Source organism: Pelophylax lessonae, assembly GCF_965119305.1.
Source record: "Pelophylax lessonae genome assembly, chromosome: 9".
Lineage (NCBI taxonomy): Eukaryota > Metazoa > Chordata > Amphibia > Anura > Ranidae > Pelophylax > Pelophylax lessonae.
The window spans coordinates 97,814,257-97,958,435 of record NC_138776.1 but is presented as its reverse complement, the minus strand read 5'-3'; the positions used below and the strand labels follow the sequence as shown (position 1 = coordinate 97,958,435).

The window sequence follows — 144,179 nt, the reverse complement described above, 5'->3', positions numbered from 1 at the left end:
CAAATAAACATCTGAAAAGTGTGGCGTGCATTTAATTTAATCTTATATAAATACAGCTGTTCTGTGAAGCCCTAAGAGGTTTGTTAGAGAACCTTAGTGAAAAAAACAGCATCATGAAGGCCAAGGAACAGACCAGACAAGTCAGGAATGAATTTGTGGAGAAGTTTAAAGCAGGGTTAGGTTATATAAAAATATCCCAAGCTTTGAACATCTCACGGAGCACTGTTCAATCCATCATCTGAAAATGGAAAGAATATAGCACAACTGCAAACCTACCAAAACATGGCCGGGCAAGGAGAGCATTAATCAGAGAAGCAGCCTAGAGGCCCATTGTAACTCTGGAGGAGCTGCAGAGATCCACAGCTCAGGTGGGAGAATATGTCCACAGGACAACTATTAGTCCTGCACTCCACAAATCTGGTCTTTATGGAAGAGTGGCAAGAACAAAGCCATTGTTGAAAGAAAGCCATAAAACGTTATTTTTGCGGTTTGTGAGAAGCCATGTGGGGGACACAGCAAACGTGGAAGAACCTGCTCTGGTCAGATGCGACCAAAATTTAACTTTTTGGCCTAAAAGCAATACGCTATGTGTGGCAGAAAACTAACACTGCACATCACCATGAACACCCCATCCCCACCATGAAACATGGTGGTGGCAGCATCATGCTGTGAGGATGCTTTTCTTCATCAGGGATAGGGAAGCTGGTCAGAGTTGAAGGGAAGATGGATGGAGCCAAATCCAGGGAAATCTTAGAATAAAACCTTTTAGAGTCTGAAAAAGACTTGAGACTGGGACGGAGGTTCACCTTCCAGCAGGACAACAACCCTAAACATACAGCCAGAGCTACAATGGAATGGTTTAGAATAGATCAAAGCATATTCATGTGTTAGAATGGCCCAGTCAAATCCAGACCCAAATCCAATTGCGAATCTGTGGCAGCTTGAAAATTGCTGTTTACAGAGGCTCTCCATCCAATGCTACAGAGCTTGAGCTATTTTGCAAAGAAGAATAGGCAAACAATTTACTTTCTAGATGTGCAAAGCTAGTAGAGACAGGGCCGGCCCTACCATGGGTCCCGGTGGGACCATGGGACCCAGGGGGCACTTTGAGAGGGGTGGCCCCCGGCCACCTCTTCTCTTCTTCAGCTATTATCCGATAAAAAAAAAAGTCTGCGGCCGCGGCGGCCGGCCTGACATGCACACTACGCATGTGCCGCCGCCGCTCGGGAAAGCCCGTAAACATTCGGCTATTTCCGGAAATAGCCGAACATGTACGGGCTTTCCCGAGCAGCGGAGGCGCATGCGCGGTGACGTGTTGCGCCGCGCGGCGATATTTTTAAATCCTAAGGCGCCTTTGGGAACAGGTAAGTGAGACTGCTCCACAAAGACTTGCAGCTGTTATTGCAGTGAAAGATGGTTCTACAAAGTATTGACTCAGGGAGGCTAAATACAAATGCATGCCACACTTTTCACATATTTATTTGTAAAAACATTTGAAAACCATTTATCATTTTCCTTCTACTTCACAATTATGTGCCACTTTGTGTTGGTCTATCTCATAAAATCTCAATAAAATACATTTACGTTTTTGGTTGTAACCTGACAAAATGTGGAAAATTTCAAGGGGTATGAATATTTTTTCAAGGCACTGTATCAATGATTTCTTCCAGGATTCACAGATTTCCCAATTGAATCCAGTTGGAAAAATGTTAATCTTGGCTGAAAATAATTATAAATAGACCCCTATATGTAGGATGTATAGCGGGGGCACGTTATTTATTTTAGGGAGATAGTGGATCCTAATGCCTCTCGGGGATGCCGACTGTGATTTTAAAAGGTTTTGTGGCAAGTTAGGACAGATTTCAAGATTGTTCACGCCATGCGCAGAGATCTGTGTTAATTAAAAAATTTTTGTCTCTTCTGCCAAAAATAAAACTTTTGACTGCAACAGATAATTTTAGTTCCCCTTTAAAGGAGTTGTAAAGTCAGAGATTTTTTATCTTATTGCTTTCTATGCATTAGGATAAAAAACCTTCTGTGTGCAGCAGCCTCCCCAGCACCCCCTAAAACTTACCTGAGCTCCCTCTCTATCCAGCGCTGTCCAGGAGTCCCTCGGCCATCCGAGACTCTCCCTAGTAATTGGCTGGGACACAGCCGCGGCACCATTGGCTCTTGCAACTGTCAATCAAAGTCAGTTAGCCAATCAGGAGAGAGAGGGGGCGGGGCGAGAGTCTGAATGGACACACGGAGCTGCAGCTCGACTCGGGGGCCCCCATAGCAAGCTGCTTGCTGTGGGGGCACTTGCCAGGAGGGAGGTGCTAGAAGCAGCGAAGAAGGACCAGAGAAGAGGAGGAACCAGGCTTCCCTGTGCAAAACCACCTGCACAGAGGAGGTAAGTATAGCACACATGGGGCAGTCTAGTCGCTGTGAGTTCTTTGTGGTGGGTTAGTGCGCCTGGGAAGATCAGGTGTAGCATCCATCCCGCTGCCTTCAGCGTGTCAGTCTATGGTAGGCTGTGGCTTGACTGGGCTGAACACTGTACTGAGTGGTACCCATGTTTAGACCCTGTGCGTTCAAACTTCAAGGACATAGACTTTACCAAGCTGCATGCAGTGTGGCTGGACGCTGTACCCTTCTGGGCACACTAAACTGCCAGGAGGGATAAACTGCACCTAGACAGCCCCGTGTGCAAGGGTGTAAATCTAGCTAAACTTTTATATTTATATTGCAGTCTCCCTTGGAAAGATTTCCCCTTACTTATTGTTCCAATGGCCATTTTTATTTGCGTTTTTATTGCGGTATGCATCTCTGAGACTTCCCCTGCAACTCTGTAACCACTGTCACCAAAATCTATCCAGATAAGACAAGTACATCAGTGAAAACCTGACAGAGGTTTTAAAGGCTTGTACACACTTGACGAAAATCGGACAAAATATCGTTAGATTTTTCTAGCTCTTGCTCAGCGGTCATAACCGTTTTTAGTTGACAGTGCATAATGTTACACAAAATTTCTCATCCGATTTCTTCATTTTCTTGGGACGTTTGATCATAGAGTGTGATGTAAGTACATATACGTGTGACCCCGAGCCCGAGGTGATCATGATGAGCGGTCTTACGTATCCGATTTTTCGCGGACGTATTGCATACACATTAAATGAAAATTGGACGTGCCGGGGACGGACGATGAAAATTTTGCAGTTTGTCCCTCAGTTTTTTTTCATTGAAAATGTCGGAATCGGTTGCTGAAAGTTGTGTACACACTAGCCGAAAATCATACGATCTTTCCGCGGACGGAAATTTTCAGACGATTTTCTTATAGTGTGTACCCCACTTAACTCATCTTAGCTCAACCAATTCAAATCAAAAAGGTTTAGGTGAAATTGTAGTGTGTATTACGTGTTACATGTGGTTGTAATGTTCAGTTATAAAAAGTATCTAAGGCCCATTCACACTAGTGGGATTTCTCCTGCATCTGCCTTTACACTGCAATGCACAACAATGTGTTCACATCAATGCTACTTGTTGCAGTGCTATTTTTGAAAAGGTGCAGGTGCTTCTTCTGGTGCAGCATAGTGCATTTTAGCCTCATAGACCTCAATGGAACCGTATGAAAAACTCATGTATGTGCATTTTTTTATGTGTTTTTGGCAGGGTTATGTGCATAACAACCAGCCTTCTCCTTCTACAAAAAATACATAAAGTATGGAAAACCAATCAAAAAATGTGTTACAAAAACACGATTATGCAGCAGCACTAGTGTGAACCTATGCTAAATTTAGGGGGAAAAAAATGTTGCTGCTTACCTGTCCTTTCACTAACCATACCATATTAAAGGGAAGCAATGTTGCCACACTAGGACAGGATTATAGAACACTTCTCCTTCTCTCCCCATCTCAAGCAGAGGGGAAAGTTCTGTAGTCCTCAAAGATAGCTGGAAATCAGCTGACACATTTTTTGGAAGAATCAACAGGTACTTATTTGCACTTATACAGCAATACAACAAAATGCATTTAATAGTATATTTAACAGACCAAAAGTAACTGTATAAGAAATGTTCTTAGTTAGGGTTTACACACCCGTTCATCATTGCATATTGGCATTTTGTTATGTTTCTCCTTTATCAGATAACTGTTTGTTTTTCTCTGTAAGATAGATGGACACCTCTGGATCCAGGATGAGTAACCTGTAAGAAGTCATCTGACCAGAATATGCACAATTATGGTTTCAGGCCTCAGGAGTACTATACCATAATGTTCCTCCAGCCAAATACACCAGTGCCTTATGCTTCTGGACAATATGCAAACATGCACAACGGTCCGATGTTGCCACCTATACAAATGCATAACTTCAGTAGTCGACCCTATGCCATGCTGTCAGGAGATCCATACTATTCTCAGAATGGACATGTTGAATACCATCATTTTTATGGTGCAAATCCCCTATATTCCATGCCAAGCTGGCCTTATGGCTCTTTCAATGCAGTTCCGCCATACAATCCCTGGATGAATTACAATCACTCTCAGGTCCACCCTAAACCAGCCCTCAACACCTGGCCAGAGGGCTTCACCATGAAAGGGGAGCTTCAATGGGGCCGGCTTGACCGAGTTTTTGGTATAAGACGTGAACTTCCCGAGTTTGTCAAGGAGGACCTTCGTAGAGTTTACGGGACCTATCCCAGGACATTTGTGTCTATAACTTACCAGAATGGTGAATATCTTGTTAAAGGGGATCCCAAGGTTGGAGAACAGGAGTATACCATTGAAAAGAAAGTTATAAGACAACAGCCCACTCCAACAGACTCAGAGGAGGAAATGAGTGAAGACAAACCTAGCAAGAGAAGAAGAAGAAAACCCAGACGTTAAAATAACTAATTTTAATATTACAACAAGACATTAAGACATTGACACCAGAGTTTAATTTCATGTCCCACATGGTCAGTGATCAATAACCAGTATATACCAGCTGCCAATTGTATTGCTTTGATGTGTTTTGTACTGTATACCATGATGAGTATGATTTATTATTTTTTTTTGTTTAACCTTATTCATTGGCAGTTTGTGTCATTCCAGGCCTAAACAGTTATTGCAAGAAGGTGAAGGGATGCTGGTTTAATCCCCTTTTGGTTGGGATTGGCTTAACATTGTAGGCACCCTCTTGGGAGCTTTAAGGACAGGCAGGACTTGACCTATAAATATGCATATCAGATTTTTATACCAGGCAATTCCCTATTGGCCAAAAGTTGGAGTGATCATGCCCATTTATTTTCCTAATTCATATCTAAAGCCTTAGCAATGAGATCCATTCGCTAGATTTTCATATGGCAGCTTTCCTTTTTGCACAGGCAGAACTTGTAGTATCCAGTAGAGTTTAAATATGTGGCTCCAAAGTTTATATTGTTTTGGATTCAGTATTGTAAAAACTGTTTCTAATGATGTTTGGGTCCTGTTTATGGAGATTCCCCACTTTTGCTTTCAGTGACCACAGGGAAGTTGAGGGTATCTCCCGTGTGAAGAGACAATGACAGCAATAAATCATGACAGAAGCTCTACTGCTTCCCCTCTCTGTGTTTCATTACCTTTCCCATTTACCTAACAATACTTGAGGGAAAGTCTCCTCCAACGGGGACACGGGTAGCAGGACATAAACGTTGGTTCTGACCCTCACCCCCTTTATCCAAAACTAGAAAAAAGAAAAGCACTGACTTGAGATCCACTTTAATATTTATTAAATAAACATGTTTCACTAACGTGCAGTGTGTTACTACCTACTGATGTAGGCACCCCAAATGAGAAGCTGCTCTGTGTACAATATGGGGTTGATTTACTAAAACTGGAGAGTGCAAAATCTGGTGCAGCAGTGCATGGTAGCCAATCAGCTTTCAGGGTTTTTTTTTTGTCAAAGTGGAACGTCACTCTGCCAATCAACATTGATTATTTTTAATCATGCTGCTAGCATTAGTAAATAGGTAGGAAAGTATATCATATTTACGTATTTTAAACTTTTTTTTTTTACGTTTCTTCAGTTACTTCCTGGTTTCTTGCCTAGGCAAAAGATGTCATAATCTCAGAAGTCTTCAGGAAGAGAAGGATAGTAGGAGGGGTTTTCTTAGATAAGCACACTCCCCTGCCTGTGTGTTTGAGCTAAAGGTAGATTGATTCCAGGAAGCAAATGCTACATTAATCATGTTCCCTTATGCAAGATGGCCATGGCCAAAAATGCTAATGGGTTGTTTTTCAAAGTGATTTCTCAACAAAATAAAGCACAGAGACATGGATAAATGGAGGGTTTGCTTTGAATAATAATAATAATAAAAATTATCGAAACAGCGTTTTTGTTTTGAGGTGCTCAGATGCAGTAAAGGTCCGCTTTAATTGAACAAGATGATTGGCTACCATGCATAGCTGCACCAAATTTGCACTCTAGCTTTAGTAAATCAACCCCTATGTGTCCTTCAAGTCATAACTTAAAGTGGATGTTTAGGCAAAACCTAACTAACGCTATACGTGCTCTCTGCCACATTCTAAACCTAATCTTTCTAACCCTGTAAAGAAAAAATCGCTGTACTTACCTATTCTGCAGCCAATCTGGTCCAGTCCCAGCATCAGCTGTCAGCGGCGGCTTCAGCGTGGAGGCGGGTGCAGGAGAGGCATCCAACTACAGAAGCCCCATAGAAAGTATATGGGTGGCATCACTTCCCAGCTATTTTCACAGCCGTTGTCGGTCCTCACCTGTACACAGCTTTCGCCGCTGGAAACCGGAGTGGATCGGCTGCATGATTGGGAAAATACATCGATTTTTGCTTAACAGGATTAGCTAGATTAGGTTTAGAATGTGGCAAAGAGCAGGTTTAGAGTTAGTTAGTTTTTGCCTGGACTTCCACTTTAAGCAGGGCTTTAAACTCCCCCATGTGACAGCTTTGGTGCATGGGTATTGGCTCAGTGCTGTAATATGAAGGGAATCACATGCACCTCCATACCTGAAAATACAAGGAATATTATATACACTAGGCAGCTGGAGTGTATAGAGTGATAAGGGAGCAAATAAAGGTGTATATATGTTCATGGGAAAAGGGACACTAATGCTTTTCTACAAATTTGATCTGCTGATTTATTTTGTGATTGACAATGTATGAGTCTGAAAATCCAAGAATCCCAATGTGGTTTAAATGTGGTCCTGTTTTATTTCACTCTAAAGAACACCTGTGTGAGGAGAAACAACAAAATATTTGATATCTTCTGAAAGAGTTGGTTGCTTGGTTGTTATATTGGCCCAATGGCTTAAATTTTCAGTTTGTGCCCTGGAACAGGCATGCATATCAGGAATCAGGAGGTTTGTCCTTATCTATGGTTCAATGTTTACTGCCAAGCAACCAGCATTTTCAGAGGGAGGTTAGCACTGGCAGCCTCTGGTTTCTCCCAGCACATGTTTCCTTTAAATCCAATCTTCATGATCTCTGAATATTTAAAAAAAACTTGAATAGAAAGACTGCAATAAAAAAAAAAAAAAAAAAATCCAAATTTCTAGTGCAAACAAGGGAAATCTAAGAAACCCTTATCTAACCTCTGTACATTGTTACTCACTAAATTATTATAATATTTTGTTAAATTATCTAAATATTTCAGTTCTGTATAATGTTATGTTTCAATATTTTATTATTATACGTTCTGCTACATTATCTTCACTTGTTTTGTAAAAAGAAAAAGAAAAAAAAAAACAAAAAATAAAAATATTGTTATAGGAAAGTTAATGAAGCTGTGAATCTTTGTAATGAAAACGGATCTGCTACGTGTACAGTAATGAGATTTCTGTCCTTTTCCATCGGACTGCTTTGTTAAACTGATAACAAATAATATATGTTGAGCTTTTAAAGTGGAGTTCCGGCCTATTTTGCAACTTTAGTGATTCCTGGAGTGCTTGTTATGCTGATCAACAATTGGGCATTTTCAATTTTTTTCGGGGGTCCCTCACCTTATTTTCAGGGCATTTTTTATTGTACTTTCTCCTTCTCCCCCCTCTGTGGCCACGGCCACTGACATCACTTCCACTTTTGCATTGCATCCTGGGAGCTGTTTGTCATCCTCCCAGGAGGCTGGAATCAGAAAGAACTCCCAGAACACTCCCTGGAATCAGGAAGAAGGACACAGCAGATTACACTGCGGCTTCAGATTCCCACATCCAAGATGGCTGCGCCCAGACAGCATTTTTAAAAGTAAGATTTTGACTAAAATCCAATACCGTACACCTTGTAGGTATGAGAATAGCGGTTCTGTAAAGGGCGATGGATTAGTATTAAAGGGGTATTTTTAGTGAAAAAAGGTATTTGAGGCCGGAACTCCACTTTAAATCTATATTGTTTTTCTAACTAAACATGTACATATTCCTGTGCAGTCATCTCCAGTGATTTTTAGGTATCTTATAGAAACACAGAAAAATTTAATGAAAAACATGTTGTCTCATGCAACAGGATTTTTGAAATTCATTTCAGTTTAACACTTCCAGCAAACCGACATACATGTACGTTGGCTTGAAGAAGTGGTTGCACCAAGGTGATGCAAGGGTATCCCGCTCCCTCCGCCTTCTGCGGTTCTGCCCGGGTCTCCCGTCCCACCGACACGTCCGCCGGCTGGTTGGAGTCCCGAACAGAGCTGGATTCGGCTTTGATTGGGTCTCCGATCATGTAAACAGGTTTAATCGGCTGCCTATGGCGCCAATTTCAAAAAAGTGTCAGTATTCAAAAATGCAGATTTTGGCGTTTTGAATACTTTGAAGTGCAGTGGAGGGGTCTGGGGTCTTTTAGACCCCAGATCCCTCCATAAAGAGTACCTGTTATTGCCTATTACTGTCACAAGGGATGCTTATATTCCTTGTGTGAGCAATAAAAGTGATCAGATTTATTTATTTATTTTTTTAACAGTAATAAAAAATAAAATTAAATGAATAGGAAAACATTTTTTTTAAAGTGCCCCCATCCCCGTGAGCTCATGCACGAAAGAAAACAAATGCATAAGTCACGCTTGCAAACGAAAATGGTGTTCAAATCACACATGTGAGGTATCGCTGCGATCGTCAGAGCGAGAGCAAAAATTATAGAAAAAGACATCCTCTGTAAAGCTACACTGGTAACCAGTACATTTTTTAAAATCGCCACCTATGCAGTTTTTCGCCATTCCACAAATGTGCGCAATTTTAAACCGAAACATGTTATGTATCTGTTTACTTGGCATGACATCATCTTTCACAATATACAAAAAAATTGGACTAACTTTACTGTTTCGCTTGAAAGGCCACTGTGCAAATACCACGTGACAAATACCGCGTGACAAAAAATATTGCAATGACCACTATTTTATTCTTCAGAGTTTTTTCTAAATGTATATATATATATATATATATATATATATATATATATATATAATGTTTGGGGGTTCTAAGTAATTTTCTAACAAAAAATACTGATTTTAACTTGTAAACAACATGTGTCAGACATAGGCTTGGTCCTTAAGTGGTTAATCAGAACTTTTATTTTTGTAGGTGTGAATAGACTGGGCAAGGGCTAAAACATTTGTCTAGTTTTATTTATAGAATTACTTACAGTCTACTCACAGTCAATTATTTATAGAATTATTTACCCCCTCTTCCTGTCAGTACAGGAAGTGATATGAAATTTCTCCAGCAGGAACACTACAACAAACATTTTCCTGGCGCCAACATGTGACATGGCTCTGCCCCTTTATTCACCCATAGGACCTGTTTTCTATAAAAAGAAGGCTAGAACAACCTCCCCCATTCTCCTTTGTGTCCGCAATATCTACACAAGCTGGATGTACCAAATATTTAAAATGCCTACCTTCAAGCCTGCTTCCTAGTTAAAATCCTTTGGAAGGCTGTTTGCGTTTCCACCAGGAGGAGGAAGCTATAGCAAAACCTTGTCATCTTGGAGTGTCAAGGTCATCCAGAAAACTTACAGTGCAGCCAGACAAGAGCCTTTCAGAAGTGGTAGAAGCTCACTATAACAGGTGTCTCCAAACTTTGGCCCTCCAGTCTTTCGGGAACTACAGTTCCCATCATGCCTAGTCATGTCTGTGAATGTCAGAGTTTTACAATGCCTCGTGAGACATGTCGTTCCGCAACAGCTAGAGGGCCGTAGTTTGGAGATCCCTGCACTATAATGTCTCTTTATCACCTGTCAAATGCCCTCTCAAGATATCCGACCGCGGATTTTATAACAGAAACTAATAAAAACTTTTTTTTTTTTTTAAACAGTTAAAGAGAAGTTCAGGATTTGTTTTATTTCTTTTCAAAATCATACTTACCTAGGTGGATGCGCATCGGTCCGATCGAGCATCTTTCCCCCGCCGGCTCTAAGACTGAGAACCAAGCGATGAAACGCCACTGATTGCCCAACTTTCAGGGCTCTGCGGGCAGAGAGCTGGTGACTGCCAGTCACCGCTGTCTGCTCTGCCCAGCGCCCCCCCCCACGCTCACTGAAGTGCTGGGCTGTGGAGGGAGCAGGAGCGGCTGGCTCATGCTCTCAGTGTCTTGCTGAATGAACTGTACTCCTGTGATACACAGGAGAAGTACAGCCAACTGAGCCTTGGCTGTACTTCTCCTTTAACATGCTGGCACCGGGGACCCAAAGACCGGTGAAGAACTGGACCAGGTGAGGACGGCCCTGGATCCTTGAACAGGTAAAGTCTGTTTATTAAAAATCAGCAACTACAGGTGGTTTGGGGCATTTTTTTTACATCCCTGAACAACGTGTGCAAATAAGTATTTAACCACTTGCCGATCGCCCCACGCAGATTTACTGTGGCTCGGCTGCGCATAATCACGTAGATCTACGTGATTATGTGCTTGCGGTCTCAGCGGCGCATGTGCTTAGATTAGACACAGCATGAGCCAGACCACAGGAGAAGCAGGCGCGATCGCCGTCGGCCTCCCGCAATCTTCAGAGAAACTGACAGGAGAGCCACCTGCCTATGTAAACAAAGCAGGCGGCTCTCCTGTCAGACAGGCACAATGAGATTGTGTGTCTCAGCTAAGCTGAAACTCCAATCTCTGTGTGCCTGTCACAGAGCCCCCCCCCCCCCCCCCTGCAGTTAGTAAGCACAATTTAGGCTCACACTTAACACCTTGATCACCCCCTGTATTAACCCCTTCCCTGCCAGTGTCATTTATACAGTAACAGTGCATATTATTTAGCTGTATTGGTGTTACTGATCCTCAAAAAGTGTCAGATTTGTTTGCCGCAATGTCACAGTCCCGCTAAAAATCGTTGATCGCCGCCATTACTAAAAAAAACAAAACAAATAAAAAGTCCAAAAATCTATCCCATAGTTTGTAAACACTATAACTTTTGCGCAAGCCAATACATATACGCTTTTTGGGATTTTTTTTTACCAAAAATATATAGCAGAATACAAATTGGCCTAAACTGATAAAAAAAATTAGATTTTTAAATTTTTTTTATTTGCAATGTTTCATAGCAGAAAGTAAAAAATATTGTTTTTTGTTTTTTTCAAAATAGTCACAATTTTTTTATTTATAACGCAAAATCTAAAAAACGCAGAGGTGATCAAATACCACCAAAAGAAAGCTCTATTTGTGGGAAAAAAAAGTACATCAACTGTATTTCGGTATAGCGTTGTACGACCGCGCAATTGTCAGTTACCGCTTCCATACAGAGCAGTTAGACCCCCTTCCTGCCCAGACCAATTTTCAGCTTTCAGCACTCTCACACTTTGAATGACAATTGCTCAGTCATGCTACACTGTAACCAAACAAAATTTTTATCATTTTTTTCACACAAATAGAGCTTTCTTTTGGTGGTATTTGATCACAACTGGGGTTTTTTTTTTTCGTGATACAAGCAAAAAAAGAGCAAAAATTTTGAAAAAAAACACTTTTTTTTAGTTTCTATTATAAAATTTTGCGAAAAATTATTTTTTCTTCATACATTTGGGCCAAAATTTATACTTCTACATATCTCTGGTAAAATTAACCCAAATTAGTGTATATTATTTAGTCTGTGTGAAAGTTATTGAGTCTAGAAGCTATGGTACCAATTACTGAAAATTGATCACACCAGATGTACTGACGGCCTATCTGCTTTCTTGAGGCCCTGAAATGTCAGGATAGTACAAATACCCCCCAAATGACCCCTTTTTGTAAAGTAGACAGTCCAAGGTATTTAGTAAGAGGCATGGTGAGTTTTTTGAAGTTATAATTTTTTCCCACAATTCTTGGGAAAATGAAGAAAATTTTTTTTTTCTTTTTTTTCCCAAAACGTTGTCAATTTATAAGCTATTTCTAACACATAGCATGTACACAGCAAAAATGACACCCCAAAATTCATTCTGCTACTCCTTCTGAGTATGGTGATACCACATGTGTGAGACTTTTACACAGCCTGGCCACAAAAAGAGACTCCACGTCCAAGTAGCACCATAAGGCGTTTTAGGAGCATAAATACACATAAAACTTTCTTACTACCTATCACACTTTTCAAGGCCCTAGAGCACCAATACAATGGAAAAGTCCACAAAATGACCCCATTTTGGAAAGCAAACACTCCAACGTATATTCTATGAGGCATTATGAGTCCTTTGAACATGTCATTTTTTTCCACAAGTTTTTGGAAAATGTGGGAAAAAAATAAAAACTTTTTTTTTTTACACAAAGTTGTCAATTTATAGGATATTCCTAACACATAGCATGTACATAGCAAAAATGACACCCCAAAATACATTCTACCACTCCTCCTGAGTATGGCAATACCACATGTGTGAGACTTTTTCACAGCCTAGCCATATAGAGGGGCCCAACATCCAAGGAGCATCATCATGCATCCTAGCCACTTGCCTAGGCCTATTTTTCACATTTGGTGTTTACAAGCTAAAATCAGTTGTTTTTGCTAGAAAACTACTTAGAACCCCAAAACATTATATATTTTTTTTTTAGCAGAGACCCTAGAGAATAAAATAGAGATTATTGCAATATTTTTTTATCACACCGTATTTGCGCAGTGGTCTTCCAAACGCAATTTTTTTGGAAAAAATTCACTTTTTTGAATAAAAAAATAAGAAACCAGTAAAGTTAGCCCAATTTTTTTCCATAATGTGAAAGATAATGTTACGCTGGGTAAATAGATGCCCAACATGTCATGCTTCAAAATTGCGCACGCTCACAGAATGGTGACAAACTTTGGTACTTAAAAATCCCCATAGGCGACATTTTAAAAATTTCTACAGGTTGCTATCTTAGAGTTACAGAGGAGGTCTAGGGCTCAAATACTGTTTACATATGTGGGCGGGGTTTCCGTATGCTTTCGCTTCTGCGCGCGAGCTCACGGGGACAGGGCGCTTTAATTTTTTTTTTTTTTTTTACTATTTATTTTATTTATTATTTTTTATTTTTACACTGTTTTTAAAAAAAAAAAAATTGATCATTTTTATTTCTGTTACAAGAAATGTAAACATTACTTGTAATAGAAAAAGGCACGACAGGACCTCTTTTTTGTGAGATCTGGGGTCAAAAAGTCCTCAGATCTCACAAGTACACTAAAAGATAGAAAAAATAAAAAAAAAAATTAAATAAAATGAAAAAAAAAAAGGGACCTTTTAACTGGTTGCTAGGCAACGACGTTTGCCGTAGCTCCGGTCCTCCAAGACCATAGAGTCGAGTGAGGGCAAGCTTGCCCTCACTCGACATCCTATCTGTGAGGATCCGGGACCGGATAGTTTTCCCCGCTGCCGGCGGGTCCGGTAAGCGGGGAAAAGGACCAGAATGCGGCGGGAGGGGGGGGGTCACCTCTTCCGCCACCCCGGAAGGGTCATCCCGCGGTGAATCCGCCGCTTGGACCACCCTTATCGGAAAGCCAACCGTCCACCGTTTAAAAAAATACCAGGGTTATGGCAGCTATCTGCTGCCATAACACCGGTATTTAGGTTTAAACGGAGGACGTATATAAACCTTTTTGGACTTAGACATGGTGGCTGTATGAAGGGTGACAGGTACTCGGGTACTTTGCTGGGCAGGTGACAGGTACTCTGGTACTGATGAGCAAGTGGCAGTACTCGAGTACTCCGATAGGCAGGTGACAGGTACTCGGGTACTCTGATGGGCAGGTGACAGGCAGGTGATAGGTACTGATAGGTGATACTGATACTGTACTGATGGGTACGGATGATCAGTACTGATACTGATAGGTGATAGGTACTGATGGGTACTGATGAGTAGTGATGGGTACTGATGAGCAGGTGGCAAGTACTCGGGTACTTCAGGTGTCAGGTACTCTGATGAGCAGGTGGAAGGTACTCGGGTACTCTGATGGGTAGGTGACAGGTACTCGGGTACTCCGATGATGGGTACTCAAAGTACCAGAGTACCTGTCATCAGAGTACCCGAGTACCTGTCATCAGAGTACCCAAGTACCTGTCATCAGAGTACCCGAGTACCCGTCATCAGAGTACTCGAGTACCTGTCATCAGAGTCCCCGAGTACCCGTCATCAGAGTACTCGAGTACCCGAGTACCTGTCATCAGAGTACCCGAGTACCTGTCATCAGAGTACCCGAGTACCCGTCATCAGAGTACTCGAGTACCCGAGTACCCGAGTACCTGTCATCAGAGTACCCGAGTACCTGTCATCAGAGTACCCGAGTACCTGTCACCAGCCCATCAGAGTACCCGAGTACCTGTCATCAGAGTACCCGAGTACCTGTCATCAGAGTACCCGAGTACCTGTCATCAGAGTACCTGATGGGCTGGTGACAGTTACTCGGGTACTTTGATGGGCTAGTGACAGGTGCTCTTTATTGGGGGGGGCAATCAGTGTGTTTGGGGTGCACTGTACTTGGTAACTAGCTGTTACCACAATCTCCTCCTCACACAGGATCAGTGTGTGAGGAGGAGAACACGGTGACAGCTAGTTGCCTGTTCTCTGTTGACATTTGTGACCGGCTGTGATTGGACACAGCCGGTCACGTGGTAAAGAGCCAATTTCATTGGCTCTTTACCTAGATCGGGGATGGGCTCTGTCCGAGGGACGAGCCTCGTCCCCGATCGCTGCGCTGCGCACCCCCCGGGGGCGCGCATTGAGGAAGGAACGAGCGGCTCGCGCTGGAGCCGCTCATGTGATCGGCTGTGATTGACACAGCCGATCACGTGGTAAACAGCCAATTTCATTGGCTGTTTACCTTGATCGGGGTTGGGCTCAGTCCGAGGGACGAGCCTCACCCCCGATTGCCGCGCTGCGCGCCCCCGGGGGCACGCAGTAGCGGGGAGATCCAGGCGCCGTCATATGACATCCGCCCGGATCGAGAAAGGATTCCTGCCGACGTCATTTTATAATGGCGCGGTAGGGAAGGGGTTAAAGCAACGCAGTGCCGAATCGCAAAAAAATAGCCTGGTCATTAAAGGGGTAAAACCTTCCGGGGCTGAAGTGGTTAAGTGCCTGCAAGTGCATGGGCACAAAAGCTAACATGCAGCTACATTCAGAGGTGTAAAAAAAAAGAAAACCCACGTTTTTTGTGCATGAGGCCTAAAAAGTATAGGAAGCAGAACCTATTTTCCTCCTCTTTCTCTTTTTTTCTCAATTTTTTTCCTTTTTTTCCTTTACTGCCTAAGACCTTGTTCACACAGGTGTTTCGCATACATCCGATGCAAAAGGCCGTGTTTGCCCACACAGAATTCACAGGTGTTCATTGCATTATGCATACATTACACATAAAGTTCTGTATAATTAGCATGGTGTTCCCAAATGTCTGTCTTCCTTATAGATTAGCTAACTTGATTGCTTATGAAATATGATAGCCCCCGATGTAACCTCAGACTACTACGTACCTGACACAGGTCTGACTATTCCTCTGCCATTTGTCCAATGCTGCAAAGGTTGATGGGAATGCATTGTGATTTATTATAGTATAGTCATGTCAACCTATTGTACTTTCATTTGAAATTCAATAAAAACATTGAAACAGAAAAGAATAGCCTAGTAACAGGATCTCTTTAAAAGCTGGGCTAAGAGTTTGCGCTGAGAAGTGGTATGCAGCCTATAGGAATGTCTCTTATCTTTTGTTTTTTGTTTTTTGCAATTCATTATTTAGTAAAAGGTCACATAACATGGTAAAAACAATTGAAAAGGTGACATGAAGCATGTGATACAACCAAACAGATAGCAGTGTCACAGCACCTCAATTGAGAGCAATAAAATTAAATCAAAGCACAGTGGTATAACAGCTTTCTCAGAGGGCATAAATGTGAAAGAGAAAGAAGATCTTGCAGATAACAACCTCATTATGCATTGTATTTTCAATCAAGATATCTGGCAACATCAGTTACCGGAGAGTGAAGACAAGAGCAATGGGAAGAAACCTGAGATAGTAGTCAAGGCAAAAAGAAAATGTAAAAGAAGGGAAGGGGAGAAGCGAGGAGAAGTGAAAGAAAAAATCAGAGGAAAGAGAAGGGGGAGAGGGCATGATGCGGGCCCCAAGCCCCCCCCCCCCCCCAGCTCCAGCCCCCAGCCTCAAACAGGCTGCTAGAATTCCTACAGATATGTATCAGCTAGGACAAAATGCTGCCAGGGTGTCCACTTGTCCCAGAAGGACTCCTCCTTGTCATAGAGCGTGGCTGTGAGGTCTTCCATATCTCTCAGGTCATTGACCTTAGAAAACCAGAGGGACTTTGTGGGTGCAGCAGGTGACTTCCAACAGAGCGGGATACAGGCTTTGGCTGCATTTAGTAGGTGAATAGTGAGAGACGCCTTATACTTTTTAATGGGCCTCCGGGAGAGATTTAGCAGGCAGGCCGCAGGGTCATCTGAGAGGTCCACATTGCTGAGCTGATGGATGATACCAGTAACAACATGACAGAAAGGCTTAATCTTGGGACAATCCCAAAAGATATGGAGAACAGTCCCAGGAACCATGGCACAGTGCCAGCAATGGTCCGAGGCTGATGGAAAGAAACGGTGAAGAAGTGAGGGCACCATATCGCACCTTGTGAGAATCTTGTAGTTTGTTTCCTCTATTTTTGTAGCCATGGAGGATTTATGAGCAAAGTAAAGAATTTTCTCTTTTTGGGAATCGGTAAATGTAACAGAAAAGTCAGTCTCCCACTTTTTCAGGAACAGGGGGAAATAGTCAGGAGGGGGAGCCATTAGGGAAGCATACATAATAGACAAGCAGTGCCAAAGCGGCTCGTGTTTGTGGCAGACCCGCTCCAATTCCATAAGCGGTCTATAAATATTTATGAAGAAAATGCCTGAGTTGGAGACCACCAAAAGTCCAGGGGGGGGACCCCAGGAGCAGTCAAGAAGACCGCTAAAAGCCTCCCAATCGGCCCAAGGAAATCCCAGAGGTGCAGGCAGCCACCAAGCCTCAGGCTCTGGAACCACGCACCCCCAATGCCCGGCTTAAAGTCAGGGTTGTCCAGAACGGGCATCATCAGAGAGGGCATAGGGGAGATCGTGGTGTGATGGAGTGCTTCTTGAACAATAGTAAGTATGCTCCCCAAGGTGGGGTGTTTGCTAAGGTCCTCAGGCAGAGGAAGGGTGATCCAAGGCCAGCTTTTAGCCGTGTTGCCAGAGTCCTCTAACTCCATGGCCACCCAACTCTTGGCCTCAGCATGACGAATCCAATCAACCAACCTGGTGAGATGAGCAGCTCTATAGTAGGTAGATAAATATTCGCCAGCACACCAAGGATCTTGCAAAAGCAGTCCAAAAAACTTTATTCAAGATACGATCACATCAGAAAAATATAGTGCAACGTTTCGGAGCCGCGCAGGACCCCTTATGAACTATACAGCTCTATAGTAGGTCTTGTGACATGGGAGACCAACCCGCCCCCCTAGACTTCGGTAGATGTAGTAGCCAGAGTTGTATACGTGGTCTCCGATGTGCCCAAATATCTTATCTATCTTTTAAATGGCTATCAATTTCTCTGAAACTGCACTCTCTCAGTCAACACTGAATACTTTTAATCCTTATGCGGCTATTAGTAAATAGATAGAAAAATATAACATATTTAGCTTGTTTTAAACTTTTTTCTATATTTCTTCAGTTACTTCCTGATTTCATGCCTAGGCAAATGATGTGCTACATCCCATGAGTCTTCTGGAGGGGAGGAGGGGTTTTCTCAGCTAAGCATGCCCTTCTGCTTGTATGCCTGAGCTAAGGGTAGATGGATTCCAAGAATTCTGACTCGTCTGCGTAGGTCACACGGAAGGACCACTGACGGTTTGGTACATGTTGGTACCCCCGCCTCCTCAAAATAGGATGCTGTGATGGTGTGTTATACCTGCCTGAAGCCATTTTTATACTACAGATAGGCTGTAACCATCACATACCACTGTCTGTATACACAGGGAAAAAAAGGACTTTATTTGATCCGTCTGAGTGAGGAGGAACCTGCAATAGGACATTGGAAGTGCTGCCACTAGAGTGTTGGTCATTGGACCCTCCGGATGTATAAATGTAGTAATGAATTTCCCCGCTACCTGGTTATAACGGGATGTGACCCTATACAGTATATAAAGTGGCTTCCTGACACTGACTAAGTGTTGGACATTTATCCATATACACACATGAGAACAGATATAAAATTTGGATGCTATAATTGAGTAGTGAGTCACCGATGCTTCTCTGCCCTACGTGCTGCCATAATCTGCCACCTCCTGAGTCATTAAAAAAAGGAAATACCGGTCTGTTATGGTCTCTCTGGCCCTGAGGAAGCCTTGAGCGAAACGTGTCGGCTTGCTGGAAGCCTACATTGACCGCGCTCCACCTGAGACCTACCTTTCATCCTATACAGGCTTTGGTTTTTCCCTTCTGAGATGTATTTCTATTCTAATGACTCTTATTAATTGTTTTTTTAATCCTTTTCTATGTGTTATGTCTTTGCTAACATGTGCGTGATCGCCCATTCTTTTTACTTGCAAATTTAATTAAATATGAATTGTTTTTTATATATTGGTTTTGGTGTGATCCTTCTCCTCCCACTGGCCCGCAAAGCATCACCTTTTTTCTGTCCTTCTATTTTATCTAGAGTACATCTTTTCCCCAGAAGAAGACTATTTGTTGAAACGCGTTGAGGTTTCCTTTTCACATACCTCTACTATATCTAGTAAACTCGGGTTTACCTCATGTATTTACAGTCTTTAATGTGTTTGCATTGTTTTTAGTATGCACTTACTTATGATTGTCTATTTTAGGGCCTTTTTGGCTTTTTGTACGAATAAAGTTTATGTAATTTTTACTTTACTGTTATTCCTTCTTTTTCCTTATCTTGTTTTTACTCTTTATACATTGTGTAGTTCCGCTTTCATATCCACTAACAATTTTCTAGCCCTCGGATAGTGAAATGTGCCTGTACTTACGTGTTATATGTCTACAGAAGCCTGTCCTTGCATGTGAAGTGTGCAAGAATGACGTTACCCTGCACAGAGGAGAAAGAAGTAAATGTTAGCTTATCATGTTAATCACACAGGACCTGGTAACCAGGGAGGGGCACAAGAAACAAACCAGCTAAATATTTGTATGAATCACACAGTTGTACAGTTAGCAGCTCTCAATGACTATTATGTGTAATCGATAGAGGGAAACAAAATGTAGCTGTTGCCGATAGCAACGAGCCAGATTTCAGGCCTCATTTTTCGAATGCAAGTTATAAAAAATGAGAAATAGTAGAGTAGTAAAAACAATTGCCCACTTAAGTGTTGCGCTAATGTAATGCATACCACTTGGCAATGTGCCATTAATCTGGAAGAAGGCCCAACGCATAGGTAGAGCGGGTGCTGACAGACCTTTTCTGCAACACAATGTGCGCTGCCTAAGCCTAATAAAAACACTTTTGGGCTGCATTGTAGTCCATTACAAGTTAATTAAAATAGATTGTAAGCTCTAACGAGCAGGGCCCTCTGATTCCTCCTGTATTGAATTGTATTATAATTTTATAACTACTGAACTGTCTGCCCTCATGTTGTAAAGTGCTGCACAGACAGTTGGCACTATATGAATCCTGTTTATTTATAATAATAATAATGTGTATAGTATAAAGGAGGCCTACAAGGAGAGAGATTATGACACACACAGAGGCCTTGGAAAAAGATATATAATAGATAGATACTCAACAATATCCCTATATATATATAGTAGCGCAAACTTGTCAAGAAGCAAGTGCCAAAAAAATACCAAAAAAATACTGTGCCCACTGCACAAAAGTCCGAAATGCAATAAATGTCACATAGGCAGCAGGAAAAAGTTCAGAAATGACTCAAACAGTCCATATTCCTTCACTCTATCTCCTGGGATGATAATGTACAAAGACGTGTTTCTTAAAAGGATCACCACCACCACCGTGCTCCAAGGGGGGAGGAGAATTGCCCACTCACCAGATGCTGTGGCCCAACCCACTTTCGTGTTTGAGCATTCAGGCTTATAATGATGGTCACTGGTCCAGAGTATCCACAAAAGGAATCACACCAGCACAGTCAAAAAAAGCTCAGCAGCATATGGGGAGGAGAGAACATAATCCCAATAGCGTGATACCGTTTAAAAGGGTTTTATTAGATAAAAAAATAAAACATAAGGTAACACACTCACATGTCTTGTATGTCATCAAACGCAAAAAAACAGTCACGAATAGGAGAGGGATGCCCATCGGGAGATGATGTCCAGGCTCCACGCCGTGGACGCCGCGCCTTCTGGGTAATCCGAACTCCTCTTACACAGCCTGGTTACACCGCCTGGTCACGCCCCGACGCGTTTCGTGATTACCACTTCTTCCCCGGGAGCGTGACCGCGGCGGCTTGGCCGTAACCTTAAATACCCATGCCCATCAACCCAACAGGGCGGGGCCAGGGTTAACATCATCGGCCATTGGTGGTTGCTCAGGTGTGTCGACCAATCACAGACTAGCTTTACAGGATCACTTCCTCTCAATTCACTAATCTCTATGGTACATTACCCTATAACCCAGAAGTAGGGTGGAGCCGAGGTTCACACCATCGGTTATTGGTGGATGCCTGTAGAATACTGGCCAATAGCAGGCTAAGACAGCACAGTAACCCTTTATCTCGCCGCTATTCACTACAATGCCTGCTATTGGCCCCGCCCTGTTGGGTTGATGGACATGGGTATTTAAGGTTACCGCCAAGCCGCCGCGGTCACGCTCCCGGGGAAGAAGTGGTAATCACGAAACGCGTCGGGGCGTGACCAGGCGGTGTAACCAGGCTGTGTAAGAGGAGTTCGGATTACCCAGAAGGCGCGGCGTCCACGGCGTGGAGCCTGGACATCATCTCCCGAAGGGCATCCCTCTCCTATTCGTGACTGTTTTTTTGCGTTTGATGACATACAAGACATGTGAGTGTGTTACCTTATGTTTTATTTTTTATCTAATAAAACCCTTTTAAACGGTATCACGCTATTGGGATTATGTTCTCTCCTCCCCATATGCTGCTGAGCTTTTTTTGACTGTGCTGGTGTGATTCCTTTTGTGGATACTCTGGACCAGTGACCATCATTATAAGCCTGAATGCTCAAACACGAAAGTGGGTTGGGCCACAGCATCTGGTGAGTGGGCAATTCTCCTCCCCCTTGGAGCACGGTGGTGGTGGTGATCCTTTTAAGAAACACGTCTTTGTACATTATCATCCCAGGAGATAGAGTGAAGGAATATGGACTGTTTGAGTCATTTCTGAACTTTTTCCTGCTGCCTATGTGACATTTATTGCATTTCGGACTTTTGTGCAGTGGGCACAGTATTTTTTTGGTATTTTTTTGGCACTTGCTTCTTGACAAGTTTGCGCTACTATATATATATATAGGGATATTGTTGAGTATCTATCTATTATATATCTTTTTCCATATGTTTTAGTTAAGTAGCTGCATAGCCAATTTATATATTGGTGAGTGGTCCTCATTTGAAGCGCTTGGGATAGCTTATACCTTTATTTGGTTTTCGGTGGGCATTTAAGCTGTCATATTATACACACAGAGGCCTTGTTAAAGCCCAACTCTAGCTTCACAGGTTACAGTAAAATTACATACCTTGTGCAGTGCCGATCCAGTAAAAATCTCCAAGACAATCCTTGTTTTCCTCATCTTTAAACTTGACAATGGATAGGCCTGGTTAATATGGTAATGGCCTTTTTTCCAGGCCTCATTAGGCCCTGAGTGGTCCAGGTGGCTAGTCAGTAGCCTGGATATGATAGCTGCACCCCCTTTAGTGCTCAGTACCTGAGGGAGTATTATTACAATGATGGCTGCCTGTTTGTGTGAGTAAAGCCAGTTAGTTGCACTTGGCCACACCCATAAGCACCGCTCTATAAATTCATACCATTTCCCTATACAAATGCACATTGGTGCGCTGCACTGCTGCAAATGCTGCATACACAGTTTCTGGTCCATGGTAGTGTGTTGGGCAGCTCATCTCAGAGGACCAGGCTGGTGTGAATGGACCCTAAGGCCCCATTCACAGGATCGAACCAATCCGTTTTTCATGCGGACCTGATCGGGCCACCCATTCTCCTCTATGGAGAGGCGGATGTCAGCGGAGATGTGTCAGCTGACACCCGTCTGCCATCCGATCCCACAAGATCCGCTTAACCACTTCAGCCCCGGAAGGTTTTAGCCCCTAATGACCAGGCCATTTTTTGCGTTGCTTTAACTGACAATTGCACAGTCGTGCGACACCGTACCCAAATACAATTGAAGTCCTTTTTCCCACAAATAGAGCTTTCTTTTGGTGGTATTTGATCACCGCTGTGGTTTTTTCATTTTTGCGCTATAAACAAAAAAGAGCGTCAATTTTGAAAAAACACCAATATTTTCTACTTTCTGCTATAAAACATTCCCAATAAAAAAAATTTAAAAAATCTATTTTTTTTATCAGTTTAGGCCAATTTGTATTCTGCTACATATTTTTGGTAAAAAAAAAAAAAATCCAAAAAAGCGTATAATAACTGGTTTGCGCAAAAGTTAATGCGTCTACAAACTAGGGGAAAGATTTATGTCATTTTTATTTATATTTATTTTTTTACTAGTAATGGCAGCGATCTGCGATTTTTAGCCGGACTGTGACATTGCGGCAGACAGATTGGACCCCTAACTGACATTTTTGACACTTTTGGGGGGACCAGTGACATTACTACAGTAATCAATGCTAAAAATATGCACTCTTACTGTAATAATGACAATGGCAGGGAAGGGGTTAACACTGGGGGTAATCAAAGGTTTGCGTTCCCTATTTGTGCTTTCTAACTGTTTTGGGGATGGATTTAACAGAGGCAGAGAGAGATCGGAGATTCAGCTTAGCTGAATCACACAATCTTTCCCTGCCTCTCTGACAGGAGAGCCATCTTGCATTTTGTACATACCAGACGGCTCTCCTGTCAGTATTGACAAAGATCGCGGGAGGCCAGCGGCGATTGAACCCACCCCTCCCGCGGTTTGCCTCCCGCTGTGTCTAATCACAGCGGGAGCGTGGCTCCGGCGGTATGCGCCGCCGAAACCGCTTGCATATAATCACATAGATCTACGTGATTATGCGCAGCTGAGCCGCTGCAGTAAATCTGTGTGGGGCGGTTGGCAAGTGGTTAAAACAGATTCGTCCACCAACTGTCCAGCGGGTCAGTTCAGGTATGATCGGATGAAAATGGATAGGCTGTCCACTTTCATCTGATCTCCCTATAGAGGAGAGCAGGACTCTGACAGGTCCGTTCCTGCACAGTGAGCAGAGACAGACCTGTCATCTGCCTGCTCAGCGGGGATCAACTGAGCGATCCGCGCTGAGCTAGCGGAATCCGTTGAGCGGTTCTGCCCCCTGTGAAAGGGGCCTTAAGGCTTCCAAGGCACCTATGCCTACATCTCCTCACATGCTTTTTTTTATATTTGTGTAGCACTACTCAATTGGGAGCTGCTGATTACGGGTTTCCCTGGGTTACCATTAGCAACAACATGACAGTTTGACATTTTCCCAAGTGTTTTAGCTCAGTCAGGAAACAGTGCAGTAGTTTTGGTTCTTGTGTTTTTATTTGGAACTTGGATAGGAGAAGGGAATGAGTGGGATACTCCAACTTTATACAACTATGCACAATTGGCTGGGATGACTTGAAAATGCTGAGTAACGCTAGTTACGGCTAGGCAGCTGCTTCACTTTGCCCTTAGCTGTGAAGTATAAGTGAATGAGCTTTCTGAGGTAATCTGTACTGTACTGCTGAACAACTTCAGGGCCCTTCCTCGCACCCCCTTTTATTCCTATTCTTCAGGGTCAACTACACGGCACCCCCTTTTACTGATAAACTTTCTGTGTGAGCTGGCTCCTTGATCCACTGACTTCTCTGGAGTGGTCCCCTCTCATAGGCAGACCCTTAGGCAAAACTCCTGGTACTCACAATACTGTTTTTCCCAAAAGTCTCTGCCAGTAGCTCCACTTGTCAGCGCTCTGGATCCTCTGCAGCTCAGCTCCACACACCTTGTTCACTAGGCCGACCGCCTGAACCACCTTCCTCACACCTACAGGAGGAGAGACAGCCGTCCACCTCCTCCTGGGACTTTGCTCCTGCCAAAAGACACCCTGCCTCATGTGCTCTCTGTTTTTATCACCAATCCCATGATGCACCTCTCCAGGTGCCAACCCACTGGGACAGTTACAAAAGTTTGTGTATCATTGGCCAGATTTCCTCCACTGTCCAACAGGCCCCTCTATTGGTTACAGTGGGGACACTTCCTCAGACCAGATGAATACACACTGAGCACAGAGAGCAGGCCTAACTAAAGATCAGGCTCCCCTGATAAGCAGCAGGAGCATTAGATGCTTTACCTAGCACCTGTCTAGGAGGGTGCTACATCTGTACAAAAATTAAATGCATTGTACCTTTAAATAAAAATTGTAAAGCAAACCATATACACAGGTCATTATGCAATTTAAAGGCATAGTTCACTTTTAGAAAAATAAATCTGCCTATGCATATAAGACATGTTTGTAAATGAAAACAAGCAACCCAGCTTTGACCAAATTTGAGTAATGCCCTTGCTATAGGTATGGCCATTTACGATCCTCATGAACCCTTACCTGAAATCTCCCGGGACATCACTAGGACATTGCTAAGAGAGGCCCAGCTATTACTGTTAACCTTCACCATCACAAGCTTTCTGTGATTCAGACCGCCTCGCATGCTATTTTTCTCCACCTAAAGCAGTAGCATTGGGATCAGCATTTGAGAGCTTATTTCTCTCATGGTGAAGGTAAATAGTAATAGCTAGACACCCCTTATCTATAATAGCTAGACACCCCTTATCTATATAGGCAGTTTTTTTGGTAAAGTTGAACTAATCCTTTAATATTGTTTTAAACATTTCGCCCAAAAGCTTCTAATTTCTCTTTCTTGTTGCCATGTTGACTGTGCTTTTGCATAATCCATACTGCTATTCTTTAATAGACTTATTCCAAAAAAAAATGTTCTTAGTATTACCAGTCAGTGTTTTAACCGCTTGCCGACCGCCGCAAGTAGATTTACTGCGGCGGTCAGCCCCTGCCAGGCAGAGTGACGTTAATTAACGTCACTAGCCTGGGAGGGTCTGGGGAGCGAGCGCGTGCCCGCGGAGGCGCGCTCCCGCTCCCGCGCGGTCACGGACCCCCCCGCGCGTGTGACCAGCGGACCCGATGTCCGCCGGTCACTCGGCGATCGTCGGGGGAGAGGGAGAAAGGCAGGCAGCTTGTGTAAACAAGCCACCTGTCATTCTCCTCGCTGTAAAGACACTGATCACACGGATCTACTATGTAGATCCGTTGATCACTGTCCTTACAGCTCAAGCCACAGCCAATCACAGTAGAAAGCACGCCCCTAGGGACACACACAGCCCCTCCCTCCCAAATAAAGTTAACCCCTTCACTACCAGTGTATTTTTACAGTAACAGTGCATATGTATAGCACTGATTACTGTAGAAATGTCACTGGTAACCCCAAAAGTGTCAAAAATGTCAGTCAAGGGTCCGATCTGTCCGCCACAATGTCGCAGTACCGCAAAAAAAATCGCAGATCGCCGCCATTACGCGTTAAAAAAAACAACAAAAATGACAAAAATCTTTCCCTTTGTTAGTAAACGCGATAACTTTTGCGCAAAACCAATAAAAATACGCTTTTTGCAATTTTTTTACCAAACATAGGTAGGATAAAACAAATTGGCCGAAAATGTTAAAAAATTTTGATTTTTACATTTTTTTTGGGGAATTTCATATAAAAAAATGTGAAAAATTTTGCTATTTTTGCAAAATTGTCGCTCTTTTTTTGTTTATAGCGCGTGATCAAAAAATCGCACAGGTGATCAAATACCACCAAAAGAAAGCTCTGTTTGTGGGAAAAAACGGACGCCAAATTCGTTTAGGTACAGCGTCGCACGACCGTGCAATTGTCCGTTAAAGTCACGCAGTGCCGAATCGCAAAATACCCCCTGGTCTTTTAGCAGGAAAATCCTCCGGGGCTTAAGTGGTTAAATAAATGCTGCATGTCAAGGGATACCATGGGTGCAATGTAGGACTGCGGACCTATTCATATTTATGTGTTGTGGCAATGTATGCTAAAGTGCACACTTTGTGTGTTGCCACAACACATCACTCCTTTTGTTCTGTGTGTGGTGTGCTGTGGTGCCATTCATTGTGTTCATACAGTAGAGCACGATGCACTGCAGTGCACAAAAAAGCGTTCGTTCATTGAGGTGTGTTGGCAGCTTATTCAAAATGAATAGGCTGCAAATATCTGAAAAAACGCACGTTAAGGTGCATGTGTGAATGCCCCACATTGGATCGCTTCAGGCCTCATGCACAGAGAAGAATTGAGACATAAAAGTCTCTGTACCGTAAAACCCCAGCATTTTTCTTCAGCTAGCAAGCCACGGCCATAGAAGTAATGTGCAGCAGCGTTTGTTGGTCCAGATGAAGCTACGCTACGTAGCAAGCGAAATGCGCTAACATCACCAGAACGGCAGCATGCCGGCCACCTAGGAATCCCTAATGGATGACAGACTATCTTAAAAAATCCAGTCTATATGCCTTAATTATGGAGGGAGGTCGAGATTGACAGCAAGCGGCATATGCAAGGAAGGATTAAAGGGCTCTAGTAACAGGCACACCCTCGTAGGAGGATAACAGCACATGCTGTAGAAATCAGATGGTTCTTAATCCATTCCAGGAATTGGTGTGAGTATTCAAAAAGACCAAAGAGGAAAAACTCGAACCGGAGAAGAGGTAATGAGAATGTACAGTGATTATGGGGAATAAGCATACTGCCTCATTCTGACTTTTTCTGTGCAGTTACATGCTACTGAACACCCACACTAGCAACAATTTAATCCTCTCCCGAATACCCACACCAGCAAAAATTCAATCCTTTCCTGGTATATGGAAACATCAATTCCAACCAGTGCATTTTGGATTAATTAAACCTCCTACATTTTCTCACTGTGAGAGCCTGCAAACCGATAACAACTGGGATGTTTCATGTTCATTGAGACCTGTATACCCGCCCCACTATGAAAATATTAATGCCAATCTGTCAATATATATCCTGAGAATTGCATTTCGTTTTTTGACTGCTATATATATCCCTTTAATATACACAACATGGTGTTTCATTTGCTTGACATATGCACGTGCAATGCAATGAGGGATTCACACTAGCAATTCACTCATAAGGAACGGCAGGCCAGCCGGCTAAAAGACTTGTATCTCTCAAGCCAGCTAGATACACAAATCGTACCTTTCAAGGCTTTGTTACAATATAACACATCTTTGTTTGGAATGAACTTGCCTTATATACATCATAAGGATTTTTTTCTTCAAGTCTGAGCTTCCTGGGGACTTTCACATTATTCTGTCACGGGAATTATACATAATTTCTATTAAGGAAAAGGATAATTATACATTATCCATCATCTAGCATTTGCTTAAGATATATACCCGTATTAACAGAATTTGTGCTCATTTACTGGCTGCAGCCATTTATCGCTTATATGTCTACATGTTGTCCAGTCTTGTTTCTTTGTCATTTATTTTCACTTGTTTTTTTTCTTTCAAGGATTTTTATTAAGAGATAACAATACATGTAATCAACTGCAAAAAGAAACATTTTTCTTTTTGTTAAGGGGGGTAAAAAACATTATGCACTGCTAAACAATGCAATACATGGTAAAATAACATCTTCAGCAAAACAAGGTATTACAGGTACCAAGGTTCCAAAGAAGAGGAGGCAACCAGCCTAGATAAAGAACCAAAACACCTGGGGAGATTCACCCAGTCCCGAGGCAACCCCAATGGGATCAGAAGCTGTTACCCAGGGAGCTGGAAGAAGCCACACAGCGCAAATTATTCAACAGGCATCCAAGGAGCCTAACAAAATTATACTGTGTGGTCATATAATATATTGAAAGCAGCTTGAGCAATCAATAAGTTTTCAAAGGAAAAGGGCATAACCCGAAAGCGGACTGCTTTTACCAAATTAGAGTGGAAACTATCAGTCTTGGGTATACCCCTATCGAGTCCTGAACTGAAAGATAACTGAACCCATAGGTAACCCCTAAAAGCAATCCGGATGAAGATGTATAAGAACTCATGTGAGCGGTGAGGAGAACACTAGAGAAGAGAAGAGAAGAGAAGAGAAGAGAAGAGAAGAGAAGAGAAGAGAAGAGAAGAGAAAAGAGGCAAAAGAGAAACCAAGGAAGAAGAAGGAGGGAAGAAAGGAAGAACAAAGGAGGCTACGTATGCCCTGGAGGTCTCACGAAACGACAGAGAAGCAAGCGAGGTGATTAGAAGATCAGGGAAATATTCGTGTACATCGCCCAAGGTTCCCATGTAATCTCAAACTTCTGGGAAGTAATTAAGAGACTACTAGCCAGTTTTTCTTGAGTCACGATCCAAGAAATCTTTCTTTGCAGCAGAGTAAAAGAAACTGTGGGGGATTTCCATGCTTTAGCGATAGTCAACTTAGCTTCCAGTAGCATAAAGTGAATCAATCGCTTTTGAGACTTAGAAGCCTCGTCCGGTGCAAAGTTCAAAAGAGCTATGTGAGGGGATTGTGCAACCGGTACTCCAGTGACTTTGCGGATCAGATGGAAAACCTTGTTCCAGAAACCCCTGATTTTTGGACATTCCCACCAGATGTGTAAAAATGAGCCTCTATGAGAACAGTCCCTGAAGCATAGTGGGGAGGAGGAAGGGAAACATTGGTGGAGCCTTTCCGGAACAAGGTACCATCTAGTTATAACTTTCAGACTGGTTTCAATTAATGTAACGTTCAGGACCCCTTTGTACGCCCGCGTCATGGCAGAATACCACTGCTCCGGTTCCCATTCCTGGGATAGGTCCCTCTCCCAGGCCAGAGCGTATCCTGGTTTAGGGCAGTGTCCTGAGAGTGACTCGTATATCACCGAGATACCTCCCCTCTGCTCCATGGCTGATTCACACCACACTTCATAGGTTGTAGCAGTAGGAGGCATTGGTTTTGTTTTCCAAATAGAGTGTAAGAAATGTGAAATCTGGTGGAACCGAAAAGGTTCCAATTTGGGCATCTTAAGTTTATTTGTGCAATGGGCAATAGAGAGAGGTCCAGATGGAGTGAAAAAGTGTCCTATTCTGTAAAGGCCTTTGTCTAGCCACCATTTGAAGTCCGAGATGTGTAAGCCCGGGAAAAAGTTACGGTTTTGGAATAGAAGGGAGAGAAAACGTATAGACAATGTAATTTCCGGTCTACCTTTAAGTCTATCCCACAGTGCGAAGGAATGTGAAAGAGTTGGGGCTAGAATGGCAGGTCTGTATTTGGGGAGACACCACAAAAGGAAGTCAATAGTGTGAATTGGGACTGCCTGACGTTCCATGGTCACCCAGTCCGGCTTCGCAGCTCGTGAGTAAATAACTAAAGGCTGGGCCAATTGGGCCGCTTGGTAATACCAGACGAGGTTGGGATGGCCCAGCTCTCCTTTTTTCCGGGATTGAAACAAGGACTTAGCTACTCTATGACCCTTTGATCCCCAAACGAAAGCGATAAGTTTAGATTGGAAACGGTTGACATGCTCCCTGACTAGGGGGGATGGGCAGTGATCTAAAGTAATAGAGAATTCTCAGTAACAGTGTCATTTTCAATGCATGAATCCTGCCAGGATAAGGGAAGGTGGGACCAGGTTCGTAAATCCTGACATAGTTTCTTATAAAGAGGTGGGTAATTAGCATCATACAGCCTGTCTATGTGGTTTGTAAATGAGAGATGCCCAGGTAAGGGATGGCCCGGTCGTTCCAGATAAAGGGGAAGTGGGATTTGATACCCGACAACACCTGGTATGTTGACATTTAAGGCGTGGGATTTGTAAAAGGTAATTTGAAGCCCTGAGATTGCACCAAAAGATTGCAGTAGTTTATAAACGTTCGGTAGGAATATTAGCGGTGAGGTAACAAAGAGGAGTAAATCGTCAGAAAAGAGGGCACATTTGTGTTTGTGTGGGCCACATTGAACTCCATGGACATTGCGGTGGGCTCTGATCGCCTGCGCCAAAGTTTCAATTGCTATAGCAAATAGAAGGGGCGACAGAGGGCAGCCCTGGCATGTGCCTCTAGAGATAGAAAGAGGGTCAGAGTAGCAACCCTGAAACCTCACCCTAGCTTGCGGCGTAGAGTAGAGTGCTCCGAGGATATTCGTGAAGTGTGGGCCAAAACCCCATTTGTCAACGATAGAAAAAGATAATTCCATGAAATAGAATCAAACGCTTTTTGTAGGTCGATGGATAGAAGAAGACCTTCCTGGCGGAGGCCCCGATCCCAACCAGAGTGAAGCAGTGAAACCACATCAATGGCTGGGCAGATTTGGTCCGTCTACCCGGTATGAAACCCACCTGACCTTTGTGTATGTATTGCGAAATGAAGGAAGATAACCTGTTAGCCAAAATTTTGGTCATGATCTTCAGATCATTGTTGATGAGGGAGATTGGACGGTAATTACCCACCTCACTGTCATCCTTCCCGGGTTGGGAATCACAGATATGAAAGCTGAATTAAGTTTGGAATCCAAGTGTGGTGTATTACAAAGGTCGTTAAAGAAGCGAGCCAAATACGGTGAAAGAATAGAGGAGAAGGCTGTATAATAAGGGACGGAGAAGCCGTCTGGACCCGGTGCCGAGCCCCCCTTTAAATTTTTAATGACCAATTTAATCTCTTCAGTGGAGAAAGACGCCTCCATAACGGAGCTGTGATGACTCTTTCGTTTCGGTAAAAGTCCAGAAAAGCAGTGAGGTGAGCAAGGGGAGGGGCACGAACTGTAAAGAGTGCTGTAGAACTTATGGAATTCCGCCTCAATTTTCCAGGGATTACAGGAATTTGTACCGTCGGTAAGGCGAACGGCAGGTGGGGTATGCAGACGTGGTCTAGGAGTCAAACCCAAGGCCAAAAGAGAACCCATTTTACCACGTTGGGAGTAAAATCTAGCACCCTGCCATCTAATATGTTTGTCCGCCCTAGCTGTCAGAGCAAGATTAAGTGCAGTCCTGGCTGCATCTAGTTGGGTCATCGAGACGGATTGTGGTCGTTGTTTATGTTGTTTTGAGAGATTGAGGAATTCCTGTTCTAGTAGGTCAATGTCAACTTGTCTGGTCCGCTTAAGTTGGGCTGAGATTTGCATGATCTTACCTCGAACAGTGGCTTTATGGGCCGCCCAGAGAGTCGACGGGGAGATATCCCCTATGTCGTTAAGCAAAAAGTATTCTTTGATGTGCGCTTCAATTTCCTGAGATTTTACTGGGTCACTCAAAAGAGATACATTCAGTCTCCAGTGATTGTGTGTGTGGCATGGGAGGTGGGCCTCTGAAGGAGAAGCGTCACCAAGGAGTGGTCAGACCACTCCGTGTCTCTAATGTATGATTTGCGTGCTAGGGGAACAAGAGAATATGGTCTATTCTAGCGAAAGATTGATGCGGGTGTGAGAAGTGTGTGAAGTCCCTGTGTGAGGGATTGAGTTCTCTCCAAATGTCCACTAGGCCATGACTATATAGCAATTTAGCAACTTTTAAGCTGCGTTTGGTAGGTCTCAGGAGTTTGCGAACCGACCGGGTATTTTTTGTCAATGCCCATATCAAAGGCAATGTTGGAGTCCCCTCCCCAGATGACAGTGCCTTCAATAAGTGGGGACAGAGCGGAGAACATGGAGCTGAAGAATCTATCCTGGGCGACATTGGGTGCATAGTAAGAAACAAAGGAGTACATATGATCGTCTATGGAGCCCTTGACTAGGATATAGGGGCCTTCGGGGTCCTGGTGAATCAGAGATGGGGCAAATTTACAGCGGCGAGAGAACAGAATCGCCACCCCCTTTGTTTTCCCCACAGCATTTGCCAGAAAGAAAACTGGGAATTTAGCATGGAGAAATTTAGGGTAAAATTGTTTAGGGAAGTGTGTTTCTTGGAGCAATACGACATCTTGTTTTTGTAAATGGTGATATTGAAAGGCCTTCCTCCTCCTAACAGGGGAGATCAGGCCCTGCGTGTTGTGGGTGCCTATTTGGAGGAGTGGGGGAGGATCTGTAATGTTAGCCATGGAGAGAGTCGGTGAGGAACCAGAGCGAATATAAGGCACTTACCCCAGTCTCGAGAGTAGCCAGTGCACGGAGTAGCACCTCCAGGATACGGACGACCTCAGCGAGTTCTAGACAGCATAAGAGACCTCCAGGGCAACTGAAAGTATATAGAAAAGTGAGAAAAAAAGAAAAAGAAGAATGAAGGAAGAGGTGGACAGACAAAGAAGATATCCACTTGGAGGGTGCGAGGCAAAGCCCCCCAACTGCCGAGGGGATCAAAAATTTAATTCTTCGCAAAATCGCGAGGCGATACCACTCAAGAAGACGGAACTGTACCTAGTCTCCGAGATTGGTAAAGGCGCTGGAATTCCGATCTGGCCGCAGCGCCTATATAATACAAAAAGTAAACAGTGTTGCACAGTGGATGCCAGCAGGCATAAGGGTATGTAGAATGAATGCAAGACATGTATAAATAAGTGCTCAGTAGCAAGCAAACCATAAGATAAAGCCATGTAAATATTTGTGGGGATAGCTGGATATTACCATGTAGGGGGCCAGCTGAAAAAAAAAAAAAAAAAACCCAAGCAGGGAAGAGGAATGGTAGGCAGGTGGATGAGGCAGGGGAGAGGGACCTAAGAAAGATCCAGGGAAAAGCAGTACAATCGGGTTTATGAAATAGGGATAGTGTCCAAGGCCAAAAAAGATAATAAAGACACGAAATGAAGATCACTTGACAAAGTCAATATGAGTGTAGGGTGACCCCAGCAGGCAGGGGAGGCAAACAACAATCACCTCCCGCAACCAAAACACCTGCTCAGGACCAGGTACAGGTGTTAAAAATCAACCTGGGAAAAAAAAAAAAGTGTGGGTAGGAGACATCATATGGAAAAATAGTTCATCCAGGGCGCTTGGAATCTTTAGATCTCTTGTGTTTAGGCTTCTGCCAGAGAGGTGCCACAGGGCTGGTAGGCATTTGGCGTTTGGTGGAGCTTGTGGGCGGGTCCAGTGGAGGTGGAGAAGCAGGAGCTTGTGCAAGAAGATGGAGTTCTAGAAGAAGCTTTTCACCATCAGCAAAGTTGGAAAACATATAGTATTTGTTCTTGAAGGAGAATTTCAAATTGAAAGGGAAAAGCCACCAGTATTTTATCTCCTGTTGAGTGAGAACAGTGAGTAGTGGTTTGAGAGATCTGCGCTTTTGAATAGTAAATGGTGACAGGTCAGCAAAGATTTGTTTAGGATGATCTTGAAAGGAAAGCTGCGCAGTGGCTCTGGCCTTTTTCATCACCTCTTCTTTGACTGAAAAGTAGTGAGGTTTAACTACAATGTCCCTAGGGAGACCGTCAGAGCGCCCGATTCCGTTCCTCACTGCCCCAAGCTGGGCAATAATGGTACCTGGAGGGTCCGTGGGGTCTCCTCTATCGCCACAGATGAGGTGCTGGTGTCCGGGTGTGAGGGGCAGGCAAGATGGCGTGCGATGCGGATTCATAGGCCCGAAAAGGAGAGCGCCCGATTCCGTTCCTCACCGCCCCAAGCTGGGCAATAATGGTGCCTGGAGGGTCAGTGGGGTCTCCTCTATCGCCCCAGGTGAGGTTCAGGCATCCGGGTGTTAGGGGCAGGCAGGATGGCGTGTGATGCGGCCGGATCGTGGCGAAGCTTGCGGCTATGCAGCTATACCGGAAGCCCCGTGCATGCGCACTGTTTCACTTGTTTTTTTTATTTAATTCTGTTTATGCCAACACAGCCATACACTGTTATGCCTAAAACTCTATAAACACGATTTTTTGATATAATTTATTTGATCTCTCTGCTTATTAGGATCCTGCCAATAACCTTTCTTTTTTTTCTCTCCATCTCATGGAGAGAAATACTTTCTGCTGAATTGGTGTTTATGCACGCATGCATGTATGTATGGTGGCAAAGGTGGCAACTCTCTTTGCGATTTCACAAAATATATTTCAGTTTGGGTTCCCGGGCTCTTTTCTACCTAAATCCCGCTGAGTCATAGAGGTTTTTTTTCCTTTTAGTGTTATCTTGGCTTTTGATATCATACCTTTTAGCATTCGTAGTTCACCCTCCCTTATTATATGTAATTTTTTTCTTCTAGACAGATAGGGCTTTAACTTTGTAACAGATTTAAAGGGTAACGCCACCAAGAAAAAATAAAAATAATGTAGCTATACAATTGAGACACAAGTTATATTGTAATTGAATGTTATTGAAAATGACCTTTCCTTTTCAATCTGCAGCTCTGTAATTTTCTCAAAATGCAAAACTATATGGCTACCTGGAGGTGTTCTGTACACAGAATGTGTGCAGAGCGCCCCCCAGAAGCATCTTTTCCTGCTTCTGTGATCGACTCACCACTTTTCCCAGAACTCTGCCCTAAGATACAGATACAGAAGTCCGATTTCAGGCATCCTCTGCAACAAAAATGTAATTTTTGGTGAGATACAGTATGAAATCATGTCTAAAGGGATACAGACTTAGCAGCTTTCCTCATAAGAGCCCTGCAGGTGCACAGCTGTTTGATAATTATTAAACCAATCCCATTAAACTCACTTTCCCACATGGATGCAGACAAACACACAGGGATTTTTTCAGAATAACAAAAGGTAGGAATCTGCTTTAAATACATATATTTTTTATTTCCTTGTTTTTATTGGAAATAAATAGTAAAATATTAGTATTCCTGCATTTTCCTGTAATTTCTCCCACAATGTTTATGTAAATTGTGCACCTCTGCCAATGCACCCCAAAATATATACGGTAAATCTGCCAAGTACCTACTTGAAGAGGCATGTTTAATTCACTTCCTATCCAGGCTATTTGTTCATTTTCAGCACTGAAATACTTTGACTGATGATTACTCAGTCATGCAATGCTGAACTCAAATTTAGTATTTTTGTTTAGACAGATAGAGCTTTCTTTTGGTGGTATTTAATTACCACTGGATTTTTCATCTGTTACTATATTAAAGGACCAAACATTAAAAAAAAAACAAAAAAAAAAACTTTCCTTTAGTTTCTGCTGTAAAACTTTGCAAATAAGTAATCCTTCCTAAACAAAAATCCAAATCAGGGTAAATTATTTAGTCTGTGTGAAATGTATAGTGTCTATAGTTTATAGTGTTTCTCAACTTTTTGTCCGTCAATGCACCCTTTAAAATTCCACACAATCTCGAGGCACCCCATATGAAAATGAAAAAAATAAAATAACAGTTTTACATAACACAGCAGCATCCACACATGTAGGGGAACCAACGCCAACATTAAAGGTGATTTATTCTTCCAAAGCAAATACATCTTTGCATACTGGTACTGACTAGTACACCAATGTTTCTCTTCTCCCTCAGTTTCTCTCTCTCAGTCAGTTAATGTGACCACAGTGGGGACAGAAAGGGGCAGGGCAGGGGAAAACAAGGATGCTGTGTAGGTGCATGATGTCCTCCTTAACAACCAATGTCATCATCAGTTGTTAGGACCCGGTGGCTAGAAGGTTGAAATGCTGTTCAATTTCAACTGTGGCTTTGTGTAGCTAAAAGGCAGGGTTGTTCCACTCACTGACTTGTATATAGTTTTTGGACAATTTTAAGGCATTTTTCCCATGCACCTCTGAAGACATATGAAGGCACTCTGGTTGAAAAAGGCTGACCTATGGTATAGAGTATATACTGTATATTTGAAATTTTTCAACAATGATCTAATTTCTCGAGGCCCTAAAATGACAGGACAGTACAAACAACCCTCAAATGACCCATTTTCGGAAAGTAGACACTCCAAGGTAAGAAGCATGGTGAGTTTTTTAAAGTTGCACATGTTTTTGCCACTTTTGAAGAACGTAAAAAAAGCCTGGATTCTTTCCTAGGTGTAAATAATATAACTGGGTACTAATATTTATAGGTAAACTTAAACCAGGGAATATCCGATTGCCTCTCAGGGGATAAGGAAGGAATCTCTTTCCCTGCTGTAGCAAATTGGATCATGCTTTGCTGGGGTTTTTCAACTTCCTCTGGATCAACTGTATATGGGATTACATGGTTGTGTTTTCTTTACTGTTTTTTTTTTTTTGGTTAAGCCAGATAGACTTGTGTCTTTTTGCAACCTGATTAACTATGTAACTATGAAGAACGTAAAAAAAAATAGATTTTATTTCACAAAGTTGTAATTTTAGCAAGTTATTTCTCACTCATGGTATTGGCATACTTACAATTAGACCCAAAACAGACTTTTCTGCTCTTCTTGAGTATTGGCGATACCACATGTGTGGGACTTTTTCACTGCCTAGACACAGAGGAGCCCAAAATCCAAGGAGCACCTTCACACTTTCAGGGGGAATAAATAATGCATAATATTTCTTGACTACCTATCATATTTCTTGAGGCCCTGAAGTGCCAGGACATGATAAACACCTACAAACTGACCACATTTTGCAAAGTTGCTCCTCCAACATATTTAATTAAAGGTATGGTGAGTCTTTAGAAGATCACACTTTTTGCCACACATTTTTGGAAAATGAAGAGAGAAAAGGAAATAAGAAATTTTAATAAGAAATTTCTCATACCCAGCATGGGCATACTTAGAATTACACCTAAAAACAATCACTGCTATTCCTTCTGAGTATTGGAATCTCACATACATGGGATTTTTTTGCTACCTAGCTGCATTCAGGGGCTCAAAATTCAAGGAGCACCTTAATAAATTAGGCATCTAATTTCATGACTACCGCATAGATGACTGGAGGCCTTAAAAAGCAGACACTCCAATGTATAGTTCAAGAGGCATGGTGAGCCTTTCGAAGATTTTATTTGTGGAAAGAAAATGAAAAACAAACTAGCTTTGGGGACTGGTCACATGATACAGGACCACTGGCTCTGTACATCATTCTGTAATCTCCTGTGCCAATGTCACTAGAAGGCATGCATGAGTCGCACAAGTGGGAGGACATTTTTTAATGTCCCCAACGCTCAGGAGTAAGCCATTTATCTAAAGTGTCTGGATGGCAAGTGGTTAAAGGAAGTACTATAACTTATTTATTACACCTTTATCTTTGTGGCAGTCTGGATATGTTTAGTTTAGACTGATTGCCCCTCTACTGCATCAGGTCACTTCTAAAAGTAATCCATTGCTTGCTGGAGTCAACCAGCTATAGATTGCTAAAATAATGTTCTGCTGTAAGTAAAAGGCTGGACAGAGCTGCAACAGCTCTGCCTGAGACTCCCTGTTTAGAGGATGTGCCCTGACATTGTTACACTCTTGATGTAAACACAATGAGAAAGCACAGATGGTCAATTCAGGACAAATTACACAAGATTAAAAAAGAACTAAAGAAAAAAAAATGTTTTTTCTTTTCGGACAGAGTATTGCTATCTGTGCCCCATTATAGAGATTTCCATTTACTTCCTTTCTCATAGCGACAACAGGAAGTGGGAGTAAATATCTCCAAAGTGAGGAAATCCCTGGTTGTCACCAGAGCTAGCATCCCCATTGGAAGATTTCCCCTCTATTCCTGTTCTGGTGACAAGCCAAAATTTGGGATTTTATTTCACCCTTACTCTTGATGAGAATGGTAAACAGGACAAATAGAGGCCATACTACTAACCTCTTCCTTACTTACTACTCTGTGTTACTGATCACTAACCCCTGAACTCTTAAAACTTTCCTTGCTTTTTATTTGTGCCTTGCTAGGTTTTTTTTTTGCTGGTGATCTTTGATCTCTTCCATGTTGTTCAGGTAGGTCTCTACTTTCCAGAGTTGCCTACCCCTGTGTCAAGGTCTGGAGTCAGGTTGCAAGACTAGTACCTATAGGAGTGGAGCAGCAACCACTGACCAGCGGGACATGTATATACACAGGTCATCCTGCCTGATGACATGTGTTTACCTGAGGTGCAGGGTCTAAGTACTAACCGGTATTCACCGGGAGGTGAGCAATCTGGGGTCCAGTAGCAGATATAGCAGGTAGGGATCAAGCAGAAGCGTAGTCAATAAATAAACCAAAGGCCAGTAATGCATAGTTGCTGGTTGAGATTAAGCAGAGCCGTAGTCGAGGTAGTGAAGATACAGACAGCAGCAGGAGAGAGAAAAGCGAGATATTGGCTGGAGAGAGCACAATAATCTGTAAAACAGGAAGTGCAGAGGCATGGCTTAAATCAGGAAGTACATGGGAGGAGCAAAGAGTTCAAGGTTTAAAACAAACAAGAGTCTAGGCAGTGTCCAGGAAACAGTGCAGCATTCTAGGTCACTCAGCAAGAAGAGTCATTGCCAGCCACAGCAGAGGTCCCAGGTTCAAGTCCAAGTCCTGACACCCTGCTGCACGTTTGAAAATGTCTTGCTAAGCTATTGCTAGACTTGCTAGGCTTCACAAGATTGTTGCACAGTTGCAGTAAGTCCGCATTGTCTGACTCCCAGACTGAAAAGCTGGGGATCCATTGATTCTGGTAAGGAGGGACACAAAAGGGGGGGTGTGTCACATCATGGAATTCATTTATGTGGAGCACTTCAGCACTTTTAAGAAGATTGGAGCACAAGAGTACTTTATATTGACTACATTCGTTTTTTTTCTCTTTTTTTTGTATATTTCATGTGTTTATTTGATGGTAGCATTTTTTTCAGCAACCCCTGACTCTATGCTATCTTATCTGTCCATGTACACTGAGACGTTTAAAGTAATTCAGAGGCAGTTTAATTCAGTGGAATTTTTTTTAAATAAAATAACAATATATATATTTGATAAGCGTTTTATTTATAGGTGTTTTCAATGGGGATACATTTCTGAGCATTTTACAATGTAAAAACGCTTCTAAATGCAAACCCTGTTAAACTCGGCATGCAGACACGGCACATCAGACGTTTTTAACCGTCGGTTACTAGCTGTCAAGCGTTCAGGAGAGGTTTTCAAATGTCTCATGTACATGAAGCCTAAAGGTCGACCCATTAAAAAAACGAAACAATATAGCTCATCTATTTATCTCCTTTAAATATCTCAAAAAAACAAGCCAATTTCATATGTTTGTATAATGTATGCCACTCACAATAAAGGCTTGTTTGGCTTGTTTCCAAAGTCAGATTTATGCATGTTGGTCCCCTAGGCCCCTAGGCCAACTGTCTTGAGCCTCCTCTCATCAAAGGAGTTGTGTGCCCTCCCCCCCCAAGCCTCACATGAATTACTATAATCTGCTAATAACAGTATACCTTTAAAGTATATGTCTGCAGAAATAAAACAAAAAAAACAAAACATAGTACATATCTGTAATATATGCACATTGTCTCACGTTTTATACCTTTAACCACTTCTGGACCGGAAGATTTTTCCCCTTAATGACCAGGCCATTTTTTGCGATTCGGTACTGCGTTACTTTAACTGACAATTGCGCGGTCGTGCGACAATGTGGCCAAAAAAAAAAAAAAATGATGTCCTTTTTTTCCCACAAATAGAGCTTTCTTTTGGTGGTATTTGATCACCTCTGCGATTTTTATTTTTTGCACTATAAACCAAAAAAGAGCGACAATTCTGAAAACAAAAAAAAATAAAAATTGTCTATCAAATACTTACCGTAATTTTCCTTTCCTGATGGACTCCATGGCAGCATATGTTCGGTTAGCCCCGCCTCCTCTCCAACCCTATAGGACCCCACTACCATGAATCTTTGCTCCCTTTCAGCATCATTGTTCTGTAACTAGCCTACTCAGGACCTGGGAGGGGACTCCTGCTGCCATGGAAAGGAAAATTATGGAAAGGAAAGCATTTGATAGACAATTTTCAATTTTCATGACAGATTTCATGGCAGCATATGTTTGGGAAATAACTCGCCATACACACCTGGGTGGGCAGATGCTGAACAGAAACATTTAATTGGTACCATCAACTGACAGTACTTGAACACCAAAATTAACAGAAGATAAGGCAGAGAGGCAATAGGACTTTAGGAAGATAAGGCAGAGAGGCAATAGGACACATTATGTGTACGCTCAGCTTTACTGTACCCAGAAAGTCCTATTGCCTCTCTTTTTTCTTTCCCAATTCTCTACTTGACACCTTAGTAATTAAGAAGATAAGGCAGCTGGTTCAACACAATAACGAGACAGGAAAGTATTGATAGACAACCAGGAGGCTGCCCTGAAGATTACTTCAGGAGCGACGTGCCTAGAGACTGCCTATGATGTAGAGACACTCCGGGTCGAATTCGCCATCACCGCCCCCGGAAGAGCCAAGCCCTTTGCTCTGTACGCCCACCGAATAGCCTGAACGATCCACGCAGCAACCGCTCTTGACAAAGCAAGCATTCCTTTTTTCCTTCCCATGAAGAAGAACAAACAGAAATTCCAACTGACGAAAGGAAGCCGTGGCTGCCAGATACTGCTTCAAGGTATTACCTACATCAAGAGGATGGACCGAAGAACCTTCACCTGTCCTGAAGGTGGGGACAACAATGTCTTGATTCTCATAAAAGACAGAGGTAGCTTTGGGATTCGACCCCAGCATAGGGATTAAGATCACTCTATCCAGTAAGAAGGTTAGGAAGGGCTCCTTTGAGCCCAGGCTCTGAATCTTGGAGACCCTCTTTGCCGATGTAATGGCCACCAGAAACACTGCTTTGACAGTGAGTTCCTTAATCGATAGATGCCCACTAGAGACTGAACTGAAGGAAGAGAAGAAATCCAGGACCAAGGGAAGGTCGCATTTGGGAAATCTTGGCTTCCTTTGCGGCCTAAGTCTTATTGCACCCTTGAAATACTGACGAACCAACGGATGCCTGGCCCAAGATACTCCTGTAAAGGCTGAGATGGCTGATACCTACACTCGTAGTGAGCTGACCGACAAGGACAAAAGTGTAGAGATAGCTTCCTCTGGACATCCTGAGGTCTCCAACCTCCCCCTCTCAAAAAACCAAACCTTGAGATGTAGATGTGCTGGGCATGGGTGAAGAGTAGGGCCCTGAGACAACAGGTCTGGCCTGAGAGGTAGGGGAAATCCGATCTCGGCAACTGAGAAGCATCAGTAAAGGAAACCAGGACCTGTTGGGCCAGTATGGAATTATCGCCAGGACCTCCACTGCTTCCGTCCTGAGCCTCCACAGGAACTGAAGAATGATTGGGACTGACGGGAAGGCATAGGCTCTGCAAAACTTCCAATGGTCCGTGAGGGCATCCACCCCAAAGGCCTGGGAGTCTTGGAACCTTGCGTAATATCTTGAATGCCTCGTGTTGCATGGGGCTGCAAAGAGGTCAACTGCTGGGGAGAACCCCAGCGAATGAGCTCACTCAAAGACCTCCCTGTGGAGAGTCCACTCGTTGTTGCCGAATCAGACCCGAGAGAGAAAATCTACGGATGCTAGTCTCCTGGCTGGACCGAATGTTGGATCATGAACAGAGATTCTATTTTGAATTTTTCCCTGTGGATAAACTGGTTCAGATGTGTAAGATCTATGATGGGCCTCCAAGTGCTGTTCTTTTTCCGAACCATGAAGAGCGGTGAGTAAACTCCTTGCCCCCTCTCGATCTCTGGAATGGGGACCACGACGCCCTGAGCTAACAGAGATTCTCCATAGGAAAGGAGAGTCCGAATTTTTTTTCTTCCGATGAAGGGAGTGAAGTGAAAACAAACCTTAGTTTTTGGGGTGCTGCTGAAGATCCAAGAGTGCCCTAGAGAGACCGTATTGACAGTCCAAGGGTCCCAGATTGAGGCCGGCTAGACACGTCGAAAGTGGAAAAGATGAGCCCCCACCCGAGATGTCTGAGCGGGCCCAATCTCAAAAGGACTTGGTAGCCTCCCGATCACTGGAGGAATTTCCCTTGGGGGCCTTCTGAAAAGAGGAATGCCTAGACTTCCAGCTTCTTCCAAAGCTTCTGCTGGGCTTGAAGCTATGCACCTCCCTGAAAATACAAAGCAAAAGAAGGGCGCACCAGCCTAGCGCATTATCCTCAGAGCCTGAGGAAGAGGCACAGCCTCGAAACGCGTCAGCCCCCTGCTTCCAGTAAAGACGTTGATCCTCTGGTAGGAGGCAGGTGTATGGAATTGATGTGCCTGAACTTCTTGTTTGTTTGTGAGTATTTGATTTTAAACAATTTTATCCAAATAAACTTGCTGAGGATAATGCGCTAGGCTGGTGCGCCCTTCTTTTGCTTTGTATTTTCAGTGTCTGGTCGACCACCCTGGTCGTAAGGGGCAGCAAAGCCTAGCCATCATGGATGCCTAATACCAGTACGAGTTCCAGGATTGAGACAGCCTGAGGACCAGGTTCCGAGCGCAGGAAAGGGGGTGCTGTCCAGCACTTATCTTTTTTGGAATATGCACCTCCCTGGCATGACCTGCATTTTGCTTCCTCGGGGGAGCCCGTTTCTGAACAGTCAGGTGCCTATCCTGGGGGAGGAACCCCGACCTACCACCATTGGCCCGAGTGATAGCATTATCCAACTTGTTCCCAAAAAGAGAGGACCATCTAATACATTTCACACAGGTCAGGTGGGATAATGGCGTTCCTGATGCTTCTGTTATGTTGAGCCTTGAAATAAAGGACATCAACGCCAATCAGGTTTGCATTAGTCTCTATACGTTTACTTCAGAGTATACACCACATCTTCCAACAGATATGTGACACAGATTACATTTGGTTACAGAGTTTTATTTTATAAGAAATTTGAACATGTAATGCTATGGCGGGCACAAAACCCAAGATACAGTTTACACAAGATTTCACAATACAGTCTTTGCTGTCCATAATACATTCCTTGTGGTCTATCCTAATTACACATATGGTCACCTCGACCCTACAATGGCGTTGAGTGAAAGGTTAGTCTGATAATTAAAAAAGATTGAATATGTGAGGGGAATAACATCTTAACCAACTAGAATTCTAAACATTAGCAGAAATTTATTCTTAGTATTAAAAGGGAACTCTTGACTATATAACGATATGCTCTTCATATATTTTCTTGACACTTGCTATCGATATCATTAGTGTCAGTGGATGCAATAGTACTGTAAATCCCAACATTAGTGTCAGTGGATGCAATAATAACACTTGACATTTGGTGTTCGTGAATGCAATAACAACCCCCAATTTTGATGTCAGTAGACACAATAATTGCCCTTGATATTAGTGTTGGTGTACGCAACAAGAACCCCCGACATTGATGTCAGTAGACGCAATAATTGTCCTTGACAATGGTGTCAGTGTACATAATAAAAGCCCCTGATATTGCTGTCAGTAGCCATAATATTAACCCCCAGCATTGGTGTCAGTAATAATAATCCCCAACATTGGTGTCAGTGGCCACAATAATAACACCCAGCATTGGTGTCAATGTATGCTATAATAGCCCCTGACATTGGTGTTAGTGTATGCTATAATATTCCTCAACACTGGTGTCAGTGGAAGCAATAATATGACTGACTATGTACCCCCTCTGTCACCTCAGGGTCCTCAACCTAAGTTCCCCCTTTCACCACTAGCTGGCACTGGATCCCCGAACCTCTTCCGGAGTGGTCCGCTCTAACTTCAGGCAGACCCCCAGGGGCAATCCTCAGTACTCACGACCTGTGTAGGCTTTCCTGGGACTGGACCCCTTTGACTCTCCACAGGTTCTCGGCACACCGGATCCCCTCAGCTTAGCTCAGCACTTTCTGGATCTTCAGGCAGCACCCCGAGATCCTCCTCCTCAGACTGGAGGAGAGACAGCCGTTCTCTCCCTCCTGGGACTCTGCTCCTGCTAAAGACATTGTGTCATGCGCCACCCCCAAACTTATATACACTCCCAGAATCCTTTGCAGCACAATCTGTCTTCTGGGGTAGTTGCAAGCCTGGATGTGTCCCCTGATTGGGTTTCCTCCATCGCCCTATGAGAAGCCTCTCACAGGAGTCAGTGGGGAGACTCCCCCTTCAGCAGGCACACCTGGAAACCATGACACCTTGACTAATAAATCACAGCCCTGCTGTTAGGCAGACAAGGCCCACTATACCTTTACCTAGCACCTAGGAAGTACCTAGCAAGTACGAACCAGAGGCCCATGGTGCAGCGACTGCCCCCCTCCTACTCTTCCCGTCCTCCTCCCCCATTTCAGGCTGCAGCCCTGCTCCGGTTGCTCTACTCACTCCCAGGCTGAATCTGGGTTCCCAACCTGACCAGCAGGGGGCGGCTGGGGGGTGCTGGGACAGCTCAGTTGGGGCTGGCCAGGGGAGGAGAGTCTCAAGTGGGGCATGGAACCGACCTTTGCTCACACAGTTTACACCATCCATGCTGGGGGGGGGGGGGGCCTATGCTCTGTCCTTGTCTTCATCCTGCACTCAGTAGGTCAGCGGCAGAGACTTTGTAGTTCTCTTTACCAGGAATCCTTTAGGCATGTCTGTGGCAAAAGTGGTGCAGCCTTTTTACAGGACAGCAAAATGACCTAGGAGGCAATTTCCCCCCCTTGCCCAGTCCTCCCCTAAACCCCACCTTCTCTCATTTCTTTGAGTGCACTCTGAAACCACTAGGAAACTGCTAATCCTTTTGACACGTTTAGGCTACAGTTGTGTTGCTGATTATTGAATTAATTATTCTTGTATTGATTTTTCTGCTATTGAAATAGAGCTGCCTATATAGATGTATTTGTTTACCTTTATTACCTGAGGGCAGTTCTACACTGCTTATTGAGCTGCACTTTATTTGTTATTTATGCAAATTATAGTCAAATAGTGTCTACCACTAAACAGGTGTGTATTTATTTATTGCCTATATCCTACAGTAAGGTGAAAGGCACTATACGTTGGTTTTTACGCTGGTATACTACATGTGTCTGTAGTGATTCAATCAACCAGCTGTGTCAGAGGGGCTGAGGGTGCTCTTGGAGTGGAGGCACAGAACAGGGAACCCAAAAGTACCAAATGGCTCCTTCAGGGGTAGGCCTACATGCATTACCCTAGTTTTGAGGGACAGGGGACCTTAACGTTGCTGTGCTCAGGCCTCGTTAAGAGCCCTGTCTCACTTAAGCGGGCCTTGTGGCGGCCGAACATTTGATTTGCAGCACTTTATTTTTGAGGTGACAGGACATCTTAATGCAGCGCGTAGGCAGCGTTAAGAGCTCTGTCACACTCACCTCTCGAGTAACCTAAGACTTCTGAAGCTCCGCCCACAAGCCAATAAGTAGTAAAAGCTGCATCCGCGCACGTCACCCCTCTCTCCGCACGATTATCTCGAGCAGGGAAGTCCTGCTGCGTAGCTGATGGGGGGTGGGGCCTCATGCCTAAGTTTTGCCTAAGGCCTCACAAAGCCTAGAGCTGACCTCTGATAACAGGCATTCACTTGAAACACCATACTTCAGTCAGAGGCTCAGTCCACCTCCATTTTATTTAAGAGTTTGAGGTATCGTATAAGAAACAAACTTTGCAACAAACGATCCCCAGCCGATGATATATGACAGGTCCACAGTCCGCAGCGCACCTTGGCCATCACCTGGTTTTTGAAAGGGGGAGCATCCTAGGGTTAGAAGAAACTGCTTAGCCTCACACTACATGTCCTTGTTCTAGGCAACTGCAATCCCATCTGCCTATTCCACCCAAAACATTATAGGATTTTTCCAAAAAGGAAATTCCTTGGTTTCACTTCCTGGAAGGATAAATCTGCCTTAGCCCTGGTTCACACCAGTGTGGTTTTGAAATCAAGCTACTTCAGTGTGATTTCAAAGCCGCAGTTTAGTGCGATTTCAAAGCTGCAGATTAGTGCTATTTGCACTGCCGATTTCAGCGCGGCTTGCAACTTAATTTAACAGAAGTCTATGCATTTCACAATAAAATAGAAAAAATGGGCATTGGCTCCTGCTGCTCTCAGGCCAACCTGTGAAAATGGGGAGAGGGGAGAAGAGCTGCTGCAGACACGCATAGCAATGAATCAAGATCCGGCTCAAGTAATTATTTGGGGGGGGGGGGGGTCTGCAGGGGAGCTACTATTTAAAGGATTTTTACCTTGATTCAGAGAAAGGATTAAGGTAAAAAACCTTCTCCCTTTACAACCAATTTAACCCCTGCTTACAAGTGAGTGCATCCATAACGAAGAGAGTGATGCCTAAGAAAGAGGTCCAAGGTACGATGGTGGAATGTGGTCCAAAGGTTTCTGAAGAGATGGCCAAGGATCTGTGTTATAGCTCAGGGAGTGCACCAATAAAGAGAAAAGACCATGGAGAGTAGTTTTAGAGTAGGAAGAGAAAGGATAAAAGTAGACTTACGATTTTAATATTTTTTAGGTTTTCTGTTTATGCTTTCGAATCACGTCAAATACCAATTGCACTCCATGGAACTTTTACCCACAGAAATCAATCAATTTTATCACCCTGGACTGAGGAAATGACAATTAAAAGCCACAAAACACATTTTATTTGGTGAAATAAAGAAATTTGATGTTTCAACAAAGTAGACGACTTCTGACAATTTTAGAAACCACACGCTGGTATTTACTAATTTATTTTCATGTAATGAATGTTTTGGTAATAATCTGAAACGTCATGAAATAGTAGATGAGCTGAAGAGATTGAAAACCCCTTTTCTAGACTGATGTTTATGGGCAATGAGCCACTTGTCCTGGCCACCAGTATTGGGGATAGCAGGTGGCCCAAAGTACCCCAATAACTGCAGCATAACGACATGTTTGACCCTGCTTTCTGCCACTGCATTAATGCACAGGACCCCACTCACTGCACCACATCAATGTGTACGACCCTGCTCACTGCCATTACACCAATGCACACTACCCTGCTAGCTACTACCACATTGATGCCAAGAACAGCCAAACAGGCTGATTGCAATCTAACTGTTGACTGTGGCCATGTGATGTATAGGTCGTGACCCTACCATTTTTGGCATTGTTAGCATGGGCACCCAAGGCACATGTCCCAAATCTTTTGTCTGGTGCCCCAGGTGCAAATACTGGCTATGTTCTCTGGTGCTGTGTCTGCCCTATATGCCACAGGCAGCCACAATTCCGCATACACATTAGGAGGGCAGCTGTGGACAAGGCACAGTCCGTCATGCTGTTTCTCCTCCAGACTGATGCTTCCATGCTTTCCCATTCGAGTGGTATACATATTTTGTATTAGTGCAGGAAGAGGATGAATGAGGGAATATATGGCAACAGAAAATTCAAAACCAGTTTCTTACATGTAGATTGCAGGTGACTAATTAAGAAAGTCACATTGAAGAAGCATGTCAAAACAGAGTCAGCTACATCATTCATCTGAAAGAGAACTGTTTGGCTAAAGCCTATTAGTAGTACTAGGTGACTGGGATTTGAGAGGTCACTCTGCCTTGTTCACCCATTTTTGATTTTGCGCTAGGCCCCAAGCTATTGAGTGAAAAGTAAACCCATTTTGGATAGACCTGATCCTATCCACTGATACTTTATTGGGCTGCCTCACAAACTTCTTGGAAATCAATACTTCACCTGGGCTGGTTTGGGACATTATAAAAGCTTTTTTTTGAGAAGTCTGCTACTTCAAAACATTTCTTAGGTTAAAAGCTACTGGGAAATCAGAACACCCCAATAATGGCTGAAGTCACTTCAGCCGTAAAAAATGATAAACTACTCCTCACCGAAGGCAAGAACATTTAAGATTATTCCTTAAAACAGCGGTAATATAAGGAGTTTGGGTGCACAGGACATATGCAGCGTCAAACTTCAGTACCATACCAAAGCACTTGCTGGCAGAGTTGTATAAAGTACTCGAAACCCATACTTGAGTAAAAGTACAAGTGCTCGATCAAAAAGTGACTTGAGTAGAAGTGGAAGTGCTCTATCAAAAAGAGACTTGAGTAGAAGTACTAAAGTATTCAAAATGTTTTGTACTTAAGTATTGCAAGTAGTTTTTCTAAAAATGTTGCTACTCAAGTACTGAAAGTAAAAGTACCTGTAATTTTGAAAAAAAAATTGCTACTCAAGTACTGAAAGTAAAAGTACAAGTACTGTGTTATGTAGTTATTAAAGAAAGAAGTCAAACGTTTGAACATCATATTGTTTTTTATTATTTAAAATGCAGCTTTTATTTATACATACAGTAGCATTTATTTTCGTATGAGCTGATAATACACATGTTTTGAGCTTCATGAAACCTGCCATCTACTGTTCTGGCAGTGGTAATTTTTATAATTGTAACGAGTAACCATGCAGCACAAAAAAAACAATATCGGAGTAGAAGTATTGAAATCATTGAAAAAATGTAGTGAAGTAAAAGTGGAAGTAGGAGAAAAAAATTCTACTCTAGGAAAGTACAGATACCGCCTTTCGGTACTTAAGTACAGTAGTGAAGTAGTTCTACTTAGTTACTATACATCTCTACTTGCTGGTTACTTGACTGCTGTCATCTAAAGAGGAAGGGATGTTTCATCCGATCCTTTCCCCCTGCCACTCCCCTGGCGCCCGATCTCCTCTACATCACAAGCGCTACGCTGCTACATGTATCTTTGCTGCAGCTCTAGTGCTGCTTTTGATGTGGAGAAGATAGAACACCTTGGGAGTGGCAAGGGGAGAGGATTGGATGACACATCCCTTCCTCTCCAGATGACAGCAGTCAAGTAACCAGTGGGCACTTCAGTAGTGTCTGCTGGTTACATAGAAGCTGTTGGCAGCTGTGGGGTTCAGGTCCCACAGTGCTCCACCTCCAACAGGGGTTAACCATGATGTATCCTAAATACAAAAAAAAAGCCTAATTATAGCTCAATAATACCCCCCAGCGTTCTACTCATAATACATGGAATATAAAGAATGAGGCTGCTGTGACCATTGCTGTGTATATAGCATATACATTTTATAAACACACCAATTCCTAAAAAAATATTGCATGTATAGTGTAAAATGCTTATTGATAAAAGATTATGATTTTGGCATATCCTGTGGATATAGTTGGGGCTTTTAATTTCACCATGGCATACCTCCCAACTTTTGAGATGGGAACGAGGGATACCAATATGTAGGCATAGGCAACACACCCTGCCATGTCCCCTTAAAGAAGAATTCTACAAAAAAAAAAAAAAAGATTAGTTAAACCCACAAGTGCTTTTTTTTTTTTTTTTTTTTAACCACTACTATTCCTTTATACTGGCTTTTGAAATTTACAAATGCAGCAATTTAGAAATTGGATGACATTTTTAGCACTGGGAAACACTTTTTAAAAGATAAAAAGTGCATTTCATATACAACTATATAAATCAGACAAAAATGAGGGACACATGAGAAGGAAAGAGGGACAGAGGGACTTTGTTCCAAATCAGAACAGTCCCTTGAAATCAGGGACAGTTGGGAGCCATTGTGTTTTTAAGTGTTTGTGTAATAATAAAATGTACATGCTTTATTTCAATAGTCACAGCAGCCTAAGCCCCCGTTCACACTAAGGCGACCTGTGAGGCGGCCTGGTCGCCTCACAGGTCGCCGTAGGTCGCCTCCCATAGGGAAGCTGCGGACCCGTTCTAATAGGAGCGACACAAGTCGCTCCGACTTAGAAAAAGGGTCCGGAGCTTCTTTGGGGCGACCAGGAGGCGACCGCCATAGACTTCAATGTTATGAAGTCCGTGGCGGCCGCTCCGAGGTCGCGGTGCGAAGTAGCGTCGCTTGCATGTGAACGGGGGCTCAACTTCCCTTTCTTCATTATTTATATACAATCTATTATAAATAGAATGCCGGGGGTGTGTGTTGAGCTCTGATAGGCTTTTTGTAGTTGGGTTACATATTGTTTTTTACCTGGAGCTCCTACCTCACCTCCCAGATAGCAGGAATAACGTGCTACAAAGTTGTGTCAGTGTAAAATTATAAATCTGTTACATAGTTACATAGTTTGTGAGGTTGAAAAAAGACATCAGTCCATCCAGTTCAACCTATGGTGTGTATGTGTGTTTGCTGTTAACCGTACATTGTATACCCCTGTATGTTGTGGTCTTTAAGGTGCCCATCTAATCGTTTTATGAAACTATCGATGCTCCCTGCTGATACGACTGCTTGTGGAAGAGAATTCCACATCCTTACTGCTCTGACCGTGAAGAAACCCCTGCGTATTTTAAGGTTAAACCGTTTTTCCTCTAATTTTAGCGAGTGGCCGCGTGACGTGTCTTATTGTATTCCCTTTCCCTAAAAAGTTTGTTCCTTATGCTAGGGTTATCACCAGTACGGCATTTGTACATTGATATCATATCCCCCCTCAAGATTCTCTATTCAGAGAGAATAGGTTCAATGCTTGTAGTCTTTCCTCATAGCTGATGTCATCCATTCCCCTAATTATCTTTGTTGCCCTTCTCTGGACTCTCTCCAGTTCCAGCACATCCTTCCTGAGGACCGGTGCCCAGAACTGGACAGCATACTCCAGATGTGGCCGGACCAGAGTCTTGTAGAGTGGGAGAATAATCTCTTTATTTCTGGAGTGAATCCCCTTTTTTATACATCCCAGTATGGGGTAGTAGACAGGATTTCTTGGATTACTAAATAACTTAAACTAAGATAAATAAATGACACCACAATAATTTAAGGTTGGAAATTGAAGAGGCCGCGGCCGTTTATTATTTATTAAATTAACCAATAACTTTAGATATCAATATAAAACATCATAAAACAACCCAGTCACCACGACCCAGGTTGCCACCAGCAAAATTAAAACTTCAAAATAATTATCCAAACGAACTTAGAACATACAATCACAAGAATAAACGTCCTCCTTTGCAGCATGCAAAAGTGACCCTAAAATAATAAACTGACCGCGACAAACAAGGGATGGGGGGGGGGGGGGGGGGACCGCTCGGCTTCATCTTCCTGAGGCGAACTGAAGTCCAGTCAGTGAGAGGTCCCTTAAGTGAGGCTGAAGGAGGGCTCTGAACCAATCCTGGATGAGGAAAATAGGCGGGAAAAAACGGGATGCAGCAGGTAAGAAGCCTAATCTGCCTGGATACTGGGGCAGCTAGTAAAAGGAACAGCCAATCAGCTCAAGGATGAGCTAACCGGCTTAAACTCCCTATAAAATATCCCTGGTCCTATAATACTTATGCTAAGCTAACTGTACCTGTCACTACCCCATAAATAAAAGGGGTTAATTAACCCCTTTTCTTTTTATTCTGTTGGCTTTGCTTGCAGCCGCTTGACATTGCATACCACTGCCAAGCCCATTGTCCAGCAGTACCCCCAGGTCCTTTTCTATCCTAGACTCACCCAGAGGTTCCCCCCCCCCCCCAGTGAGTAGCTTGCGTTCGTGTTTCTGATGCCCAAGTGCATTACTTTACATTTTTCAACATTAAACCTCATCTGCCATGTTGTTGCCCACCCCATTATTTTGTTCAGGTCCACTTGTAAGGTTTCCACATCCTGCATAGAAGATATTGGCATGCTTAGTTTAGTATCATCCGCAAATACTGAGATTGTACTAGATATCCCCTCCTCTAAATCATTTATGAATAAATTAAACAGGATTGGTCCCAGGACAGAACCTTGGGGGACCCCACTTTCCACACCCGCCCAATCTGAGTACTCCCCATTAATCACCACCCTCTGTACTCTCCCCTGGAGCCAGTTCTCTATCCAGGTACTCACCCTATGGTCCATACCTACATTCCTTAGTTTGTACAGTAAGCATTTGTGGGGAACGGTGTCAAAGGCCTTTGCATAGTCCAGATACACCACATCCACAGGCCTTCCTTTATCTAGATGGCAGCTCACTTCATCGTAGAAGGTTAATAGATTGGTTTGGCGAGAACGATTTTTCATGAATCCATGCTGATTACTACTAATAATACCGTTTTCCTTACTAAAGTCTTGTATGTGGTCCCTTAACATCCCCTCCAAAACCTTGCAATCTTGTTAAGTTGCTGAACATTTTCACTGGCAAGTTGTACCACTTGAAGAACACTTGAAGCACAAGTTCTAGTTGATTTCTTTCCAATTTGTAGCAAATTTGCATGGCAAGTCTGTAGCAAAAGCAAAGTTGCAGTGTTGAGTCTACAGCAAGAGCTCTGCAAGTCTACAGCATGACCCCTGTGGTGGGATGACTATAGCACAACATAACTGAACCAGAACTTGCATCAGACTTGCAGAATGTTTGCAAAGAAAGTTGATCTGCAGTCATGCAATGCGAACTTGCTGCAATTGTGCAACAAACTTGTGAAGCATGACAAGTCTAGCAATAACTTAGCAAGTTATTTTCAAACTTGCAACACAATTGCTTGCTATCTGGGGACTGGGGAGTGCTTACAGTAGGGATAGACCGATTATCGGCAAGGCCAATATATCGGGGGCCGATATTTGCTTTCCCCCGATATATCGGTATCTACCCCGGGAACTGGCCGATATTGCTGATATTTTTGCGACGTCATTCTGCCTTCTTAAGCCGCCTCCCTCGACCTTGGACAGCCTTGTTTGGAGTCGGGACTAGTCTCGCGGGAGTGTATCACAGCCATACACCCACCCACAGCAGCCCAGTGCCAGACAGCCAGCCACATCCACAGGCCCTGTACCAGCCAGCCACAGGCACTGTACCAGCGAGCCAGCCAGCCAAAGGCACTGTACCAGCGAGCCAGTCAGGCACCCACAGGCCCTGTGCCAGCCAGCCAGCCACCCACAGGCCCTGTACCTGCCAGCCACAGGCACTGTACCAGCCAGCCATGCACAGCCCCTGTGTCAGCCACCCACCCACCACAGGATGCCAGACAGCCAGCCACCCACATGCCCTGTACCAGCCAACCACAGGCATTGTACCAGCCAGCCGCCCACCTACCACAGGGTGCCAGCCAGCCATCCACCACAGGGTGCCAGCCAGCCACCCACCACAGGGTGCCAGCCAGCCAGCTACCCACCCACCACAGGTTGCCAGCAAGCCAGCCATTAAGTATTAAACAAAAATGAAAATGTTCAGTACCAGATTTGTGTCGAAAATTATCTTTATTTTTCAAAACTTTAATTGTTCAAAATATCAACCCATATCGGCCCGATACCGATATGCTGTGACCAAAATATTGGTATCCAGATGTGCTTAACCGGTTGCCGACCGCCGCACGACTATTTACTGCGGCGGTCAGCCCCGGCCAGGCAGAGTGACGTAGATCTACGTCCCTTGCCTGTCACTTCCTTGTGAGCCTATAGCGGGCGAGCGCGCGCCCACCGCGGCTCGTTCACAGGGAAGTCAGTGCGTGTGTCCGCCGGTCACTCGCCGATCGTCGGTGCAGAGGGAGAAAGTCAGGCGGCTGATGTAAACAAGCCGCCTGTCATTCTCCCCTGTGTAGAAACAGTGATCATACGGTTCTACTATGTAGGACCGTTGATCACTGTTCCTACACCTCAAGCCACAGCCAATCACAGTAAAAAGCACACCCCTAGGGACACACTTAACCCCTCCCTCCCCAGTAAAGTTAATCCCTTCCCTGCCAGTGTCATTTTGCAGTAACAGTGCATACGTATAGCACTGATTACTGCAGTAATGTCACTGGTAACCCCAAAAGTGTCAAAAATGTCAGTCAAGGGTCCGATCTGTCCGCCGCAATGTCGCAGTACCGCGAAAAAAATCGCAGATCGCCGCCATTACGCATTAAAAAAAAAAAACACCAAAAATGACAGAAATCTTTCCCTTAGTTAGTAAACGCAATAACTTTTGCGCAAACCAATCAAAATACGCCTTTTGCAATTTTTTTTACCAAACATATGTAGCAGAAAACAAATTGGCCAAAAATGTTAAAAAATTTTGATTTTTACATTTTTTTGGGGGGAATTTTATATAAAAAAATTGAAAAATATTGTTATTTTTGCAAAATTTACGCTCTTTTTTTGTTTATAGCGCAAAAAGTAAAAATCGCACAGGTGATCAAATACCACCAAAAGAAAGCTCTGTTTGTAGGGAAAAAAGGACGTCAAATTTGTTTAGGTACAGCGTCGCACGACCGCGCAATATTCTGTTAAAGTCACGCAGTAAAAAATCGCAAAAAACCCCCTGGTCAGGAAGGGGGTAAAATCTTCCGGGGCTTAAGTGGTTAAACATGCGTATACGGCTTTCATTGCATGTTTTTCCTGCCAGGAGCTCTGGCATTCAGAGGGGCTGAACAGATGCCCAGTCAGTGTACATGAGTCCGAAAAGCATTGCCATTAAAAATATATGGGTGATTTCAAACTTTTGTGTACATAAATAAGAACTGGATAGCTTTTTCATGAAACTGTGAAGTGACCGCATTGGACAGCAGGTGGCGCTGCCTCGCTAACAGCAGCGTAGAACGTCGGCCAGCTGAGCGCTCGGTGATCTGCCTAGTGTCGGATTTTCTCCGCGGTTGATTATTAGTCCTGTGTTGTTACCCGGAAGCGGTGTGTGTGGTGATGGCGGGATATTTTGCAGAGCGATAAGCCGGTACCGGGCCGCTCAGGCTATTTGTGGGATGACTCGCCGTGCTCTCAGCTTACATCCCTTAGAGGAGGGAGCGGACTGCAGACTGACAGAGGGGACACAAGGTGACAGGTAAGAACAATCTCTGCTGCCTCTTACATGAGGGAGAGGAGAGCTGGCATCAGCTGTTCTGTACACAGAAGCCTTCTACCTTTACACGGGGGTTTCAGGCTCTCAGATTATATTTTCATTGGGCCTCATTCACAATGGGCTTTATAAAATGAAAAAGCTTTGGGTGCTTGTGGTTATTTTCCCCACCCTGTACCCATGCGCACATTGCACACATCTCCCCACCCTGTACCCATGCGCACATCTCCCCACCCTGTACCCATGCGCACATCTCCCCACCCTGTACCCGTGCGCACATCGCCCCGTCCTGTACCCGTGCGCACATCGCCCCGTCATGTACCCGTGCGCACATCGCCCCGTCATGTACCCGTGCGCACATCGCCCCGTCATGTACCCGTGCGCACATCGCCCCGTCATGTACCCGTGCGCACATCGCCCCGTCATGTACCCGTGCGCACATCGCCCCGTCATGTACCCGTGCGCACATCGCCCCGTCATGTACCCGTGCGCACATCGCCCCGTCATGTACCCGTGCGCACATCGCCCCGTCCTGTACCCGTGCGCACATCGCCCCGTCCTGTACCCGTGCGCACATCGCCCCGTCCTGTACCCGTGCGCACATCGCCCCGTCCTGTACCCGTGCGCACATCGCCCCGTCCTGTACCCGTGCGCACATCGCCCCGTCCTGTACCCGTGCGCACATCGCCCCGTCCTGTACCCGTGCGCACATCGCCCCGTCCTGTACCCGTGCGCACATCGCCCCGTCCTGTACCCGTGCGCACATCTCCCCTCCCTGTACCCGTGCGCACATCTCCCCTCCCTGTACCCGTGCGCACATCTCCCCTCCCTGTACCCATGCACACCTTGGCATTTACAGGGGTATTGGAAGAGAAGCATTTAGGCCTCATGCACACAGGACCTTAGCTAAACTCTCCTAAATGCCTTTCCTCTTGTCAGCTGCGTTCTTGCAAAATAAATGTTGACATGTAAACTGTCAATTGACAGCAACGCTAATGCACTTGACACACCCAGTGTTAACCACTTGCTGACCGCTTAATATACATTTAGCTGGTTGGCTCTATTGCGTGAAATCACGTACCTGCACGCCATTTCGTGCAATAGCCACTAGGGGGCATTCGCTGCCAGAGGCGCGACCGCGCACTAATTGGACGGGGGGGGGGGGCGCAATCAGCATGTCCAGTGGATCCGATGTCCGCCGGCCACCTGCGAGCGTTCTCGAGAGGCAGAACAGCGGTCCACCCAAAAGTGGAAGCTCCGCTTGTCTGCCTCCCCACCTTTTCCCTGCTTACCGTACCCGCCGACACCGGGTAAAATGATCCGGTCCCGAATCCTCTTAGACAGGAAGTCGAGTGAAGGCAGGATGGCCCTCACTCGGCTCTATGGTATTGGAGGACCGGAGCGATGTCAAACATCGTTGCCTAGCAACCGGCTTAAACAGACAATTTTTTTTTTTTGTACTTGTGAGATCTGAGGACTTTTTGACCCCAGATCTCACAATAAAGAGGTCCTGTCATGGCTATTTCTATTACAAGGAATGTTTACATTCCTTCTAATAGGAATAAAAATTATAATTTTTTTTTTTTTAAACTGTGTAAAAATCAAAAATAAAATAAATAGAAAAAAAAAAATTAAAGCGTCCTGTCCCCGTTAGCCCGCACGCAAAAGTTAGAGTGAGAGCAATAATTTGACTCCTAGACCTCCTCTGTAACTCTAAGCTGATAACCTGTAGAAATTTTTAAAGTGTCGTCTATGGGGATTTTTAAGTACCAATGTTTGTCGCCATTCCGTGAGCGTGCGCAATTTTGAAGCATGACATGTTGGATATCTACTTACTCGGCGTAACATTATCTTTCACATTATGGAAAAAAATTGGGCTAACTTTACTGTTTTTTCTTATTTTTTTTATTAAAAAAAGTGAATTTTTTCCAAAAAAATTGCGTTTGGGAAGACCGCTGTGCAAATACGGTGTGATAAAAAATATTGCAACAATCTCCATTTTATTCTCTGGGGTCTCTGCTAAGAAAATATATAATGTTTAGGGGTTCTATGTAGTTTTCTAGCAAAAAAAAAAAAATGATTTTAGCTTGTTAACAGCAAGTGTCAAAAATAGGCCTGGTCATTTGAAAAAAAAAAAAAAATAGGCCTGGTCTTAGAGTGGTTAAGAAAAAATAAAACGCAATATATAGCCCAAAATTAGTGTAACATGAAAGATGATGTTGCGTCGAGTAAATAGATACCTAACATGTCACGCTTGAAAATTGTGCACGCTCGTGGAATGACGGGAAAGTACGGTACATAAAAAATCTCCGTAGGCGACGTTTTTAACGCCTTAAGTGCCGGGTCACACTTGTGCGATGTGGGAAGGCTGTGAATTCGCAGCCTGTTCCCGCATCGCAAGCGCACATCTGGCAGTTCACACTGCCATATGCAATACGCTGGGGGTGTCAATGAAATGTTAACGACACCCCCAGTTTGATCGCATATCGCAGTGCGATCTGACAGTTCGTACAGGATCGGATCGCACAAGTGTGAACCACTGTGCGATCCGATCCTGATGCGGCTGAAAAAATGCCTCATGTGTGACTTTTGTGCGGGTGCAGTGCGAATTTAGCCATACAAAGTGTATGGCTGAATTCGCACTTCACATCCAATCGCATGTAATGAAGGAGCAGTGCGCTCTGATATTACATGCGATTGCCACACACGCGGCACTAGGAGGTTACCTGTTCAGAGTTGGAGGAGGTCTGGCATAGAATTATTGCTCTAATGTTTGTGGTGAGAATACCGTTTACATATGCATGTGCGACTTGCGTATGCTTTCGCTTCTGCGTGCGAGCATCCCACTGTCCTTGTTAATTTTTTTTTATCACTTTTATTCCTGTTACATGGAATGTAAATATCCCTTGTAATAGAAATAAAGATGACCGGTCCTCTTTATGGAGTGATCTATGGTTAACCACTTAAGCCCCGGAGGATTTGTCTGCTCAAAGACCAGGGCCTATTTTGCGATTCGGAACTGCGTGACTTTAACGGACAATTGCGCGGTCGTGCGACGCTATACCCAAATGAAATTGATGTCCTTTTTTTCCCACAAACAGAGCTTTCTTTTTGTGGTATTTGATCACCTCTGCGATTTTTACTTTTTGCACTATAAACAAAAAAAGAGCGACAATTTTGAAAAAATGTAAAAATCTAATTTTTTTAACATTTTAGGCCAGTTTGTTTTCTGCTACATATTTTTGGTAAAAAAAATCGCAATAAGCGTATTTTGATTGGTTTGTGTAAAAGTTATTGCGTTTACTAACTACGGGAAAGATTTGTCATTTTTATTGTTTTTTTCTTTTTTTTAACTAGTAATGGCGGCGATCTGCGATTTTTCTTTTTTTTTTTTTGCGGGACTGCGACATTGCGGCGGACAGATCGGACTGACATTTTTGACACTTTTGAGGGTACCAGTGACATTACTACAGTAATCAGTGCTATAAATATGCACTGTTACTGTAAAAATGACACTGGCAGGGAAGGGGTTAACTTAGTGATCAAGGGGTTAAGTGTTTCCCTAGGGGCGTGATTCTAACTGTCAAGGGGCGTGGCTTGTGATGTAACCACAGAGACATACGATCCTACTTAGCAGGATCGTATGATCTCTGCAGTTACACCAGGGAGAATGACAGGCGGCTTTGTTTACAATTAGCCGCCTGCCTTTCTCCCTCTCTAACGGGAGATCGTGAGTGACCGGCGGACATCGGAGCCGCCGGTCACTCACGCTGGGATGTCAAGGAACGAGCGTGGTGCGCGCTCGCCCCCTAGAGGCTCGTGGGCGAGTGACGTACCCCTACGTCACTTTGCCCAGGAGGGGCTGACCGCTGCAGTATATGTACGGCAAGTGGTTAAAAAGACCCAAAATCTCTCCTTTTACCTTTTTTAACCACCTTAGCGGTAATCCCGAGCGTGACTCGGGGTTGATTTTTCATTGCAGGATCGGTAACCCCGAGTCACGCTCGGGGTGGATTGCAGAGAGCGCAGCGGTGTTCTCTTACCTTATCCTGGCGATCCAGCGATGATCTCTCATTGCTGCGACCGCCAGCCGAGAGTCCCGCCGCTCCTCCGTCCCTCCGTCGGTACGATCACTTCCTAGTTCCGTTCCCTGCAGCAGCAATGCTGCATGGGAGAGGAACTAGGGAGGGAAATTAAAAAAAAAAAAAAACGTTGCACAAAACACACTTTATATTATATTATATATGCATATATATATATATATATATATATATATATACACACCGGTGTATATATATATATATATATATATATATATATATATATATATATATATATATATATATGCATATATATATATATAATATACACACACACATATGTGTGTGTGTGTGTGTGTGTGTATATATATATATATATATATATGTATGTGTATATGTGTATATGTGTGTGTGTGTGTGTGTGTGTGTGTGTGTGTATATATATATATATATATATATATATATATATATATATATACACACATATCTATATATAATACATAATGCATGAATTATAATCTAATCAATAATATAATTTTATTATATATATTAAATAATATTATTGATTCGATTATAATTCATGCGTGTGTTTCAAATTTATCACATCTGGGATGTCTACTAGAGTCTTGTTTTGGTCAGGTTTAAGTCAGTAATTACTAAGAATTATAGGCCTATAATACACAACGCCAAATTTCCATGAAAAGAATTGTACCGCTTTTGGTATGTAATTCCAGACATAATCATACCGCCAGGGAGGTTAAAAGCAAAAGATTAAAAAAAAAAAACATTTTTTTTTTTTTTGTTCTTTTGCTTTAAAAAAAATAAAATTGTTTACTTCCAGCCTGGATCAGAAGTGATGTCACTCCAGTCCTCCCAAGGCCATAGAGGCAATCAAATCGGATGTACTGTTTGATTGCCTCTGGGACCTGCCGGGCGCACCATCTAATCGTTTCTCGGACAAGCCAGAGGAATCGGAAAGCCCGAGAGACACCGGCGAGCAGCAGGAGGGGGGATGTTACCTCCCGCTGCTTCTAAAAACGCGTTCCAGTGGATCATGAGCTGTTCAGAGGGCTTTCGTGAGAAAGCCAGCCTCCAACTGTGAAAAACAATACCGGGGCTATGGCCATAATCCCAGTAAACCACTTCAAAGCCGCAACGTGTGTGTGTGTGTGTGTGTGTGTATATTGCAGCCTTGAAGTGGTTAATGTGCGTCTAAATGCATTTACGGTTGTCAAACGTTTTTTTTTTTTTTTCTGCCAAGACGCAGCTGCTCATTGACATGATGGCAGTGTTTTTTTTTGTTTTTTTTTTTTTGTTTTTTTTCCCCTCTATTTAAGCCCCGTTCACGCAGGGGCGATCCGACTTGGGGGGGGCGACCTCCGAGGTCGCGGTGCGAGCAGCGCGCCGCGACCTAGGAGCGGCCGCCACGGACTTCATAACATTGAAGTCTATGACGGTCGCGCCGGGTCGCCCCAAAGAAGCTCCGGACCCTTTTTCTAAGTCGGAGCGACTTGTGTCGCTCCTATTAGAACGGGTCCACAGCTTCCCTATGGAAGGCGACCTGTGAGGCGACCAGGTCGCCTCACAGGTCGCCTTAGTGTGAACGGGGGCTTAAACATATATGTCTGCTTCGACACATGATAATATGGAGGGGCATTTAGAGGCAGAAATGGGCATATGAATTTGGGATGCCAGAAGTCGGACATTTTTTCACTTGTGTTTACATGGATATGACTTTTAGATGCCTTTTGAGCATAAACTCATTCTATTGACCAGAATATTCATGTATTCTAGCTGCTAGAATAAATTAACTTGCGTAAGCAGACATGTATGCATGTTTGCGCATAAACATTGCACAAACAGTTCCCCGCAAACTCATGTCTGGGCTATGTTTTTCCCCACCGCTGAACGCTGCCCATATAAGCTGAAACACATTAGCGAACAATAAACAGATCATCAGACATATAAGTGCGACTTTAAATATGCCTCTGTGAGTCAAACACACATGAACTTAAAGTGAAACTTAAGTCCTGCTAGATCACTTCAGGCTGGCCTCTTTTCCAGATTTCTTTAAGTAACACCCTTTTATCAACTGTCTGTTGGGCACCTGTTTATTAAATAATAACACTCACCTGTAGTTGAATTCATGTTAATTAGGATTTTGTTGTCTAAAATGTAACTTTGCTTCTAAGGCCTCATGCACACAGGGTGTTTTTGCAGCTGCTTTTAGGAGCGTCAGATGTTTTTTTCTTTTTTTGCAGCTTAAAAATGCCCCTCCATGTTATCTTATGGCCTAATGCACACACAGACGTTTTGCAGCTGTAAGTGGCATAGGTGTTTTCAGGCTGCAAAAAAAACCCAGGGCCAGTGCATTCTGAGGACCAGCATTAGAGCTGTAAAAACGTCTGACGCTGCTAAAGGCTGCTTAACGTTGCTTATCAGCGTTAAGCCATGTTATACTTTTTTTTTTTTTTTTTTTGTGAAAATTAATGGTTCCCTATGGGAGCCCATTAATTTGAATGGAAGTTGCGTCCAAGTCGGATCAGGATAATCCGACTTGTGGTACGACTTGCGCTCTGAGGATCTTGAGGGGGAACTCCACGCCAAAATGGGGAAAAAAATGGGGTGGGGTCCCCCCGCAAAATCCATACCAGACCCTTATCTGAGTATGCAGCTCGGCAGGTCAGGGGAGGGGTGAGCGAGCAGCCCCACCCCCTCATGGACCATACCAGGCCACATGCCCTCAACATGATCCGGGCATGTGGCCTGGTATGGTCCAGGAGGGGTCGTGGATGCTCGCTTGTCCCCTCCCCTTTTCTGACCTGACAGGCTGTATGCTCAGATAAGGGTCTGGTATGGATTATGGGGGGAACCCACACTATTTTTTTTTATTTTTTGCATGGGGCTCCCGCAAAATCCATACCAGACCTGAAGGGCCTGATCTGACTTGGATGAGACTCAATGGACTGAAAGCCGTATCAAAGACCGCTTATAGGCAACCATTGATTTTGAATCGAGGCAGAAAAATGCTGCTAAAAGCTAACGTGGCTAATTGTGCGTAAAAGCCAATAGAAAAAAATACTAAAAGCAGTTTTCTGACAAATCTGTTGGGGTGTACTCCTTTATGCTGAGCAATGTACACTCACCGGCCACTTCTAGGTACACCTGTTCAATGCATTGGTAACACAAATTGCTAATCAGCCAATCACATGGCAGCAACTCAATGCTTTTAGGCATCTAGACGCGGTGAAGACAACTTGCTGAAGTTCCAACAGAGCATCAGATTGGGGAAGAAAGGGGATTTTAGTGACTTTGAACGTGGCATGGTTGTTGGTGCCAGAAGGGCTGGTCTGAGTATATCAAAAACTGCTGATATACTGGAATTTTCAGTTTTTCACGCACAACCATCTCTAGGGTTTACAGAGAATGGTCTGAAAAAGAGCTGCAGTTGTGTGGACAAAAATTCCTTGCTGCAGTCAGAGGAAAATGGGCAGACTGGTTCTAGATGATAGACAACCGTAACCTAAATAACTACTCAGTAAAACCAGGTTACACAGAATACCATCTCTGAACGCACAACACATCGAACCTTGAAGCAGATGGGCTACAGCAGCAGAAGACGACCACACCGGGTGCCACTCCTGTCAGCCAAGAACAAGAAACTAAGGCTACAATTTGCACAAGCTCAACAAAATTGGACAATAGAAGATTGGAAAAATGTTGCCTTGTCTGAAGAGCCTCGATTTAACCACTTTACCACTAGAGGATTTTGCTGTCTTACGTCTGGGCCACTTTTTGCGATTCGGCGCTGTGCGACTTTAACTGACAATTGCGCGGTCGTGCGACGCTGTACCCAAACGAAATTTACGTCCTTTTTTCCCACAAACGGAGCTTTCTTTTGGTGATATTTGATCACCTGTGCGATTTTTACTTTTTGCGCTATAAACAAAAAAAGAGCGTAAATTTTGAAAAAACAACAATATTTTTCACATTTTTTTTTTATATGAAATTCCCCCCCAAAAAAATGTAAAAATCAAAATTTTTTTTACATTTTTGGCCAATTTGTTTTCTGCTACCTATGTTTGGTAAAAAAATTCACAATAAGCGTATTTTGATTGGTTTGCGCAAAAGTTATTGCGTTTACTAACTAAGGGAAAGATTTCTGTCATTTTCTGTTTTTTTTTTTTTTAACGCGTAATGGCGGCTATCTGCGTTTTTTTTTTTTTTTTTTTTGCTGGACTGCGACATTGCGGCGTACAGATCGGACCCTTGACTGACATTTTTGACACTTTTGGGGGTACCAGTGACATTACTGCAGTAATCAGTGCTATATACAGTGGGTACGAAAAGTATTCAGACCCCCTTAAATTTTTCACTCTTTGTTATATTGCAGCCATTTGCTAAAATCATTTAAGTTCATTCTTCTTCCTCATGAATGTACACATAGCACCCCATACTGATAGAAAAACACAGAATTGTTGACATTGTTGCAGATTTATTAAAAAAGAAAAACTGAAATATCACATGGTCCTAAGTATTCAGACCCTTTGCTGTGACACTCGTGTATTTAACTCAGGTGCTTTCCATTTCTTCTGATCATCCTTGAGATGGTTCTACACCTTTGAGTCCAGCTGTGTTTGATTATACTGATTGGACTTGATTAGGAAAGCCACACACCTGTCTATATAAGACCTTCCAGATCACAATGCATGTCAGAGCAAATGAGAATCATGAGGTCAAAGGAACTGCCTGAAGAGCTCAGAGACAGAATTGTGGCAAGGCACAGATCTCGCCAAGGTTACAAAAAGATTTCTGCTGCACTTAAGGTTCCTAAGAGCACAGTGGCCTCCATAATCCTCAAATGGAAGACGTTTGGGACCACCAGAACCCTTCCTAGAGCTGGCCGTCCGGCCAAACTGAGCTATCGGGGGAGAAGAGCCTTGGTGAGAGAGGTAAAGAAGAACCCAAAGATCACTGTGGCTGAGCTCCAGAGATGCAGTCAGGAGATGGGAGAAAGTTGTAGAAAGTCAACCATCACTGCAGCCCTCCACCAGTCGGGGCTTTATGGCAGAGTGGCCCGACAGAAGCCTCTCCTCAGTGTAAGACACATGAAAGCCAGCATGGAGTTTGCTAAAAAAAACACCTGAAGGACTCCAAGATGGTGAGAAATAAGATTCTCTGGTCTGATGAGACCAAAATAGAACTTTTTGGCCTTAATTCTAAGCGGTATGTGTGGAGAAAACCAGGCACTGCTCATCACCTGTCCAATACAGTCCCAACAGTGAAGCATGGTGGTGGCAGCATCATGCGGTGGGGGTGTTTTTCAGCTGCAGGGACAGCACGACTGGTTGCAATCGAGGGAAAGATGAATGCATCCAAGTACAGGGATATCCTGGACAAAAACCTTCTCCAGAGTGCTCTGGACCTCAGACTGGGCCAAAGGTTTACCTTCCAACAAGACAATGACCCTAAGCACACAGCTAAAATAACGAAGGAGTGGCTTCACAACAACTCCGTGACTGTTCTTGAATGGCCCAGCCAGAGCCCTGACTTAAAGCGGAGTTCCGGGCACAAAAACGATATTTTTTTTTGTGCCCCTCCGCTAGGTAGACCTCACCTGAAAAGGAATTGGATAGTTATTTTTTTATTTATTCACCTTTTAATTGAAGATCGAAGATACTCACCTCAGAGTACTTCCTCCCTCGGAGCCGCGGCTCACCCCGTCACTTCCTGTCTCGCTATGATTCCTGGGAGCTGAACGTCATAGCTCCCAGGAATCAATGCGACGGCACCGGCCCCGCTCGTCATTTCCGGGCGACGCCGCATTCCCCCTGCTAAACAGCTTCTGGGCATGCCCAGAAGCTGTGGAGGAATGCAGCGCCGCACCGGAAGTGACGAGAGGGGCCGGTGCGGCGCATTCTGGGACAAGAAGACGCGGAAGAAGACACAGAAGAGGACCGCGCCAGCTTCAGCTGCCCACAAGAGAGATGGAAACGCTGTGGAAGAAATTTTATAAGTAAGTATTTCTTCTAAAAGTTAAGTGCGAACCGGGACAGATCAGAGGCTAGCCATTGTGGAATGTGCTAGCCCTGACTGTCCCGGGGGTATGTTTAGTAAAAAATTACTTCTGTGCCCGGAACTCCGCTTTAAACCCAATTGAGCATCTCTGGAGAGACCTAAAAATGGCTGTCCACCAACGTTTACCATCCAACCTGACAGAACTGGAGAGGATCTGCAAGGAGGAATGGCAGAGGATCCCCAAATCCAGGTTTGAAAGACTTGTTGCATCTTTCCCAAAAAGACTCCTGGCTGTATTAGATCAAAAGGGGGCTTCTACTAAATACTGAGCAAAGGGTCTGAATACTTAGGACCATGTGATATTTCAGTTTTTCTTTTTTAATAAATCTGCAACAATGTCAACAATTCTGTGTTTTTCTGTCAGTATGGGGTGCTATGTGTACATTCATGAGGAAGAAGAATCAGCCGAAATTATTTTAGCAAATGGCTGCAATATAACAAAGAGTGAAAAATTTAAGGGGGTCTGAATACTTTTCGTACCCACTGTATATGCACTGTTACTGTAAAAATTACACTGGCAGGGAAGGGGTTAATTTTATTGGCGAGGGAGGGGTTAATGTATGCCTGGTGCTTACTGATGTGTGTGGGGGGAGGTGACTGTGTGACACAAGGACAGATCCAGGGTTCAGCTATGCTGAACCCTGCAATCTGACCCTGCCTGTCACTTGGGAGATCCGCCTGCTTGTGTTTACACAAGCAGGCGGATCTCCACACTAGATCCCCGACGCTCGGGGAAGAGCTGCGGCGATCGCCGCTGCTCCTCCCCTGGCCCGACTCCCGCTGTGACTGAATACAGCGGGAGCGAGGCTCCGGCGGCGTGCGCGCGCCGCCGAGAGAGGGGATTGTCTGACGACGTAGGTTTACGTCGTCAGACGATAACGAGCCACTTTGCCGCAGTAGTACTACGGTACTCAGACGGCAAGTGGTTAAGCTGCGACATTTAGATGGTAGGGTCAGAATTTGGTGTAAACAACATGAAAGCATGGATCGATCCTGCCTTGTATCAACAGCTCAGGCTGGTCACTGGTGGTGATGTAATGGTGTGGGGGATATTTTCTTGGCACACTTTGGGCCCCTTAGTACCAATTGAGCATCGTTTAAACACCACAGCCTACCTGAGTATTGTTGCTGACCATGTCCATCCCTTTATGACTACAGTGGTACCCATCTTCTGATGGCTCCTTACGGCAGGATAATGCACAATGTCACAAAGCTAAGATCATCTCACCACTGGTTTCTTGAACATGACAATGGGTTCCCTGTACTCCATTGGCCTCCACAGTCATCAGATCTCAATCCAATAGAGAACCTTTGGCATGTGGCAGGAGATTTGCATCATGAATGTGCAGCCCAAAAATCTGCTGCAACTGCACTTTAACTTTCTCATTACTAAATAAAGTACACATTTTTTTTGCTTTTTCATAAAAAAAATGTAAAAATTTTTGCCTAAATGTATTTAGTCTCCATGCACACTAGCGTTTTTTATAAGCTCAAAAAAGCTAGGAAAAAAACGCTGGTTGAAAGATTCTGATAATGGCGTTTATTTGGCGGCTTGTAGTAGCGTTCACATTTTTACAATACAAGAAGGGAAAAAAAACAGGTGTGTGTTTTGAAGCGTTTGGCGGTTTTTTTTTTTCTTGCTGGGGAAAACACTCCAAAAAACTCTACAAAACATTTTTTTTTTTTTGCATGCTCCTAAATGCTGCAGCCTGAAAAAAGCTTCCAGTATAAAATAGTGTGCATAGACACATAGTACCTTCTAGGAGCTTAAAAACCACTAGTATGCATGGAACCTTCGATTTTTGAAATCCAATATTTTAAAAACGGAAGCTAAGAAACTTTTCTTCAAAATTTATGTTTTTCTTTTTAAAATAACAAAAAATTAAAAACCCAGTGGCGATTAAACTTCAATAAGAAAGCTCTGTCTAAAAAACAAAAAATGTGAGCACAGTGTTGCATGACTAATTTGTCATTCAGAGTGTGAGAGCACTGAAAAATATCCTGGGCAGAAAGAGGGTGAATCAGTTTGGTCTTCAGAGGGTTTATACCACTTTAACTGGCGCTCCTGGGCTGTACCTGCGTGATTTTATGCATTGCGATGCTACAATTTAATTGATAATTGCAGAAGCTGGTGGACAGGTTTTCTCTATAAAGTGCTTGGTATATTTTATATTGGTATATTTTATTATACAGTTTGCTCTCTCAGAATCGTACTCCTGTACAGTTGCTTTTCGTTTCAGTCACTGATTTTGCCCTGTGGGAATCGAGCTTGTTTGTTGTGTTCTATTTTTATTTTGGCATAATTTGCTTTTACACCTCCAATCTCGTGGTAAACAATTTTGTTTTTTGTTTTTTTTCAGTTTTTATTGACATTTTCAATACATGTACCAAAAAGGGGGTGAAATCCTCAGAATTATTATTTTTTGGGCAAAAATATAAAATGAGCAGCAGAGTGTATCATGTTAATGAGACACAGTTGAGTTGGTTAGAGTGGCAGACATCTGCAAATGGTGATTCAAATACATTTTCTGGTTTACAAAGAAAATAGGGATCTGGCGCTTTTCCACTGCATGGAACCGAACTGTTGGGCTCGCTTTTGTGCTTTTCCACTGCTGGTACTGCATGGTACGGTGTAGGTACGGTACGGCGGCGCTTGTCCACTGCATGGAACCGAACGGTACGGCTCTCTAAAACAGTACCACCTCGATTGTGGTTCCAAGAGGTACCATACCCAGTACCATATCCCACAATCCTTTGCATGCATTAACTACTAGCCACTGATTGGTCAGAGAATCGTTATCCCACCCACTTAACTTTAGTACTACTTTAGTGGAAAAGCAAACCATACCGAACCGTTCCAACACCGTACCATGCGGTACCAGCAGTGGAAAAGCAAACCGGGCCAAGCAGGGCCGAGTAGAGTAGAGCCGAGCCGGTACTTGCAGTGGAAAAATGCCAAAATACCACTGGTATATATTGACAATGCACCGGTCTTTGATACTGAGGCACCTCTGGTTTTAATAGGTTAGAAGTTTAAGTAAGAAGACAATAAGGAAATTAGGTAAGTGAAAAGGATAATAAAGGAAAAAGCAAAGTGTAGGGGATGGGAGAGAGTACAGAGGCAACAGGAGTGGGGGAAGGGGGTAAATTCACACCCCTCCATGGACCACTTGAGTGTTTAAATTACTCAAAAATACGATGCTCTCAAGTTAGGTTGGGAGTACTATATCAATAGCAACCACCTCTTTAAGACCCCATTCACACTACCGCGACTTGTCAGGCGACTGGTCAGCCTGACAAGTCGCGGTCCATTGTGTGCTATGGGAACCGTTCTAATAGGAGCGACTCAAGTTGCTCCGACTTAGAAAAAGGTTCCTGTACTACTTCAGGGCGACATCGGAGCGACTTGCATAGACCTTCATTATATGAAGTCCGTGCAAGTCACGGTGCACGCGACTTCACAGGTTGCCCCGAAGTCGTGCCACGTTAGTGTGAACCGGCACTAAGAGTTTTTCATGGGAGTCAGTTGAAATCTGACTATTTTTTTCATTCACCATGGATCTGTTTAGTCAAGAAAGTACTTTTGGAAAAGTTTTACACGGAGGATTTCCATGAATGGGCAATCATTTGTTTGGTAGCCCTAAAAATGTAGGTTATTGATTTCACTGTGGAACGTAAGGTCTCTGTATAGGGTTTGTTCAGCAAGGCATCTATAGGGGTGTTATTTTTTTTTTTTTTTGTGTTCTGATTTATCTATTCTGGTTTACAATTTGACAGTTTTTTTATGATCACATCCATATGGTTTCTAAATGGAATGTATGCGGTGAGTGTCTGCAGCACTTTTTAGAAGTCCATTGTACTTCCACACTGCAAATGTCGGTTCAGGTGATCAACCATCCTTAGTGTAGCTGAACACCTACGTGCCACTGCAGCTGTCACACAGACAGTACAGGGATAAATACGTATTTGTAACTGGGGGGGCAGAGCCTGATGGTATCAGGTTCTCTCCCCAGTGGGTGAATCCATACCGATTAGACAGCCTGCTATTGTCTATAGAATCCTCCCATCGCCTGCTGTCAATCACAAGAATAGTGTATGGGGGACCTAGTCTTTGAGCTCGCCTATCAGGCTGTGCCCACTTCCAGCGCCACTGGTTGCTAGGAGCCTATTGGCTGTGTAGCGAACTGCATCTTTGAAAACCTAGTGACGGGAAGGGGGGTAATCAGTAGCAAACATGCCACCGTGCCACAGAGCATCCAGAGACGGGCACTCTGCCTGTCTGTATGTCAGCTACGAACTGGAGGTATTTCTGTTTGAATTTGGTGCAGCAAAAGTGCAACTTTTTGGTAAAGTGTCAGGATTATTACTTCCTAAACCTGCCACATGTATCAGTAAAGCTATCGAAACTGGTGGCAGGGACTTTTTTATCTGACCATTTTTTTAAAGGCCATCAGTAGTAGATTATTGAATTCCTCATAGTGTCTTCAGCTTTTTTTTTTAAATGAAGGCAAACATTTTTTTGAACAGATCAGAAGGAAGTCAACTTTTTGGTCAAATACACATGCCCAAAGCACCAAACACTGACACAGGGCCTTGCAGTTGTGGGTCTTTCTGTGCAGTAGCAAGGAATGGTTCCACCTTTCAATCATGCTTTCTCGTGGAAAGCCTCTGCAATTATAGCTTTCTTGAAAGTTCCCTTCTTTAAATCATATATTTTTCAGTATTGAAATATTTAAAAAAATCTGCTTTTGTATTGTCATTGATAAAACCTATGTAAACCCCAAAATAATGTTTATTGCAGCTCACCAGTAATGTTGTGGCTGCATTAATTTTCTTTCAGGATTTTTTTCCCCCTTTCTTTCATCTGGTAATGTTGTGTATAACACACTTAGTTTCTTTATGTCTACACTAATTGCTCTATAGTATCTATGGAGGGAGCCTTTGATGCCCCCCAGGCTAGGCTTCAAACATGTCTGCCCTTGTTTGTCTTCATTACAAGAGTGGATTGAGAGGATTGGTAGCTTACATAAGAGATAACATTGTTTATGCTATAATTTCAGCTCATAGCAAGTGACAAGCACATTGCAATTCTGTTAAAGAATAAGTTTTTTATCTTTTTTGTAACCTGTTACAATTGCCCCAGCACCCCTGAGCCCCTGCTTTGACAGCGAGGTGGGAATTAGGGATGCACCGATCCGATATTAGGATTGGATATCGGCCTCGATACTGGATCTGGGATCGGTAAAATTAATAGATCCAATCTGGTTTTGTCGCAGCAGAACCTATGTTGTACGTCGCATTTTAAATTCCTGTTTGCAGGATTTTGCACTTTATATTTTTTTTACAGGTTTACTGTTTGATTACTATTGTATGTTCAAGCAATAAACTGTGTTTTTTTTCTTATTTTTTTTTTCTTGTGGCTACATTTTATTATTTTTTAATTTTGAGTTTGACTTTGATTACATAATATTTTAGATTTTTGAATGCACAATTGTTATAACAAAACCATAGTATCGGTATCGACAGATACGCAAAGCCATGCATCAGTATCGGGACTAGGAAAGTCGGATCGGTGCACCCCTAGTGGGAATCTGCTACCACAATCTAAAGAAAATGCGACCGTACAGGGCTCTGCCCGCCCAGTCACGCCACCGACGGTATTTTTTCTGAACTTGCAAAAAAAAAAAAAAAAAAAACAAATGCTTACTCCTGATCAAAGGAAACAAATGCGACTGGTAAGCTGCAATATGAACATTTTATAATTGGGTTTAGATGCATCTTGTTTCTAGGAAAAAAACAGAAGGGTGCGAACAAGAAATAGCCATGTTTTTATTTTGTTTGTCATATTTAATATGTTCTTTTCTTTCCAGAAAGCAACAAATAACCGATTTCTTCAAACCAGCTCGCAAACCAGGTATGTGTATTATAGACCTCTATACTCCTAATGGGTATATTGTGAAATTCTTTGTAACTACTGCATACTCAGATAAGCCTTCTGTCCCAACAGGTGCACTTTGCTCTGCACTTAAAAATGTAATTGGCAATAAGCACCTAAAACTACAGACCCAAGATGTGGACTCCAGCGATTCTAACAAAATCCCACCATTCAAAAGGCGGAGGAAGAGCCCAGTGCAGTCCCCCAGCAAAAGCCCCATCTTAGAAGCCTTTCAAAAAAGCAGGAAAAACAACCAAACAATTGTAAGAAACTTTAAGGCTTTCTGTGAAAAATGTGGCATGAATGTACTATCTCCTAAGGTGGTGATTGAGAGACTAACTTTACCCATCAGCACAGTGGTTAATTTAAAAGAAGGGTTTAAAAAATGCTCTGATGATACAGAGGCTGTTACTCGAAGCCTGTCATCCATAAAAGGTTTACAATGTAAAAATGTAAGACCACTGTCATTTTCTCGAAACTCTCACTATAATCAGAACTTTTTTGATAAAGGGAGCCAAACACCAGTAAGTGGACAAAGAGGTCACGGTCCTCAGCAACCGTCCTCAGCAATCTTAGTAGACTCCTGGGCACCCCGTAACAGGTCCCATGGAGGAATAACAAAGAAGAAAAGCACTCATCAGGCGGTTAGTCTGGGGAAATCAAAGAGACCTGAATTTCTTTCAAAGGTATGGTTGCATGTGGCTTTGCAGTTATTTCTTGTTTGGTTATTTCTTTTGTTTTTTATTTTTTGTGTTTTTATCACTTCAGTGGTGTTTTAGATTTGACCTTAGAGACTGCAATCTATATTGACAAAAGCTATTGAAGGACTGTTATTATGGTTAGAAGTAATTCCGGTAAAAACTGGATAGATTAGTGATTTCTAAACATGATGCACAGAAAAGAACATACCTTGCACTAAAAAAAAGTCTTATCTCCTTGTGGTGTGTTAATAGGGTATTAAAGGTTTCTTTTTTCTACAATAAAAAGGATGCAATATTTACCTGGTCTGTGCAACATTATTGGACAGAACAGCCCTTTAAAGTGGTGCTAAAGATTTTTTATCTTTATTTTCTGCATTATGGTATAAAACCCATGTCTGCCTCTTCCTCCCCTAAATATCTGTCACCTCTCTTGATCAAGTGTTGTGTCTGACAGCATCCCAGCTATCCTTTCTACCTGCATTTATAGAACACAGAAGCAGGAGCCATTGCCTCCTGCTGTTATCAATCAAATCCTTTGTAAAGGAAATCTCCTCTCAACCAATAGAAAACAGTTTGAAACCCCATGGTCGCAACACAGTTTGACCCTTCATTGTTTTGCCAGGACTGACATCTGTGATTGGATGCTCTGCTGGTTAGCACACATTCATTCAGATATGACTACAGTGTTTATCAGTAGCAGTGCAGAAGGCAATACAATTAATTGACATAGCTTTCTAAGAATACAGGACAACAAGGTACAACACTGTTCCTTATGTGGAAGGGTTTGTGGGAGGCCCTGTAATATTCCCATCTATGCATGAAATCATATATACTTCTCATTAGAAAGGTCCACTCCTCATTGGGGTTCAGTAGTGCAAATTACTTTATATATCTCTATATGCATTAGGGACACAGCAATAAAGTGAGGTTCACCATTTATTGGGGAACACAAAAAACAAAATGATAAAGTGTTTTGGTTTCTTTGTACCTTCAATGGCTAGTTGTATCAATATTTGTTGCATTCTCCAATATGCTTGCACTGGGCTTCAACCTGTAGAATAGTTTTTATTTATTTTTTTTTAATAGTGTTTTTGTGTTTTTTTGCTGACTGATCAGAAAAATTTTCATGGAAATTCTTTATATTTATTTTATAGGTGAATGGAACATCTGTAAGTACCAGGGAAACTTCAAATGTTACAACTACTTTCGGTAAGTAAAGCACTATTCTGGTCGTCTTGGCCTGGTATTTTGGAACCAACATGTAATGTATTTCAGCTTACCAGTCCTTGGATTTGTTGGCTGCATTAGGCTAAACTGGAAATATGGGAAAACATGGACTTTTGAAGCACAAGATACCATAAAAACATAAACGTTTTATTCATTTACATATTGATAAAAACAGGAAAAGCAAAAATACATCGCCTAAAAAGGCATCAATGTACTAGACATCAATATGATATAATACATATAACAAGCAAGTAAGAGCTGTTTGATTAAGCGTAGTTATCTGAATGATACTTCACATCAGGACGATCAGTTGAAGATGACAGGTGTATGAGCTGTCCTCCCAAAGAGATTGATCGATGTGATCAAAGATACAAAAGTTCATTGAGCCAGGTTGCTCAACATGTTTTGCATTAAGCTTCTTCTGGAGCTAATGATTCAATGCTCTGTATTTTGCTTGTAGATCAGGTATAATAAAAGAGAAGGGAAAAACCGACAGGGAAGGTGGAGTCAGGAGCCTCGGATACCTTGGAACAATGGTTGGAAACGTAGTTCCTGTCGGGTACCAGCTTGAAGCTTATAGATGCACCAGACCAATCTGGTTGCTCCATCATTGCATAATTATATCCTTTGAGTAGGAAGGGGAGTCGTACGTACATGGCAGGTTGTTCAAAGCCATACAGCGTATGGTAGTGTATAATGGATAACACTGCTCACAGGTGTATTCCAGTTAGTGCTCCCGAGTTTTCATATCCGCCTTCCCCGAATGGGGGATAAACCACCATTAGGCTGGCTATACACTGATTGATTGAAATTTGGCCACTTCCTCAGGGACTGGCTGAATTTCAATTTATGTGTTGCAGCGTTCGACAGCAGTTGATTGTTTGTTTGAGCCTCTCTCTCACAGTTATCACAGTAACAAGTGCCTCCATTGGAATATTTCACCTCCGTTCTTGTTCTAGGTGCATTTAGGATTTGCCCTCACTTTCATAGAAATCAGGACAGTTAGAGTAAGTGAGACACTGACTTTAATAAAGACCTGACAGTGGTTCTAACCCCCTCAATTCCATGCAAATTTAAAAAAAAAAAGCGTTGGCCTTAGTTTAACTATTCTGCAATAATTTTAAACCTTACAGTATAGCAGGGATCTCCAAACATTCTAAAAAAAAAAAAGGGCTAGTTTTGTTGTTTTTCAGTTTTTTGGGGGGGGGGGGGGGGCTGGACTTTGGCCGTGTAACAATGCTTCCATCTTCTAGGTCAGGAGGAGAAATAATGCTCCAATCATTGATATTGTTTGAAGGAATAGTGCCCCTTTGTTGGTGTCAGTAGGAGGAATAGTGCCCCAAGGGCTAGGTGTCAGATTTTTGTTTTTTTCCTTTGTCTTATTGGGGAGATTTCTCTTTAGTTACTGTCATGTAAGCACAACATAAAGTGAAATTACATCTCTCCAAATTGGTTGAAAAGGAAGATGTAAGTATAGGATGGACTGGAAATCAAAATGGCTCCTGTATTGAAAAGGTCCATGCAAGGATACTGTGGACTTTCCTTGTTAAAGAATGTTTACACTTAAGTTTGTGCTGCAAAATTCACAGCCTGGTTTCCAACTAAAATGTTTGACATTTGCAGAGTCTGAAAAGGCAAGCAGCAGTGACTACGAATCTAAATTGCCTCTCCTCCTTATGGGACCTGCCACTTCAGAATCCAAGGACTCTGACTGCTCTACACTGAACCCTCCTTTTAATGGATCAAAAAAAGTCTTCCGGCGAATTCACCGGGATAGCGTGGACAGTGAGGATTCGTTCCATGGTTTTTCATTAAGCTCTGATGAAGAAGAGGAGACACTCAAACCTCTTGATGAGATTATGAAAACTGCAGCACAGCCTATGCCAGCTACCCCACCGAGAGCAGACTTGTCCTTGCTTTCTCTGTCTCAGTCACCAATCCATGATACTCCAGTAGGTATAATGTGTTTTTCTTATGTTTTTTTTCTTTTCTTATGGAGCCTTTTAAGGTAGTACACAGAAAAAGATGTAGCATGAAATACAGTTATGTCATGCGTTGTTTATGCCTCAACTTATCACCTCCTACCTCTCGCTCCATCCTCACTGGGTGTGATTGACAGCGAGATCCAATGCCTCCTGCTGCTATGTCTCCACTAATGAAGAGGGAGAGACATGGGAGAGCTGCTGCTCTTGTGCACATACCTGGATCAAGATGGGGCTTGGTTAAGTATTGGGTGGGCTGCGAGGGATGCTGCACACAGGCTTTTTTACCTACTTGCATAGAATGCATGAAGGTAAAAAACATTGAGCTTTTACAACCACTTTAAAGAGAGACGTGTTGGGTATCTACTGTATTTATCTGGTGTAACATCATCTTTTTAGATTTTAACAAACAATTGGGTATTACGTTTCTTTTTAGTTAACTAAAATTCATTGGAGGCCATTGTTTCCAAAACAATTGCATTTGAAAACCCACTGCGCAAATTTTGTGTGACACGAAAAATTGCAACATCCACCATTCAATTCTCCAGGGCCTCTGCTTAAAAAAGTTGTATAATGTTTAGATGTTCTAAGTATCTTTTTGCTCAAAAAAATCCAGATTTTTTTTTTTTTTATGTATGAGAGAAATGTCCGAAGTGACCCAGGGGGTCATATTGAGAGGTGTATATATTTTTTTCCCCTTTCCCTATTCTCTATGCTTACCAAACTACATTCTTCATGCTTAAGTTTTCTGTACTGTATGTGCCATATATTGGCACAACCCTGTTATGAAAGTATTGATTCAGGGGTGTGTGCACTGGATAGCATGTAGATGTTTTCTCTTCTTTTCTCTATTATCCGTTTGCGGATGATATGCGGACATAATGTAAGTCTATGGGCATTTGCGGATGTCAGCGGATGACACCGCTGACATCCGATTTTGCTTCCTTTCCGTTTTTTGAACGGATGAAAAATAGGGTTCTGTTCCGTTCCAAAAAAACGGAACAGAAATGAAAGGAAGAAAATCGGATGTCAGCGGATGGTATTCCACTGACATCCGCAATGCCATTAACTTACATTATGTCCGTAAATCATCCGCAAAAAAATAGGATGATTTGCGGACATATGGAGCGCCAGTGTGAAAGGGCCCTATGAAGTAGTAAAGTCTGGAATCAACTGATGTGGACACTTGGAGCCCTGTTTATTGCAAACAGTAAATGGTGTTCTCCTCTGCCGCATTACTGTGCCTGCATGTTACAGCTGTGGTGTGGAGGTTATAGTGCCACACAGAGTATTCTTTGCTTAACAGCCGCAGAAAGCTCTGTGATTGAAGCAGGCTCATCAAATGGTTTTGAAACATGACGTGACTAGTCTGTTATTGTCCTTTATCTTACTTGTTGATTTTATTGGTCTTTGGCTTGCTTTAGACTGGGGGTCAGCAACCTTTTGATTGCAGGCAGGTGATGGGTAGATCATATCCCATTCTTGCCAACCCCCAGAACTTGGACAGGAGCATTAACTGGAATCAATACCATGTATTTTCCTCCTGCAGCAGCTGGGGGATCGGCTCAATCCCTTGACCCCCCCCTTGTGCTTCCCTTGATCCCCCCCCCCCCCACTCCTTGCAGCGCTGCTGGCTTCCCCTCCTCAGAACCCTGGTCTGATCTGTTAAAGTAGATCTCCACCTGTGAAAGGTTGCCTAGCCCGCTGTAGATGAAGCATAAGCACATTTTTAGGTGTATTGGTGTGAACTGTTCTTTCTTATTTTTTAAAAGTAACTTCAACATCCTTTATAGAAAACGAGTCCCCTAGCTGCCTTTAGCTTTAATCCTTTGACTCACTGGCCCACAACTAGCATGTAAATCATTCATAGTGGTTAGAAGTTCTGACTTGTGTATTTCCATGTTGAGATTCTGTATAAAGCTGGCCATAGATGGATCACAGTTTGGGTTTAGCATGGACTGGTCATATTTTGATAAGCATGTGGCTTTAAAATCCAATTCTGTTGAAAGGACAAGTTGTAAAAGGTATGCTGATCGGTGTATTTTGACATTGCTAGGTCCCACTGTCAATACGGGGAGGGGAAATTCCTCCATCGAATTTTGTTTGTGTGGATAGCAGTCCTAGGTCCGTTTTTGTTTTTTTAAAGAGGTTGTAGCCTCCATATTTCCTTTTGGAAAAAAAAAAGAATTAAAGCAAACCCGTCTTCTCCCCACTACTGGCAATGTTTGCATGTCCTGCAGTCCTACAGTGCCTTGAAAAAGTATTCATACCGCCTTAAAATTTTCCACGTTTTGTCATGTTACAGCCAAAAATGTAAATCTATTGTATTGGGATTTTATGAGATAGACCAACACAAAGTGACACATAATTGTGAAGTGGAAGGAAAGTGACAAATGGTTTTCAAATTTTTTTTTTTTTACAAATATCTGAAAAGTGTGGCGTGCATTTGTTATCACTTTACTCTGATACCCCTAACTAAAACTAGTGGAGCCAATTGCCTTCAGAAGTCACCTAATTAGTAAATAGAGTCCGCCTGTGTGTAATATCATCTCCGTATAAATAAAGTTGTTCTGTTAAGTCCTCAAGAGGTTTGTTAGGGAACTTTAGTGTACAAACCGCATCATGAAGGCCAAGAAACACACCAGACGGGTCCGGAATAAAGTTGTGGAGAAGATTAAAGCAGGGTTAGATTATAAAAAAAAAATATCCAAAGCTTTGAATATCTCACAGAGCACTGTTAAGACCATCATCCGAAAATGGAAAGCACAAACCTACCAAGACATGGCCTTCCGCCTAAACCAACAGCCCACGCAAGGAAAGCATTCATTAGAGAAGCAGCCAAACACTGGAGGAGCTGCAGCGATCCACAGCTCAGGTGGGCGAATCTGTCCACAGGACAACTATTAGTCGCGCACTCCACAATACTGGCCTTTATGGAAGAGTAGCAAGAAGAAAGCCATTGTTCTAAGGCCATAAGAAGTCCTGTTTGCAGTTTGTGAGAAGCCATGTGGGGAACACAGCAAACATGTGGCAGAAGGTGCTCTGGTCAGATACAACAAAAATTGAACTTTGTGGCCTAAAAGCAAAACGCAATGTGTGGTGGAAAACTAGCACTGCACATCACCCTGAACACACCATCCCCCACTGTGAAACATGGTGGTGGCAGCGTCCATGTTGTGGGGATGTTTTTCTTCAGCAGGGACAGGGAAGCTGGTCAGCTGGGAAGATGGATGGAGCCAAAATACAGGGCAATTGTAAAGTAAAACCTGTTAAAGTCTACAAAAGACTTGAGACTGGGGCAGAGGTTCACCTTGCAGCAGAACAATGACCCTAAACATACAGCCAGAGCTACAATGGAATGGCTTGGATCAAAGCATATTCATGTGAACTTGGTGTTGAGTTCTTCACTTTAAGTCTAGAGGAAAATAGATTTTGTCTCCAAATACGGAAAGGTTTCTTCACCGTTAGAGCTGTGGAAATGTGGAATAGACTCCCTCCAGAGGTGGTTCTGGCTAGCTCACTAGATTGCTTTAAAAAAGGCCTGGATTCTTTCCTAGGTGTACATAATATAAATGGGTACTAACATTTTTTTTAAGGTAAAGTTGATCCAGGGAATATCAGATTGCCTCTCGGAGGATCAGGAAGGAATTTTTTTTTCCCCGGCTGTAGCAAATTGGATCATGCTTTGCTGGGGTTTATTTTTGCCTTCCTCTGGTTCAACAGCGGGTATAGGATTGTGTATATGGGATTGTATGGTTGGGTTTTTAATACTTTTTTTATTTTTTTTTATTTTTTTTGAACCAGATGGACTTTTGTCTTTTTTCAACCTGACTATATACTATGTGTTAGAATGGCCCAGTCAAAGTCCAGATCTAAACCCAATGGATAATCGGTGATAATCGCTCTCCATCCAATCTGACTAAGCTTGAGCTATTTTGCCAAGAAGAATGGGCAAAACTTTCACGCTCTAGATGTTCAAAGCTGGTAGAGATATACCTAAAAAGTCTTGCAGCTGTAATTGCAGCGAAAGATGGTTCTACAAAGTATTGACTCTGGGGCTGAATACAAATGCTCGCCACACTATTCACATATTTATTTGTAAAACATTTTGAAAATCATTTTGTTGTTTTCCTTTCACTTCACAATTATGTCCCGCTTTGTGTTGGTCTATCACATAAAATCCCACTAAAATACATTTACGTTTTTGGTTGTAACATGACAAAATGTGGAAAATTTCAAGGGTTATGAATACTTTTTCAAGGCACTGTATGTAAAACTAGGGACTACCTGGTGTGTGCATGCTGACCAGACGTTGGTAAAACTGCTCTGCACAATTGAAAAAGAATGCAGGTGAACACCTCACAAACTCCTATTGAAAACACACAATTTTACCCTGAAATCATGTTTTCATTCGACATGGTTCTTGTGCCTTTGTACACAAGCCAATACATTGTCAATGTCAATTAATGTTTTTCGGAACCCATATTGCTCTCTCACTTCTTATTTTCTGCTTTTTTCTGGGTTTATTGATTTAGATTTATTTGTAACTGAATACTTCATAAAGATTTTATGGCCTTTCTCTGGCTTCAGTTGTTACTGCATTGTTAATTACCACAAGTTCTTAAATCTTTTAGAAATAAAGTAGGTTGTGACTTTCAAAATATAATGTGGACCCTTAAAGATTTGACCTGCACGGCACTCAATACAAAGAACGTTAGTCCTAAGTATCTGTATTGGTATGCTTGATGGATTTAATAATTTGGCTTTATTTTATTTTTAAAGGCAAATAACAGATTAAAGGAACTTTTACAAACTCCTCGCTATGATAACACTCTGGTGCGTCTAGTAAAAGAAAAAGAGGATAGTGAAAGGTATGTGCCGCCATGTTCTAAACTGATCCATTTTACTTAAAAGTGTAAAAAGCAATGTGTAAAAGCTTGGCTTTTTGAAATTTATATTGAATGCCTGGTGAAAGGGAGATCAGTAATGTGTTTTCCAGACATAGAATATAGCTTTGACTTGATCTTCTATTGGCCCCTGTTTTCAAAATACACACTAATTCCAATGCTAGCAGTAGAATATGTTCTAAGAAATGCTAACAAATTCTAAATATCACAATCGGCTGTACAATACACTGGTAAAATGTACTTAAACGAATAATCAATAACTTCAGTGTCAAATGTGTAATGCATCATAAAAGATTTGCATATGTATACACTATAAATAACATTGCAAAAAAAAAAAAATGGAATGTTTCAATTGGTTCACCTTAAATACAATCAAGCAAAGTTTCCATGAATAAAGTATCATCCTATACTCCACTCTAGATGCAAAAGATAAATATACCAGCTCCTACAACTCTTGAACTCATTTTCCTGACAAATCACTGAACATTGCCAGTGGAACTTGTGAAGGGAAGTTAAGGCTTTATCTTTTTTTGGAATCTCGAGTGGTATTTGGCACCCATATGCTTAGTGTTGTACATATATAGATACATCTGTATGTCCAAATATTTTTTAAAAAAACCTTTTATATCTGTGATTTATAAATATGAAATTTACATATTTATTTTTAAAAAGGAATACCTAAATAAATATTTGGGTTATTTGAGATTATGTGCCAGTAAAGTCCGTAATATCTAGCTTGCTTCTTGACCATATTAATCAGGACGTGGCATTGTCATATTCATCCATGTCCATGGTTACCGCCCCATAGGGACACTCTTTTTTTTTCTCTAAAATATATCTATCACAGTATCTCAAAGTGAGTACACCCCTCACATTTTTGTAAATATTTTAGTATATCTTTTCATGTGATAACACTGACGAGATTACACTTTGCTACAATGTAAAGTAATGAGTGTACAGCTTGTATAACAGTGTAAATTTGCTGTCCTCTCAAAATAACTCACAGCCATTAATGTCTAAACCGCTGGCAACAAAAGTGAGTACACCCCTAAGTGAAAATGTCCAAATTGGGCCCAATTAGCCATTTTCCCTCCTCAGTGTCTTGTGACTCGTTGGTGTTACAAGGTCTCAGGAGTGAATGGGGAGCAGGTGTGTTTTAAATTTGGTGTTATCGCTCTCACTTCTCGTACTGATCACTGGAAGTTCAACATGGCACCTCATGGCAAAGAACCTCTGAGGGTTTGAAAAAAAATGAATTGTTGCTCTACATAAAGATGGCCTAGGCTATAAGAAGATTTGCCAAGACCCTGAAACTGAGCTGCAGCATGGTGACCGAGACTATACAGCGGTTTAACAGGGCAGGTTCCTCTCAGAACATCACCATGGTTGACTAAAGAAGTTGAGTGCACGTGCTCAGCATCATATCCAGAGGTTGTCTTTGGGAAATGGATGTATGAGTGCTGCCAGCATTGCTGCAGAGGTTGAATGGGTGGGGAGGTCAGCCTGTCAGTGCTTAGACCATACGCCACACACTGCATAAAATTGGTCTGCCTGGCTGTCGTCCCAGAAGGAAGCCTCTTCTGAAAATAATGCACAAGAAAGCCTGCAAACAGTTTGCTGAAGACAAGCCGATTAAGGACTTGGATTACTGGAATCATGTCCTGTGGTCTGATTAGACCAAGATAAACCTTATTTGGTTCAGATGGTGTCAAGCGTGTGTCGCGGCAACCAGGTGAGGAGTATAAAGACAAGTGTGTCTTGCCTACAGTCAAGCATGGTGGTGGGAGTGTCATGGTATGGGGCTTTGAGTAGAGATTGACCGATTATCGGCAAAGCCGATATATCGGGGGCCGAAATGCACTTTCCCCTATATATTGGAATTGGCCACCAAGGTGACCGATATTGCCGATATTTCGGGAAAGTGCTTGTACCAGAGTAATGCCTGCAGCTAGAGGCATCACCCCGGTACCGGCGTCCATAGCTGACGGTTGACTTTCTTGTAATGACAACTGATGCGGCTTAGAAGCCGGTCGGCTGTCAATACAAGGAGCGGGAGGGGACGACCCCCCCTCCGCCTTCCGCGGCTTGCCCGGGTCTCCCGTCCCACTGGGAGACCTGGGCAACCAGCCTGCATGGCCGCTGAAGACCTGATCAAAGCCGCATTCGGCTCTGATCGGGTCTCCATGTAAAAACCCGGAAGTGATGTAATGACTGCTTTTAAGTGCAGAGGACTTTTAGACCCCCAGATCCTTCCACAAGAGTACTTGTCAGGTGATAAAAAAAAAAAAAAAAAAGTTTTTAAATGTACAAAAATATCGGCTGATAGTGATATTCAATGGCCAAGATATCGGCAAAAAAAAAAAACTGTTATCGGTCGATCACTAGCTTTTGAGTGCTACCAGCACTGGGGAGCTACAGTTCATTGACCCATGAATGCCAACATGTACTGTGACATACTGAAGCAAAGTATAATCCCCTTCCTTTGGAGACTGGGCCACAGGGCAGTATTCCAACATGGTAATTGCCCCAAACACACCTTCACTGCCTTGCTAAAGAAGCTGAGTCAAGCATGTCTCCAGACTTAAACCCTATTGAGCATCTGTGGGGCATCCTCAAACGGAAGGAGGAGGAGCGCAAGGTCTCTAACATTGACCAGCTCTGTGATGTCATGGAGGAGTGGAAGAGGACTCCAGTTGCAACCTGTGAATCTCTGGTGTGAAGTCCATGCCCAAGAGGGTTAAGGCAGTGCTGGAAAATAATGGTGGCCACACAAAATATTGACACTTTGGGCCCAATTTGGACATTTTGACTTGGGGGTGTACTCCCTTGTGTTGCCAGCGGTTTAGACATTAATGGCTGTGTGTTGAGTGATTTTTGAGGGGACAACACATTTACACTGTTATACAAGCTGTACACTCACTACTTTACATTGCAGCAAAGTGTCATTTCTTCAGTGTTGTCACATGAAAAGATATAATATATTTACAAAAATGTGAGAGGTGTACTCACTTCTGTGAGATACTGTGTATGTGTGTGTGTGTGTGTGTGTGTATGTATGTATATATAATGTTATACACAGCATGTAAGGTGTGTGTGTGTGTGTGTGTAGGTAGGTAGATAGATAGATATGGCTATATATAGATATATATTTTCGATTTTGATGATTATCTTTTCTACACAAACTCTTTTCTCTTCACCCACCTTCCAAAAGCTAACATCTGCATGTGTGACCAGGCATCTTGGGGAAATTGCTGGGACTGAAACCATAAGCTCAATGTAGGGCTAAAACTAGAGTATACACGTTTTTATTTTTATTTTGTTCAACCAGCAGGTTGAAAGAACAAAAACTGACATGTCCCTGCATCCACACAAGCAATGTTGATGCAGAGATCTATCCCATTGTATTCTGACAGCGGGCCTTCATTTACCTACCTTGGTCATAATACACATATAAGTACTGCAGCAATCGACACTCATTTAAATGCTGGTTTTCAGGCATGACCGCTCGACCTAAGCCAGTTTTTTGAACTGGCTGATTGCTGGTACATGTATGCCATGCTTAAGTCTGGATAGCATTGCTCAGAGTTGGTGGTTCTCATACATAGAGGAGCGAGGATGCAAGGCTTCTTGAATTTTAACTATTAGACCTATTTCTCTGTAAGACTAATAGCGACAGTTTTATGGTTTTAAGATAAAATGCTAAAATAAATGCAAACAGCAAATATTGCACAAGCAGCGCTAAAGTTAAAACCGCCAAAAAAAAATTCAAAGGATAATTCGTATATAAAAAATGAATCCACAAGATCATATATAAAAATGATAGTACTTTTAAACTGATTTCCAGTGAGTCTCAATGTATCTTTATTGAATGTAACTAAATAAATATATTCTAATTTGGATCCATAGGCTGCTTTATATATAGCCTGAGGTTTGTTATCTTAGGTTTATTCTATATCTTACGTTGTATTACTGTGTATGTCATGTTTAATGGCTGCAAGCTCGAAATGGGTTATCTGCCTTTTTAAATGGAAAAGTGCTGTCACTGACACTTCAAGTGATTCGTGAGAAAGGGTTAAATATCCCTGCCGTTTCTGGATAAGAGTGAGACTAGGCTGAGTGATCACACCTGCAGATGAAGACGGAATGACGAAACGCGTGATCACGTAGCCTCTGACACTGCAGGACGTCGGCAGGTAACGGTGAGCTACTCCTGGGCGCCGACAACTACATTTTGATAGAACTCCTCTTCCTCGCTTTTCTCATATTTATTAATAGTGATTGGCCAAGGCGCTGAGGTGGTTCTACTTATAGTATTACCCTTATTTAGTTTTATGTTTTTTTTTTTTTTTTTTTTTTGTGGGGTATAAAGCATGAGTGGTGATGACTGTTCTCTTTTGCTTTAAGGAACCATTTCCATTCATGTGTAATGGTAATGCATGTGCCATGCAGACAACACACACAAGGCATGGTAGTGTGTTGCTTTAGAAAAATATAACACAAATCATAGTATTTGCGTTTTGGGTGTGTATCATACATTTAGCACTGAAATTTCTCTATCCAAACTCTTTAAGTTGTGCCGAGTATTTTTCAAATTTTGGTGTTTAAAAAACAAATGCAAAAATGAACATGGCAAATAAAAATGACTGGTCAGATTGGTCCAGAGTAGCTTCCTAAATACATTAAATTACAAACCCAATTCCAAAAAAGTTGGGACACTGTACAAATTGTGAGTAACAAAGGAATGGACTAATTTACAAATCTCAAACTTCTATTTTATTCACAATATAATATAGATAACATATCAAATGTTGAAAGTGAGACATTTTGAAATGTCAATGCCAAATATTGGCTCATTTTGGATTTCATGAGAGCTACACATTCCAAAAAAGTTGGGACAGGTAGCAATAAGAGGACGGAAAAGTTAAATGTACATATAAGGAACAGCTGGAGGACCAATTTGCAACTTATTAGGTCAATTGACAACATGATTGGGTATAAAAAGAACTTCCCAGAGTGGCAGTGTCTCTCAGAAGTCAATATGGGCAGAGGATCACCAATTTCCCCAATGCTTTGGCGAAAAATAGTGAAGCAATATTAGAAAGGAGTTTCTCAGAGAAAAATTGCAAAGAGTTTGAAGTTATCATCATCATCTACAATGCATAATATCATCCAGAATCATCCAGAATCTGAAACCATCTCTGTGCGAAATGGTCAAGGCCGGAAAACCATACTGGATGCCCGTGATCTTCGGGCCCTTAGATGGCACTGAATCACATACCGGAATGCTACTGTAATGGAAATCACAACATGGGCTCAGGAATACTTCCAGAAAACATTGTTAATGAACATAATCCAACATGACAATGCCAGACCACATACTGCATCAATTACAACATCATGGCTGCGTAGAAGGATCCGGGTACTGAAATGGCCAGCCTGCTGTCCAGATCTTTCACCCATAGAAAACATTTGGCGCATCATAAAGAGGAAGATGCGACCAAAGAAGACCTAAGACAGTTGAGCAACTAGAGAAGCCTGTATTAGACAAGAATAGGACAACATTCCGATTACTAAACTTGAGCAACTTGTCTCCTCAGTCCCCAGAGACGTTTGCAGACTTTTATAAAAAGAAGAGGGGATGCCCCACGGTGGTAAACATGGCCTTGTCCTAACTTTTTTGAGATGTGTTGATGCCATGAAATTTAAAATCAACTTATTTTTCCCTTTTTAAAATGATACATTTTCTCAGTTTAAAGGTTTTATATGTCATCTATGTTGTATTCTAAATAAAATATTGAAATTTGAAACTTCCACATCATTGCATTCTGTTTTTATTCACAGTTTGTACAGTGTCCCAACATTTTTGGGAATCAGGTTTGTATTTGGATCTATTCTTGATTGCTGAACCTGCCCGGATGAAAACTGTATGAAATGTCAAGGTACAGGGCTGTCATTCTAAATTCATGAGTCACAAGGACAGGGAAAGCATGCGCATGCCAGTTATCATATCTGTATTCTAGATCATGGTCTCATATGGTAACGAAGCAAGAATTAAGATGACTAATCTTAAGCTAATAGACAGGAAGGCAGTGTGCCATGTAAAAAGCAGAATATTTCATTAAAACGGGGATCCTCTGAATGACTTAATATAACCAATAAACATTTTTGAATTTTAAATGCAGATTTATATGCAATCATAGGGCATGACACATGAGATTTATCTGCCTCCTCCCCCAATTGTGATGCTGAATGGCAAATCTCTACAGGGGAAGCTTTCGTTCTTTACAGCGGTTTTCTTCTCATTTAGTGTGCAGGCCTTGTAATATGTAAACTTGTTATTATGTAACAGAATCGATGCGATAGAGAAGCAGCTTCACAAAGACCTAGAAAGGGGACAGGGTGTGGCTGATGAAAAATTGATGGACATTGAACAGAATGGAGAACTTACAGATGAGCACAGGTAATCCTCTTGTTTACTGAATTTCTGTATATAGTCACTTTTACTTGTATTTAACTTGTTCTGAAGTACACCAGGAACTTTATTTCATCCATTTAGGCTTCTGACAAAGCAGTGTTCCAGCTCCTCCCTTTTGATGTGTTCATTAGCTTTTCATTTTCTGTAGATTGATTAGGTCAGTGCCAATCATGGGTTTAATCATCTACAGAAACTTACAGCTGGTAAAATTATGTATTGAACACGTCACCATTTTTGTAGGTGAATATATTTCTAAAGGTGCTATTGACATTACATTATTCATCCATACTTAAAAAGAAACCAAAACCAATAAGTTCAGAAATTATGTGTCATAAAATGGAATGACACAGGGAAAAAGTATTGAACACACTAACTGAAATATAATCCTTTCTTCAAAATCCTTGGTTGGTAATGACCGCTTCATGATGCCTCCTGTGTGGAGAAACTAGTCGCATGCATTGCTCAGGTGTGATTTTTGGCCCATTCTTCAACACAAACGGTCTTCAAATCTTGAAGGTTTAGTGGGCCTCTTCTATGAACTCTGATCTTTTAGTTATTTCCAATTTCTATTGGATTCAAGTGATTTAAGTCAGGTGATTGGCTGGGCCATTCTAGCAGCTTGATTTTTTTTTTTTCTTTGAAACCAATTGAGTTTCCCTGGCTTTGTGTTTTGGGTTCATTGTCCTGCTGAAATGTCCACCCTCATTTAATCTCCATCATCCTGGTAGATGACAGCAGATTCTTATTAAGAATGTCTTAGTACATTTTTCTATTCGTCCTTCCTTCAATGACATACTGAACAGTCCCCACAGCATGATGTTCCCACCTCCAAACTTCGCTGTTTGTATGGTGTTTTTGGGGTGATGTGCAGTGCTATTTGACCTCCAAACAGTGTGTGTGTTATGGCATCAAGAGTTCAATTTTGGTCTCATCTGACCAGACTATATTCTCCCAGTATTTCACAGGCTTGTCTAAAATGTTGTGAGCTAAATTCAAATAAACTTTAACATGCTTTCTCTTCAGCAATGGAGTCTTGCGTGGTAAGCGTGCATACAGGCCATGGCGGTTCAGTGCATAACTTGTTTTCTTTTAAACAATTGTACCTGCCAATTCTGCTAAAAGGGAGTACACCCCTAAATAAAAATGTCCAAATTGGGCCCAATTAGCCATTTTCCCTCCCCGATGTGACTCATTAGTGTTACAAGGTCTCAGGTGTGAATGGGGGAGCAGGTGTGTTAAATTTGGTGTTATCACTCTCACTCATACTGGTCACTGGAAGTTCAACATGGCACCTCATGGCAAAGAACTCTGTGAGGATCTGAAAAAAAACATTGTTGCTCTACATAAAGATGGCCTAGGGCTGTAAGAAGATTGCCAAGACCCTGAAACTGAGCTGCAGCATGGCGGCCAAGACCATACAGCAGTTTAACAGGACAGATTTCACTCGGAACAGGCCTTGCCATGGTCGACCAAAGAAGTTGAGTGCACATGCTCAGCGTCATCCAGAGGTTCTCTTTGGGAAATAGACGTACGAGTGCTGCCAGCATTGCTGCAGAGGTTGAAGGGGTGGGGGGTCAGCCTGTCAGTGCTCAGAACATATGCCACACACTGCATTAAATTGGTCTGCATGGCTGTCGTCCCATAAGGAAGCGTCTTCTAAAGATAATGCACAAGAAAGCCCGCAAAAATAGTTTGCTGGAGACAAGCAGACTAAGGACATGGATTACTGGAACCATGTTCTGTAGTCTGATAAAACCAGTATAAACCTATTTGGTTCAGATGGTGTCAAGCGTGTGTGGCGGCAACCAGGTGAGGAGTACAAAGACAAGTGTTTTGTCTATAGTCAAGCATGGTGGTGGTAGTGTCATGGTCTGAGGTTGCATGAGTGCTGCCAGCACTGGGGAGCTACAGTTCATTGAGAGAACCATGAATGCCAACATGTACTGTGACATACTGAAGAAAAGCATGATCCCCTCCCTTCGGAGGCTGGGCCGCAGGGCAGTATTCCAACATAACGACCCCAAACACACCTCCAAGACTGCCTTGCTAAAGAAGCTTAGGGTAAAGGTGAACAGGGCCGCTGATAAGCCAGTACAACTAGCCCTGTCGGACCGGGCCCTGTGTCCTCAGCACAGCAGGGGGGCCTGGGCAGCCACAGATGCAATCAATCTGGTAGTCTTCAGGTTAAAGCCTGCACCAACTTTCTCCTCCTGAGCTGCTGGGGTGATCACCCTAGATGATATCTACTTAGATGAAACACGTCAGGTCTACTGCTAATGCCGTCTTTTATCTACTTGTACAAGCGCTATACCATCAAGTCTGTGTAAGTGTGTTTTTTATTTTTTACTTTTTTTAAAAAGATAAACACCATGTGAGCTTTTTATTTTTTGGGCGTCCAGAAGAGGATTTCTTGCTGCTCTTACTGCTAGTGGCTATAATATTCCATATTAGTGGATGACGTTTAAGGATTGAGAAATTAATCTTTGGATATATTACTGGTATAAAACCCATCTATTTCTTAGAAGCCTGAATGACCCAAAAGGTGTATACTTTATTGGGTCTACTACATCTGGTAAGCCTTCATTACAGTTGTCCTGTTGGTGGTGGTCAAGCACCTGAATTCACAATAGAAGACTTATCAGCACCTTTGCACATCTATGGTGGAATTTGTGGACTTTATGCTATGATGAACATTTTCACATTAACAGCAACAGCCACTTTATCACTTATGCCCTTTGTGTGTGTGTATATGTGTATATATATATATAAAAAAAATTATGTGTGTATGTGTGTGTGTGTCTGTGTGTGTGTGTGTGTATGTATGTATGTATATATATATGTATATATATATATATGTATATATATATATATATATATATATATATATATGTATGTATATATATGTATATGTATATATATATATATATATATATATATATATATATATATATATATATATATATATATATATGCATATGCGTGTGTATGTATGTATGTGTGTGTGTATATATATATATATATATATATGTATATATATATATATATATATATATAATACAGTGGGTACGGAAAGTATTCAGACCCCCTTAAATTTTTCACTCTTTGTTATATTGCAGCCATTTGCTAAAATCATTTAGGTTCATTCTTCTTCCTCATGAATGTACACATAGCACCCCATACTGACAGAAAAACACAGAATTGTTGACATTGTTGCAGATTTATTAAAAAAGAAAAACTGAAATATCACATGGTCCTAAGTATTCAGACCCTTTGCTCAGTATTTAGTAGAAGCCCCCTTTTGATCTAATACAGCCAGGAGTCTTTTTGGGAAAGATGCAACAAGTCTTTCACACCTGGATTTGGGGATCCTCTGCCATTCCTCCTTGCAGATCCTCTCCAGTTCTGTCAGGTTTGATGGTAAACGTTGGTGGACAGCCATTTTTAGGTCTCTCCAGAGATGCTCAATTAGTTTAAGTCAGGGCTCTGGCTGGGCCATTCAAGAACAGTCACGGAGTTGTTGTGAAGCCACTCCTTCGTTATTTTAGCTGGGTGCTTAGGGTCATTGTCTTGTTGGAAGGTAAACCTTCGGCCCAGTCTGAGGTCCAGAGCACTCTGGAGAAGGTTTTTGTCCAGGATATCCCTGTACTTGGCCGCATTCATCTTTCCCTCGATTGCAACCAGTCGTGCTGTCCCTGCAGCTGAAAAACACCCCCACAGCATGATGCTGCCACCACCATGCTTCACTGTTGGGACTGTATTGGACAGGTGATGAGCAGTGCCTGGTTTTCTCCACACATACCGCTTAGAATTAAGGCCAAAAAGTTCTATTTTGGTCTCATCAGACCAGAGAATCTTATTTCTCACCATCTTGGAGTCCTTCAGGTGTTTTTTAGCAAACTCCATGCGGGCTTTCATGTGTCTTACACTGAGGAGAGGCTTCTGTCGGGCCACTCTGCCATAAAGCCCCGACTGGTGGAGGGCTGCAGTGATGGTTGACTTTCTACAACTTTCTCCCATCTCCTGACTGCATCTCTGGAGCTCAGCCACAGTGATCTTTGGGTTCTTCTTTACCTCTCTCACCAAGGCTCTTCTCCCCCGATAGCTCAGTTTGACCGGACGGCCAGCTCTAGAAAGGGTTCTGGTCGTCCCAAACGTCTTCCATTTGAGGATTATGGAGGCCACTGTGCTCTTAGGAACCTTAAGTGCAGAAGAAATCTTTTTGTAACCTTGGCCAGATCTGTGCCTTGCCACAGTTCTGTCTCTGAGCTCTTCAGGCAGTTCCTTTTGACCTCATGATTCTCATTTGCTCTGACATGCATTGTGATCTGGAAGGTCTTATATAGACAGGTGTGTGGCTTTCCTAATCAAGTCCAATCAGTATAATCAAACACAGCTGGACTCAAATGAAGGTGTAGAACCATCTCAAGGATGATCAGAAGAAATGGAAAGCACCTGAGTTAAATATATGAGTGTCACAGCAAAGGGTCTGAATACTTAGGACCATGTGATATTTCAGTTTTTCTTTTTTAATAAATCTGCAACAATGTCAACAATTCTGTGTTTTTCCGTCAATATGGGGAGCTGTGTGTACATTCATGAGGAAGAAGAATGAACTTAAATGATTTTAGCAAATGGCTGCAATATAACAAAGAGTGAAAAATTTAAGGGGGTCTGAATACTTTCCGTACCCACTGTGTGTATATGTGTATATAATATATATGTGTGTGTGTGTGTGTGTGTGTTTTTTATGATTTTGTGGTCCATATCCAATTTTGCACTTTATGTATTGAAGTATTTAGATACTTTATAAGTTGCACATTTCAGCACTGTAATTGCGTGATTTTGCACATAGTTTATACACTTTATTTTTTTCTTAGCATATATTTATATGCATTAACACCATTGCACTTTTATAACACAATCTAACAGCACTGCAAATTTTTGCTTTTCCATTGTCTTCACAAATTGTCATTTGTTGTTGCTGGCTGCTGTATATTTAGGGTTGGCGCAGTATACAGTATAAATGTATAGAATATACACTGCTCAAAAAAAATTAAAGGAACACTTTAGATTCAGAGTATAGCATCAAGTCAAGTAAACTCCTGGGATATTGATCTGGTCAGTTAAGTAGCAGAGGGGGTTATTAATCAGTTTCATCTGCTTTGGTGTTAATGAAATTAACAGGCACATTAGATAGGAAACAATGAGACGGCCTCCATTTATTTTCCCTACTCCTTTTTTTCTTACTGTGTCCCTACTGATAGCATGAGTCGATACCTGGACCCTATAGAGCAGTAGTTCTTAACCTGGGTTCGATCGAACCCCAGGGGTTCGGTGAGTCAGTCTCGTGGGTTCGGCAGAGGTCATTTCTGAACTGGTCTCTGAAAGACAACAGCAGAAGTCACACTGATTTGCAGTAAATATTCATTATTATGTTTTTGTTTTTGTGTGAAAATCATGTTTTAATGGTTTTGTTCTATGTTCTTAATGGTTTTATTCTTTAATGGTTTTGTTCATTTTGTGCACCTATGTATAAATATATACCTAAATATATACCTATGTTTTGAATTTGAAAAAAATCATATTTTATTTTTCCAATTAAGAAGGGTTCGGTGAATGCTCATATGAAACTGGTGGGGTTCAGTACCTCCAACAAGGTTAAGAACCACTGCTATAGAGGTTGCACAGGCAGTCCAAATCCTCCAGGATGGCACATCAATACGTGCCACGGCCAGGTTTGCTGTGTCTCCTAGTACAGTCTTAAGAGCATGGAGGAGATTCTAGGAGAGCTGGACAGGGCCATAGAAAGTCATCAGCAGGACCAGTGACTGCTCTTGTGTGCAAGGAGGAACAGGATGAGTTCTTCCAGAGCCCTACAAAATGACCTCCAGCAGGTTACTGGTGTGAATGTCTCCGACCAAACAATCAGAAGAAAACTTCCTGAGGGTAGCCTGAGGGCCCGACACCCTCTAGTGGGCTCTGTGTTCACTGCCCGACACCGTAAAGCTTGATTGGCATTTGCCATTGAACACCAAAAATTGGCGGGTCGGCCACTGGCGCCCTGTGCTCATGGTGAACCTGCTCTCATCTGTGAAAAGCACCTGTGACAAATGTGAAAGGGTCTGGAGAGGACGTGGAGAATGTTATGCTGCCTTTAACACCATTCAGCATGACCGGTTTGCTGGTGGGTCAGTGATGGTCTGGGTAGGCATATCCATGGAGGGACGCACAGACCTCTACAGGCTAGACAACGGCACCCTGACTGCCATTAGGTATTGGGATGATATCCTTGGGCCCATTGTCAGACCCTGGTGCAGTGGGTCTTGGGTTCCTCCTGGTTCACTACAATGCCCGGCCTTATGTGGGGAGTGTATGCAACCAGTTCCTGGAGGATTAAGAAATTGATGCCATTATATGGCCCCCACGCTCTCCTGACCAAAATCCAATAGAACACCTCTGGGACATTATGTTTCGGTCCATCCAATGCCGCCAGGTTGCACCTCAGTCTGTTCATGAGCTCAGTGATGCCCTGGTCCAGATCTGGGAGGAAATACCCCAGGACACCATCTGTTGTCTCATTGGGAGCATGCCCCGACATTGCAAGGCATGCATACAAGCACATTGGGGACTGTACAAACTACTGAGTACCATTTTCAGTTGCTGCAATGAAATTTCAGCAAAATGGACTAGCCTACTGCATCATTTATTCCCTTTGATTTTTGGGGTGTCTTTGAATTCAGCCCTTTTTGTAGGTTGATAATTTTAATTTCCATCAAAAGATGTGGCATTTCGTTCCTCACACATTACCTAGTCCAGATCAGTATAGATATCCAGCATATTTTTCCCCATTTGAGATCTGGTGTGTTTTCAGAGTGTTCCTTTAATTTTTTTGTGTGTATATACACAGTATACAGTGTGTGAATATTTTTTATTCTTTCCCATTTCCTTCTAATGTTTCATACATATTTTACAATCTGTTGGGAAAAGGCAGCCAAAACTTCTCTTTACATGGCTCCATCCTTCAAATTCCACCATTATACTGCCACATTTATGCAGTTCAGTCACTCGCAGAACATGCTATAGCAGAGTGTAGTAATAGAAATCATCAATTGTCCTTATGATTTAGAAATGAAGTAAGCAGCTACAAATACTGTAGCTGCTGATTTTTATTATGACTCATACCTGTCCAGGGGTACAGCACAATGCTTCTCTGAACTCCTTCGCCATTCTTTGGTCTCATGTACCAGCTCTGACTCTTTGGCTTCAAGGCTGACTGTCCATTGTGCATGCGTGAGCCGTACCGCACCTTCTTTAATAGCCCCTAAACTTTTGGGACCTTTGACCTGTCCCAGAAGGTTGCGCTCAAACCAGAACTTCTGTGGATCGTCGTGGCCATCTGAACGGAAGTAGAAGCAGGTACCTGTCAAAACCAGGTACCCGCTCCCTCTTCCCCCTCCAAAAAGTCCAAAAAACTGGAGAGGGGGGCGTTTAGGGTGAAGTTCCACTTTAATATACTGTAATAATCTGTCTGCCAATTTATATATCAAGTCAGGTTAATAAAGTTAAAATAAGGATAAATGTTAGTGTAGCTGCATAAATCATATTAAAACTATTGGAGTAGATATTGACATGACTGGAATGTTGATGGCATGTTGAAGAATAACTGCATTTCATTTATTCCTAAAATGTACCTAGGAAATCAAGCTAATTTTGCATGCATGACCCTTCGCCTTGATGTTCAGGTTTCCCTCCATTTTTTATTTTGCCACTTACAGACAGACGAAGGGCTGTTTTGCGTAGAATTATGTAAAAAAAAAAAAAAAAAAAAAGCTTTCTTTTGTTCTTCCCCTAAGTATGCATGCTTTCTTGACTTGACACATTAAGGCCCCTTTTCACACTAGTGGACCGATCAAATCATCAAATCAGCCAGACGTATGGGGAACGGATCCTCATACGTCTGTTTTTAGCAGATAGGATTGGGTGTCCGTGGGTGTAAACTCTGAACTGCATAAATGTGGAAGTATAATGTTGGCTGCCACTCCATAGATCTGGGGATCCATACAAGTCTGCCTGAATAACTGATAGGCGGACACACTCAGACCCTCCAATCTCCTCTTTGGATTGGGGGGTGTAAACGGACACATGCAAGTTTACACCCGCCGACATCCAATCCTGTTTGCTAAAAACAGACATATGGGAACCATTGCTCATGTGTCTGGGTGATTGGATCAGATGGCAGTCGGGTGCAAACTGACAGGCAGTTCATGTACATCCAACCGTCCATGGAGGAGATTCTCCACTGAGCAGGTGGACTCCCAGCGTAGCCTGGGTGGAAGGGACCTAAGGGACTGGACTATTCATTGTTTATTAAAACACACAAAGTAGTATTTTTCTACTCCGCTAAAAACACTTTGCTTGGAGTCCATTGAGGGACACAGGAATTCTTAGTCGGGTTACACTGTCACATGTAGAAGAAAAACACATAAAAGCTTTTGGCACAGATAACCCCGCTCACAACTATACCTAAGTTTTGGAGAAAAGTAGTACTGAAGGCATGCAAATAAACGGTGTGGGAATGCGTGTACGACCATGGTCTCCAAGAAAGTAGATTTATGGTGAGTACAAAAGAGGTTTCTTATTTTCCATTGAGAGACGCAGGAATTCTTAGGCCGTCAAGACATCCCAAAAGCAGTCAAGGTGGTGGGGGATCAAATCAACAAAGGTTAACCGGTCTAAGAGACAGCCTGAAGTACCCAACACCCACAGCTGTCATCAGATGAGGCCAGAATATCCACCTGGTAGAGTTTAGAAAAAGTTGCACGATGCTGAAAAGAACAAGAAGCACTCACAGACCTAGCAGAGCTTGCCTTGACTGCAAAAGATGGAACCCCATCCTTAAGGTGACAATGCACCCTTAATATACAGTCTATGGCTGGCTCCGACTTCTGAAGCAGCAGTGGCTGAGAGATGCTGACAATTCAAACTCAATCCAGATAATGAAGCAGAAATCCTCTTTGGTGAATTGCACCCAGATGAGGGGTTGGAGAACAATGTTCTTGCTGAGGAAAAAGAAGGAAGTCATGGACCTCAGAATCTCCTAGTCATTGTACAAAACCAGAAAGGGTTCCTTGCAAATGGAGCCCCCAGTTCAGACGTTTGTTTTGTAGAGGTAATGGCTATAAGAATCACCTCCTTGTTGGTGAGAGTAGAGAGAGGATTGTTTTGAATGTGTTCAGACAGTGAGCTTTTAAGTGAAGTGTGCCAGATTCATATCCCACATAGTCGCAGGGGAAGCTACATGGGAGGCTCCCTTATTAAAAAAAAAAAAAAAAAAAAAAAGGAATGAAAGACCAACCGTTAATGAAATAAGATATTCCTGTCGGAAACAAAATCCCTTGAGTGCTGAGAGTCCAACACTGGTCCAGACCCAGCTGCAGGAAGAAGATGACTTGTCTCATAAAGGAACTGTTAGGGGGGAAGCCGTGAGACTCTTACCAAGTAAAGAATGCCTTCCATGTTTGATGACCGACCTTACGGGAAGTGGCTTTCCTAACTGGTTGCATCCTAGGAAACTCAACTTCAGAAGCCCTGGAGTAAAAAAAATCAGCGCTTCAACAGTATGCTGTGCAAACCAGTGACCATAAATTAGGCTGGCAAAATGGTACTTAACACACAAAATCCCGATGTGCCGACAGAGCCCATGAAGCATCTACCAGGAGCCTTACCAGGTCATCGTACCACATTCTCGTGAGCCAGTCTAAGGCAATGGGAGTCTCTGGAATTCCCTCTATACCCATCCTAAAAAGCAGATGAGGAAAGCGTTTTCCGGGGGGGAGAAAAAGCATATATCAGGATAAACGGATTGCACAGTGATCCCAGAGCATCTACTGCTTCTACTAGATGATCTCTGTATCTGAAGATAAACCTGTTCAGTGTGTTGTTCACTCTGGAGGCAGGAAAGGTCTACATTCAGTATCAACCCACTTGCAAAACAGGTCCTGGAACACCTCTGAGTGTAGAGTCCAAGCGCTTCTAGCTGAGGATGTCAACATGCCAATTTTCTATGCCTAGGTGAAAAGTCAGAATGTAAAGTTTTTGAAAAGGACAGGATCCAAGCTTGTCTGTCTTGTCATGGCAAGACTTTGTTTTTTTGTTCTTTGATGGTTGATGTACATCACTGCCATAGCAATCTCCGACCTATATCCAAATTGGACTACATTTCAGCAAAATGGTCTATTTCTGCATAAACAGCCAGAAGTCTCCTCCATTGAGCAAGTTCATTTATCAGCAGGGTGCCCAGGACTCTTTCCCAGCCCAACAGGCTTGCATCCATCATGAGGATCTTCCAGAATACAGAAACAAAGGATTTCCCTGATTTCAGAGTCTGCTTTGAGCCACCAGGGCAGGGACAACCTAGTCCTCTGTGCCAATGACTAGATCTGTCTAGGAAGCTGATTGACTTGTTCCATGACAACAGAATGTTGCGTAGTAGAGGTCAGGAGTGAAACTGGACAAATGGCTACAGTTTAACTGCTGGACTGGAAATCTCGAACCTGAGAGGCAAGAAACTGAGAAAGGAACAGGGTGCTAACCTCCATCTCCACTCGGATTCAAGAAAGTGTCAGAGGTGCAATTTATCAAAGTGTCCTTCCACTCTGGAAAGTGCTTACCTGGATGCCAAGGAATGTTTGAGAATTTGGCAGACTTTAAGTTCCAGACCTAGCAGTCAAGCTTGGAACCTGGTTTGTAAGGTTTTCGATAAGGAGAAAGAGAAACTAAAACGTTAGGAGTTTAGAAGGACTTGGCATTCTATTCCATAGGCATCTTCTGCCACGGAACATTGTTGCACTTTCCATGAGTATATTCCTAGATGGATAGTATCTAGAAACGATCTGAGAGAAAGATGTTGTCCCTCAAAGACCATGCAAAACAAATGCTTCTGAAACAAGTATATCAGTCCAGCACCTTATCTAGGTTGCCCCCACATGAGTACAGTCAGGAGACCCATCCGGTAGTTAAACTGGGAAACTTTTAGCAGACTGGCACAGCTAAAAGTGATTAATCCTGCAGTGTCCTTTTATATACACATAGCAACCTCACTTCTGTTTACTATAGATAGAATTGAAGGCCAAATAAAGAGCTGAGCTGACATGTGGCCAACTTGCAAAGTACTTAGGCAAATCAAAATAAGGATAAAATTAACTTCCACACAAAATGGTCAATTAAGATGTTAACTGTAGAAAATAGCATCTAGATAGCTTCAGCACATAACACAGGAATTTCAATCTAATACAAACCTACAAGGAGCTTGCAATGGTGAGTTGCAGAGACGGGTACAGAAAAACTACCTCCGCTCTGAACCAGTAACTCCACAGAGAATCTCCAGGCCAGGGTTGTAAACAAAAACATGGACAGGTGGCGTTACTGCCAATTGCAGGACTGTCAGAGAGAACACCAGTATAGATAATAAACTGGGAATCTACTATTTTACTAGCTGGAGAATCTAGGATTTTCATATCCAGCCTTAATGTCTGATTAGCTGTAGATTCATTTGATAAACTTCCGGAAATTCAGGGCTGTCAGGTGTAAACTGGGAAAACCTGTGCTCGATGGATAACTGGGGAAAATTCCAGATTTAACGTGTCCAGTTAAATCCAAATCTCATTGGCTTACTGGAAAAATTTCCACTATTTAACTAATTTAGTATGAATGTCTACCACTGCTTATTGGCTGACTGAAGAGACTTTCAGGATTTACCATATCTGCTATGAATTTACCAGCAGCTGTTGATAGTAGAAGAAAATTCCAAACTAATGGCTGTGTTCCTGTGTGATTCACATGCAGTGGTGCAATTTGAGCCTATTCATTTTGAATAGGATGAATTGCACTGGCTCGCAGCAAAAGTTGTTAATGCACTTTTTTAAAAAATGCTCTGCAACCGGATTGTACGGTACTTCTATACCATGTGATCTGGTGAAGGCAAACACATTGTACGTTTGTGACCTCCGTTTGGGGTGTTAACTTAACCTGGATACTGGCTGCAGATTGCAAATGAAGTTCATTTTAAACGCGGTGTGGGAACTGCGCACAGAATGTGGGTTTCCCACACTACGTTCTGGTGTGAACATGCCACGACCGAGAACAACAAGGCTGAAGGAGACACTAGCAAAAAAAAAAACCTGGCCCAGTGGTTGTTAGCAGCGTTGCCCTGTGCTGGGCAAAAGCTTTTTTTTGTTACTAGTGTTAATATCCCCTGTATGCTGCAGTATAACTCAACAGTCTAAGAATCCCTTTGTTCCTCAATGGACGAGAAGGAAATGTCACTTTTAGGTGGACTGACTGTATTTCTTTCTTAGGACTCGTACACACGTTCAGATAATCGTACGAAAATAATCACTTTCGACTTGATCGCACGATAATCTGATCGTTAGTACACAGCTTTCTACAGCCGATCACGACAGTTTGTCCAACAAAACCTAAAGGGACAAACACGGAAACTTCTGTCGTACGATAGCCTAGCGAAAGACAATCGTTTAATCAGTACATTGTGCGCCCGCTAAAAATCGATCGACAGCGTATGTTTAGAAACACTAAATTGGCACGGAAAAAGCCTGGCTGCCATTGTTTGTTTTTCACCATCTAATATGTAGCTAAGCAACCAGGAAGCTTTTCCGGAATCGTACGAAAAAAATCCTACGTTTATGTGCATTGTTGAATTAGATATCGTTCGCATTTTGTTGCATGATACTAATAAGTCGTTAGATTATCTGAACGTGCGTACGAGGCATTAATTGTAAACAATTGTATGGCTCTGTTCTAATGGTAGTCCTCAGCTTCACAGTAATATTAGTGTTTCCGGGAATATCTTTGATGTGGAACACAATGTTTCTGTAGGTTATTTTAGAGGAAGTGTTTTAAACGTATCACTTTTACTCACTTTATAGGGACATATTGAAGAAATTTTCAATTGCCACAAATGCAATACCAGATCACCATCCAGGAGAGGAAATATTCCATTTGTCTGAATCAGGAAGGATCTTTAACATTTGTGCTCTCAACCTGCAACATTTACAGTTCACCTCTGGTTGCTCTGAAGAAATGATCATATTCAGGTAACTTGATGATCTTCTGGATCAATAATATACTCATTTTGTAGACCTCTAGGTTTTTTTAGGCATCTGTTTTTAGTTAATTTAATTCTATTTTCCTGTATGTTAATTTGACATTAAAATAGGAAATCTCAACTAAATCTTGATTAACACCTATAGGTGCAACCAAATTTCTGTGTGCAGGGCAGCCTATTCAGTTTATGTGCTACTCTATGTGCGAGAAACATGGAAAAAAATGTCCTGGATTCTGGCAAGCTAATCTGCATGATGCGGTGGCACCATGCTGTTGGGTGTGCATGAAAATTAGTGTTTGCAGATTCTTGAGGGTGCTATTAACAATTAATTGAACCGCCACGTGTCTGCTAAAGGGCAGAGCCTTTCTGTGGGCCTTTCTCTGTGTGTCAGGAAAGCACACAGTTTTGCATGCATTCCTAATGCCCAAAGATCTGAGCCTAAGAGTAGACTTTTCGTATTCGTGCCAGTCAGGCTCTTCACAAATTAACTTTAGGGCTGTTAGAGGACTTGTACTGTCTTGCATCTTTCCTGTAAATGCATCTCTAGCCTTAGAAATACATTAACATTGATTGCATTAGAAGAACAGAGCGGTGTCAATATTTAACACATTCTGAAGAGCCAAGGACCACTGGATAGTCTTTGTCCTAAACCAAGAGCAACTGTTTCCTTGGGGGTATTAAAATTTCAAATCAAAAATCCTGTTTGTGTCATAGTATGAATCTCAACCATTGAGTAAACCAGCAAGTGTGTGTCTGGCCATGGCCTAATGTGAAACCTGATTTAAAGTGGATGCAAACCTGATTCATAAAATGACTGGGGCACATATATCTGCAGTGTTTTCTTATCTCTCGTCAAAGTCCGGGAGCTCCTTTCTTCTGTTAGCAGCTTGATAACGTCTGACAAGTTCTCTGTTAACCACTTGCCTACCGGGCACTTTCACCCCCTTCCTGCCCAGGCCAAGTTTCAGCTTTCAGCGCTCTCACGCTTTGAATGACAATTGCGCGGTCATGCTACACTATACCCATATGAAATTTTTATCATTTTTTTCACACAAATAGAGCTTCCGTTTGGTGGTATTTAATCACCTCCTGGGTTTTTTATTTCTTACAAAAGAAAAAAGACAGACAGAAAAGTTTGAAAGTTTTTCTTATTTTCTGCGAGTAAATTTTGAAAATAAATCCATTTTCTCCTTCACTGATGTGCACTGATGAGGCGGCACTGATGGGCTGCACTGATGAGGTGGCACTTATGGGCACTGATGAGGCGGTACTAATATGCCGCACTGAGAGGTGGCACTGCTGAGCACTGAGAGGTGGCACTGCTGAGCACTGATTGGCAGCACTGATGAGCAATGAGGCGCAGCACCATCAGTGCCCATAGTGCTGCTAGTCAGTGCCCATCAGTGCCTAGATGAGCAGGCACTGATGGGCACTGACTGGCAGCACTATGGGCGCTGATGGTGGGTACTGATGGTGGGCACTTATTTTATTTACCTCTTTTGTAATCAGGGCACTGGTGATCAGTGCCCTGATTAAATTTTTCTGTGTCCCCTAACCGCTGATCGGCTCTGCTCCTTCCTCACACGCAGTCTCTGTGTGAGGAAGGAGAGCTGGCGATGAGAAATGATCTCATATGTTTACATATGAGATCATCTCTCATTGCATGGTCCGATCACGTGGTAAATGGCCGCTGTTATTGGCCATTTACCACAATCTGTGATTGGCTGTGTCCAAGGGACACGGCCGACACAGATTTTCCCCCGATGGCGCTCGCGGAAGCCTGTCACTGGGAGGCCGTTTAAAGACGGCCTCCTGGAAATTAGAGCCCGCGCTGTAGCCGTCTTTCGGCTATAGCGCGGGCGGCAAGAAGTTAACTGAGATAAAACCAGACTGAATTTTGTGGGGTGGGTGCTATAGATTAGCAGAGAGCTGGTCTATTCACAGCATATTCCTTCCTTCCTCTTCCTATGTGGAGTGGGTGTGTGTGCCTTGCCTCCAATCAGCTGTCACACAGTATATACCAACACAACACTCCCAGTGCTGAACAGGAAGAGAATTTCTAACACAATGTGCACTTTCTAAAGAATATATAAATCTGAAGACAGCAGATATGCATGCAAAACTTATGTAGGGAGAGTTTGTTTAATCTGCGTTTTATCTGAGGTTGTTCACTTCACTGGGTATTTGAGGCTGTTCACTTCACTGGGTATATGTGAGGGTTTACATCCACTTTAAGACTTTTTCATTCTCGGCTGTTTATGAACTGCTGTCTCTTGTCTAACTGGAGGTAATTTCTTTATGCAGCTGTAGTCCTGGAAATCAACTTATGTTGGCCACAGAAGGATTCCTCACTACTTTGTATCAATTTAAGAAATGCCCTGAGGTACTAATGCGATGGATGTTTCAGGTAAGAAATTTTAGTTGGGAGTAGTCTAATAGAGATTAAGCAATTATTTTTTTTTTTTTTTTAATAGGAACTTATGGTAGTTAAGAGTTTTGTAGAATTTGGAGTTATGAGTTCAGCTGTCCTCAAGAATGTAATCTGTAGTAGTTCCTGTGTGTTTTCCTCCAGGTGCTCTGTTAAATCCATCAACCAGGATACATGCAGTCAATTTAGTTAGCTTAGACCCTAATTGGCCTTAATTTGTGATAACAAATGACTGCATAAATAACAGCCATTACTTCTTTTGTAAATTACCTGCAGTGTACATCCTAGTACTAACAAAAAAAGTGAACGTACACTTTGAAAAATAGATAATGTACTTTGCTTAATGAACAGCTCTATAATCTGGCTATACATGATACAATAATTCAATTTTCTTTAGATTTAAGTTCAGCTATGTAATACAAGGGCCTGCCTGATTGCATACAAAATTGAAAGTGTTTAGATTTGACCTCCATATATGGTGAAACAAGGCAGCTGTGCCAGCCAGGCTTTGCCTAGCCCCCCTCCCCCCAACTGCCCATCTGAACCAGAGCATGCATGAAGGTAAAAAACCTTCAGTATGCAGCCCCCCCCCCCCCCCCCCAATACTTGCCTGATCTTAATCTGGCCATGCGCACAAGAGCAGCAGCTCTCAGGGCTCTTTCCCTCCTCACTGGCTCAGACACAGCAGCAGGAGCCTGGAAAAGGAGACATACTGGTCAGCCCCCACCATCTATCTCCTTTTGCAAGCCCTGTGTAGTGGAGGCTTGGTCAGAGTAAATTGCTGAAATGAGTGAAATATATTGGTCCCAGATTGACACCTTAAAGGCATTCCAGGTCACGCCTGGAGAAGAGGACTCCTCACTAAGGTCCCAGCGTTCTTGGATATCATTTGGAATAAGTTCTATGGCCTTAGGATGCAAGATTCAATGTGCTCCCATATGCCACAGGGATATATTGCTATAATAAGCGGTCCTTAATGTCAGGGTCAGAGAACAGCAGTCTGTACACTTCTCCTATGTTTGTTTGTAAGATTTTCCCTTCGCAATACCTCATTAACTTTCTTTACCTATTCTGCATTTGTGGGGGCTATAGATCATATCCATTTCCTTGCCAGCAGCTTTCTAGCCAGGAATAATACTCTTAAGGACAGCATTGTGTACAACCGATGGATACAGCTCTTCATCTAACCAACCCAGCAGACATAGTTTTGGGTCCATATGAAGAGCGAGATTCCAAATTGTATTAATTGAATTTAGCACTTTTGTCCAATAGCAGATCAACTTTGGACATTTCCATAACATATGTAAGAGTTTTCCTGTGTGTATCTTACACCTTGGACATAAAGGGGAATCCCTCATGTGCCATTTATGTAACTTTTGTGGGGTACGTTAGGTACTATGTATAATAAACAATTGCGTACGTTTTTGGGATACCTTAAGGACATTATCAAGTATGCCAGCCCATTCTTCCTCATAAATATGGCCTAAATCCTCCGACCACCTATACCTTCATTTGAATGACATAGCTTTAGAGATCTGGTTCATAAAAGAACCGTACAAGGAGGAGATCTGTCCCTTTTTAACTACCGACGCAGCCAATCGTGTAAGGAGGATGGGATCATTCAGCCCCCATGTCGGGTCCCTGGCCTGAGCTGCGAGAGCATGTCGCAGTTGTAAATATTGGAAGAAAAGGGTATTCAGGAGGCTAACTTCCTCCCTTAGTGTTTTAAAGTCTTTCAGAAGACGTCCCTGGTATAACTGATATATAGTGCACCCCAAATTTATCCCAGACTGAGAAATTCTCCAATTTAGCTAATTCTGTACAAAAAAGTGTTAACAATGCGTGAGTGTCTAGAGTTAAATGTTTAGATCTGCACCAAATTTTATCAATTGGCACCAACGTAGGGCATTGAGGGAAGTTTCTCATTTCACCTGCTTCCATGCACTCTGAGATTATTGTTAGATATTACCATAGCAATAACATTCCTAATGGGATCAGAAGCATCCTGAGTGAGCCAACCCGTACGTAATATGTTGTAATTGTGCCCCCAAATAATAATAAAATCTATTAGGTACCGCCAACCCACCAGAATCTTTCACCTCTTGCAGTGTCTCTAATCTGATGCAGGGAGTTTGTTTTTTCCAGATCAATGATCGGAAAATAGTATTGGATCGTTTGAAAACTTGAATCCAAGTTGGAGCATTGTGTTAACGCATACAACTGTGGGCTCCATTTCATTTTAATTAGATTACATCTCCCAACGACAGACAATGGTAATTTAATCCAGCTGGCCGTTTTTTCTTTACATTTCCGCAGTAATGGGGAAACATTAAGCTTAACATAATTAGCAAGATTAAGGTGAATTATGCCCATGTACCGGCACTGCTCCACTATCTTAATCTTAATGCCACCTACGGCAACGCTATGCAGTCCAAAGGTAATAACGTAGATTTATCCTAGTTTATTTGGAAACCCCAGAAGGATCCGAACCTGCGTATTGACATCAGATTGGTGAAAGACTCAGCGGTATCACCTAGAAACAGTAGGACATCATCCACGTACAACGCTATTTTGTCTTCCCCAAGGCCCCTCCTAAACCCATGTATCGTGGGGTCTACTCTAATAGCCACTGCCAAGGGCTCCACAGCCAAGGGGGACAGTGGACACCCCTGTTTCGTTCCCCAGTGAAGAGCAAATGAAGATGAAAGCATATTATTTCTCTTACGTCCTCCGACAGTCGCCGCCCCTTCCCAAGTCTTCACCAATGGGTATTGACCTTTGCTCCGCAGGAGTAGCTAGGCACAAGATTTGTTAATAACAAAAGCTTTTAGCATAGACACACCCCTGGGGGCTGTCCCCTCAGTCAATACCTCCCTGCACCAGCATTCCCAACTCAGTTTGATCTTGCCTAGCTTAGGAGTAGCAGGCTTTCCTGTGCTGGGGCTTCAGTCTCAGCCTTCTACCCTTTTTTTTTTATTTTATTTCAAGTATTTTTTCTTTTCTTTACTAGCTGTTATTTTGTCAGCTTTAGTTTAGGGATCTTCGGATGAAGATGATCATGCGGAGCTAGGTCTCGGACTGGTCCCCAGCCTGCCATCGAGCGTTCAGCTATGGTTCGCCCTGGCGCCATGAACGACCCATCCCTGTTCGCTGCAGGGATGCTGCCTGTGAGGTGGCTACCTCACTGGACGCCATTCTGCGGTCTCGTGCTGCAGTCCACTGCGTCCTGGCTGCGGCACTCCCTGTCATCCTGATAGCGGTTTGTCGCTTGAGACGGCTCCCCACGCCATCCGCTACGGTAAGCACCTTCTGTGTGGGGACCATCTGTGCGGGTGTCAGTCTGTGGCTGTATGTACCCCCATGTCTGTGTGCTATGCCGACTCCCTGTCAGATCCCTGTATGGATGCATGCCTTTGTGGGCTGCGAGGGGGGGGGCCCTCCCGCTCTGCTGTGAATTCTGTGGGGCAGATGGACAGACATGCCTGAGCGGCGACCGCTATTGCGGCCCGCCATTTTTTTGCAGAAATTGCTATGGACGGCCCTGTCCCTATACAGCGCTGTGTTTTTGGCGCCAATCGCCGCCATTTTGGCGGGCCGCGCTCGTTCGAGCACGTCGGCGCCATTTTCTTGTAGCCTCGATCCCTCAGCCGAGCGGCCATTTTTGCGGAGCCTCCATAGGCTATATTAGTCAGCCGGTTATTGCATCACTTCCTCTTTCTCTGGGACAGCGATCGGTGGCAGCAGCCTGTTTGTGCTCTCTCCAGGTTTTTCCTTCATTGTCCTGTCATTCCTTGCTCAGTGTTCTCTATCCCTGCGGGATCGGTGCATGCAGTAGTGTACGGTGGGCTGCGCTCGCCGTGGTGTTAAAGGGACAGTACCCTTTTTTTCCTTTCATTACTGTGGGCATGGATTCTCAGGATAGCAAGTTTCCCTCCGCCCTGGTGGGGGACCCAGGGGGCTGCTGCACCCCCCGAGGGGGCTGATCTGGCCACGGTAGTGGCGTCATTGGTGTCTCAGGTGCATATGCTGATGGCTGAACGATATGCAAAAAGGGCCAGGTTATCCATTTCCTCTGATTCAGAGGGCTATGTGGCTGCTGTGGCTGGCGTGCCCTTCTCAGGGTCTCGCTCATCTCTGGACCTCATGGGGTCTGAGGAGGAGGCGGAGGTGGAAGGGGTTGATGCTTCTCCCCCTGGCTCGCCTGAAGAGCTTGCACTCATGGATGAGCTGATCGCCTCCATTAAGGATACTTTGCACTTGGAGGATGAGCCCACTCCTCCTGCTAGGGTGTCCTCCTTTGGGACGCAAAGGACCCGCAAATCGGCGCAGGTTTTTCCCTGCCCTGCTGAATTTCACCATACGGTTAATGAGCAGTGGCGCAATTTAAAGAAGCCCTTTACAGTGCCTAATAATTTTAAACTGCTTTATCCATTTGCGCCATCCACCGACGAGCGTTGGTGTGTGGCGCCTCAGGTGGATCACGCGGTAGCCGTTTTAAACAAAGCTACTGCAATTCCTTCTGAGGATACCCCGGTTTTCCGGGACCCTACGGACAGGAAGTTGGAGTCTCTTGCCCGTCATGCCTATATGGTTGCTGGTTCTATGCTAAAACCTATTTTTGCTTCGGTTATGGCGGCCCAGGCGGTTGCCGATTGGACGAAGGTGCTCAGGCGCACCCTGGTGGCTGATTCGGCTCTGCCTACCACATTGGCCATGGTGGATCAAAGCCATCAAGGCGTCATGTACTTGTGTGATGCGGACTTTTTAGCTCCTTTTGGCTGCACGCCTGTCTGGCGTGGCGGTGCTCAACAGTCGCCTGATATGGCTGAAGAATTGGTCGGTGTACCAATCTTCTCGCAAGACGTTGGCGGATTTTCCCTACGTGGGATCTCGCCTTTTTGGCGAGGCTTTGGATACTCTGATTAAGGGTGTTACTGGGGGCAAGAGTACTCTCTTACCCCAGAATCCCAAGCACAAATCTTTCCGTGGCAAACGGAATCCCTCGTTTAGGCCCTCCCAGGGGTCCTTTCGTGCCTTTCGGTCACAATCCAAGGGCAAGCCCTTCAAGGGCCAGGGCTCCCAGAAGAAGCCGTGGGCGGGTAAGCAAAAATCCGGCCAGTCCGGTTCGACAACCCACGCCAGTTCCGCCTGAAGGGGCTCCCTCACCCGTTTCTGGGGTGGGGGGACGTCTGCGCGGTTTCCTCCAACCTTGGCTGATCCGCATTCAGGACAGATGGGTTCAGGAAATCGTTCGATCTGGTTACAAGATCGAATTTCTCTCTCGGCCGGCGGGCAGATTTTTTCCCTCAAATCTTCAGCTGTCTCCGGAGCGTTTGCAGGATCTGCACCTGGCGGTGCGGGACCTGCGGGCCCAAGGAGTGGTGGTTCCGGTGCCTCATCGGGACAGATTTCGGGGGTTTTACTCCAATCTGTTCACTGTGCCCAGAAAGGAGGGCAAGGTGCATCCGATTCTGGATTTGAAAGCTCTGAACCGCTTTGTGCAGGTTCGCAAGTTCCGCATGGAATCCCTGCGCTCGGTGGTGGCTGCCCTGAGTCCGGGGGAGTTCATGGCCTCCATCGATCTGAAGGATGCATACCTACACATCCCCATCTTCGAGGGTCATCAACGGTACCTTCGATTCGCGATTGCCGAGGAACACTACCAATTCGTGGCGTTACCTTTCGGTCTCGCTTCGGCTCCGCGGGTTTTTACCAAGGTGCTGGCGCCGGTCCTGGCCCTGTTGCGGGCACAGGGCATTGCGGTCCTGGGGTATCTGGACGATCTCCTCATACGGTCAAATGCCAGCCGGAGCCTGATGGCCGACCTGTCCACCACGGTGCAGACGCTGCAAGAGTTCGGTTGGACCATAAACTTTCCGAAGTCGACTCTGTGTCCTTCGGTTCGCCTTCCCTATTTGGGGATGGTTCTGGACTCTGTTCAGGCAAAGGTTTTCCTTCCAGAGGACAAACTCCGGACGCTTCAGGACGAGGTCTGGGCCCTCAGGGACAGCCAAAGCTCGTCCCTCCGGACATGCATGAGATGTCTGGGGTTGATGGTCTCAGCCTTCGAGGCGGTTCCCTTTGCCCAGTTTCACACGCTGGGTCTCCAGGCGGAGATGCTGGCCAAGTGGGACGGGTGTCCGCAGTCCTTGGATCTGCGGATCTCGTTTAGTCACCGCACCAGACAGTCTTCTGTGGTGGCTCCAGTCCCCAACGGTGTCGGGGGGCAAGTCTTTCCGTCCGTTGTTGTGGACGGTAGTCACCACGGATGCCAGCCTGTCGGGCTGGGGTGGTGTCCTGGGCGTTCTGTCCGCCCAGGGGACTTGGTCGGAGGAGGAGTCCTCCCTTCTGATCAACATTCTGGAATTGCGAGCGATAAAGCTTTGCCTTCGGCATTGGTCGGAACGGCTTCGGAGCCGTCCGGTTCGGGTTCAGACGGACAATGCCACCGCGGTGGCCTACATCAACCATCAAGGGGGCACCAGGAGTGCCCGAGCAGCTCGGGAAGTGGCCGACATTCTGTCTTGGGCCGAGACGCACGTCCCGGCGATAACGGCAGTTCACATTCCGGGGATGGGGAACTGGCAGGTGGATTATCTGAGTCGCCAGACCCTGGACCAGGGAGAATGGTCCCTTCACCCGGATGTCTTCCAGATGTTGTGCGCGAAGTGGGGTTCCCCAGATGTGGACCTGTTCGCGTCTCGTCTGAACAACAAGGTGGAAAGGTTCGTGGCAAGGACGCGCGATCCTCAGGCAGACGCCTCAGACGCGTTAGTGGTGCCCTGGCATCAGTATCGTCTGATGTATGCCTTTCCACCGATTCAGCTGCTGTCCAGGCCCCTTCGCAGGTTAGCCTCGGAACCGCACACGGTGATTCTGGTGGCACCGGACTGGCCTCGCCGGTCTTGGTACGCAGACCTCGTAAATCTGGCAGTCGACGCTCCGTGGCGCCTGCCGCTTCGAGAAGACCTTCTGTCTCAAGGGCCGATATTCCATCCTGCTTTAGTCGCTGGCTTTAACGGCCTGGCTGTTGAAAGCCAGGTCCTGAAGGACAGGGGTCTCTCCCCTGAGGTCATTCCCACTTTGATCAAGGCTAGGAAAGCCTCTTCGGGAAAGATTTACTACCGTACTTGGAAGGCATACTGTGCCTGGTGTGAGTCCAGGGGGTTTTCCCCTCGCTCATACTCGGTGTCCAGAGTGTTGGCTTTCCTCCAAACTGGAGTGGACCAGTGTTTGGCGTTGGCCACGATTAAGGGCCAGATTTCTGCGCTGGCCGTTCTTTTTCAGCGCCCTGTGGCGTCAAACTCGTTGATCCGCACCTTTGTTCAAGTGGTGCGCCATTTGGCCCCTCCACGGAGGGAGCCATTGCCTCCGTGGGAGTTGAACCTGGTTCTGTCCGCATTGCAACATGCTCCCTTTGAAAAGATCAGGGAGATCTCGTTGCCTCTGTTGTCCAAAAAGGTGGCCTTTTTGGTGGCGATCACGTGGGCTTGCAGGGTGTCGGAGCTGGCGGCTTTGTCCTGCAGCTCTCCCTACTTGGTGATCCACAAGGATAAGGTGGTCCTGCGACCTAACCCGTCCTTTCTGCCGAAAGTGATCTCGGATTTTCACCTTAATGAGGAAATTATCTTTCCTTCGCTCTGTGCGAAGCCGAAGCATCCTAAGGAGGTTGCCTTACATTCCTTGGATGTTGTCCGGGCGATCAGGGTTTACCTGTCGTCCACTAAGCCTTTTCGCAAGTCGGATTCCCTCTTTGTCCTTCCTGAGGGACCTCGGAAGGGCATGGCGGCGTCGGCCGCAACTATCGCCAAATTGATTAGACAAACCATTGTGCAGGCCTATGCCTTGAAGGGGAGGGTTCCTCCCTTCCCTGTAAAAGCGCACTCTACCAGGTCTTTGAGTACGTCTTGGGCTTTCCGGCATCAGGCTTCTGTGGCCCAGGTGTGTAAGGCGGCGACTTGGTCGTCCGTTCACACCTTCTCAAAGTTCTTTAAGGTGGATGTTCAGGCATCGGCCGATGCCTCCTTTGGCCGTAAAGTTCTCAGTGCGGCAGTGCCTTAGGGACCCTTGTTTTTTGGGTCCTTGGCTGTTGGGGTGTTTTACCCCTGGGTTACTTGTTTTTTCCTGGGTTGTTGCTCCTGTTGAGCACGTTTTCCTGTTGCCCAGTTGGTTCTCTTACTGTGTGTAAGGTTCCTTTCTCTGGTGTGGGTACTGCGTTGCTTTTTCTGCGGCTGCGTCTCCCACCCCTCAGGTCTACACTGCTTTGGGACATCCCATTGGTGAAGACTTGGGAAGGGGCGGCGACTGTCGGAGGACTCAGAGAAAGGAATTTTACGGTAAGATTTTACAAAAATTCAGTTTTATCCGAATGCAAGCAGTCGGAGCCCTGTACAGCAACTTAATCCATGAGATAAAAGTATCGCCCAAACCAAATTTCTCAAGTAACACCCAAAGATACTGCCACTCCACACTATCAAATGCCTTGGCGGTGTCGAGCGATAAGATCACTCTGTGACCCTGGTTGTCCGAGGGCACTTGCATATTTAGATTTAGTCTACGTTAATTAATTGCAGTGGAGCGGTTGGGTATAAACCCTGATTGATCCCGATGTACGATCGTGGCAACAACCTTAGACAGGCGCATCACCAGTACTTTAGTGAGCAATTTCAAATCAGTGGTAAGAAGCGAGATAGGCTTATACGATTCAGGTTGATCCAGATCCTTCCCAGGCTTTAGTAGTACGACCACCACCGCCTCATGCATAGAGGCAGGCAATAAACCCCCCCTCATGGGAAGCCATAATTGTTTTAAGAAGGTCTGGCAAGAGAATCCCACTAAATTTTTTTTATAGAATTCTATTGGGATTCCATCCGCACCCGGGGCTTTGGAATTGGGGAATGTGGCTAAGGCCTCCTGTAACTCCTCCAAGGTAAGGGGAGCTTTTAAGCGTTTCTTATCCCTAGCTGCAAAAGTTGGAAGATGTATACCATTCATGAAATCAATCAGATCCTCATGATTGCAAGACACCTTAGAGGTGTAAACATCCATAAAAAAATTAGCGGAACCCCTGCAATATGGACGGTGTGTCAGTGACCACCTGAGTTGTGCCAAGAGCTATTCAACGTATCACCGAAGAGGGCCGCTGCGCCTGAGATATCAGAGAGCATATGACCAGTTTTCTCCCCCCTCTTCAAAGTATGCCTGTGCACTAAAAAATGTTTTGTTGCTGTATACAGTGGTAGAACCGCTGCGCATCCTGCCATCTGTTCTGATTGTTAGCACTAGGCATTTGCAAAAAATCCTGTTCAGCTCTATCTACCCCTACACTAGCATCCAGTGCCAATTGTCTGCTTCTCGTTTTAATGCCTGCTACTTCTCTTATACATAAGCACCTAATAAAAGCCTTCACCTCCTCCCATACCACACCGGAGCAGCAGAATGTCTGTTGGCTAAAAAATACCTGATTTGGGTTTGAATAAGTTCTATGTTGGTAAACAGTGGGATCCAAAAGCGGTTCAATTTCCAATGGATGGGAAGTTTGACTATGGGCAAGTGCAGCTGTACCTGAATAGGAGAATGGATCAGATAGTCCTCTCGCCAAATAGGAGACCTCAGGTTTAAAGGAGAAGGTCAGGTCAGAGCCCAATGCCTAGTCTATAGGGGATAGAGTATAATGAGTCAAAGAATAGCATGAGAACCGAGCCTCACGGGTATTTGCATCTCCACAAGTCAGTAAGGCCCATTTCCCCTATATATCTGGCAAAGGGTGTGAGTGACCTAGGCCCTTGAGGACAGTATTTTTTACACACATCTAGGGAGATATAAAGTATACATTTACAGGAATCTCACACCCCCAGAGAGAAAATAAACCTCCCTTGTGTGTCTAGGAGAGAGTCCAGTAGCTCAAATCGGGCATCAGCAGAAATCAAAATAGAGACTCCTCTCGCGTATGCAGTATGCGTAGAATGATATTGGATGGGGTATTTTGAGGAGCGGAGTAATCCCACAGTGTCCCTAGTTAAATGTGTTTCCTGCAAGCATGTGATAGTGGGGTTATGATGGTTAAGATAAGTAAAAACAGCAGTTCTTTTCTGTCTGTCCTGTAACCCTCTCACATTCCATGAGAGGAGAGATCCTGTGGAATTAGCCATTGGGGAAAGCAAAAAAGTAGGGAGACGCCCACAGGCATGTTACTGCCAGTAGGGGCATAGCATGGGTTGAGACCAACAGAGTAATTAAAGTTGAGGGCAAAGTTGAGATAGTCCAGTTCACGTTGACTGCAGAGACATGTGGCAGTGAAAACCAGAGTACATAACCATGTACCAAAAACTCCAGTCAAAGAAGACAACAAAAAAAGGAAAAGACAAACTTAAAGCAACAAGACGAAACTAGTAGGGGTGGAGGCCATGTGTAAACCCCCTACACGTGCAGTCCATAAAACAGAAACTGGGTATAAGAGAGGGCCAGAACACGTGTGCCCAAGGTCACTTCTAACCGTTGCCAGGCACTAGGTGTGGAAAAACAAAAGTAGCAGTCAAGATGTATTCCCTCATAGGCCCCATGAAGTGATGTATGAGAACTCTTCAAGATGAAACTTAACGTAGAAAGTGTGTCAAACATCAGTTAGCAGCCACCCTTAGTTGTCTCTCCTGCCAATGCATCCAGTTAGTAGCCATAGGATTATCAAAAAAGTGGACAATCATTCGCCACCTCCCGTAGCTTTGCCAGATATAACATGGAGTAAGCAAGAGGGATGGCCCGCAGGCGCTTCTTTACTTCAGTGAATCGTGGATAGCGTGGTAGCCTGCTGGTCCTTTCCCGCATGCTGAGGCAGCGGGGAGCTGCCATGTTGGGTCAGCTTCTCAGCGGGAGTGCTCTCCTCCTTCCTCCTCGTCAAAGCTGCCGAGCTGTTATGACGACCTGGAACCATCGCAGGAGCGGTGCAGAGGCGTGAGCGAAGTGATCGGTCAATTGCTGCAGGTAAACGAGTCTCAGAGCAGGATTAATCTTTCAGGATGTCGGACTCGATGTGAAGCACGTCTGCTCACATGAACGGTTCAGCCACACGCCCCTCCTAATTATCTCTAATGTATTATAACATTTTTTTTATTCTCTATTTTGTTTGTCGGTGCGCACGTAACTTTTTTTTCTCTTTCATTCGACGGACACAGTGCGCCATAAATCATAACTACTGCGGTATATTTCCTCCTCCAGGAGTAGGACTAGGCAGAACAAAAAACACCTGACTACACCCATGAGCCATGCTCAGCTGGTATATAACCCCCCTCTCTGCTCTAGGTAATCAGTTTTAATCTGTCTAGTAAAGATTAAGGACCTAAACTCCCAGCTGGGATGTCTGTTCCTAGCAATTTTTTTTCTTCCTTTCTTACATCTTTTTTGTTTTTTCTCTCAGGAGGTCTGCAATAAACTGCCAGGCTGAGCTACGGGCTGGATAATCTGGTCTCCCAGTCCAGCCAGCAAGCGCGTGCAGACCGCAGCTATGCGCTAGGTCGGCCGTGACAAAGCCTCACAGACAAAGGCTGGCCTGCAAGTTAAACATCTCACAGGGTCGCATACGACCGGGCTTGGGTCTGAGTCACAGCGGTCCCTTGGCCGACAGCCCCCATACTTTGGTGACAAGGATTCTGTCTGGAGTGTTACCCGCACCATTGAAGGGTAAGTACACTCCCCCCCTCTCCCCTTTTGGTGTTTTTTTTTTTTTGATATGTACACTGGTAACCTCCAGGGCCTGCTCGGACCTGCCTGCAGGTTCCCTCCTCTCATCCTTAAAAATCCCTGTGAGCTGGGTCCCCCCCCCCCCACTCACTTTCCCTCCTGTCTGGACCTGGAGTCTGGTGGGGGTCCCGGGCAGAGAATACAGTGGAGACCCCTGGGGCCACGGTAAGCCCAGTATCATCCTCGGCTCAGGCTTGTTCCGCAACTCCTGCGAGGAATCAAGGGCAAGGATCTTCCAATCAGTCTGGTGGCCATAAACATCCCTTGGGGGGCTTCCTCTCAGAGAAGACCAGTTGTCCCAAGGGCTGATCTACCATCCTGATTTACAGTCGCTGGTTTTAATAGCTTAGCTATTGAAAGCCAGGTACTGAGGGATAGAAGTCTGTCTGGATCAGTGATGGTGAAGGCGAGGAAGTTGTCTTCCAGCAAGATAAACCATCCTACGTGGAAAGCGTACATTTCTTGGTGTGTATGTCGATTGGCGCTCATCCGCTATCCTTTTCTGTGGCTCGGATCTTGACAGGGCGTTGATCAGAAGTTGGCCTTGAGTACCATCAAGGGCCAAATGTCTGCCTTGTTAATCTTCTTTCAGTGACCCCCTAGCCACGCACTCTTTAGTTTGTACTTTTTATTCAGGGGGGCTCAACATGTGGCTCCACCTGTACAGTCTCTTTTGCCGCCATGGGATTTAAATTTAGTACTTTCGGTTCTCCAGAAACCTGTATTTGAGAATATTTACGAGATTCCTTTGCGTATGTCATCCCAGAAGCTGACATTCTTGGTGGCTATTACCTCAGGCTGCAGGGTATCGGAATTAGCAGCATTATCCTGCTGCAGTCCCCATTTAGTAGTGGTCCATAGGGATCAAGTGGTTCTTTGTCCCTGTCCATCATTCCTGCCCAAAGTTGTCTCTGACTTCCATTTGAATGAGGACATTGTTTTGCCTTCCTTGTGTCCCAAGCTGGCTCATCCCAGGGAATTTGCTTGGCATACTTTGGATGTCGTTCGTGCGATTCGGTGTATCTGGCAGCTACGGAGTTCTTTCGGAGGTCAGACTCGCTTTTGTGGTTACGGTTGGACCAAGGAAAGGGCTGGCTGCTTCTTTGGCTACTATCTCCAGATGGATCAGACATACGGTGACTCGGGTGTATTCCATTAAAAGTCAGGTTCCACCTTTTCCTGTCATAGCGCATTCTACTTCGGTGCGGAGTACTTCTTGGGCCCTCCGTCATCAGGCACAAATATCGCAAGTTTGCAAGGCGGCCGCTTGGTCGTCTGTGCATACCTTCACAAATGTCTTACTTTGGCATCTGCGGATGCTTGTTTTGCTGCAAATTTTTGCAGGCTACTGTTTTAAGAGGGGCTGTTCTCTTGAGGTGTGTTTTTTTTTTTTCTTTAAACTTTTTATTTTTCAGATTGGGCTCCTGTGACCCAGTTAAGGCTCCTGTGTCCTGGTTAAGGGCTCTAATGTATAGCCTTGGGTAATTTTCCCCACCCCTCCGATTTTTTTTTTTTTTGGCACTGCTTTTGGACATCCCAGTAGTTATGATTTATGGAGCACTGTGTCCGTCGAACGAAAGAGAAAATTGGATTTTTGTACTTACCGTAATAGCCGTTTCTCTGAGTTCAACGGACACAGCACCCCCCCTCTCTATGGAGTTCTGATACTTCTAATACTGCTTGCTACTAAACGGATTACCTAGAGCAGAGAGGGGGATTATATCCCAAGCTGAGGACAGCTCATGGGCGTAGCTAGGTGTTTTTTGTTCTGCACTAGTTATGATTTATGGAGCGATGTGCCCGTCAAACTCAGAGAAATGGATTTTACGATGAGTACAAAAATCCCATTTTTTTTTTTTTTTTCTGTACATATTTTTTTTTTGTTATCTTTAGAGTAGATTGGTATTACATATTATCATTGTAAACTGTTTTATCTTCCAGATGGTTTCTGTTCATCCATCTTACGCCACATCCATTAAACTTTTAAATGCCTTGATTGAAATAACGTGCAACCATCGTAAGTAGTCAACACATATTCATGCATTTGCTTTTTTCCTGTCTCCGTATTTGATCATTTATAAAGCTCTTCTTTCCTATAGTTACAAATCTTGATGAAAAGCCCTGGGTTCCAACTTTACTGGACATAGCAACGGTGTTTGCTAACATGGGGATTGCCTTCAAAACTCTTTTTTCTCTTCCACACATTCAGCCAGCTTTCAGTGATCCAGACCTAGTGTAAGTGCTTCACTTTTTATTTCCATCTTTCTTGTTTTGTAAAATATTGTTGAAATGATTCCTGTTCAGACATTAGTTCTGTGGAGAAATCATCTGAAATGCACAGGTGATGGTTGTTTCTGTTGTGCTGTATGTCTTTACAAATGTCATGCCACATTTGATTAAATTTAACTTTTTAACCAATTCGAGTCCAGGCCATTTCTGACATTTTCTGTCATACTTTTATAAATCTGCATTTTTTTTTTTTTTTTTGCTAGAAAATTACTTGCAACCCCCAAACATTATTTTTAAGCAGAGACCTTGAAGAACAAAATATTGGTTGTTGCAATTTTTTATGTTGCATGATATTTGCACAGCAGTTTATCAAATGCAAGTTTTTGGGGAAAAAAATATTTTAATGAGTTTTGGTGAACAGAAACCGAACATGATTCCCGTTTGGTAAAACATAAAAGATTGTTATGCTGAGTAAATAGAAACCTAATATGTCACGCCTTAAAATTGCGTACACCAATGGAACGGTGTGAACCTATGGTACCTAAAAATGAAAAAAAAAAAAAACTTTACAGGTGATGCTTTCAAAACCTTTACAGGTTACCAGTTTAGGGTTACACAGGAGGTCTAGAATTATTGCTCCTGCAATGCCTCATCACCGTTCACATATGTGTGTAGAACATACGTGCTTGTCCACATTTGCTCAAAGTTGTGTAGCGCTTTAAAAGTGTTTTTTTTTTTTTTTTTTTTTTTTACACACTACTCCCCTCCTCAGGCCTCCAAAGCATCTGATCCAATTCAGCAACCTGATAACGGCTTTTTTACATGAGCCCAAAACCGGAAGGGACTGAATCCTCATCGTTCTCAGTTTGACATCACACAGTGGGAGGAACAACATCAGTTGTCCGTGGAAGCCAATGCCTTTGGTCACATCCTTACTGGGCTCCCCAATCTGATAGGAGAGTCTGATAAAGGCGGCAAGATGAGGGGGGGACCCCTTTCGCTGCCTGTGAAAGTGATCCAGTAGCTGTATAGCTGCTTGGATCACTTTTACCTGATAGGGATTTGCCTACTCTAAAAAATGATACTGGGATTATGGTTGTAGCCTCAACCATAATACTGGTATATTTACTTTCAATCTTTGGTCTTTTACATAATTTTTTACTTACAACAAGATTAGAATATAAGATGAATGGGCAGCACACAGAGCCAAAAGTTTTATGTGGTGACCAGTATGCTGAGAGAGGTGAAAGCAGAACGATGGAGAAATGAATCACTGTGCCTCTTCTGCTTTCACTGTCCAGTCAAAGCTAGGGTTGATCTGTGATATCCTGGGCTCAGAGGAAGGTGGTCAAACAATACTGCTGGCCGAAAACAAGTACAGTTTGGGATTTAAGGTGAATATTCCAGCAAAAGCTGTTTATTTTTCAATATATATTTTAATGGGCTATTTGTTTTAATCTTATTATTTTAATTATTTTTGGTTTTGGTTCTTAAAGTTTATGTAAACCCTCACCTTGTAAAACAACCCATTCTGTTTAAAGTAGAAATTAAAAGCAAAACGTGTGTGTGTGTGTGTGTGTGTGTGTGTGTGTGTGTGTGTGTGTGTGTTTAAAAACCTTTTTCCCCCCTTTTTTAAGTGATCACATTCCCTAGCTGCATAAGAAGCTGTAGGAGGAGAAGAGCCAGCAGTACACTAATCTTCCCTGTGAATAGCTGTGCAGGGGGAGGTGTGTCAGGACAAGTCTGCTCATTGGAGGAGAGCAGGCTAAGTTCCCAGCATAGCTAGAGAACTGACCACGCTGTCCGCATTTAACCACTTCTGGACTGCAAGATTTTCCCCCTTAATGACCAGGCCATTTTTTGCGATTTAGGCACTGCTTTAGTTTTAACAGACAATTGCGCGGTCGTGCAACGCTGTACCTAAATAAAATTGATGTCCTTTTTTTCCCCCCACAAATAGAGCTTCTTTTGGTGGTATTTGATCATCTCTGCGATTGTTTTTTTTTTGTTTGTTTTTTGTGCTATAACCAAAAATAGAACAACAATTCTGAAAAAAAAAAACAATGTTTCACATTCTGCTATATAACATTCCCCAAAAAATTTTTAAAATTTTTTAACATTTTAGGCCAATTTGTTGTCTGCTACATATGTTTGTTAAAAAAATCGCAATAAGCATATTTTGTTTGGTTTGTGCAAAAGTTAACGCGTCTACTAACTACGGGAAAGATTTGTCATTTTTATTGTGTTTTTTTATATATATATATATATATATATATATATATATATATATATATATATATATATATATATATATACATACTAGTAATGGCGGTGATCTGCTATTTTGTAGCGGGACTGCGACATTGCGGCGGACAGATCGGACCCCTGACATTTTTGACACTTTTGGGTAGACCAGTGGCATTACTAATCGGTGCCAAATATATGCACTGTTACTGTAATAATGACACGGGCAGGGAAGGGGTTAACACAGTGGGTGATCAAGGGGTTAAATGTCAGCCTAGGGGAGTGTTTCTAACTGTATGGGGGCAGGGCATATGAAATGACCATAGAGACCTGTGATCCTATATAGAAGGATCACAGGCACGCTGATAATACAGAAGAGAAGAACGGTCAGCTGTGTTAACAACAGCTGACCATTCTTCTCTCTCAGCGGGGAACGATCGCGGGTGTCAGGCGGCAATCGGAGCCGCCTGCTCCGTGCATTGGAGTCCCCGCTGCTGAGTGGGGGGCGGGAGCGCGCCGCCGGCACGAGCTCGCCCCCTAGCTGTAGGTCTATGTCGGTTCGCACAGGAGGGGCTGCCTGCTGTAGTAAAACTGCGGCGGGCGGTCATTAAGTAGTTAATACTGTAGGAAAGCAGAGGGACTGGCAGGAACACCAGGTACACAAGGAAGCAAAACAAAGAACAGGATACTTTTTTCCCACAAGTACATGGTACAGTAGGCACCTCAGGAATTATCAAGTTAAAACCTGTCTTGAGAGAAAAACAGGGACTGCTACTCTTAGCCTAAAAATTCTAGTTGGACAAGTTGGATCAAAAAAGTCAGAGAAAATACAAATTATCTGTATACTTTTAAAATGGTCAGCTAGTAAGGCAGCTAGAATTTTTAGAATAGGTTTTCAATGGCAGCCCCTGTATTTCTATAAGGAAATTGGTATTAGAGGAAACTTAGGCTGAAACCTATTAAGTATAGATCAGGCTGCAGTTCAACCACAACAGTGCAGGTCAATTATTTTTTCTTTTTTATTCTATTTATTTTTTTATACATTTTTCTTGCATTCTAGAGAAAAGGGGGATTAGGATCACAGTCCACTCTTGAATCATGTGTGCAGGCAGCTGTAGATGCCTGCAATAAGATCCTAATACCGCTGCAAGTCCATGCCAAGTGTCCTCAAGTGCACTTTAATATGGGTGGCATTTTAAATATACAGAATATATTTTGGGTGTAAAATAAAGGCAAGTACTGTAAATATTTGTAGATTTCCTCCTTTGTATTAAGGTGATATTCAGTCCATTGCAGTTATCATTTGCTTTTTTCCTTTTTTTATTTTTTTTATTTGAAGAACGTATGGGACAGCCATTTAGGTTTTAAACTATTTTCTTTGTAGTGTCAGTCAGTTTAGACCTTGAAATATACATACTATATAGCTAAACATATACAGTAACTAAATGTGTTCCCATTTTATAGCTTTTATGTGACCTCCAACCTACTTTATTTACAGATCTGCAGTACCTGGATCGGTGTCAGCAGAACAGGGAACTTTGTGCTCAGAACAAATTTTTTCTCGTGTTCCAGCATCTCAGATAGCTCATGTAATTAAGGTATCAGCTTTATGTTGATTTAAGGGGATGAACAGATAATTCTTTGCTTTAGCCACCGTTACATCTGTACATGTATTTTGGAGCTGATGTGATGGTCAGGTGCATATACAGTTATGCTCAAAAGTTTGCATACCCTGGCAGAAATTTTAAAATGTTGGCATTGATATTGAACATATTAGGGTTCATACAAAAAAAAAAACTTTCATTTAAGGATAGTCCTAATATGAAGCCATTTATTATCACACAGCTGTTTTTGGCTTTTTTTTTTTAAATCATAATGGTAACAGATATCACCCAGATGGCCCTGATCAAACATTTACATACCCTGGAATGTTTGGCCATGGTACAGAAACACAAAGTGATACGCACAGGTTAAAATGGCAATTAAAGGGTTATTTCCACATCTGTAGCTTTTGAAATTGCAATTGGTGTCTGTGTATAAATAGTCAATGAGTTTGTTAGCTCTCACATGGATGCACTGAGCAGGCTAGATACTGAGCCATGGGGAGCAGAAAAGAACTGTCAAAAGACTTGGGTAACAAGGTAATGGAACTTTATAAAGATGGACAGGGATATAAAAAGATATCTAAAGCCTTGAAAATGCAAGTCAGTCACTTATTAAGAGGTGGAAAATTTAGGGATCTCTTGATACTAAGCCAAGGGTCAGGTAGACCAAGAAAGTTTGCAGTCGCAACTGCAAGAGGAATTGTTCAGGATACAAAGAAAAACCCATAGGTAAATTCTGAAGAAATCCCGGCTTCTCTGGAAAAAAGATGATGTGGTTTGTTTTTACAGTGCGCAATACGACGATACGTGAACAAAATTAGCTTCATGGTCGAGTTGCCAAAAAGTATCCTTTATTGCGCCAATGTCACAAAATGGCCCGGTTGCAATATGTACTTGACATGCCTCACTAGGCTATTTTTGTAGCATTGGCACAGAAAAGGCTACTTTTTGGCAACTCGACCATGCTCTTACTTTTATAAAAGGAAATATTACAAAAATAAATGAGCTTTTATTACTCAGGCACATTAGCTGTATCCGTGATCGTTCACTTGTGATCTGCTCAACTTTTTCTGCTCATCAGCTATCCTCCTTGTTAGGAAGGTCAAAAGGTTACACCACTGCAATATACAATCTAATTGTACTACCTCCTTCAGATTTAACTTTAACTATGTAGTGCAAGGGCCTGCCTGATTGGATATAGAGTGATTGGATATATAGGTGTGTTGTGTTGTTATTATAATAATAAGTTTGCTTAATCTAAAGAAGATTGTAAAATCAGATTGTATAGTGTATGGCCACCTTCATAAACCTCAAATGAACTTGTATGCCATTCTTTAACAGCACCCCAAATGCGGATGCAAGCACACATTTTGCTGCGTGCAAAAATGTACAACAATCTCTGCAAAACACACAGTAAAAAAAAAACGTGCAACAATCAACACACTAAAACGCTCCATAAGCTTTTTTTTTTTTTTGCGTACTTCTCATTGAAATCAGTAGGCTGCTCCATGTGTTTCGCGGGCAGTGGCGGCCAGTGTATTGAGGGCGCAGGGACGCAGCCCCCCCATCCATGCGTCCGGCCCCCTAATCTGCATGCAGGGCGCTGGAGGCAATTTTTTAAACTTTTGAACTGAGAGGTGAAGATTCAAAGCTGCCATGTACTTGGTAAATGAAAGATAAGCACATTGGGATGGCTTGTGCAGAAAACACATTAAAAAAGGTTTCTGTTTATTATGAAAAGTGAAATTCTGCTTGAAGAGGTGAGCTTAGCCTTTAACATAATCCCCTCTGTCCAGTGGTCAGAGAGTGGACCCAAGCCACAGTAAAGGTAAACCAGAAAGCAGCAAAGCGATTTAACTGGCTAGTGCATGTAAGTATGTAACAAGATTGGCTGGTCAAAACTGCAAATCCTTTGGCAGGCAAAATGATAACCCTGAATGTATCTGGACTGCATATTTAGTGATTTGTCTAGAGTTTTACTTTAAGATCAGTAATGGAATGCAATTTTTTTTTTTGCATCACAATCTTCTATATGTTTCTTCAGTTTTTAAGCTTGTGTACAGCAGTCTACAGGGAGAGCTATCATGACCTGGAAATCCTTGCACTTTTGGTGATGCTTTTAAAAATACATCTGGAAAAAGAAATAAAGGACATTCCTGTGATGGACTTGCATTGCCTAATTGGAAATCTCCTTCAAAACATCAAGGACTGGGTAACTATTGTAAGTAAATAATGCAAATTGAAATAATCCATTTTCTGAGGCCATTCTACTCTATACAATTCACTGATCCCTTGTTTGTCTTCAAGATGCCGGAGCTGTGCTTTGCTATGAGTAACCTTTCCAATCATCATCATAATTTCCTAAAACTGCTACAGCTTGTTCCTACCATTGAGATTCGTGGCAGGTAACTTTCTGAGAGAACTATATTTCTTTAATATAACTAAAGTAATGTACTAAAATCAAGCTTTTCCCTAAAGGGCTTGGTTTTTCAGCTTTGTGTGGAGACCCACACTCTAAGTGTGTCTTTGTGCGTATATGTGTGATCTATGTATCAGTCACTAGGAAGTGGGAAGGGAAGAAGCTTGGCTTCAGGCTGAAGGGTTAATGTCAATTGGATTGTGCCATCCAAAACTGAAGTTGTTGTCTCAAAACAATAGCTTAACATAACATCTTTCACAACTGCTCTCCAGTGTACTTTTTAAAGTGCTTTGGTTCCCCTTCAAGGAACGTTGTACTGAGCAAAATATGCAGTACACCCAGCAGTGCTAGTTTCCTGGTTGTTATGCTTAGCATGCAGATCTATACACATTGTGCTTTACATAGAACTTTTAAAGGTACTTCAGGTGTCATAAAATATTACTAATTGATTAAAATGCCATAAATAGATACAAAATATATTTAAAGTGGTATTTCCAATATATTTCTACATTTCCTCCACCCCACACTGGAACATTGAAATCTTCAGGAGTTTAGGAAAATGATAGTTTTTGGTGCCATTAAAACCATTTGTGCCATCTGTGCATGCAAGGTTTCAGCCAGTTCAGCCAGAAATTTAAGCCATGAGGGATAACAGAGGTGCCTGCCCCAATTCTGGTGTTATCGGTAAAGTGAAACTTCACTCTTCCAGTCAACATTGATTATTTTTTAATCCTCATGCTGCTAGCATTTTTTTTTTTTTTTTTTTTTTTACATTTCTTTAGTTACTGGTTTCTTACCTAGGCAAATGATGTCATACATCCCAGGAGTCTTCCAGAGGGGAGGAGAGGAGGAGGGGTGTTCTCAGCTAAGCACACTCTCCTGCATGCATGCATGCTTGAGCTAAGGGAGACTGATTCAAGGAAGTAAATGCTACATCAATCATTTGCCCTTACTCAAGATGGCTGCAGGCAGAAATGGTAGAGGGTTGTTTCTCAAAATGATTTCTCAACAAAATAAAGCATGGAGACATGGATGGATGGGGGGAGTTTGCTTTGAATATTAAAAATGAAATAAATCTTTTTGATTTGTGGTACACAGATGCAGTGAGTGTTGACCACCAATAATAAAGATAAAAAGAAAAAAGAGAAGGCGCCTGGCCCTTTAAATAAAAGATTGTTGAACCCGCTGCCATTTTAATTGTAATAAAACAATAAATAGGTATATATCATAGGTAAAAAGGCGCTGGTAATCTTAATATATCACGTGTTATAAAAATTAATAAGTGATTTAAAGTGTAATATATGTGATTTAAAATTGCTACAAATATATATATGATCTACTATTGGTGCAATTAGCAAAGAAAAGTGCATACCAGTGCAATTTCAATTCAGAAGTGTTTGTGCTTCTCAAAGTAAATTAATCCACAAAGGTGTGGATCAGTGAACCAATAAATAGATATAGTCTGAGGACTGCCTGAGGACGCTCGTTAAGCGAAATGCATTGTGGTCAATGCTAACCCGGAAGTAACACACAGAGGCATTCGGAACAGAGGCTGGGATACACATCCACCGCCGCAATACAAAGAAGGGGGAAAGGAGATACAGGGTGCTGCAGATCCCCGGAGAATATCTTCCTAAGACCCAAAAAAACCATTTTGTTCTGCCGAATTGCCCAGTGCCAGGAGGGCACAACAAATAGTAAGAGGCTAATTGTCACCTTATAGTGTGTTTTTTGGAGAATAAAACAGTATTTCACTATTGGAGGCTATTTGTTCTTCTATATCTTTATGTGTATGGGGGGACTACATGGTCCAACTCGAGTAATATAGGAGCCAGAGATCCAAGCAATCGAGGAGAGGTTTGAGCCACCCAATAAAGGGATCACAGGCGTTGGGGGTCCTTGTGACCTGCTGCTAGCTGGTAAGAGGCCACGGTTGTCACATCCCAGCACCTGGAGCACTGTGAATGGATTAATAAGAATTCACCAAGCACAATTTTGATTGCATGCTATTGATTGGACTTTTAAACACTACTTGGAGCACATTTATATATTTATACTTTTTTATATATTCTTATGTGATTTTTTTATATATCCTTATGTGATTTTTGTATGGAATTCTTTATATATTTATTTATTGGTTCACTGATCCACACCTTTGTGGATTAATTTACTTTGAGAAGCACAAACACTTCTTAATTGACGGTTGTCACATCCCAGCACCTGGAGCACTGTGAAGGGATTAATAAGAATCCACCAAGCACAATTTTGATTGCATGCTATTGCCTGGACTTTTAAAACACTACTTGGAGCACATTTATATATTTATATTTTTATATATTCTTATGTGATTTTTGTATGGAATTCTTTATATATCTATTTATTGGTTCACTGATCCACACCTTTGTGGATTAATTTACTTTCAGAAGCACAAACACTTCTGTATTGAAATTGCACTGGTATGCACTTTTCTTTGCTAATTGCACCAATAGTAGATCATATATATATTTGTAGCAATTTTTAATCACATATATTACACTTTAAATCACTTATTAATTTTTATAACACGTGATATATTAAGATTACCAGCGCCTTTTTACCTATGATATATACCAATAATAAAGAGTCCTCTTTGTTTCAGCAGAAAGGAGGATTGATGCTCATGCTAGTGTTTTTTATATCCACATGACTCCCTATATCCTATGGAATATAGATTACTATCTGAAGCATCAGTAGTTTACACTGGTGCTTAGATTTAATGACACGTGCTCTACCTTTTAAAAATCACATGTTAAAAATTGTATTTAGAATTCTCAATGAAGGGATTATGGTATTCCCTAATTTATGATGAAACTCTTCTTTGTACATTTAATCTTTGATACATATGCATGTCAGCAGTTCTGACTACACTTGCCGCATGCTTGTTCTGGGTAATGACCCTGAAAGTATTAAATCGGATCATTGCCGTCAGATTGACCTTCCCTCCTCTTCACCCCTTCCTCCCTTCCTCTGCACACTTTTTTATATGTTTATTTTGGGAAAAGACTTCCAGCCACTCCCTGCAATGCATGTCACTCGCCTATGTGAATGACATGAACTGGGATATGCAAGTCACATATCCTAGGAGGCATAGTCTTTTATTCACAAAGAGGAGGGGGGCAAGCCTAGCAGCACAACCTTAGCATTCCTAGCTGCAGCCATATTGAGCAAGGGCAGATGATTTATGTAGCATTTACTTCCTGGAATCCATCTGCCCTTAGCTTAGGCATGCAGGTAGTGGGCATGCTTAGCTGAGAAAACCCCTGCTCCACTCCAGATGAAATAAAAAAAATAAATAAATAAAAACGCCCTTGACGCCTAGGCCAGAAACCATCTAAAGAAATGTAAAAAAAAATGTAAACGAGTACATTTTATATACCTTACTATCTATTTACTATTAAAAATAGTTATTGTTGATTGAGTTTAGTTATGCTGTCATGTACCCAACATAGTGGATGTGCGGGTCAGTTTTTGGCCCCCTGCACACAGGCGTAACAAGCTCAGTAAGTTAGTAAATTATGACGCCTATGTACAAGGGGCCTTTCTGTAAACGGATAAAAAAAAAGATAAATTGCTAACAAAAACCCGTGCATGCTTACTTACCATGATCAAACAAATGTGCATTGTGTTCTGCTTGCTTTAAAACTATAACAATAAACAGGTAAAAAAAACTGAATAAAATTAATACAGTGTAAATGCAACAGCTATAAGCATCTGATCATCTAATCCCCAAAATCTTTAAAAGAGATGTTTTATATCTTATCCATTTTTTTTTCTTCCTCACATTAGAGAACTGAGAAGACATGTCAGTCTTATTTTCATATCGAATATTCAGAATGGACAATGTACAGCTATCCCTCTGGATTATGAGTCTCGGGTTTGTATCTGCTGGTTGTTAAAAAAAAAATATATATATAATATATATTTCAGTTTTTTTGTTTTTGGTAGGGATTCCTTGTGGCATGTTGAGATGTACTCAGTGGTTCATGTTTGCTTATCAGATGCTGCTGCTGTGTAAGTGTTTGTCCCAAATGAAGCCATCGTCTCTGGTGAAGAAAATGCAGTCACTTCCAGAAAATGAGGCAAAGACATTCCTGGACTTGGATCAGGAGGTATTTTATAGTTCTCATATATCCCTAGTAGGGGAAGCTGTAATTTCTGATGGAGAATAATGGGAGATGGAACCTGTTTACAGATATCATATGTCATTAGGATATTACAGTGAAGATGTACTATGTCTATGCTGGCAAAAGTGTTTTAAAAAGTGTAACTGAACAATCCTTTTGCTGCAAAAATTTGCACTATCTTGGTTCTATTAGATATGCAGTTGACATGGTTGTGTTAGATATGCAGTTAACATGGTGCGACACATGATCAACTATGATAGCCATTTGAGGGTTGAGAGCTGACATCCGCACACAGGAAACTGTAAGGTATGGCCAGAGGCATGCCACGAGTGTGGCATATATTGCACATGTGTTGGTAAGCAGAATGTTAAGCGTTTTCTGATTAAGGATTCCATAACATTTCTAACTGGAGCATTCTTTTGGGAAATGGTTAAATTAGTAGGTTTAGTTTGGAAGACCCTACACGCTGGATGAATATATCTGACAAAAGCTAAATCTTTTTTTAAATTGTTACTGTTCATCACTCTTATCCTGCCCGGGCCTTACAAAAAACCTATTCATTTTTCTCATTTTCCAAAGATACTGAATCCTCTATGCTTCAATGTACAAAACCAAATAAGACTTAACAAGAGTAGTAGGAGTTGTTTAACTTGCCTTATTATATTTCAGAGACTGTACAATAGTTGAGCCCCTTAGGTGTGAAAAATACAATGACCATTACAAGTCCCAAGCATTTGAACTTTACCTCTTATGATATTGAAATTAAGTTTTCATTATTGTCTATTGAGGGTCAAATGATAGTCTATGACATGTGGGATACACTGCCACCTACAGAAGGTTTGGACACTGGCAAACAAAAATCATTAGGCCAGCCCCCCAAAACCCCTCTTCAAATCATCATGTCTCTTTTTTGCTAGTGTTCTAGGAAGCTAGATGCCTTTTCCTCAGCTTTGCGAAGGATAACTGATTGATTTTTTTTTTTTCTACAAATGTTTCTTTTTTTCTTCAGTTAAAATTTTATTGTAGGTGTTTTATCTTTAATAACTTCAATCAAGACTTTAAATACACTGCTTGAGCTATTCTCTTCATAACCGCTCTGTGTCAGCTCATGTTTGGCACTGTTTGGAGTCCATGCCTGAACCCTGCTGGGCTACCCTGGGCTCTGCCAGTGGTGTTTCTCAGGACTTTGGGTACTGTGTTGGCTGCAGAGCTCTCTCGAAGTTGAGGGCCGTGGCACAGTTTAGGCTGTGACTCTAAAAACTCGGTGAATAAGCTAGACTTTAAGCTCTTCCAGTGGTGCTGTTCAGACATTTTGTACTGCGTCAATTAGCTCCAGAGTGTTGTCTCAATGTCCACAGCTATGATGAAGCCTATGGCATGACTCGTGAAGCTCATTTTCTAGTAAAGCTTTAGGGCTTATATTTATGGCTATTTCCTTAGCGCTACTTTGGCATACACTTACAGCAACTCACCAGAATAGTAATGGTGTGGTTACTTCACCTGTGCCTCTCCCTCAGTGGTCTCTGCCAATGGCGCTTTCCAGGCATTGTGTCATTTGTTGTGCCTGTTAGCCACAGAGCATTTTATCTCAAAGGTCAGAGCTGTGACACAATTTTTAGTGTAAACCAATCTCTGAACGCTTATTCATTACTGTAGCCTTAAGACTTACCTGTATAGGTATTTCCTCAGCACAGCTTTAGAAGCCCTAAACACAACCCAAATCATTAGTATTTGATTGCACATCCACATATATGAATTGTTTTTTATGCATTTAAAACTATTTATAGAGATAAGCGCACCTGTTTTATTAATATTTATTAGGTTCTGTGTTCAGACAAGGTTTTGTGTTGTTCTTCTGGGTGGTCTAAGCATGAGTTTATCCTCATATCATTCAAGAAAGAAATTTCATAAGCATTACAAATCTTATTTTAAATTTTTTCACGATTTATTTCAGGCATATTATTTGACTTTTAGTCTTTTACATTTGGTCAATGATGCAAGCAGCTCAGATGAACCTCTTTCCTTTCAGAGAGTAAGTGCATTCTTCTCTGCAAAATACTCCTATTTTCTTTAACAATAGTGACTGTAAAGAAATATCCAAGCAGGAAATGTATAGATGCCAGTCTTTTTTTTATAGTTCAATTTTTTTTTTTTTTTTTTTTTTTTGAGGCATGTGCAATGAAATATTGTGTACATTGTATGATAAAAAAGCACCAATATTGGATATGATTTTAGAAAAACTAAACACAAATGCGACAAGCAAGAAACATACAATCCGCAGCAACCAAACAGGTTTTTGGTTGGAGATGCCAATCTTTAGGAGACCCTGTCATCAGATCCTACATTTCATTTGAATGATTGTAGTATTGGATAATTTATACTCATGTTTCCACATTTTTTTTCTTTAGAATGATTTGACCTTTTAAAAATCGCAGTGGTGTGTATGTTTCTTCTGGATCTGAGACTTCTGGGAGTGTCAGATCCTCTTGGTGTGCCAGCCTTATCTGCTGCTTTTGCTGTCCCTCTCCTGCTCCTATTTCACTGCTGTGTGACTGCCTGTAAAGCCGGCCATAGCCTGATTGAAATTTGGCCGGTTCAGCAGGAAATAGCCAAATTTTGATCCATCTATGGTGAGGCTGGTTGTGCTGAAGTTGATCTCTCAATCGACCTCCATACAACCAGCCTGTTGTTTTTTTTTTTTTCATTCATTGTATTCTGATGACTGGTAATTCCCCATCAACTAATTCCCCATCAGCGAGCAATATACTTTCCTTCAATCTGTGGTTGTAGGAAAGAGAATTGCATAATGTATGGCTTGCCTCAAGTATCCTGTTTATGAATGGGTACACACATACATAGTTTTATTTTTTTCAACCAGTGGTTTGGACATAAAGACCGATCCTGCATCAACACAAGCTATGTTGATGCAGGGATCTCTCCCGCTGAGACATTGTTTTCTGACAAAATACACTGTTCACCGCTTGCAGCCATTGGCTGCGAGTGCTGATTGAATGCTGGTTTTCCAGCATGGCTGTTTTACAGAAGCCGGTGGTTACTCATGGACCAAAAGCTGGCTGGTTCCGGCTTATTTTTGGCCTGTGTGTACCAGTATTTACACTCTGGCTGACAGTAGGAATGTGTATTGCCGGTGGAAGCAGTAAGGGCTAATTCACACACAACGGAAATGTTTTCTAGTTGTCCTTGTGGTTATATGCGTTTTTACACTGCACTGTGTGTATTCAGCCTAAAAGACCATACTTATAGTTCATGTAGCCACTGCCATCAGATCCAATGTGGTTGCAGTCTGCTCTATTTTAACCACAAGGGAAGACTTTCAAACACATTAAATAATTATGCAAGCTAAATTTGCAATTTTCTTTAAAGGAGGATCTGGGAGCAAGGTTTCTTTTTTACTTTTTATTTTTAAGTAAAATGTTTTGAATGCTGAAGCATTTTTATACATTTTCTTTTGTGACATTAGTACATTTTCCCACTTTTTTAGGGCCTCCTTCACACAAGTGCTGATGCTTGCAGATATATATATATATATATATATATATATAGTACCTAGATCACCATGGAGCTGCATACAGGCAGCGCCTGTGTAGGGTAATGGAGACACAGTGGCTGTACAGACTCAAGCATGCATCTTTAAGTCCTTGCTGTGCTGGGATGGATACATGGCTCCCAAACACAGTGTGCATTCGGGACCAGCACTGCATGCCTGTCAAACTCAGATAAAGGATGTGTGGGTGTGACTGTACAGCCGCTGCTTCTTCATTGCTCTACATAGGCTGTCTGCACGCAGCTCCATGAGACCACAGCTCTTGCATTCTGTGGGCCTGAACACCCATTTAATCACCCCTTACAAGGTAATGAAGCCAGATCAATCAAGCACTTCTAAAAAAATTATTTATCTTTATTTTGGAGTTTTGCGTTTTTCTAGTTGTACTGAAATCTTTCACCCTTGCTGTCTGACTTTTTGTAGGCTTTATGGGAACATCTAGTTTCCATTTGGTTTGACTAAACACCCTGGCCCTGCATTAATTAGTAAGAGGGGGTAGGGGGGTGACATCAGCTACCCAAAGGAAAGAGTAGATTAAAGGAAAGCATTGTGTTGAGGAATAGAACAAAGAAAAGTGAAAAGGATAAAGGTCTCCTTAAAACGAAGTTCCGGCTGTTTTATTTTTTTATTTAGATAAAAGTACCCCTGGAATAGTCACTGCATGGGCTTTTTAATATTTAACTATCTTCTAAACTTCTCTGATTTGTTTTTGTGCAGCATTTAAAACTTTTTTAATGTACTGTAGAGTGTGGGCATCTGAAGCCGCTGTGTCTCACTTCCGGGATTCTGTGCATATCGCTGCCATGCATCGCGTCATTTCCTATTTGGAAATAGCCTGATGCTACCAGCCGGCGATGCCCATTGCCTCCTGGGATTGATGACACACATCTCCCAGGACGCAATGCAAAGCCGGAAGTGACGTCCGGGGGCCGCGGCCGCAGAAGGAGGAAGTAGAACAAACTATCCTCTAAAATAAGGTAACGGATCCAAAAAAAAATATTATAGCCCATTTCTTTTTTTCAAAACATATCACTGCTGAAATCAGTAAAGTTCAAAATGTGGGTGGAACTCCGCTTTAAGGGTGCCAAACCTAAACTGTTCATAGATGTATAGTAATTTGGCTGGTTCATCAAGGACCTGATTAATTTTTATCCATGTATGGGCACTAGTTGAACAGAATTTGATTACCAAATGACATCTGTACAACTGCCCTGCTGGAAAATTTCCTCTTGTTCATTGCTGCAGGCATTCTCATTCTGCTGCGTTAATCAGTGTATTCTGATGGCAAAGAACTCAGCTAGCATATTCAGATTGGTAATGGCAACCACCTTTTGATCTTACAGTAAAAGTTAGCTTTAAACTTAGCTTTGACTTATAGCCAGGTCCCCTGATGTGTTCCAGGAAGCATTTATAACAACAACATTTATAGAAGAATCATCGGCCGCCTTATTTTTCTCAACGCAGCAATATATATTAGAATTGTTATTTTTGCATTAACAGCTAGTGTGTTTAAAATATTAATCGCTTGCATATTTTGTTTGCAGAAATACCTCGTGAAATTATGCACTGAGTTAGAGAAGCACATAAAGAGTGATATTCGCGAAGATGCAAGGTTTTTCTACAGAACAAAGGTACTTTTTATTTGCTCAGAGCATATAGCTGTGATGAAAACACAACACTGCTACTTGTTTTGAACACAATAGTGCTTAACAAAATTTTTTTTGTGATCAGTGGATATATTTTTGTTGTACTGGTGCAATATTATACTGTACGTAGTATAATAAAATGTGTGTACCCCTTTATGTTCACTTTAGTTTATAGTAGTAGTAAAAATTATTATTATCTTAGACCAGCGTTTCTCAACTCCGGTCCTCAGGGCACACTAACAGGCCAGAGTTTAAGTATTACCTTGGGGAGATGCAGACTAGAATACTGCAATCACTGAGCAGCAAATTATATCACCTGTGATGTATTTCAGTTTTCTTGCAAACCTGGCCTGTTAGTGTGCCCTGAGGACTGGAGTTGAGAAACACTGTCTTAGACTATAGTGAAAGGCAACAGCAATTAGAGGGAATAAAAATAATTATTCTGTAGCACAAGTGGTGAGAAAAAAAACCTAGAGCCACAATATGGAAAGTGGAAAAATGTATGTAATGGAATATGTCATTAATTATATAACCGTACATAGGCAGTTCTTTTTATATAGTCCATGCAATGTCCATAAGTAACCAGAGAAATATGAAGGCTGATTACCAAGTACTCTATTCCAGGGCTAGGCAACCTTAAAGAGGTGGATATCTACCTGAACAACATGAAAGAAATCAAAGATCACCGGGCAGTGTCACTTTCTCGCACCTGATTTAAACCCCTAATTGCCATACTACTGTGTCGCTATTGCGTGTATTGCACGGCAATCATGGGTTCGCTTTTCAGAGTAGCAGCAGTGCATGCTGCACTTGTGAATGAGCCCTTAGTCGCATTCTGCAGCAGTACTCTTGGGGCTTGTTCATTCGTAAAGTTGGAGCTGGGTAAAACCTTGTGTTTGAGTTTACTGCCCCCAGTTCCTACCACCTCTAGCTGCTGAGGCAGGAACCAAAGATGTACGCATTCCACAGCAGGAATTAAACCCCCTGTTGCTTTTGGTGGGTGCTACCACCTGCTAATTGCAACCCATTCAAGTAAATGGAACCACTCTGCAAGCTCCTCACAACGGCATGCTTCTGCAGGGTCAAGGGGGTTAAAGCAGTTAGTGAGAAAGCAACACACTGCTGCCTGCTTTAACCCCTTTAAATAAATATATATATACGTGTATATATACCCACGCTAATGGATGTGGTAAGAATTAATAAACAACGTGAAATATGCTATAGGTGAGGTTGCTGCTCCTTTAAAATGTGTAGTGCCTTAAATCATATCTATGTGTAAAAAGGGTGCTCCCACTATTAAAACCTATTATGTGTAAACGGTAGCATAAACTCATATATTTACACACCATATCAAAGTTCAAAAATGGAAGTCAGAATCAGTAAAAATCCATCATATTGGTGAAAAAGATTGCAGTTCCATCATAATTAAAGTGCTGAGGTGCCAAATGCTGTAAACAAAATTGGTGCAGTCCGTGCTCCCCTCTTGTGTGCCCACTCACTCACCAGCTGCCATAGACTCCCAGAACAGAAGTCATGTGCGCTTTGCAAAACATCTCAGATTCTGGGATTAGTAGTCCTCTAACGGAGCTCCTTTTGTGGGTGTTGATTTCCTTCTCGTATAGTATAATGCCAAAAGAGAGGAGGAATATATAGCATAATTTTGTTTATTAAAATGATACTAAAAACACAATATTGCACTCACTCTTGTACAAGGTAAAATTTGCATAAAAACTGGGAACTTTAAGTACGCCGCCACTTGCGTGTCACCAGTCGAATCCGGCGTCGCCACCCGCAGTCATCTGACGTGTTTCGTCCCTCCCTCAGGACGTTATCAAAGGCTATCACCTGCACCAATTTTGTTTACAGCATTTGGCACATCAGCACTTTAATTATGATGGCACTGCAATGATTTTCCCCAATATTATGAACTTTTATTGATTTTGACTTCTATTTTTGAGCTTTGATATTGTGTGTGTATGTATATGTATATATAAGTTTATGCTACCGTTTACACATATTAGGTTTTCATAGTGGGAGCGCCCTTTTTACACACATATATGCTTTAACCCCTTGTTTGCTGTACTGCACATGGTTGAAGGGCACTTGCAGAGTGGCCTCATTCCCTTGAATGGGTCATGCTCACCAACCATGACAGGGTGTATAACTCCTGCTGCAGCTGCGACATGTGTACACCCCTGGCCACTGCAGCTAAAGGGGGTGGTAAAAAAAATCTTACGAAGAATTCGTAAAAACACGTGATGTGTTATCAAATCATATAAGGTAATGATACAATGCAAATCAATCCAAATAAAATAAATAAATAAGTCCATTGTGACCATCCCCAACACCAAAATAAGTGCTTCTAAATGCTCATGTCTTCTGATTCCTTTACCGCAAATGCACAAAAGGTAGTTCCCAAATCACCAGAGGTGTTAGACCCCTTTTTACAGAATATTGGAAAACCATATTGTTCCTCAGATAACACCACTCCAGAAATCCCTCGGGAAAAGGCTAGGATGTAGGAATAGACTTCACAGGATACATGGAGAAGTACTTCATAGTGTAGTGGGTTTATTTAGTACTAAAAACAATTACACAAAAAAGGTTGCCCTTACATGTATCAGTGCCTGTGTCCCGGCACTAGATGTTTGCAGCATGTGCAGATAGACCTGTCAGTCTGGTGCTGGCGTGCGTTTCACGCCTTGCTCTTAATGGTAGGCCTGGTGGGTAGTCACATGGAACCCAGAAGTGACGATAATCCCCAATTACACTTTAAAATGTAGATAGACGCATAGAAACTTCCTCCAAGGCTCTAGAGAAAAGGCAGAGCACTGCGCTGATCCAGGTCTTAACACAGGGCAAGCTGTTACAGATATCCATACCATGAAAACACTCTCCATACACGCAGGGGAACTATTAATGTGCAGATATTCAGGTGGCAACTATAGCTCGTACACAACCAGATAGTGGTTGATGGTGAAGTATATCTAAGGTGCTTCATTAAATTTGCTGTTTTCTTTCAGGTAAAAGATCTAGTGGCCAGAATACATGGCAGATGGCAAGAACTACTGCTTTACTCTCGACCAAGTCAGGTACAGTAAATGTCTGATTTTTTTTTTTTTTTGACAGGCTTGATAACTTCTCTAAAACACAAGTGCAGCGCAATCATATCTAATTACAATAAATTCCACAAATGGAATACTATCAATGAAAATGGCACCAGTCCATGAAGTTTCATATACAAAGCAGACTTCAATCAATGAAGGTTGCATTTAGAAGATTCCACAAACTGAATGAAACGTTATAAAATAAATTGGCACCAGTCTAATTTAACAGAGCAGTCTTCAATCAGTTTAAGTTGCAGTCAGATAAAGAAGGGATTCCCCAGTGTGTAAGTAGGGTGCCGATATCCATGCATATGATGATTACTATAGTGCTCCTGTGGTCCCATTACCAAAGCATTATCTGCCTCTCACCTCCAGACCCCAGACCCTGCTGGGTCAGACCGCATATAAGAAATCAAATCGCTCCGATCTTCCTTCACTCTAGATGGCTATTCTGAACCTCTACCTCGAGAGATATATAGCTAGATGTATGTATATCTATGTGTGCAAGGGAAGGAAGCAAACCTCTAGTGCTCTCCGTAAAATGCACTTACATTAGAACAAATGTTAAAAGCACACAGCAAACAGGGTGTACAGCTGCAACACTGGTGTACCAAGATTGCCGCGGGTCACATGGTTTCCCCCGTAGGCAGGGGTGAGCGCGTCTCCATGGCGCCCAGCGACGTGGCTTCCGGAGCATAGACAGCCTTGTGAATGAAGGCCGGCTGCGGGAGGAGGAGCGTATCTTTGTGGTATTCAGTGACGCTGCTTCTGGAGCATAGGCGGAGCTGTGCGAATAAAAGCCGGGTTCTGTTTTTGTTTCCCATCCCTGCTGATGACGTAACGTAATAAAAAATTTACATTTTACGGAGAGCACTAGATGTTTGCTTCCTTCTCTTGTGTGTGTGTGTGTGTGTGTGTGTGTATGTGTGTGTGTGTGTGTGTGTGTATGTGTGTATATGTGTGTGTGTTTGTATATATATATATATATATATATATAATATCTATCTCGAGAAAGAGGTCCAGAATAGCCATCTAGAGTGAAGGAAGATTGGAGCGATTTGATTTCTTATATGCGGTCTGACCCTGCAGGGTCTGGGTCTGGAGGTGAGAGGCAGATAATGCTTTGGTGATGGGACCATGGGCGCGCACTATAGTAATCATCATGCATGGATATCGGCTCCCTACTTACACACTGGGGAATCCCTCCTTCATCTGACTGCAATGTATACTGATTGAAGTCTGCTCTGTTATATTAGACTGGTGCTAATTTATTTTATAGCGTTTCATTCAGGTTGTGGAGTCTTCTGACTACAACCTTCATTGATTGATGTCTGCTTTTGTATATCAAACTTCATAGACTTGTGCTATTTTTATCGATAGTATTTCATTTGTGGAATTTATTGTAATTAGATATGATTGCGCTGCACTTGTGTTTTTGATTGGTTTAGAGGCTTTATGTGATTGTCCTCTAGTGTTCAGCCAGCAATCTTACTGCAATTTGCTTTTGAGTTCAGCGCTGAGTATACATCTGGAAAAATCGGTTGTTGGTTGGAATTGACTTTTAGAGAGTACATGGCACAGAGAAACATATGACTTAGAAGCCACTGAGGGAAGACTCCAATTCATAGGGCTCGTTCCAAGTTAAACTCTTTCATTGCCAGAGTCATTTTTGCTTTTTTTGCACATATGGCTAAAAGATTTTTGTTTGAAGATTTGTTTAACCCAACCCCTACCCCCAACAATATATATTTTCTTAAAGCAGAGACCCTAAAGAATAAAATGGTGGTAGTTCTAAACTTTTATGTCAAACAATATTAGCGCAGCAGTTTTAGTCCCGAATTTTCAGTAAAAAATACAGTAAATTTTACCCAGAACAGAAGGTGAGTGGGGATCGTAACACGTGGTGCGCAGAGTGGACGCAATATTTTGGGGGAAGGGGAACAGGGACCAGAGAGAGTAGACTAAGCAGCAGAGGATCAGCAGAGCTGGGGGACCAGAGCAGGAGCAACTAGCAACTTCACTCATGGGATGCAATATAGCGGGATGTGAGCAGGGACCAGAGAGAAAAGAGGATAAGCAGAGCTGGGGTTTCTACTGAGTGGGGTGTCAGCAGAGCTGGGGGTAGTACTGAGCAAGGGGATCTGCTAAATGGTGGTGCTACTGAGCTGGGGTTAAAACAAATTTGAAAATTAATGCGCACACATACACAGGGCTATTGCCAAGCTTCATTAAAGCTTCAAAACCGCATCGTTGAAGCATCAAAAAAATATGTTTAAGCAAATGTAACAAAGCCCTAAAGTTCACTGTTTGGCTAATTTATATTACTTTATTTACATATAATTATATGCTTTGTTTTAATACAGGGTAAACTTCATGAATATTGGAAGCCAGTGTGTGACAGCTCAAGCCCTCCAAGTTCACAGGAAAGTGTTGATGAAGCATCCCTGGAGAAAGAGATAAACATGTCCGAATAAAATGATGCATGAAGCACTATATTCCTATACCAGAATCTAATTGGGTTGTCCATGCTCAGTTTAACTGTATATGTCTTCCATTATTACCATAGACTTTATATGAAGGAGTTATACGATAACAAAGCAGCATAGTGCATCAATAAGGTAACCGACTACCTATAGGGAATTAAAACTAGGAATTGGAGTTGATTTAATAAGGGTTTTCAAAGTGGCAATGATTCTCACGGCAATCAGATTTCAGCAGTTATATTTGCTTTATTGTGCAGTCTTTTGAAGGTTTAGGCTACATTCGCATAAGTGGCTAGCTGCAGCCGCCTTGCCTGTACACTTAATGATAGGTGGCCACAGCTGATCGATTAATAGCTGTGCCAACAGCCACAAATAGCTGTGGCTGCCGCCAAACTGTCAAAAAAAAGTGTATGTTCTCGGTGGCCGCTGCAAAGTCGCTCACAGGTGACAAAAACCGCAGCAGACAGTGGAAGATTCCTGCCTTTGCTATTCACATTGGGCCAAACAGCTTGTGGGAATGTAAACTTAGAATTCAATTACTCTAGGAAGCCTTAGTCCTATGCAATATTCCAGTAAACGATAGAACATTCTAAACACTGTGCAAAATTAACTGCCTGAGCCATGTCGGCAAAAAAGCATTTATAGCAGGTAAAACCTACTAACCATCGCATGGTTGGTAATACGAACTTTAAGTAACACAGCCTTTACATTTTTATCTTTTGAAAAATGACTCTTGGAAGTGACCCTTAAAGCAAACCTGTAGCTGGATCCAGTGTAGAGCCAACTCATGAGCCTGCATGTAGTGTTCAAAGTTCTAGAGGTTCCCAAAATCAGGGGCATGCTAATATCTGTTTCCTATCACCGTTCAGTTTGATAGGGCAGTTACGAGGGGGTGGGTCCAAAAGCGAACTTCAGTTAGAAAGTTCATATTTGTGTAACACTAAAGAATCCTGCTATCGCTTAAAATAGGTAATGTACAGCAGTGGAAACTGCTGATTATTTATTTCTAAAGTTTATTTTGCTAGGTAAATATAAAGTTTTTTTTTTTGTACAGAAAGTTTATGGGGAAAAATTGTGCTTTGTGGAATAGGATTCTGGGAGAGTTAAAGCAGTATTAAACCCAAAAGCAACATTTGGTATGTTGCAGCTTTCCAATTAGATGTGATGGCTGTATTCTTTTCATTTTGTAGGGCCAGTTCACACCATAGAAACGCAGTCTGGATGCCTTCCTAATGCTTTTCTGCATGCACTCTTGATGCATTTTTGGTTCATTTTCGATGCAGTCCAGTGCATTTCTTCCCCCTTTTTTTTAACCCTAAATAAGGACGTGCAATCCAATGCGTTTTACAGCGGTCCAGTGCAGGAAAAATGCAGCATGTTCTCCTTTTTTTTAATTTACTGGAACACCCAGAACTGCAAGCACTGGTGTGAACTATGCTGCTGAAAACCATATAACCTATTTTCCATGTGTTTTTGATGCAGAAAAAATTACACTGGACTGCACGTGGTGTGAACTAGCCCTTAGGCTTTTTTACTTCTATTTTTTTTCTACTGATCTGGCCAGTAAGTATGTTTTACACAAGGTCAAGCTCTACAGCAGAATGTATCAGTTTACATGGATGAAACAAACCCTTAAACACTGGCAGGGGTGATTTTAAAATGATCAGTTTTTATTCTTCATGCAAAACCTTTATTGCAAAAGGGGAAAAAAACACGGTTTGCTGTAGCTGATTATAAAGTGTGAGCTGGAATTAGTTCTTCTAAATCTGCTAATACATTTAATACTACCCTCCCAGACTGACAATGCTGCGGTCTGCTTTGCCTCTTGTGCTCATTCCCAGAGTCGTGTCACTAATACAGGAGGTGTGTTACTGGGCAGATCACCAGATAAAAACAGAGGAGAAAAGGCCAAAGAAAAGAAACTAAAGCAGCCACCACATCTAATGATAGGGAAGCTGCAATATATGACATTTTGGCTTTGGGTTTAATACTGCTTTAAGGGCTTAGAGAGTGTTTCTAAACTATAGTCATCTGGCATAATTTTAATTCAATTTAATTTTACTCCAGGTATCCTATTGTATACTTGCATTGGTCCAGCTTAGATAAACACAAGTATGCATATCTCATACCTGATGGACCACTGTGGAAGCTAAATATCACTGTAGTTACTGCATTGAACACACCCTGCTCTGAGCATCTGCCCTACTGCACACTGAATACAATGGTCCCTCGCACAGCACTGCTGCCATTATATCAAGGCCTTTTTTTCTCTCTAATAAATACAAAACGTTTTCATTGGATGAAGTGGTGGTGAGAGGTGGTGACGTTACAATCTCCACAATCTTAGACAAAGACAAAAATTTGATGTATATTGGGGTCAAAAAGCAGCTTTTCAGGCACTAGTATTGGCACCCGTTGGGAGACATTTATAGAACTTAAGGTGGGTACATACTTTGAGAAAATTGGGCGAACAATCGTCCACTTTTCCTCGATGTTTCATAGCAAGTTGAAACAGAAGATGAGAATAATGTTACAAAGTTCTCATACAACAAATGCTTTTTTTTTTGTTTATTATTACTGATCATGCGCAGCCTTTGGTATCTGATTTTTTTTTTCTTTGTATGAAAACCGTACACATTAAACGTGTTAATTCTGTTCACGTATGAGAGAACTTTTGCAGTTTCTCCCTTCGGAAATTTTCATTTGCAAAGTCTGAATCCGATGTCGAAAGTTGTGTACACACTTTACAAAAATTAAACTGAATTTTTCTTCTGATTTTCTCAGTGTGTACCCAGCAATTCCTGCGTCTCATATTTTCATAAAAGGTGTCATTTTTTTAAAACCCAAATTAATGTTTTTGAAGTAATAGCTAAATTCATGATACAATCAATTACATAGCCTGAAAGTGTTTTTATAAAAGCTCTTGTATGTTTTGACACCACTTTGTCACCAGTGCAGGTGTATTCATCATTCACACTTGTGGTAATCATTCCACCTGTCATTCTGCGTATACAGCTGGAAAATAGGAACTGCTAGCAGCCTAGGAACGTCACTTATGCTTGCCATACACTACGAAAAATCGGCCGAAATTCTGTCATTTGGACAGTTTTTTTGTTTTTCTGCCAGTAAATGAGCACGAATCGGTAATCGTTGTGACGTTTTTGAGCCGAAAAAAACGAAGGACAAGTTTGGAGATTTTCTGCCGAACGAACGATAAATTGAAAGGTTAAGGTATTTCTCGTCCAAACTGTTTGGACCAGGTATATGTGAAAAAACAAACAAAAAAACTGATTCATTGAACGATTATTCGGTCATTACATGATGGCATGATTGCACTCACGGCCAAGTGTTCATTTTTTGTATAGTGTATGACCAGCATTAGACTAGGGAATGTTGACACTTGTGCAGAGATCTGCATTATTTTGGCACTAGAAAAATGCAGATCAATGCAAGAGCACACAGAAAACCTTTGTTTTTTTTTGTCCTATTTACCCTTAAATGCAGCCTTTGGGTGGGGTGTGGGGTGGAAATCTGCAACAGGTCTACAATTGTTTGTCCCGCAGCTCACCTGCAATTTTGTTCTTGTTTGTGTTTTTATGAACTATCAACTGCAACCTTACAACCTTAAAAAAAAAAAAAAAAAAAAGTTAACAGTGCTGTGCTCATTAAAAGTGCAAGGCACAGCCAGCAAAAAAGCACAATCTTTCACACTGTGTCATAATGGGAGCTTGCATTCCTGCTAACAGTTTTGTGTGGGGGATTTACACGCACCACGTGTCATGCATAGGGCAGCCCATTCACTTCAAAGAGCTGCGCTGTGTGCGTTTGTTGCCCAAAAGAAGCTCCTGCACCTTTTTGGGTGACCAGCTTCATCCATTTTTGAGGCGCTGTGTTTTGCCATGATTGCAGCACAATTGTGTTGCGTGACAATCACAGCAAAATTGCACTGCGTTTGGGGTGCCATTTAGAATGAATAGCACCCAAACACGCATTGCAAGTTTTGTGCTGATTGCCATGCAATTTGGAATGCAAAATTCCAAATCGTGAAGTGTGAATGAAGCCTTCTAAAGTTTGTTCCTTTTGTAGAATTCAGAAAAATCATATCTTAACGGTTTGTTTTCTACTTAACCACTTTACAATTTTCTAGATTGTAGACTTTGTATAAACTCTGTAAGGACCATCTTTTTGTTTGTATATTTTTTTCCGTTTGAATATTTATAATTAAGCTTTGTATAAGAGTTTGCAGTCGCTCATATGCTTGTATATTGGTTATTTTATATAAAAAAAATATATAAAAATACATTGTTTTTGTTGTTCTATTATTATTTTAGTTGTATATTAAAAATGGAATCGTGGGATTGATAGGTCACATACTATGTTTGGCAATATGCTTAGGAAGTACACTGTAAAGTACACTTTGAGAGTCTTTACTGCATTCATGGTTAAATACACAGGAAAAATTCCCCTTGATTTGGGATTTTATAGGCACACAGATATGAATGCAATAATTTATGCAAGAATTATATAGTTTATTAACGTGACAAACATATAAGTGTAAAAAGGCATAAAAACATTACAGGCATTATATAATCATCAAGAATATGACCATAACCATGGGATGACAGGAACCAATACCCAATATATTTCGGAAAGTCAATTTCCTTCTTCAGGGGAGGTTCAAACAATGGGAAGTGTTATGGTTTGTCTTGTGATAGATGTAAAGCCTGTAGGGTAGCTAAAGACAAAGCTGGTTCACCGCAGATGTGGATTCACTATCATGAGCAGATATGTCTCATAGGTCAGAACAAGACCACTATATTGGAAGTAAAACGTAGGATAATTTTGTATGCAAGCCCTCCGTCTCCAAAGCAGTGTGGCCACCTGAAGTCCCAAAGAAAGGCCAAAGCGCCAGGAGGCTGACCGTGTGGACCAACTGTACAATAATGAAATAGCGGACACCACATCTAGGGATCAGCCAGCACAGTTCAAAGGGTATGGGGGTTAAAGAACAAGAGTAAAATATCCTGCATACAGCCTAAAAAAATATGTTGGCCTAAATATGTAAGATTTAAATGATCTGTATAGCCAAAACTTTGTTTGTTTTGGATAGAATAGGTAAGGGTTAAAAGCCCTATCAGGTTATTTTTGCTATTTGCCCCATTGGGAAATGTCCCTATTCTACCCTAACATGCATGAGAGTAAATCTCCTTTAAAAGGAAAGAGAATTCCTATCCTAAACAGCAGTTAAGACATTTAGCCACACCCCCTGCTCTGGTGACAACTTGTAAAATTGTCACCATGACAAATAGAGGGAAGAATCTTTCCAGTGGGGACAACAGCAACAAAATATTGAGGGAGGTCTAACCCTTGCACACTTAAAAAAAAAAAAAAAAAAAAAAAAAACAGCATTCGAGGAAAATCCATAAAGCTGCCACAAAACGTTTCAGGAGCGCTGGTAAACTCCGCTTTTTTTTTTTTTGTTTGTACCTACAGGTAAGCCTATAAAGCTTACCTTGTAGATACAGTAAATCCTAACCGTGCACCATATATGCGATATGTGTAGCAGCCAGCGCTCTCAATTGCGCACTATGCTTTCAACAGACAGCATGCCGTCCATTGATAGAGCTGTGCTGTGGCCGTGACCTCCGTTATCACGGCTCAGCCTTTAAAACCGCCGAAACCTGCAAACCCAGACCGGGTGAAGATGGATTCCCGTTCAGTGGTGACGATGCCCCACTGGAGGGCTCTGTTTGTAGGTAAGTCAAAATAAGTTTAGGTAAGCATGTCATAATTTTTACTACCGCTTTAATCCTATTGCGCCAAATTCATGAAGCATGTGTGACACTTCTGGTTATGATTTTGAATTGTGCGACTAATTCAGCCATTTCTAAAATGCGCCATTTTGCATTGTGGTGCAATAATTGCTTAAAATTAAAAAGAAAATACCAACAGTTCGTATCTTATGAAAGTGGAGCTAATTAACCCGTTGGTGCCGGCCGCGCACAATAATGCAGCCTCTAGGCGGTTGGGCCTTGATGCCAAGTGGCTGCATATTTGCGTGAGTTGGTGGTATACAGCTGTGCCGAGAGCGCACTTCTGGCACAGTAATGGAAAGCTCGCGGTCGATGCTTGCTCTCCTAAGCTTTCTGATCGTGTGACCGCCAATTACGGTGGTCACATGATCCTAAACCAAGTCCTGCCTCCTGGTATCCTAAACCTTGGAAAAAGGGCCGGGAGGCACCAGCTCAAAGGGGTAATATCAATACTCTGTGTACAGAGAGAAACCCTGGCTCAGACAGATTTTGCAAAAGTGTCTCATATGCACTCTAAAAGTGGTACAGCATGCGCCAAATTCAGGTACAGGTTCTAGATACGTGAATTTGGTGCACGCAAGACACTTGCAAAATCTGTGTACCAATCCTAATTAAAGGGATTGCCTTTACAGGTGAAAAAATGCAAATGCACAATTCAAAAGTGCAAGTATTTTTTTGTAACTCAAAAATAAAAATAACTGGGGTTGCACTGCTCTGTATGTGTAAAATTTCTAAAAATACCAAATACATAAAATGTACCCGAAAGCTGTGAATCTGTGATATACTTCCTGTAGTGAGTAATACCACAACTCCATTTCAAAAACCCCAAAAAATAATCTAGCACCAATGTATATGAAAGAAAATTTAAACAACGCACAGTGGTGTGATGGTTAGTACTTTTGCCTAGCAGCAAAAGGGTCGCTGGTTTGAATCCCAACCACGACACTACCTGCCTGGAGTTTGCAGGTTCTTCCTGTGCCTGCTTGGGTTTCCTCCGGGTGCTCCGGTTTCCACCCACACTCCAAAGACATGCTGGTAGGTTAATTGGCTCCTGTCTAAATTGGCCCTGGTATGTGTATGTATGAATGTTCGTTAGGGACTTTAGATTGTAAGCTCCTTGAGAGTAGGGACTGATGTGAATGTACAATATATATATATATATATATATATATATATATATATATATAGCGTTGTGTAAATTGACGGCGCTATACAAGTACCTGAAATAAAATAAGTAATGCCACAATAGTGCTTCAACTGCTTATTAGCAAGCAACAATATG

The 144,179-nt window shown here is 42.6% G+C and overlaps 2 protein-coding genes across 3 annotated transcripts; both read left to right on the top strand.

Moving 5' to 3' along the window:
* The first annotated feature begins 4,156 nt into the window (after positions 1-4,156).
* On the top strand, positions 4,157-5,874 carry LOC309564641 (uncharacterized protein C10orf95 homolog). Its single transcript, XM_082269303.1, has one exon. The coding sequence runs from the start codon at positions 4,209-4,211 to the stop codon at positions 4,860-4,862; it is 654 nt and encodes a 217-aa protein (XP_082125429.1). The 5' UTR covers positions 4,157-4,208; the 3' UTR covers positions 4,863-5,874.
* A 48,948-nt stretch (positions 5,875-54,822) lies between these two features.
* Positions 54,823-137,290, top strand: SLF2 (SMC5-SMC6 complex localization factor 2). Of its 2 annotated transcripts, none has more exons than XM_082269129.1 (20): positions 54,823-54,977; positions 70,981-71,024; positions 71,118-71,308; positions 72,901-72,955; positions 74,597-74,925; positions 79,738-79,826; positions 86,212-86,322; positions 99,282-99,449; positions 101,765-101,867; positions 115,566-115,641; positions 115,724-115,859; positions 119,596-119,695; positions 121,746-121,922; positions 122,009-122,106; positions 125,946-126,033; positions 126,158-126,268; positions 128,238-128,315; positions 131,393-131,479; positions 134,518-134,586; positions 136,965-137,290. In XM_082269129.1, exons 1-20 carry the CDS (start codon positions 54,898-54,900, stop codon positions 137,073-137,075), a joined length of 2,301 nt encoding a protein of 766 aa, XP_082125255.1. In that variant the 5' UTR covers positions 54,823-54,897; the 3' UTR covers positions 137,076-137,290. The 2 variants fall into 2 exon arrangements, with proteins under 2 accessions (XP_082125255.1, XP_082125254.1); XM_082269128.1 differs by having other exon boundaries at positions 71,118-71,731.
* The last annotated feature ends 6,889 nt before the right edge of the window (positions 137,291-144,179 follow it).

Coding starts and splice junctions, on each gene's coding strand:
- SLF2 (XM_082269128.1), top strand. CDS start 54,898: ATGACTCGCCGTGCTCTCAGCTTACATCCCTTAGAGGAGGGAGCGGAC. Junction 122,107..125,945: donor ACCATTGAGATTCGTGGCAG/GTAACTTTCTGA, acceptor TCCTCACATTAG/AGAACTGAGAAGACATGTCA. Junction 126,269..128,237: donor TCCTGGACTTGGATCAGGAG/GTATTTTATAGT, acceptor GATTTATTTCAG/GCATATTATTTGACTTTTAG.
- LOC309564641 (XM_082269303.1), top strand. CDS start 4,209: ATGCACAATTATGGTTTCAGGCCTCAGGAGTACTATACCATAATGTTC.